Here is a 132,867-nt window from a genome sequence, read left to right as displayed (position 1 = left end):
TATCTGTTAACTCAGGGATCGAGACGTGGCTGCACGATCGTTACAGCCATGCGGATAAGATGCCTGTCATCTCGACTGCTAGCGATACGAGGCCGTTGGCATCCAGCACGGCGTTCCGTATTACCCTCCTGAACCCCCCGATTCCATATTCTGCTAACAGTCACTGGATCTCGACCAACGCGAGCAGCAATATCGCGATACGATAAACCGCAATCGCGATAGGCTACAATCCGACCTTCATCAAAGTCGGAAACATGATGGTACGCATTTCTCTTCCTCACACGAGGTATCACAACAACGTTTCACCAGGCAACGCCGGTCAACTGCTGTTTGTGTATGAGAAATCGGTTGGAAAATTTCCTCATGGCAGCACGTTGTAAGTCTTGCCACCAGCGCCAACCTTGTGTGAATGCGCTGAAAAGCTAGTCATTTGCATATCACAGCATCTTCTTCCTGTCGGTTAAATTTTGCGTCTGTAGCACGTCATCTTTGTGGTGTAGCAATTTTAATGGCCAGTAGTGTAGTACTCTAATTATATATTTTTATTACATTTCTTTTACAATTTAACTGTTATTTTACATTTTACATTCATGGTTTTTTAGTTTGCTTTTCACATTTATGTTCAAGGGTCATTCAAAATGTAATGTCCCACATTTTTTAAAAAGCCATTAATTTACATAAACAAACGTTCTTTTTCGTGTGTGATCTGAGGTTTCCCGGCATACAGAATTCTTTCTCGGGTATTCAGCTGGGTAGCTTCGTCCAAAAGGTGAGATATTTCGGCAAGCCAACTTCTTGCTATCTTCAGGCGTTCTTGAATTTTGATTGATCTCTGATGGAGGCCCCCCCCCCCCCCCCACGGTGTATTCTATCCTGTCTACTGCCAGCCCATTGCTGCCCCATTACCGTGGTGTCTCTCCCTCTTTCCACCTCCTTTCCCAATGCAACTTCCACCACCTACCCCTTCCAGATGATGAGCTCTGCCCCGATATCTACCCTCCCTACCAACTCTAACCCTACCTGCCTCCCTCCCTCTCCTCAGGGCTCCCCCTCCCCTCCTCATCCCTTCTGCTTAGCGATTTTCCTCCCTCCTCCAACCCCTCCCTTTCCAGTGCACCCCTTCTGTCTCTCTGCACTCCCTCCTGATTTGCCTTCCCTCTGCATCTTCGACCCCACCTATCTCCAACCCCTTGGTGCACCTTACCCCACTCCCTCCAGCCCCCATCCCGCTGCACCTTCCTCTCTGCTCTTTTTTCCCTCCTCTCAGGCGTCTTCTCCATTGGCAGGTCACTCCCAGCAGTTTTTATTCTTCGTCTTGTGTGCTATGTCCCTTTTGTGGAAGAAATGTTCTCTTTTGAAGGCCTTTGTATTTTGCACCTCTGTCCACAGGGTGGTCTCTCACCCCAAGGTGAGAGCTGCAGAAGCCTGAAGAGTCCTATGATGAATCAGATAGTTTTGTGGAACAAATTTTCTTTTTTTAAGGCCTTTGTATTTTGCACCTCTGTCCACAGGATGGTCTCTCACCCCAGAGAAACTCAACGAACTCTTCTTGACAGCACTTTTGTCAATCGGCGGTTGCCGCTTTTCGTCCTGGTGTCGTGGTTCTCGTCTTAATTTTGGGGACAGGAGATCTGTCAAATAGTGAAACTGCATTTTTTGAGGTACCTGGAGTACTACTCTGTGTTTCAATGGCTTCATCAACTGGCATATCTAGAGCTTGACGTGACTGTACATCAGGATAACTTGAAGAAGAAGCAGATGATGTCGATGGTGCAGAGATAGCAAGTAGAGGAGCATGTGATTCAGAAATATTAGGTCTACGTTCCACTGTGGAGCAAGTTTTTTCCTGCAACCAACTCAGCAGCTATGAAATTAGCGTCAGTGAAGATGTAAGATGTAGCAGTTCACAGGGTATAACCGTTACTTTGAATCCGTTTATTGCTATCTCAACTGACTGGGTACAAAGGTAGACTTGGCCAAAAACCTCCATAACATCATAAGGTGCGAGAGGACGCCCATTGTTGTGCAACCATACCCTCACTGCCCTGCTGTAGTACGTTTTCAGAGGTCCCATAAACGTCTTATCTATAGGATGTAGTTTGTGGGTGAAATGTGGAGGAAATGCTACGGCTACCCTTGACGCTGCATCACAGACAGGAGTGCTTGCGATGGTGTACTCAATGACGAACCTGGGAGCACGAATGGAAAACGTCATTTTTTCGGATGAATCCAGGTTCTGTTTACAGCATCATGATGGTCGCATCCGTGTTTGGCGACATCGTGATGAGCGCACATTTTAAGCCTGTATTCGTCATCGCCATACTGGCGTATCACCCAGTGTGATGGTATGGGGTGCCATTGGTTACGCGTCTCGGTCACCTCTTGTTCACATAGACGGCTATTTGAACAGTGGATGCTACATTTCAGATGTGTTACGACCCGTGGCTCTACCCTTCATTTGATCCCTGCGAAAACCTACATTTCAGCAGGATAATGCACGACTGCATGTTGCAGGTCCTGTACGGGCCTTTCTGGATACAGAAAATGTTCGAGTGCTACCCTGGCCAGCACATTCTCCAGATCTCTCACCAACTGAAAACGTCTGGTCAATGGTGGCCGAGCAACTGGCTCGTCACAATACGCCCGTCACAACTCTTGATGATCTGTGGTACCATGTTGAAGCTGCATGAGCAGTTGTACCTGTACACGCCATCCAAGCTCTGTCTGACTCAATCCTCAGGCGTATCAAGCCCGTTATTATGGCCAGATGTGGTTGTTCTAGGTAATGATTTCTCAGGATCTATGCACCTAAATTGCATGGAAATTTAATCATATGTCAATTCTAGTATAATATATTTGTCCAATTAATACCTTTCTTCTTGGTGTAGTAATTTTAATGGCCAGTAGTGTAAGTATGTTTAGATACTTTATTTAGGTGTTTTGATGATTCTGCGACAGTATATTGTGAACAGCTGTTTTTCCAAAAATGGTGTTTCTGAAACAATCTTTATTAAACAGGGATGTTTTTGGCTTTGAAGTTTCTTTATTGTAGGTTGCAACAAAAATTTTGGTTTTTCAAAATTAATTTATGTTAGTCGGTATTTTGCAAAATTTCAAATTATAACAAATGTTGATTATTCAGTTAATTATATATCAACTTTTCTATGAAAAACGTTTTTATATATCATTGTTTCGAAAATATTCTCTCTGCAGCTAAAATGGCCAATTACTTTTTCTACTGCATTATGCCTCTCAAAAGTAAAATTAAGCACATGCCAAAACGTACTTATTGCCCTACTTCGCCGCCCTCTACACACCCACCAAATTTATTGACATGTGGGAGTATTCACTTGTCAATTGTTCAGAACAAATTTGTGGATAAATTATTAATGAGTGACACGAGCCAATGAGAAAACTGTTTTGAAGAAGAAATGTTGCTTCCCTTGATGCAAATGATCTGTAGCAAGTGGATTTAGTAGAAATGGATTCTGCTTTTGAAAAATTTTGGTGTCAGTATCTCTGAGAAATTATCAAACAGGTAATGGAAAAATTTTTTAAAATGAAGTTTTTGAAGAACTTACATAAAAATACATATTTAACTGTTACACAACTGTTGTAGAATTAACGACATCAGTTGGTGAAATATTGAACATAACACTAATGAAAAAATATGGAAAAAACTTTTCTTTCAATGTAATTAAAAGTTGATTGATTGAGCTAAATATTGATTGATCAATATATTAATACAAAACATTTGAACAATAAAAATGAATCCAAAAACTGAAGACAAATTTGATCTAATGATTATAAATCAAAGTTTCAAATATTAGGAAAAGTAAGAATAAACGATTTGGAAGGAAATTTTGAATAAAAAGCTATAATGCTGATTGGTCAACAGAATTTTTTTAAACTGATGATATTATATTTTTAGATCCAATTACACACAAGCTGAAAGATTTCACCTGAAATTCTTAAGAGTGAGACATACAAAGGCAAAAATCCAGATGTTTATCTTGTAGAAAAAGTTAAAAATGGAGAATGATGTAGTTTACATTAAATGTCTGGGATTTGCTATCTTTAGATTGATATTAATTTAAAAATATCAAATAAAGTGTTTGAAGTATTAGTACATGAAATTGGTCACTCATTAGGTTTACAACATACACATGATTTTGGATCAACAATGGATCCATATTACAATGGAAGAAAATTAAATTTAACTCAAGAAGACATCAATGCTACAGAAAATTTATAGATAAAATGTTAGTCCACCTACACAATCAATTGTCAAGAACGACACCAGTTGTATTATATACACCAGTTGATTTATTATTTCAAATTAGTAGTATTTATCGTTTGTACATCTGAATTAGACTATATACATTTTTTATCAGAAATGGATGATCATAGTTGATAATAAGCTTTAAACCACAATTAATAGCTAATTTCTTAACACTTTTATCACAAAATTTACAAAAAATAACTGCTTGTATGAAAGGACAATTGGTAATTATGTTTTATTTGTTGGTAACACGATACATATGATAAATTTAGATATCTTACCATTTATTTCATGATATCAAAAACCACAGTTTAAATGGTGTAGATACACAATATTCAGGTAGAAAAATTTTATGAAATTAGTATAAAGCTATGTAGATCACAGCAGTTGTTTTATTAAAGTGATCAGTTGTGGTGTAGTCTTAACCATCTTCAGAGTCCTTCACAGTGCATTTCTGAAGATGGCATAAGACCAGGCTGGAAACAGTCATTTTAAATAAAATAACCATTGTGATCTAAACTGTTTTTCACTAATTGATATAGACTATAAGATATCTGTTCTCTGAAAATGTTACCAAAAAATTAAAAACATTTTAATTTTTTGATAATTTTTTTATACAGAATCGGATGAATGTAATTTTAAATATAAGGTATGTGGACTTATAACTGGAGAATTTTTTTGGATTGATCAGAAGAATTAATTCTACATTCAGATATATTAATGGAAAACTGTATTTCTGAAATCTAATACGATCTATGAATATAATGAATTTGCAAAAAGTAATAAGTGTTGATAAAATGATTTATTACTATTTGGTATAAAATGTATTAATTAATCGGAATTAATTCAAGAGCAATTAAATGTATAAATGGATTACAGAAACTGCAAATTTTACTGCTATTTAATTTATATCTTAGAAATTATATGTCTATTAAAGTGATGTAAATAAAACTGAAATGCATAAAATGAGCAAAACTGAGAATTCAAATGATAATTTTAAATTACAAAACATATAAGAGAAAATTTTGGGGAAATATGCGAGGAAAGTTTTTTTTTTTATTTGGGTAGCAAAATAACTGATGGTGACTTAAGTAGAGAGGATATAAAATGTAGACTGGCAATGACCACAAAAGCGTTTCTGAAGAAGAGACATTTGTTAACATCGATCATGGTGATCGGGTTTCGTAAGACCAACGTGTACCAGGCGATGGTTCTTCAAAAATGGTTCAAATGGCTCAATGGGACTTAACTGCTGTGGTCATCAGTCCCATAGAACTTAGAACTGCTTAAACCTAACTAACCTAAGGACATCACACACATCCATGCCCGAGGCAGGATTCGAACCTGCGACCGTAGCGATCGCGCGGTTCCAGACTGTAGCACCTAGAACCGCTCGGCACTCCGGCCGGCCCGATGGTTCTAAAGTAAACGTGAAAATTGTGAACTATAATACATAAAAAATAAGAAATGTCATTATAAAAATCAGTTTCAACCCCAATTCAAAATAATTTTCAAAATTTTAGTTCTGAATTTATCTTATTCTTGGAACCAGTCATATTATATTTAACTCATATTCTGTAATTTTAATAATTCTTTGTAAACTATCAATTTTCGTTATTTCTAATTAATTTTTATAAATGATTATGGAATCAGGTGATAAAATAATAAACATTAAACCGATATTAAAAATATAAAGATCTTACCACTGTCTCTATCTTAATTTGAACACAGTTAAATTGAACTATTTCCTGGAGTCAAATAAATTTATTTTTGTCTCATATTAATTTCATTTTTGGTAATTCCTAATAATTTCTTTATTCAATTTCTGTTATTTTTGTAATAAATTTTTTTCTGTTATAAATGATGTGCAAATTGAGACACTCCATGATCGCTAATCTGTATGACTATTCCAAAAGAAATAAATTCACAGGATATGGGAAATTAAAAAATGTGATCTAATCAATTTTATAATGGAAAATCATACTATGTATGTAAGTGTTTGGAAACAATTACATTATTTTGAAATTAATAATTATGACGAAGTTGTTTAAAATGATGTAACTAAAAAATATATTTCTATTATCTACCAGTATATTTGGGAAGCAAAAACAAAGAAAAACAGTTAACCAATATCTAGTTAATAAAATATTAGAAAATAGATTACAAACTATAAATTTAGAGAACAATCAAAACTTGTGTATCCAAATTTCATTTTGAATGCTTCTAAAAGAAAATTTTTTAAATATGGAAAAAATTAGAAACTACATAATGAGTAGAACATATTTTATGCATTTTGTAATTGTATGATGAAATCTGAAAAAAGAGTAGAATTTGTACTTCGAACACACAATTACACTATCATGCTTGTAAGATATTTCATTATATGTTATAAAAATTGCAGAAAACAAATTATACCATGAATCTTTAAATTTAAAACTGAGGTTGATGTCGGAGTATAGGATAAGTTACTGGATTGCAGTTAGTCATAAGAGAATATATTCCATTATGTTAAAAGTAGTGATTATGGTTCATAAAATTTGAATTGTATCCTTGAGATGAAAATTCACATTTCAGTACCAAAAATAAAAATGTTGTACCTGATATTAATCAGAAGCTTGGTAAATTTAAATTTTTCAGATCACTTGGTGGCATTCCAAAAATTCTAACTAAAATTAAAGAATCTGCTATAGTTCAATTCTTTTATCTTGGCGGTTCGCGCATGCCCGCCTAGACGCGGTAGATTGCTGCATTGCCAGTTGTACGCGCCAAGAGAAGCAGCGCCATAGTATAGTTCGCAAACTTACGTTTAGGGGGAAGCGCGCAGTTTATGAAGTAAAGCCACTACGGCCACATTAACCCTTTTGCTGCTACAGAGATGTGCTCCCCACATTCCGCGATGTGCGCGATTTTGTCATCATTGCACTGTTCGCCTGTGCAGACACATGGTGTTTCGACTGCTTTGACACACTTTATCATTCGATTTCACAAAAACTATTTGGCCCAAAAATTTGATTTTTACACATCTTTTTGACTGATACCTTCCCCCCATAAATGAATTAATTTTGTTTCGATGTTCAACGCAGTTATTGTGCAGCATTAGATGTAGTAAACCATTGCACGAGATTTTGAAGAGTTTTCAGACGTAAAAGTCCATAGTGTATACTTTCCGTATGGTCGATTTTAGTTGCCACTAAAAATTTCAAAAAATTACATTCAAACAAATAAAATTCATGAAGTAAGACTCTTCGATTTTGTTTTTAAATAAAGAAAATATTAAGCACCAAGCAAGGTTTGAACACAGAACCTTTCACTTAGCAGCCATACACTTTTTTTTAATCTCATTTTGTTCGCTTTTGTTCGTTGCATCTGCTGAGGGCAGACGTCATAAGATATCTGTTTAAGTTCGTTGTTGATCGATTAGCTCAACCCTCTGATCGAACACGCTGAGCTAGAACTACCGTGCCGGCGACACTTTAACCATTATGCAAACACAGCTCGTCATTCAATTACATTTCCCAGAGGACTTTAAAATATCACACAAAATACCGACAAACATTGTTAGCATGATTATGAATTACTCACGTTCCGTCGAAGTACAATAGGAAATAAACAATTACCGCTGTTCTTTATTGGGATAAAGCGGTTAGTGAGAATGATCCAAACACCTTTCCTTGCTATTGCCTGAATTAGGAGGCTTATTGCTTGTTTGGTGTAATTAATTAATAGAATATGAAGCAATTGGTATAAATAATGCTTGTTGCAAACTTTCTATAAAAGAAAGTCTGCTATCAAGACATTGCTTTTGTTCGATTACTTTATTTATGACTGAACGTTTCTAAAACTGAGGACACTCGTCCGTGCTCTGCACTGCAGTCGAACTCTGACAACGTCGTTCTCTGTTCATTGGCTGACTGTGTTTTGTGATGTCAGATGTGTAGAACGAACCTAAACTCGGCCGTCATCATAAATGACGCGCACTTTAACGTTTATTCATTTGATGAAAAATGTCAAGTATATCCATTGACCATGATTTAAGATTAACAAGTTATCTATTATAAACTATTGTATTTTAAAATTGAAACAAACTCACATTATTGTTAGATAAAAACTCACTCAAGACATTTTCAGCTCTGTTAATGGGACGTACTTCAGCGAAATTTATTTGTGATGTGTGTTTAATGAATTGTAACTATACAGGAAATGTTGACAGAAAAATTAAAATTGTTCAGTTAATGAGCCTTTAAAGGTTGTATTACTAGATACAAGTTCATATACAAGATTTGAAAATCATTAGCATCCCACAAAAGTTCCTTTTGTGACTACAGTAAATTTGAAAGTTTTCACTCAAAAATGTCAGCTTGACCAGAATACTCATATACACTAAAATATAGAAAATATGAACAGAGTAGTAATTGTCATTGCATAATATATATAGAAGGACACTCTAAAAATCCCGTTTTATGTAAAGGACCAAATTGTCATAAAAATGTACCAAACATATGAAAAAGTAGTTAAGCAAAGCAGAAGTTAAATTCCGAACTTGAAGAAATGAATACATTAAATCTGAAGAACAATCAAGCCTTAATATATAAAAAACATGTTCATTATACAGAAGTCATTATTCAAACAAACGTTTGTCATTATGATCATTTAACTGGAAAATATATAAACTCATTATTTAATAATTGCATTACAATAAAGAATCAAAAATATTGTAGCAATTCATTTACGTAATTTTTCAGAATTTCATTCTCATTTGTTGATAAAACAGCTCTGTTGTGACGAGAATGAAATGGATGTAATATCTAACAATAAAGATTCATATATTAGTTTTGTAAAAAGATAGAAAATTTGCAAATGAGATTTATTGTAAATTCAAGTTTATGGCTTCCTCACTTGGTAATTTATCGTGAAATTTTAAAAAAGGGTGTTTATCCCAAAAATTACATGAATAGTTCGAAAAATAAAAAAACAGATCTTCCATAAAAATGACATTCCTATAATAAAGTAAACGAATATGATAATAATGACCAAGCCTCAAAGATGCAGAATCAGTTTAGGAAAGTTTTTAGTATAAAAAACTCAGTCCATATAGGGATTTCTATCTAAATACTGATGTTTGATTATTAACTACTTTTTTTTAAAACTGTAGAAAAACTTGAAAGAAAGCAAATGATTTAGATCCATTTTGGCATTTTACAGCACTTAGATTATCTTTTGATCCAATGTTTAAAATAGCTAAAGTTGAATTGTAATTATTATAAGACTATGATATGATATTAATGGAGTAAAATGGTGTTTGAGGTGATCTAAATGTTGTAAGCGATATGTTACACAAGTAATAAATATTTGAAAGATTATAATTCAAATAATAAATCATTATTATTTAATTTATTTAGATGTAACCGATTTATATTTATGGGCTATGAGTCAATATTTGCCATATGGCAAATTTGAATAGGATACTCGAAATAATTATGATTCTGAAAAATAGATGAAATTTCTGATACTTCGTAATTTGTATATATATTTGAAGTTGATTCTGAATATCCAAAAGATATTTTACCTGGCGCTAAAGAAAGAAAGTTACTGTCTAGTTTGAGGGACAAACATAATTATATGGTTCACTATAGAAATCTTAGAGAATATTTGTCTCTTGAAGTGAAGATAACAAAAATACAGGAAGTTTTAAAATTTAAAATATCTGAATGTAGAAAATGTATATAGATTTAAATATAGAAATGAAGGCTAAAGCAAAAAATTATTTTGGAAAATGTTTTTAGAAATTAATGATGATCCAGTATACCGAAAAACAATGGGAATTATAAGAAAAAGAGTGAACGTTAAATTAGTTTCAGGAGCAAATAAGTGTGAAAAGCTTGTAGCAAAACAATGTTTTAAAGGGAGAACAATATTCAATCAAAATGTTGCTGTGGTTCACATGAATAAAACCATACTTAGATTTAACAAACCAATTTGTATTGGAATGAACATACTCGACTTTTCTAAATAATTTATATCTAATCTGCACTATAGCTCTACGAAAGGAAATATGGAGAAAAAAGCAGAACTTCGTTATCAAGATACATCTATGACATACAAGCTGAAGATGTTCATGAAAATATAATGTATATACTTGGTAAATTTGATACTAATGGTTATCCAAAGATAGTATTTAGAACACTCTACAAGTAAATAAAAGTCGTAGGTAAAATGAAATATGAACATGATGGTAAAATAGTGGAAGAATTTTGTGGTGTGAGATAAAAACGTGTGGTTAGAAAACTGGTGATGCTGTCGAGAAAAATGAGTTAACAAATATTTTGTAAAAAGAAAATGGGCTTACCAGATTATAAAGATAATTTGTTTAATAATACTGAGCAATGTAAATCTATGAGCTTGATATGAAGGAACAAACAAATAATTTATTGTGTTGGGATTAGTAGGAAAACCTGAAGTCCTTATAGTGATAAAAGATATGTTTTGGAAAATGAATTAGATACATTATCATAAGAACTTTATAAAATAATTAACTGATGAAATCTAAATTTAATACAATTATGATTTTTATAAAACTTGCATTTGATAGATTTATGTTGCCCATTAAAATATAGATCAATTATATATTGTTTGATTCCTAAGCTATGTTCCCAGCCACCATATTCATCTTTTAAACTCATAACACGATTAAAATTAGAAAAAAATCTTTTATCATACTTATCAGTTGGAATAATAGTATATATGTGAAGACTAACATCAAGAAAGCAAAACAAGGATAATGGAATGTAGTCGAATTAAATAGGTGATGCTGTGGGAATTAGATTAGGAAATGAGACAGTTAAAGTAGTACATGAGTTTTGCTATCTGTTAAGCAAAATAACTGATGATGGTTGAAGTAGAGAGGATATAAAATGCAGACTGGCGATGGCAAGGAAAGTGTTTCTGAAGAAGAGAAATTTGTTAACAATGAGTGTAGATTTGAGTGACAGAAAGTCCTTCCTGAAAGTATTTGTGTGGAATGTAGCTATGTGTGGAAGTCGAATATGGACGATAAATTGTTGAGACAAGAAGCGAGTAGAAACTTTCAAAACGTGGTGCTACAGAAGAATGCTCAAGATCAGGTGGGTAGATCGCCTAACTAACATGTACAGAATAGAACTGGGGAGAAGATGCATTTGTGGCATAACTTGACTAGAAGAAGGGGTAGGTTGTTGGGACACATTCTGAAGAATCAAAGGGTTACCAATTTAGTATTGAAGGAAAGTGTAGAAATTAAGTATTGAAGGAAAGTGTAGAGGGTAAAAATCGTAGAGGGAGACCAAGAGATGAAGACACTAAGCAGATTCAGAAGGATGCAGGCTGTAGTATTTACTCGGCGATTACAGGCTTTCACATGATAGAGTAACATGGAGGGTTGCATCAAACCAGTCTATGGACTGAAGACCACAACAACAACAACAATAATTAACATGTGCACAAATTTACCAGATAAAGCTTTTATTTATTAGAATAAATGCGCACAAGCGGTGCATAAGTAACATAAGTTAGAAACTTACGTCTACAATAGGGCAACATACCAGAAAATGGAGGATGACGGCAATTAAGATTCTGTTTATTAGGAAAGACCACCAAATGCAGCTGAACTCCTACAGGGGAATTGCCCTGGAAAAATGTACACTGAAGATACTAACAATTGTTGTCACAAAGCGAGTTTCTGAAGAAATAGACCAGAAGATCCTGGAAGAACAATTCGGATTTTGGAAAGGCAGGAGCATGCTACACGCCATTAGTAACCCAACAGGTGTCATAGAGGACACATTAAAACATCCCCAAGGAAAATTCCATGCAATCTTTGTAAATTATACCAAGGCCTTCGATAACTAAACAGGCCCACACTAATCTTAAAACTAGAAACAATAACAGAGAAAGATAAACGTACAACATTCATGCACATCATGCTCATGGCCAACTTCATTCTGATCACAGACGACGTAAGCACGTGTAAAACGATAACACAAACCAATGTCGAATTGCAGGGGGACCCACTAAGTCGTTTACTTTTCAATATTGCCAAATACAATGTTATACAGATGATAAGACAAGTAATGGAGGACGTCAAAATCTACATAGATGTGGAGGAAATGCTCGTCATATCGAACTCCAGACTCAACCTACAAAGAGCAACCAACCAACTCGAGAAGTGGGCACACGAGAACAAAATGGAAGTTAACAGAGGAAAAACTTTAAAGATGACATTACGCAATGTAGTTCGAGAAGCTGCGGAAGACAGAATATATTTTGGGACAGAACCTCTTATGACAGTCAATAGCTTCGAATATATGGGACTGACTCTGCAGCTCATTCCAATTACAAGTAAAATCTCGAACATCAGCTGCCACAAAAGCCATGTTTGACATCAAGGTAATATCCAGACTGTCACCGAAAACCGCCATGGCCTTGTTCGCCCCAAAAGTAGTTCCCATCGCAACCTATGGAATAGATCTCATTTTGGAAAAGTTGAGTCTAAAAAACCAAGGACTCTGGAAGCAGTTAAATCACCCTTCTTGAAATCTGCGCTAAGTGTTTCAAAACACACAAAGTCGAGGCTAGTATACAAATAACACTTTTGATATTTATTTAAAATATATTTAATGTTAAAATTTTCTATCTCTTAGAAAAGTTTGAAGGGACCCACTTATATTGAAAATATACTATAATAAAAAATTTTCAAGCATTAAATGAGTGAGAGAAGTGAATAAATCATTACATGTTTTACTGAGTTTTTCTATTTTCTGATCCACATCTTCGAAAGAAAGCTGAAAATGATAAGATAATATGAAATTTTTATATCTAGATTTTATGATTCATGTATTTTCGATGTTTTTTGTTTAAATCATTACTTTAAGTAAATGAAGTTTCCATGTCTGACTCAGTTTCGAAGAAAATCATGAAATTTCAAATAAATGTCACAGAAAATTATTGAAATTTTTGACGAAATTTTTAGTCATAAAAAATAATTAGGTAAAAATCTGGTGAAAATACTTGAAAAAATAGCGAAAATATTCTAAAAAGCTTTAAATATATTTGAGAAAGATAATGGAAATAATATGAAAACGTGTAAAAAACAGCAGCTTCATTCTATGACCTCCATTGACCGTTTTTTGTTGTAATTTTCTCATATATTTGGGAAAACTTGTGTTTCGTCATACTTTTGAGCAAATTCCATGATGTTCATATTTCATGACTTGTTCAAAATTTTGGAAACTGAGCGAGAACATAGGAACTTCATCTACTCATGTCTCTAACCATAATACCACACTGTTCACACACAATTCTTTGGATTAGTATTGTTTATGTATGGATGTCATATCGCCTTTCTTCTGCTGATGTGTCATTAAATGATATATAATTGTGACAACTCGTATCAAAGTGACGTTTGTGATAACTCTTCAATGATGCATCATTGCCTTAAAGTGGTATACTGTTGTGACACTCAGTTTATAGTACAGAGGCAACAAAATATGATAAAATCTAATATGGAATCACCAGTAGCAAGCGAGGGACATCACATGATCTAACCTGAATGTCATGAAATCTTAGTGCTTATTATTGTTTTGAGCCGAGCTGTCCCTAACAATAAGTGGTAATTTTGCTCCATTCCCTTCAGTGACATACTTCAGCTTTGTCTCATGTACTGATAGAGGTATCTGTTGTCGCAATATTGTAGTGACTGTGGTAGATATTCTTGCAGACAAATTAAAGCAGCAGACTCATTATAACTTGAAATGGGATATGCTTTTCCGTTTTGAGTGTTATTTTTGCTTTTTTCTCCTTGATAGTGGGATCATGGCAATAATATACTTGTTATCTGCATATGTATTACGAAAAGTGCTTAATCAGAAGCTTCTCAAGTGCTAAATAAATGTGCTGGTTGTGTGAAGTTTGTTGTAATTTTTAGGAAACGTTCACTGTAAGATAAGTAAGATTCTTCCTTTGCATTAGAAAGTAACTGAAATGAGAAAAAACAGCAGCATGAACATTACAGTACTGGTACCAAAATACTTTTGCCTGCATATGTATTTTGACTGAAAACATTCTTGCTTGGAAAACAAGTCTTCTAAAATAATTAATGCATTAATCTTACTGTATTCTTAGTGGATGCCTGAGACTAAGTTACCTTTTAGTAACATTTCAAATATGTCAGTCTTTTCCATATTCTTTATTCTGGTGGCAGTCTGTTTTACCAGATAATCAACTTGTTTTGGAATATCTACTTGCGTTTGCCTGTTGCATGATTAATTTGTAAATGTTTGACATGACAACTCACTTCTGAGAAAGAGCGCTTTTATATGTATGTAATATCGAATGTTACCAAACACACTTCTATTCGATTCTATTCTGTTAAGGTGCAACAGGGAATGCTGTAAAATGTTTCAACTTCCACATCTCTGACTGGAGACAAAGGGTGTCAGTAATAAAGAGACAGGAATTAAGCTGTCAGGAATCCTCCAATATACTTTTGCTTGTGAGGTTAAAAAATGCACTAAATAGGTCATCAGTATAGTCTTAGAATGTTCGGTTACTGAAATTTTGATGGACATTCATAAATGGTTATGAGCCAATTGCATGTCACTAAACTTTCAAAATACACACAATACACCTAATTCAAAGTATAGACGTTAGCTGTTACTGAGCATTGAAATATGACAATGGGGAAGTTGAAAACTAGTGTCAGACTAGGCACAAGTAATTATCTTCACATTTTAGGATGCAGAAAAGCTTAGGTTGAATTGATGTATTATCACAAAAAATAATCCCATAAGCCATAAGGAAATGAAAGTAAGTGTAGAAGGTCAGCTTTTTTATTTCTATATCACCTATGTCTGATAACTTGCACCATGGAAATAGAGATTTAGATGCTTTGGGAGTTCTGTGGTATGCTTCTCCCTGCATAATTTCTTATCAAGCTGCAGTCCAAATGATATGACACTATCAGTTTCTTCTATCTGTCTGGCATCATATTTTAGGCATACATTGGTGGGAAACACCTTGCACATTCTAAAATGTATACAGTGTATATAGGTGGCTCCTGTGTTTTGCACATGTTCGAAAGAACATACACTGCATATATATAACCAAGGTGAGATGGCCCAATGATCCCTCCAGTGCCGATACACTATCCACTCAAAGTCTTACGTGAATCAGTGAATAGCTGCAAGAGGTGTGGGTAATGAGCAGGGGCACTACGTCAGTAGTGTGTAAATAAATTGGAAATTTGTGTTGGTCAGCGCCTTTGTCCAGATGGCCGAGCTGGTCAAGGCGACCATTCATGAGAAATGGAAAAAATCTGTGTTTGGGTCCCGGTCTTACCCAAGTTTTCAGTTTTCCTCATTAATGCATTTCAATGCCCAATAGTAGCTAATATCTTTATTTATTCTGTATTGTGATCATATATGGCTTTCACGAGAAATGGAAAAATCTGTGTTCGAGTCCCGGTCTCACACAAGTTTTCAGTTGTCCTCGTTGATGTATCTCGATGCCCAATAGTAGCTAATGTATTTATTTCTTTTGTATTGTTATCTATATGGCTTTAGGATCACAAATATTATCTGGTCTTTTGGACATGTCCGTAAGAACGGACGGTGCATATACCAGGTGTCTCTGCTAAGAGTGTTTTGGCTGATATTTGCAATTTCGTTTTTGCATTGTGTAGCTGGATGCAGCTAAGACAATTACTGCTCATAATGTATTTCATGCGACACACACACATACACACACACACACACACACACACATGCACACACAAAATTTAAATCGAAATTTTAGGACTACATTCGATAGAGCGCTCTCAACTTAGACTAGCTCTTTCTACTCTAACGTCGACTTTCAGTGGAGACTGTAAATTTTGTTTTCTGCTCTGATGCCGAGCCTCATTCGACACGATTTCTCGCGGCTCTCACATGTTCAGTGTTGGATCTGAGAGTATTATGCATCAATGTTTATTAGTGCTGCCATCTACAGGAACCTGTGTTAACCCGGTGTCAAATTGTTGCAGTTGTTGTTGAAACGAATGTCAGAAATATTACATTCATGTTCGCGCGCGGGCAATGGCTAATTCCAAACGTTCAGTTCTTTCTGAGGAAGAGATTTTGCAGCTTTTAGAGGAGTGGTTCATTTCTAAAAATTCTGGCGAAGATGACGATGAAAACCTTAAAAATACGCATTATTCTAGTGTTTCAGCAGAACATTCGTGGCGAATGTGGAGCGCAAATGACCGTGTTTACAGATTTTTTATTTGGCGATTCGAAGTGTAATTTATCAGTAAAACTTTCAGTTAATTTTTACAGACACCCATTTCGACAAATAACAGACCAAACGAACATGTATGCTACAGTTAAAACACGTAAAGTGACACGGCTTCCACAACAGTCTGTGTGGTGTGACTGAAGAAATGTTAGCAAGGCAGAAATGAAAGGCTGCCATGGCGTGCTACTGAACAGTGCATTACAAAAGCGTAAAAATTTGCAGGAATATTTTTCAAGAGAATGGTTACAATCATCTGACTTCTTTTCGGACGGTTTTACTCGCAGACGGTTTATACAAATTTTCTGGGCATTTCGTGTTTCTAATCCAGAGAGTGCACGTTTCTAATCCAGAGAGTGCACATGTCAACACACAGGTTCAATCAAGTCTGAGTAAAGAAGAATGTGTTGGATTACTTGTCTCTCAAGTTTCTCGAAATTTATCGATCATGTAGAAATTTAGCTGCTGATGAAATCACAGTATCATTCAAAGGATCGTGTGTTATTCAAAATGTAAAGTCCTCAAAAATCACGAAAATGGCGGCTCAGAGTTTATGTGATTACAGATTCATCGAACGTTTATACTTGAATTTTGATGCCTTATTTTGGCCCTGTAACAACAGTCATTGATTCGTTTATTTCTAGTTATGGTTTGCTAATGAAAAGTCTGAAGTGTTGGTGAAAGCTGTACTTCTCGTTCTTGGAGGCAGGGCATGTAAACAGCTATTTCCACGGCAAGAATCATTGCGAGAAAAACAAGTTGAAAAAACTGTCTCACACGGTATTCCCTAAAAGTGTTATAAGAGACTTAGTTATTGAAGAAATAAATCCAGAGCAGAAATGAGGACCTCGTTCAACGTCTGACGATTTGGAATGCTTGAATGGACTGTTGCAGATTATCAACAAGCTTCCTGGGAACAAGCATAAGGATTGTGCAGAGTGTTAAGACAAAAAAAGTAGGTGATAGGTGTGAAACTGTGTATTACTGCGAAACATGCACACTAAACGCTGCTCTCCAGCCTGATGAGTGCTTCAAAAAATATTATACATTGAACAGTTCTGTAATTTAATGTTTTTGAAATACAGGGTGGGAATAATTAAAGTGAAACTTTCAAAACGCTGTAGAAATAACATCACTGGTCAGAATGACGCCAAATTGCAACGGAATATTATCGGAGAAGGGGAAAACTTATGGAAGAAGAAAAAAATGGTGTGAAAATTGAGCAATAGATGGAGCTGTGTGTGTCAGAATATGTAAATGAAAACACCTGTAATGCGCACGGCCCATTGAAGTTTGTATAAAGACGCTGGGCACTCTACATTTCCTCCTTTCGCGTCTGCAACGTTTCGCATGGCTGTCTCATTGCAGGATCGCGCTCTGCTTGTAAATCTGTATAACAAGAATGATGACTGTGCACATGTCGCTCTGCAAAAGTTCCAGACAGTGAATGGTTTGAAAAAAGGCATTGCTCCGATGACTGCCGTGGGTCTGGAGAAAATGATTCGGAAATTCGAAAAGATGGCTTCTTTTGGTGTGCAACCTGGTAGAGGAAGGAAACGAATTGATTCGATATTATTGGAAGCAGTGGCCACAGCAGTGCAGGAGCAGACGAGTAGTTGTGTGCAAATATGTAGTGCATGGAGAACTGCCTGAACACTGAACATACCTGTGAGCAAGGTGTGTAAAATCCGATGAAACATCCTTTTTTGCTATCCATTCAAAATTACCCATTTGCACGAGTTGCTTCCTGTTGACCTGCCAGCAAGAGAGATCTGCTTCAGAATTTCTTGCTCACATGGAAGTGGACAATGATTGGCTGTGGAAGATTTTGTGGACAGAAGAAGCCCACTTCTATCGGACAGGATATGCCAATACACAGCACTGTTGAGTATGGTCAGTGGAAAATCCACACGCAAATCAACCAGTACCACTTCATCCTGAAAAGGTCACTGTGTGGTGTGAGTTTACTGCATCTTTTACCATAGGGCCATATTTTTTCGAAGAGACTGGTGCTCCTGGACCTGTTGCCAGTTCCATCATTGGTAAGTGCTATGAGTGTCTTTTGTGCAACCACGTCATTCGAGCTCTGCAACAGCGTGGATGTGTGGAAGGGATCATTTTTATGCAAGGTGGCGCAGCTCTGCACACTGCAAATCCAGTTAAGCAGCTGCTGAAGTGCCATTTCGGAAATGCTAGTATTATGAGCCGCCATTTCCCTACAGCCTGGCTGTCCCGATCACCTGTTCTTAATCCGTGTGACTTCTGGCTGTGGGGCTATCTGAAAGATGTTGTGTTCAGTGTTCCGATTGCAGGCTTAGCTGCATTGAACACACGCATTGCGCTGCACATTCTGAACGTGACTCCAGAAACACTTCGATCAGTTGTGGAACATGCTGTTTCTCGATTTCAACTTTTTGCAGGAAATGGTTGACAGCATATTGAACATGCTATACGCCAGTCACACGGAAATTAATAATCCGATTTGATTTTGATTCATGTTTTTTATGAGTTTTTTTGCCTCAGGATAATTAAAAACCGATGTAATTGATGGTTTTTATCTGGTTTTTAGCTCAGGACAATTGAAAACCGATTTTTCCCATCCAATGTGATATGACCTTGGTGTGGTGGATGGGCTTACGTAACTAACAGTATCACACCTGTACACCCATGCACATTGGGTAGTACAATTTGTTTAACCTCAAACGTACACCTTATGCATTGTTGTATAATTGATTTGTCTTTTGTAGTCCACCACTATCAAATTATGGTGCTTACAGCGCCATCTTGAAATATCGCTTCGGCTGTGCGACTGGATTCGTGATTTCCTGTCAGAAAGATCACAGTTCGTAGTAATAGACGGATAGTCATCGAGTAAAACTTCCCCAAGGAAGTGTTATAGGCCCTGGAGACAATCTCAGTAGCCCTCTTAGACTGTTTGCAGATGATGCTGTCATTTACCGTATAGTAAAGTCATCAGATGACCAAAACGAATTGCAAAATGATTTACATAAGGTACCTGTATGGTGCGAAAAGTGGCAATTGATCCTGAATAAAGAAATGTGTGAAGTTATTCACATGAATACTAAAAGAAATCCACTAAATTTCGATTATGCGATAAGTCACACAAATCTGAAGACTGTAAATTCAACTAAATACTTAGGGATTACAACTAAAAATACCCTAAATTGGAACGATCACATAGATAATGTTGTGGGTAGAGCAAACCAAAGACCGTGATTCATTGGCAGAACACTTACAATGTGCAACACGTCTACTAAAGAGACTGCTTACATCATGCATGTCCGCCCTGTTCTGGAGTATTACTGTGTGGTGTGGGATCTGAACCAGGTGGGACTGACGGATGACATCGAAAAAGTACAAAGAAGGGCAGCTCGTTTTGTATTATCGCGAAATAGGGGAGATAGTGCCACAGACATGATATGTGAATTTGAGTAGCAATCATTAAAACAAGGCGTTTTTCGTTGCGACAGGATCTTCTCATGAAACAGTTTTCTCTACTGATTGTGAAAACATTCTGTTGGCACCTGTCTACATAGTGAGATCATTACAGTAAAATAAGAGAAATCAGGGCTCTCACAGAAAAATTTAAGTGCTCGTTTTTCCCACGAGCCGTATGAGAGTGGAACGGTATAGAGACCGCTTGAAGGTGGTTCATTGAACCCTCTGCAACGCAGTTTATTGTGAATAGTAGAGTAAACATGCAGATGTAGGGCACACAGCAACAATCTAGATTCTGTTGCCAAGATTTCTTAGGCTCTCTGGGGCAGAATTTATTACGTTTGCTTGTATATTACTATCAAAGCCATTCACTGAAAATATGCTTTTGGACATTTAAATTTACCTTTTATGGAAACAAGTATGCAAGTATGAAAACTAGTGCATCTGAAACGTCTTTTGCTCCTGCTGGTTGTTCGAAATTATACAAAACCTGCACAGCTCATTGTTTCCTGGTCCCATACTACCTGCTTCCTGGTTGCCATGTTATCTATTATGTGGCTAGCATGTTTAAATTCAGTCCTCACTTGATAAGAAACTTCCTGACAGATTAAAGCTGTGTGCCAGAATGTGACTCAAACCCAGAAAACATTGTCTTTTGCAAGCAAATGCTCTAGTGACTAAGCTACCCAAACACAACTCACGATCCATCCTTACAGTTTTACTTCTGCCAGTACCTCATCTTCTCCATTCCAAGCTAGACAAAAGTTCTCCTGTGAAACTTGTAAGACTAACCCTCCTGGAAGAAAGGATATTGAGGACACATGGCTTAGCCACAGCTTGTGGGATGTTTGCAGAATGAATTTTAGACTCTGCAATGGAGTGTTCGCTGATATGAAACTTGGTGGCAAATTAAAACTATGTTCTGGCCCAAGACTCGAACCTGGGACTTTTGATTTTCACAGACAATTTTTAACATAATGGTTAGAAGCAAAGTGCTGGAACATACAATGAAACAAAATCAAGGACGCAATTCACAGTCGCTGCCCAGTGAGAAATCAGTGATTTACGAGGCAGGGGCATTAACGTATGTAAATATTCACATGCCTCTGGGGAGTGAAAAAACATGTCGTTGCAAACATTTTAATGTCAGTTCTGTATCTACTTCCTTTGGCTGACACAATATTATTTAACAAATTACTCACTAATTGCACATGAGTCCCTGTTTGTTGGTTCAGCTTCTCTGTTAGATAACCCATCTCTTTCAGACCATGCATAATGTCTTTTATCGATTAGTTTTTCTGCTCTCTTCTAATATCTTTACCCAGCAGACTCTTGAATTTCTTGCCAATGACTGCAAAACGTCTGGTAAAGAATAGCACATTCCAGTGCCCTTATCAACCATTTCTATATGTGTGTGAGTTCCATACTCCTTAGATACCTTGAAACTGCGAGTGAACAGAATCAAGAATAAGATCTTTTTTGTACAGACATGAAACTAAGGTAATTAATGAGAAAATGTGTTAGTCTGAAAAGAAATAAAAGATTTGTGTCGATAACTTCAAGTGACTAACGTGTTCAATATGATCATGAGTTTCTACAACAGATTTTTCGGTTGTTATTATGATCTGTTGCATTGGATGTCTTTTCTTGAGTACTGAATGCATTGGTAACACAAACTATAATGCCACTGTTTCTGGTTTGAGATGTCTCTTTGAAGTACCAGGAATAACTAAATAATCTTCTTCCAAGAACTGATGCCCACACAAAAACTGCTCATCATAGATATAAAATCTTGCATTTAGTGATAGTAATCCATTGCTTTAACAAGTATCTTTTTTCAGAGTAACCTGTTCAAAACAGAACAAGCATTTTAACATGCAAAGCAATGCTCAAGATATTTATGAGATTATTGTCGTTTATTGACATTTAATTATCACCTGTCTAAAGACAAATCACTTTCCTTGCTCCACCAACTCATACAGTTCTAAGCTGAGCAGCAAATAAGCATTTTGTACTCACAACATACACATCATTAATAACAAGCAAAACTTTCTATCCTAACTGTAAGGTGGCGGACAGTGTTCCTAAATCGGTATGGAAAAACAGACAGTATATGTGCATTGTAATGCAATGAAGCCAATAACACAATAAGAAACGTACGATATCAGTGAATATCGATGTCTCCAGCTCGGTATAATTAATTTTCGATATAAATGTATTTATGAAAAATTAGTTGCTTCATATTTAAATGTTTATATTACATCTGTTTGCATTAATATTAAAGAATTTTATTTAAATGTCTGTAAATTCAGTTTATTAATTGTTTCAAGAATGCATTAGCGATTATTATCGACAAAGTTGTAAACTCTATGATTTTATACAGTATCTCTGTTCTTCACTGTACACAGATTTGGTGTGAATGTGATGGGAAATAGGCAGTCTTGGTGGAGAGCTATTGCAAATTTAGATACTGTGTTTCTGTAATATTGCTGAAGGCAGAATAATGTTTTGTTACAAGTGCTGTGTGTGCAAATATTAGTGAATGCAACTGTTACAAAGTTTAGAAATTTTGTATCACAGGGTAACGATTGGTTTTGCCATCTCAGTAACACAGTCCTTTTACGAGTTAATGTTTCTTCATATCAGAAACAGCATTTGAGACTAGCATCATACCCCACAGAAGACTAAATAACAAGATAAGTAATGTTTTATAATTATGGTGGCAGTAAAAGCTCTGCAATGTGTATGAGGGAAGAGGCACAGCTGCCTGTATTATAGGCTGGAGGACTGAAATGTGGCAATGCTGCACTACAGCCTACGATGTGGCTGTGGCTGTGAGGCTGTGAACCTTTTGTGTCTTCTGTTTAACCAGACTTAACAGTGTAACTGTGGTGTATTGAAATTATACCATATTGTTGAGACTGCAATCGGAGGTTAAATACAAATGTTAGTACAGAATTCTGTAAAGCTTGTAGTGTTTTTATACCTACATGTGCAGCTGTGCTATCTAAATTTCTTTCATGGACAGAATTTGAACAAAACTTTATACATACCTTTAAAATAATGTTTTAGAGTCAGAAATTTTGTATTTGAACCTTCTCATAAGTGATTGTACCTTAATATAATAAATATTTCCATAGATTTCCCTCAATTCATTGAGTTAGTTTTTACGATGCAGAAGTAGTACAACAGTGTAATTTATTGAAATGCTCTGTTGTTATTCATAAATAAAAGCAGTCTGATTTAATATGTTAACTATTAATGCATTATTGTATCTGAAGACGACAGAAAAGTGTTGTGTTCCTGTATGCAAGAGCAGTTATCAATTCACCAAGGAAAAGGGTCATGTATCAATGTTTAGATTCTTTACTGAAGAAGGAAACAGGAAACGCTCGATAAAAACACTTCAGAAGTGACTGGAACCCATCGGACAGAAGTGTAGTCTATAATAAACATTTTTTAGAACATAATGTCTCAAGAGGCCGATTTTAGGACTCAGATGGGAACTGTCGTGAGTTACCCAATCACTATTTCTGCCACAAGTTATATCAAAATTATTTCGTGGGTTACCAACAAATTTAAGCAAGGCTCAGCCTTCAACAAGGTGCGATCCAGAAATTAGAAGGATACCTGCAGACAAAAAAGGCAGGAGAAGAATGAGACCTGTTTAAATGAGGACATTATAACAATTTTTCAATGTTTGTGTGCTGAGTACCAATAAAAAATTAATAGTCTAGGAAATGGAAGCGTTAAAAACCATAAAATATTCTTTTGCACCTAACTCATGCCATAGGTCAAAATGAATACTGAACTCAATGACAAACTCATTTCAATTGTATTGTTACCAAATAAATGTTTACTTCGTTATTAATCTGTTGCAGCACATGAGAATTGATATTTATCCTTCCTTATGTCACAAGTCAGTCCTTTCCATTTCGTTCAGTGTCATCAGTTAAGAAAAGTAGTGAAGACCAGCAGATAAATGCTAGCGCAAAATGCAGCTTTGAGCCAGAATATCAAACTTATTCCAGTGGGGCTAGAATGTCCATGACATACAACAACTAGCATACATTTACTATATACTGTTTGAACTATTATATGGTCATGCTGCACACATAAGACATAGTGTAATATTTTTTGGTCTGCAGCTGTTCCATCTTGTAGACCTATGCAAATTTGTTAACGTAAAATGACATGGTATCCAGTTGATAAATAGATTTCAGTGCAGCAGTATTTCAAATTATATGAGGGTTGGAACTTAAACAGTGTCATATAATTATTCTTAACCGATACAAAACAGTTACATGTTTGCATCTGTTACTGTCTTTCAAAGTAGTCACCAGCGTTGTGGAGAACACGTTGCCAGCGATGTGGAAGTGTAGTATACCATAAGCAGAGCCCGTTCTGTTGATGGTGCGAATGGAGCAGTCTACTGCCTGTCGAATCTCTGGAACAGTTCTGAAGCGAATGCCACGAAATGGTTCCTTCATCTTCAGAATCAAATCAAAGTCACGAGGACTTAAAAGACCAGGGAGTATGGTGGATGGTACAGTACTTCCCAGTCCCACTGACCAAACAGAGCAGCTACAGCTTGCGCTGTATGCATCGGCGCACTGTCGTGCAAAATGATGGGTGGGTTGCACAGAAAGTGTCGCCGCTTCATTCGCAAAGCTGGTCGCAGGGGATGCTCCAAAAACGAAAAGTAATACTGTTCATGGCCGGTCTGCCGTAGAGGAACGTAATGCGTAAGGCTAACACCATCACAGTCGTACATGAGAATCACCATAACTTTAGACCGCTCCTACATCTACATCTACATGGATACTCTGCAAATCACATTTAAGTGCCTGGCAGAGGGTTCAGCGAACCACCTTCACCATTCTCTATTATTCCAGTCTCATACAGCTAGTGGAAACTGGTAAGGATCCCAGACCGTGCAGCAGTATTCTAAAAGAAGACAGACAAGAGAAGTGTAGGCAGTCTCCTTAGTAGGTCTGTTATATTTTCTAAATGTCCTGCTAATAAAACACAGTCCTTGGTCAGCCTTCCCCACAACGTTTTCTGTGTGTTCCTTCCAATTTAAGTTCTTCGTAATTGTAATACCTAGGAATTTAGTTGAATTTACAGCTTTTAAATTAGACTGATTTATCGAGTAACCGAAGTTTAACAAGTTCCTTTTAGCGCTCATTTGGATGACCTCAGACTTTTCGTTATTTAGTATCAATTGCCACTTTTCGCACCATTCAGATATCTTTTCTAAATCGTTTTGTAGTTTGCTTTGATCTTCTGATGACTTTATTAGTCGATAAACGACAGCGTCATCTGCAAGCAACCGAAGAAAGCTGCTCAGATTTCTCCCAAATCGTTTATATAGATATGGAACAGCAAAGGGCCTATAACACTACCTTGGGGAACGCAAGAAATCACTTCTGTTTTACTCGATGATTTTTCTTCAATTACTGCGAACTGTGACCTCTCTGACAGGGAATCACACATCCAGTCACATAACTGAGACGATATTCCATAAGCACGCAATTTCACTACGAGCTGCTTGTGTGGTACAGTGTCAAAAGCCTTCCGGAAATCCACAAATGCGGAATCGATCTGAAATCCCTTTCAATAGCACTCGACACTTCATGTGAATAAAGAGTTAGTTGTGTTTAACAGGAACGATGTTTTCTACACCCATGTTGACTTTGTGTCAATAGATAGTTTTTTTCGAGGTAATTCATAATGTTCGAACACAATATATGTTCTAAAATCCTCTTGCATATCGACGTTAACAATATGGGCCTGTAATTTAGTGGATTACTCCTACTACCTTTCTTGAATAGTGGTGTGACCTGCGCAACTTTCCAGTCTTTGGGTACATATCTTTCGTCGAGCGAACGGTTGTATATGATTGTTAAGTATGGAGCTAATGCATCTGCATACTCCGAAAGGAACCTAATTGTTATACCGTATGGACCAGAAGACTTGCTTTTATTAAGTGATTTAAGTTGCTTCACTACTCTGACGATATTTACTTCTACGTTCCTCATGTTGGGAGCTGTTCTCGATTCGAATTCTGGTTTATTTTACTTCGGCTTCTTTTGTGAAGGCATTTAGGGAGGCTGTGTTTAGTAACTCTGCTTTGGCAGCACTGTCTTCGACAGTATCCCATTGCTATCGTGCAGTGAAGGCATTGATTGTTTCTTACCGCTAACATACTTCACATACGACCAGAATCTGTTTGGGTTTTCTGTCAGGTTTCGAGACAAAGTTTCGCATTGAAGTCCGCGCTAAATATCGAGCTTCCGTAAACGATCGCCAATCTTGAGGATTTTGCGTCTGTTTAAATTTGGCATGTTTGTTTCGTTGTTTCTGCAACAGTGTTCTAGCCCGTTTTGTGTACCAAGGTATAAATCTCTCCATTGCTGCCGATAATATTTCTTTGAATTTAAGCCACATCTGGTCTACACTTATATTATTAATATGGAATGAGCGGAGATTGTTTCTCAGGAAGGCGTCAAGTGAATTTTTATCTACTTTTTTGAATAGGTATATTTTTAGCTTTTTTTCGAGGATTTGATGATTACAATACTCAGTCTCGCTACGACAACCCTGTGTTCACTAATCCCTGTATCCGTTTTGATTCTCATTGTTAACTCAGGATTATTTGTTGGTAAGAGGCCAAGTGTGTTTTCACAACCGTTTACTATTCGCGTGGGCTCATGAACTAACTGCTCGAAATAATTTTCAGAGAATGTGTTTAGCACAATTTCGGATGATATTTTGTGCGTACCTCCGGAATTAAACATGTATTTTTGCCAACATATCGAGGGTAAATTAAAGTTACCACCAACTATTAATCGTATGAGTCGGGTATGTGTTTGAAATGAAACTCAAGTTTCCTTTGAACCTTTCAGCAACTGTATAATCTGAAATGGAAGGTCTGTAAAAGGATCCAATTATTATTTTATTCCGGTTGCCGATAATGTGCTCTGCCCATACAAACTCACAGGAAGTATCTACTTCAATTTCGCGACAAGTTAAACTACTTCTAACAGCAACAAACACGCCACCGCCGTGTTTAACCTATCCTTTTGGAACACTATTAGGTTCTTCGCAAAAATTTCGGCTGAGCTTGTTATATCTGGCTTTAGCCAGCTTTCAGTGCCTATAACGATTTAAGCATCAGTGCTTTCTATTAGCGCTTGGAGCGCTGGTACTTTCCCAACACAGCTACGACAATTTCCAACTGCTATACCAATGGTTCCTGTATCTACGTTCTTCCTGTGTTCATCCTGCACCCTCTGTGACTGAAGCCCTTCTTGTGTTTTCCCAAGACCCTCTCACCTAAAAAACCGCCCAGTCCACGCCACACAGCCCCTGCTACCCCTGTAGCCGCCTCCTGCATATAGTGGACACCTGACCTATTCAGCAGAACCCGAAACTCAGCCACCCTTTGGCGCAAGTCGAGGAATCTGCAGCCTACACGGTCACAGAACCGTCTGAGCCTCTGATTCAGACCCTCCACTTGGCTCTGTACCAGAGGTCCACAATCGGTCGTGTCGACTATGTTTGCAAATGGTCAGCTCTGCTTTCATCTTGCAAGCAAGACTGGCACCCTTTACCACTTCTGTTAGCCGCTAGAAACCAGAGAGAATATCTTCTGATAGAAAGTGACACACATCATTGGTACCGACGTGAGCAACCACCTGCAGTTGGCTGCACCCTGTGCTCTTCATGGCATCCAGGAGAACCCTTTCTGCATCTGGAATGACTCCACCTGGTATGCACACGGAGTGCACATTGGTTTTCTTACCCTTCTTGTCAGCCAAGTCTCTAAGGGGCTCCATAACACGCCTAACGTTGGAGCTCCCAACTACCAATAATCCCACCCTCTGTGATTGCCCAGATCTTGCAGACTGAGTGGTTTCCTCTGAAACAGGACAGGCGACAGCATCTGTCTCAACGACAGTGTCAGCCACAGAAAGCACCTGGAACGTGTTTGTCAAACAAACTGGGGAGGTCTTATGTGCGGCTGCCTTCGAAGTCTTTTGCCACCTGCTTCGCCCCGGGGTGACCTCCCACTCGACCAAAGGTGAGGGGTCAGCCTCAGTGCGAGCAGCAACTGGGTTGGCCACCAGTGAGGACTGATCGGAGGACTCCGACGTCCTGGACGTCCGTTGGATCCCCACGGCTGGCCGACAACAGTGATGCCCATCCACCACAGCCTCAAGCTGTGTAACCGTAGCCGTCACAGCCTGAAGCTGAGAGCAAAGTGTCACCAACTCGGCTCGCATCCGCACACAACAATCGCAGTCCCTGTCCATACTAAAGACCATCGAAAACTAAACTATGCAGTTAAATGGACTATCGGCTCCTGCTGCGCAACTCTACTGTAGACCTTGACGAAAACGCAGAAACTGTGTCTAATAATACACAGATATTCAAAAACCTAACTACCGAAGAACTCAGGTGAAACTAAATAATTCCCCCCTGATTAGGAACTTGTAATATGTCACAAAATCGGTTTACTTTCCGACGCAAACGAAAACGCGAGAACAGTGGCTATTAGATATTAAATTTACATGCATAAACTGAAGAAACTAAACTATTAAATCACACAGATGGTATAAAATTCGCTCCTGGTTAGGAACTCGTAAATGTCACAAAATTGGTTACTTCCCTGTTGCTTCGTCTGTCTCGGTTAGTTACTACTGCCTGACTCCATTCTCAGCATCAACAGAACAGGCTCTGCTAACGGTATAACTTTGAAGAACAGTAACAGGTGCACACGTGTAACGCTTTTGAATCGGTTGTGAATAAATAGTTTCCACTATTTATGTTCCAACCCTTGTATAATAGGTGTTGAATGTAATTAATTCCACAGACAAAACTTTGGTGTGCTTGTATCGTGTTGTGTAGTTTGAAATTGTATGTGTACACTGAAATTGGTGGTTTTGTGTAGTGCCCACATGTTAATAAATCTATTTGTGTGATTTACATGTACTTTGTTGTTGCAGAGCACAAGGAGGCTACTTTTTTCTATCCATAATTTGAAACCTCCCATGCTTTGATTAATCAGATTTGGAGGTAATCAATGTGAAATAATCTATAAAGTGTGGTTAAATTTCAATCTAAAAATTAATGAATCAATCATGCTTCTAGTACAAAGTCCATATCAGACATCCTACTTCACCCTGTCTCAGAAAGTCAGAAAGATGTGTAGAAGAATTTAGATTAGATTAGATTAGATTAGTTTTTCGTTCCATAGATCCATGCTGAGGAGATCCTCATGGATGTGGAACATGTCAACTTTTTTTTTTTGCTGTTATGGAGTAAATATGCCTAACCAGAAAGTTTATCGCAAACGTTTGGAATCCTCGTGATCAACCGAGAATAAAATGTGTAGCAGCAACACAAAGTCTTCATATTACTGTGTGAAATTAGATTTTCGAAGTTGCTGTGTAATTTGTTGGAATCATATCAACAAAAAAAAATTATTACAAACTTAGGATAGCTGTTATTCCAGCTGCAATTGGTGAGATCTGAAATATGATCTTGGCCTAGCTGGCTGACTGATGTCACAAGCTATGACACTGTCAGCTTTACAACTCTGGCCTTCTTTCTTCTGCTTCTTTTGAAGCAGCTGTGGGCTTGGTCGAATCAGAACAATAAAGATCTGAACAGAAAGTCGTTGTCCTTGTCAACACATTGAAAATATGTAGGCCATGCATATATGACTACACAATGAAAGCAGAGAGTGTCAGCAGATACCTACCTACAAAGGGAAGCCCCTGGAAGATCTATATAGACCATGACAGAGAACTCAGTTAGTGTATGACAGACACCTAATGAACTATTCTTCTTGTATACAGACCTAGAGAATAAGCAAGAAGCAGGGAAGGGTATCCTATCAGTGACGAACACGTTAGACATGGAACGCAAGTTCACATTAGACAGAATGGGGAAACAAATTGGCTAATACTTTTCTTTTAAAAAATCCTGGCTGAATCAAAGTAAGGAAAAAAGGAAGCTCTAAATCATGAAGGTGGAATGGAGATTTGGACTACCATTTTCCTGAATGTGTCAGTTGTCTTACTCATGAATGTGCATCTACTATCTTATCACTGTGCACTCTACTAACAACACTGTTTGTATAGGGAGAGGGGGAATGAGGGACGAGTCTCATCATGAATGTACTTTGGGCAATGGCAAGTGATACAGTTTCTGCCTGAGAGCCACACTGCTCAAACATTTGGTGCCGTAAGATGAGGTGTGAATGCTTACAGTGCTAAGACATTATGTTGTACATCTTCACAGCATTCTACTCTACGAAAGAGATTCCCCAGCTCATTCGAAGACCATTCTTGCTCTCAATTCCTTAGCCAACCTTTCAACAAGATAATATTCGATGTCATCAACCCATAACTTGTGATCAAGTAAAGTTACACAGTGGTAAGACAATAAACTTGAATTTAGGCAGGTGACACTTTCAATCCCCATCTGGTCATCCAGGTTTAGGTTTTTCATGATTTCGTTAAATCATTTGTGGTAAATACCAGGATGATTCCTATAAAAGTTACATAGTTAATTTCTTTTCCCATAGCTCTCCAATGCAAGGTTCTGCTCAACCTTTAACTACCATGTAATCAGTGGGATATTAAACTCTAATCTTGATTTCTTCCTGTTTTTCAGAACTAGTGTAACAGTAGCAACTTTATGAGATAGGACAAACTGCACTGTACATAGACCCTTCTACCACATAATAGTTGAGAGAAGCATGTAGCAATTGAAGCTGTCCCATACTTTTTTAAATTGTGTTTTCCTGGAGGAAAATAATGAACCAGTATTTCAGCTGCATACAGTTTTCAATTAAAAGAGTAAACAGTTTTAAAAGGTGGCATGAAGTGATGAGGTAGTTGAAAACACAAGTTACCTTAATGTAATGACGCTGTTTTCTGAGAGGAACATAGTGGCATTCATGCAGGGTTACATATGAAATTGGACCGAGCGAGGTGGCGCAGTGGCTAGCACACTGGACTCGCGTTCGGGAGGATGGCGGTTCAATCCCGTGTCCAGCCATCCTGATTTAGGTTTTCCCTGATTTCCCTAAATCCCTCCAGGCAAATGCCAAGATGGTTCCTTTGAAAGGGCATGGCTGACTTCCATCCCCATCCTTCCCTAATCCGATGACACCGATGACCTCGCTGTCTGGTCTCCTTCCCCAAACAACCCAACCCATCCCATATAAAATTGGTGTAACTATAGTTCAGTTGTTGACAAATTTCTAAGTGCTTGATGATCAGCAATGTGTAACATGCATAGGCCGAGTAGGATTATTAGGAAGAAAGAGAGATGGCAGTAAGAAGCTGATTTTAGAGGCATAGGTTGCAGGAGAGAACTTTTTGTTGACAATTGAGGGGTTTGAGTATTGGGACATGAACTTATTGTGATTTTGAAAGGAACTAGTCCAGTTGCATGGTACCTGACGTGCGAGATCCAGTGTAAGTGAAATGAGAAACGTATTGGCACTCAAATTGGTGAATATATCTATGAAAACTGAGTGGAAAATATCTTCAATTATGCTATGAGGAGTAATGCATAAATGGGCCAACTGGAGACAGCTAATTTAGGTTTGGTGGGAGGAAGTATTTTTGTTGCAGTTATTTTTGTTCAAACAAGAGAATGGCACTGAGAGTAGCCCAGATTAATACCGTCAAGAATTAATGAGAGATTTCAACACTTTGGAGCTGATATGTATAGTTTATTAGACATATATGTTGAGATGACAAAATATCATTTCTCACCTCCTTTTGACGGGTGTGATGCTGCAAATCGACATGGCATGGGCACAACAAGTCCTCCAAAGTCCGCTCCAGAAATATTGAGTCATGCTGCCTCTACAGCCGTCCATATCTACGAAAGTGTTGCTGATGCAGTACTTTGTTTACAAATTGACCTTTCCATTATGCCCCATAGATGTTCGATAGGATTCGTGACAGAAGATCTGGGTGACCAAATCATTGACTCAAATTATTCAGAATTTTCTTCAAACCAATCGTGAACAGTTGTGGCGCATTGTTATCTATAAAAATTTCATGATTGTTTGGGAACATGAAGTCCGTGTATGGTTGCATATGGTCTCCAGATAGCTGAACGTAACCATTCCCAGTCAATGATCAGTTCATTCTGACCCGAGAATTCAGTCCCTTCCATGTAAACACAGCCCACGCTGTCATGGCGCCACCACCAGTTTACACAGTGACTTGTTAATAACTTGGGTCCGTGGCTTCATTGGTCTGCGCCACACTCGAACACTACCATTAGTTCTCACCAACTGAAATCGAAACTCATCTCTCCAGGCCACTGTTTTCCAGTCGTGTAGAGTCTAACGGATATAGTCACGAGTCCAGGGGAGGTGCTGCAGGATATGTCGTGCAGTTAGCAAAGGAACTCACGACCTTCTTTTGCTGTCACAGCCCATTAACGCCAAATTTCGCCGCACTGGCCTAACGGATACGTTCGTCGTATGTCCCACATTGATTATGCGATTATGTCACGCAGTGTTGCTTGTCTATTAGCACTGATAACTGAATGCAAACGCCACTGCCATCGGCCACTATGTTGTCTGTGGTGAGAGACAATAACTGAAATTTGGTATTCTTGGCAAACTCTTGATACTGTGGATCTCAGAATACTGAATTTCCTTGCGATTTGCGAAAGTGAATGCCCGATGCATCTAGTTCCAACTTCCATCCACTTTCTAAGTATCTTAATTCCCATGGTGCGTCCATAACCACGCCAGAAACCTTTTTATGTGAATCACCTGACTGAAAATGACAGCTCTGACAATGAACTGCTCTTTTACACCTTGTGTGGGCGATGCTACCATCTCATGAATTTTGTCACATCTATGTACATGAGTTTTTACTAGTCTGTGAAGCGACGTCTGTTAAGCTGCGTACGATAAAAGGAAGGAAGACTAATTGAATTTTAAGACACAGGTGATGACGAGGTCATTAGAGTTGGAGCAATCTACAAAACACCTGGGAAGACAGTGTGCTCAGAACAGGTATCCGTTTGAATGCCTGCTGTGACATGAGGCGAGCTGTCTTCTAAATACTGATGTAAGACTAAATACTGAGAACAACAGGTGGCTTCTATATGATGCGTTAAGTGTTGTGGGTTACTCAATGAATTTGTAATGATTCCATATATTTGATACTACACACAAGACGGAAGTTAGCACGACGTCACTCTTCTTAGCCCAATACTGAATATTACTATATTTAAAGAAATGGTAATGATATTAATGTTTATTAATTGTAAAAGCTAAATTCATAACGGTTTTTCATGATAAAGTTTGTATGGCAAATTTTATACTCTGCTGATAAATCAAAAGAAACTGTTTTTTCTCTGCTGTAGAGCTGTGTTTTTTACTTGTTAAAACAGGTTAGCAATGAAAACTTTTTAATTTCATTGTCTTATTATTTATGCACAGTGTAAGGTTTTTCATGGTCCAGGTATGTTAAAACCTAAGTAATTTTTGCTTTCAGGTATTTGACCTCCTTTGTGGAAGAACACTCATAGAAATATGCCCAAGTCTTCAAGTATCCTTCGCAATGTGTCACAAAATCAAGGAAATCAATAAAATAAGGATTAACATTCCGCAAAATCACAAAATCCGCTACTATAACGGGACTGAGTGAGGCGAGAATAGATTAATTTCCGGACGCCACTTAAGCTTCCACTAAACGTCAACATGAAAATTTTCTTTGCGAGAATCCATGCAGTTCCCCTCCCGTTCTCTTCCATCGATGGTCTGTGTGAATGTCGCTATTTGAACAGCTTTGTTAATTGTCTTTCCGTTCCTTTCTATTCAGTGATGAGAACCAACTTTAAAATCTGGTAGATTATTGGCCGTTTACTTCGTGATATCGATATTGAAATTATCTGTATTTGGGATTCTCTTTACAAAGAGTTTCATTTGTTTATTTTGATTTTGCTGGATTTGTTCATTACATTGTTTTTATGTTGTTTTGCTCGTTTGTATTATGAAATTACATGCCACAGTTTCGTAATGCATGACTATGCCCTGTTATGCTAAAAGTGTGCTGTGATGTTAATCAGAAAAGTTGCGCTTGCAGTTTCTGGCGGTGTAGATAGTGCCGTTGCCGGTATTTATTTAAAATCGAAAGGTATGTAACAAGTAATTCTTTAAGTATCAACTTCTTGATCAGGATATCAGAATTTTGAGCACGACAAGAATAGCGAAATTAATAGGCAGTATCATTAACTTGAAATCGTTACCCACAGTAGGGCAGTATAGTTTTGCAGAAAATCCTATCGCAAGAACACCATATCGTGTTAATGTACCAATGAAAAATAATACACTGCGTAGAAATATATAAGTTTGATGGCGTACATATTGATGAACACTTAAAGTGGGGAAACCGTACAGTAGATTTGCTAAAGACATCAAGAAACAAGGCTCCAGGATCGATTCTCAATCAGTTTATGGGTAGGCGTTCTTGACTAGAGATTATTAGGGCCATATGTGCTACCGCAGTGATTAACAGGTACTCGTTATCTCCGCTTTCTGAAGAACGCACCACCTATCTTGCTGGAGGATGTGCCATGTCAGGACAACCTGCAGATGTGGTTCATGCATGAACCACCTGCACATTTTCTTTGCATTGTGCGTCAGCACCTGACGAATACATTTGAAAACCGGTGGATTCGCCATACCTTGACCTGCTTGTTTCCCAGACCCAAATCCACTAGACTTTGGTTATGGGTTCACATGAAGCAATTGATCTCTGCCACTCCAGTTTATGATGTGCAGACACTACACAATCGTGTCTTCCGTGCGCGTTAGCATATTACGAACCAGCGAGGGTGATTTCAATGAGTGCGTTAGTCCTCACGGGTCGACGGAAGCGTCCGATTCCAGCCGTTGCTTTGAACCGTGACGTAAGGCTGCTGTGTGTGACGTCACGACGACGCGAAATTTAGTTCGTGAGTTTCGCGTGTTTGTAGGTGTAACGTTGATAGGTGTCGCGTTGATGCGGTCGGTGGTGCTCTCTGTTGGTGTGTTTGTAGGTGGCGTTTTGCTGTGGAATGTGGTGCTCTCTGGTGGTGTTTGTGGGTTGCGTGTTGTGTGTAGTATTGGGTTCATTTGAATGATAGACGCTGACTGGTTTTGTTGTGGTGCTGACTGTGTGTGTCTAGTGGAATATTTTGCAGTGAGTGGATGGTGTATTTTTTTTTTTTATGATTAAGTTACTGTGGTGTCATTTTCGGTTCGCCGTGTGTGAATTTTCATATTACTGTTGTTGTCTTTGTTAGGTATGGATATGACCCAGAAGATTAATAGTTTTTGCTTAAGGGGGCTTATGGGCGACACTCCCTTGTCGCTTATAAAGTTCCTGCAACTTTTCGGTCTTTTGGCTGAATTCATGCGGTGTTCGTTGTGTGGAGAACCTATGAGGCTTACCAAAGTTCCGGCGTCTCGGACCAGGGACGGCTACATGTGGAGATGTCGGAGGGATAATGTATGGCGCTCCATATGTCAAGGTTCCTGGTTCGAGAAATCTAGGTTGGGCATGCGTGAGATTGTGTTGATGAGTTATTATTTTTGTTATCAATCCTCTCACAGTTTCTGTGCACATGAGGTGGGTGTGAGTGAGCGAACGGTGCTTGACTGCTATTCTTTTTGTCGTGAGGTTTGTTCTGAATATATTAAATACAGGGGTAAGTTGGGTGGGCCTGGGGTAGTTGTAGAGATTGGCGAGTCACAGTTTGGGAGGAGAAAGTATGGGAGGGGCAAGCCTGTGGTCGGTATATGGGTGTGGGGGGCTGTGGTATCAGGGGCTGTGTCTTCAGAATGTGTTTTTAGGGTGGTTGAGCATAACACAAAAAGGGAGTTAGTGGGTTTGATTCAGGAATATGTAGAAGAGGGTAGTACTGTAGTTTCGGATGGGTTTTCTTCTTATAGCGAGTTGGGTCGGGAGGGGTACCAGCATTTAGTAGTTAACCACAGTGTCGAGTTTAAGAATTATGAGAGTGGAGCCTGTACTAATACTATAGAGGGGTTTTGGGGGGCTGTTAAATCTGTTATTGGGAGGGGGAAGAGGTGCTCTTTTAACCTTCAGGCTCATTTAGATGAGTACTGTTGGCGGAAGAGCGTCCCTGGGGGCTGTTGTATTTTTAGGGTTTTTTTAAGAGCGGTGAGTAAGATGTATAGGCCGAAGGTTGTAGCTTAGTTAGGTGAGGGGGTGGGGGTGTTGGCAGTGGCTTGGCGGGGGGGTTGGTAAGGTTTTGGAAGGTAGGTGGGGGGGTCATGGATTTTTGATTTTGTTGTGGAGGATTTGTTTTGTTGTAATTTTTTTAAGTTGTAGTGTGTGATTCTTATTTTTTTTTTTGGTTATTATTTGTTTCAAAGTCTTTGATTTTTTTTGGGGGGGGGGGAGGTTGGGAATTTTATTTGGTTGTGGTTTATTCTGTTGGCGTGATAGTGTGTATAGTGGTGTTTGTGTGTGTGTGTGGCTGGGTGTGATTGTGGTGTCTGACCTAGAGGGCAGCGCCGGATCTTTTTTGTGGTGAGTTGTTTAGTTTTTGTTTATTTTTTTGTCTGTTTAGATGGTTGGGTGGTTATGTGTGTGTGGGGGTTGGGGGTTGTTGTTGGTATTTGTGATTTGGTATTGTGAGTTGCTGTCGATCTTTATAAGTGAAGGGAAGTATTCAGTTTCAATGCTTGGTTGTGGCTGTGGGTGGTTTTGTTTCAATAGTTTCTGTTGTTCTATATAGGTCAAGGGGAAGTGTTAGATTCCAATTTTGTTGGTTTGTTGTGTTATTTGAGGTAGTAATGATTGTGGACGTGGTTGTAGTTTTGGGTTTCATGATCTGGTATAGGTATTTTCTGTTGACCTATTTAGGTCAAGAGAAGTGTTCGATTCCAGTGTATATTGTTTTTGGTTGATTTTGGGAAGGTTGTGGTCATTTTGTTTTATCATTTTTGTCGTTTGGTTTAGTGGCGTGTGTTTATTTTTAGTTTGTCCCCACACAAAAACCCCCATTTTCCTCACTTGTCCCGTTAGTTTCATTATATTTTTGGAGGAATATGTGTTTGATGGTTTTTCGATCTATTTTTGTGTTGTCATGTTTATGTAATGATGTCAGTCGCGATATGGGAGTTGTTGTGAATGCTTGTTTCCGTCATATTGGTGTTTCCATCATATTGGTGACGTCATCGGTCAAAGCAGACGGGTGGAATCGGACGTTTCCGTTAACCTTCATTCACCATAGTAATTACTCCCTTCCTATACTATCTAGGAAGAAAGATTTCATGACTCCTCTGTATGTGCCTGAATTTCTCAAATTTTACCTCCTTAGTAATTACAGTAGGTACATTTTAAGTTTGAGTAAATAATGTGTTTCCTAACTGCAGTTGGAGTGTGAGTTCTTGGTACTTTGAAAGTACCAGGCATTTTAATGTTGCATTCAGCAGCAGGTCAGTTGTGAACGTAGATTAGATGTCGTGCAACTGCAGTAACAATTTGGGGGGGAAAAAAAAAAAAAAAAAAAAAAAAAGGTATTGTCTTATACATTAAAATATGCGATAAAGAACAATATTTTCCCACTTACGACAAAGAGAATCAAAAGGCAAGCAAAACATTGGGTAAGAACAGACATAGTACAGAACAGTCTGTGTGGATATTGATCGGTGCAAGGCAGTTAAGAATTCTGGATCTAAGAATGCACTCTACAAAAATTATTTGCTAGTTAGAAAAATCTTCTAAAATATTAGAAAGAAAAATAACCTTCTAAAATATTAGAAAGAAAAATAACATATTAACTTATTGAAGAAATCTAAAATTCTTGTAAGGCTGCATGGGGCTTGTCACTAAATATAAAAGGTGGCTTCCATCTTTCATAACTCCTTGGTGTATCAGAAAATTCATGTGAGAAAATTATGAAATTAGCAGACAGAAATTCTAGCCAGTGCTTACTGTCAGGAGCAATGTCAGTAATGCACTGCTGATAGACATGTACAAAAGTATATGCACTAGCCTAGATTTCAGAACTAATAGTTTCTTCATTGAGGAAGAGAGAGGGGTAGACTGGTAAAGGTTAAAAAGAAGGAGCAGGTCAATCAGACTCCATGATGAGAGAACCTCCTGTTGTGAGGATGTAGGGAGACAAAAATTATTATTTAGATTTTCCTGAGTTGTACTGAGGAAAATATTTTATGAAATTTCCTGAGTCACTGATGGGAGTGATTAATAATTTTCTCTCTTTTTGTGATGTTTCAAGCTTCTGAAATCTGTGTAGGCCTCCTACAGAAAACCTTAACTCTTTAAGTTCGTTTTCCATTTATAAATTACTGGTACCTCCAATGTAATAAAGCCAATGCCTTGCAACACATCAACAAAATTGAATCAAACATTATGACAACTGTACAAAGTGGGCCAGTATGAGATTTTGTTTTTGTTTTTTGGTTTTTTACAAAGGGGAAAGTCTACATCAAATGCAATGTGGAAATCAGAAACAGAGATGATTCAAACTCATGGAAACAAAGAAGAGTGCCCAAGGTAGTGATCACAGTGGGGCACCTGATTGCATTTTCCACGAGGTCCTGTTTAGCAAGACAATCTGCTATGGACTTTGTTAGGTTGCCGTGACCACTTAAATCATAGCTTGAAAACAGCAAATGATTAGCATTTCAGGGCACAGGAGTAATGCCGTCTACATTCTGTATATAAGGAAAGACTACTCATTGAGAAATCATACCTCAATGTAGGTTGGTTGTGAGAAGATTGTATTATCCCTTGTGTAAGAAGGACTATTAACCAGTGTGTTAGAACCTGTTGGACAGTGACAGTATCGTGACCCTTTCAGGCTATGGTTTATTGTTCTGCAATATTGCTGCTTTGATTTTGAGCATACTAAATGCTATGCTGCAAGTCAAGTATCTACACAGACAGTGAGATGATTTCTGGAGCACTGCAAGCTGTTGGCACAGTGACCATTATTTGGGGGGGGGGGGGGGCGGCTTCCGTTGATGTAGCAGCAGTGTGTCCCAATGACGACAATGGTCACAGGATGCAACTTGTCATCTTTTCAGACTAGTTATGGTTTTGCGTGCAGCATTGCCATTGTTGAAAACAAATAAGTTGCCAGGTCTGGGTGGAATCCCAGTTAGGTTTCACAGAGTACTCTGCGGCATTGGACCTTTACTTAGTTTGCATTTGTCAGGAATTTCTTGCCCAGCACAAAGTCACAAGCAACTGGAAGAAAGTGCCGGTGACTCCTGTATATAAGAAGGGTAAAAGAACATACCTGCAAAATTACAGACCCATCTCTTTAACATTGTTTTGCTGTCGAGTTCTTGAACATATTCTCAGTTCAAGTATGATAAATTTCCTTGAGACAGAAGAGCTTCTGTCCACAAATAAGCATGGTTTTGGAAAGCCTTGTTCATGTGAAACTCAGCTTGCCTTCACTCACATGATATCCTGTGAACTGTTAATGAAGGCCAACAGGCAGATTTAATATTCCTAGATTTTTGAAAAAGTTTGACAAGGTGGCCCACAACAGGTTGTTAACGAAGGTACGAACATATGGAATAGGTTCACAGATATGTGAGTGACTGGAAGACTTGATAGGATCCAGTATGTTGCCCTCAACAGTGAGTGTTCAACAGAGAAAAGGGTGTCATCAGGAGGGCCCCAGAGAAGTGTGATAGGACAGTTGTTATTCTCATGGTATACAAATATGATTTGACGGACAGGGTGAGTAACAAGCTGCAGCTGTTTGCCAATTATGCTGTGATGTACAGGAAGATGTCATTGTTGCGTGACGGTAAATGGATATAAGATGACATACAAAATTTCTTGTTGGTGTGGTGAATGGCAGCAAGCTCTAAATGTAGAAAAATGTAAGATAATGCAGATGAGTAGGAAAAACAATTGAATAATGTTCGAATACAGCATTAGTAGTGTGCTACTTGACACAGGTGGATTAAATATCTAGGTGTAACATTGCAAAGGTATATGAGATGGAACAAGCGTGTAAGGTTTGTAGTGTGGAAGGCAAATGGTCAACTTCGGTTTATTGGGAGAATTTTAGAAAAGTGTGGTTAATCTGTAAAAGGAGACTATGTAGAAGACCATTGTGATGCATTCTTGAGTACTGCTTGAGTGTGTGGGATCCTCGCCAGGTTGGTTTAAAGGATGACATCGAAGCAATTCAGAGGTGAGCTGCTAGGTTTGATCTATACACAGGTATTGCGGAAATGCTTTGGGAACTCAAATGAGAGCCCCCTGGAGAGAAGCTGAGATTTTGGATGAACACTATTGAGAAAATTTAGAGAACCAGCGTTTGAAACTGACTGCACAATGAGCCTACTGGCATCAACGTACATCTTGTGTAAGGACCACGAACATAAGAGAAATTAGGGCTCATACAGAGGCATATACGCAGTAGTTTTTGCCTTACTCTATTTGTGAATGGAACAGGAAGGTGAATGACTAGCAGTGGTACAATGTACCCTTTGCCATGCACCATGTGGTGGCTTTCAGAGTATGTACGTAGATGTAAATGTCATATCGATGTGTGAAGACTCAAAAGAGAATGAACATCACCAGATTGCATTTGTCATGTTTATGGGAGCGAAGGTTTGTGGTGCCATTGGAAGGAAGGAAGATTAGGGTTTAATGTCCCGTTGACAGCAAGGTCATTGGAGATGGGGCACTAGCTTGGATTGTTCCAAGGCTGGGGGTGGTATCTGGCTGTACCCATTCAAAGGAACCATCCCGACATTTACGTGGAGTGGTTTAAGGTAATCACTAGTGCCACTGGGTACACAACACAGCACAATCGTCTGTGGTTCACATAGCTGGTAATTTGAACAGCAGCCACAACTTTTTTGCTTGTGGCTGTTCCCTATCTTTGAGGTCTCTGTGACATTACGTTTCAACCACATGTTTCCCATACTGTCTTTACCTTTCTCAATACTGAAAGCGCTAGACTGTTGCCCAGGCTAGCGTGTTCTTCAGATCTCACACCCACTGAAAACATCCGGTCATGGGTTGCGGAGAGACTGGCATGCCACCACTTGCCAGCCGCTAAAGTTGATAAACTCTGGCATAGGTGAAGCACTGTGGAATGACATACCTGTATCTGTCATACAGCTCAGTTTCACTCAATACCCAGCCAAATGATAGCCATTATTGCTGCTAGATATGACAGATTTGTGTAAAAAATCATGTACTATTACTATGTTGCAGTATGTGCACAGTAAGTAAAATCTCTTTGTTCACTATCCTTCCTAATTTTGCAATATGAATAGCCAGCTGTGTACGTGAACGGGAGAGCATAACATTTCATATGTAATGGCTCTTCAGTAGTTTCTCTGTTCCTGCTAAGTTTTGTTCAACAGCGTGATTTCAAATTTTGCAATTTGCAGATGATCTAATTTTGTTTTGCAAAGTGAACAATGCTGTTGACACAACACAAGTTCCTGTCCTTTTCTACAAGGACAATAACTTATTTGACTGGAATAAATTGAAAATACAGTGCATTGCATGACATGGAAGTGGTGGTTAATGCAGAAGTTGCTAAACTATTTTATCACATGCAAGAAACAACTAGTTAAGGATGCTCAATAAACGGGTGTTATTGCTTTTCATGTCAGAAGCTTCAATATAAAGAAAAATAAAAAATAAATTAAAGAACACACAAAATGAGTTACTTAAACATTTCTGACTGTTAGTGCATGGAAAACTACACCAGAGATTACCAGAAGTGTGAAACCTCAGTAGAGTTAAGAGCTGCCTGAAATAGATCTTACTCGGTGGTGGACTGGCACCAGAGTAAGTGGTTCATGCTTTGAGCAACTCTACAGTTGCAGTAGGTTGTAACAATTGGAAATCTCCTTTTTTTTTTCATTGCACATGGATCCACCAGCTCCAGTATCCCACTTCTCTTGGTGGTAAGGAGGGATATTTTCCGGTGGTTGGGGCCATCTAGGATTATTTATTGTTTGTTATTTCTGCATTTTCATTCTTGCTTTCGATGGAGTCATTTGCAAGATGCTGATGGTTTTCATTTACTGTTTCCTGAATATTAGTCTCAGGACAGTTGCTACATGATCATATAATGGATGAATGGACTTGATGCCCAGCTTTGTTCTTTCCACACTGTCAGCAATTTAGTGTTGGATGTTTGGGGGAGCACTACCTGTCAGCTGATACATTTTGGCAAGTGGTGTAGACCACAAACATAGTTTGTGGCTTGGAGACCCATGTACTTCTGATCAGCTTCCTAAGGATGTTTTTTCTGGTTTCCACTTTCAGTCTTGTGGTATAGCTATGCTGCTCATATGACAAGGTGCAGTCAAGTGTTTTGGATGTTGTATAGTATCCAATTGCACTCCTCGGCAAGAGCTCCCAAGGCAATGATGTTCATGTCTGTGTTTACCACGAGAAACACGAATTTGAGTTTTATCTGGTTATGGATGAAATTGATTCTTACTCATTGTGCTCAAAGCACCTTTCATGCACGCTTCCACTTCTGCAAAGGACTTAGCTTGAGTTTCCAAAGCCATATCACCTGCATAGAGAAACTTCCTGGTGTGCTCTGGAGGTGGTTAATTACAAGTATAGATGTTAAAAGAACTTGGGACCAATACACTTCCATGTAGTAACACAATTTTTTATGCATTGCTGTCAACTTTATTATCCATGAAAGCAAACATATACCCTTCTGTTTTTCTGAGTAATTGTTCAATGAGTGTGGTGAAACCATAGTCCTTAGTAAATCCATAGAGTTTTTTTTATATCAATATACAATGACTGACTGAGTACTGGCAGCTATTAGATCGGTGAAGGCTGCACTTGAATCATTGTTTTGAACCAATCCAATATATACTGGGCGAGATTAAGAATCTGATACGTTCAATTCTTTCCCGGTCTGAAACCTGCTTGTTGATAAGCACTCTAAGCTGTAAGTGATTCAGCAAAGTCTGTCAAGGATTTTGTGTAAATGTCATAGTAGTGATGTTGGTATCAAGCTTTTAGCATCTGTTGGTGGTTTATATGGCTTCAGAATGGATGTCGCATGTGATTTTTGAGTGATATGTTTCAAAGTAGTAATTGTAGAGTTCCATGATCCATTCTCTTACTTTCTTTGTGAAATGTTTTATGTGCTCCACACTGCAGTCATCTGTGCTTGCTGATTCTATACTGAATGGCTGTTTATGTTCTTTAGTACAAGTTTTATGTTCTTTAGGCCGCCTTGTTTTATGGCATTGAACTCTTACCTGTTTTTCAGGCTTGATGATGTTTGGTTTGCGGGGCAGTCATCAATGCCTGTACAAATTGCCAATCTTTACACAGTCCAGTCTAGCCACTTTCACAAATAATGATGAAATGAAATGAGGAGGACAACACAAACACTCAGTCCCCAGGCAGAGAGAATTTCAGGCATGGGCTAACTAATTGGTAGTGACCTTTGGATGCCATATAATAGTTGTTCAAACCTCTACAGAAGCTCTTAAGAACTCTCCATGCATTCTGACTATTCTAGCTCCAATCCTTTGCCTTCATCATTTTTACCCACATGTCTTGTTTGTCTTTAGATATTGCTGTTAGGAATCATTCTCCAGCTTTGAGTTTTCTTCTTGAAAGGTTATTTATTGCAATGATTGAAAACCTTCAGTAGCTTTTCAGTGTCTGATGATAAACATTTCATATGCTGTGGTCTCCAACCTCTGAGTATTACAATACCATGAACAATATTTCTCAGTATCCACAAACTCATCATATGAAACAGGGCCAGGCTATGTATGGGTAAATATTCATCCAAGGATGAAGTAAATTTTTTACAGTCAGCTTTCTTAAAATTATATTTTTTAAGAAAGGGAATAATCTGTCTGAATTTCTGTATTTATTTGGCATACAATTATGCAATGTTAGGTACTGCAGCCCAACTTACTGTTTTGAGTTTTGCCTGATTTGCTCACTTTCAAAGAAAAGATGAGGATTGTAACCTCTTTTCAAGTAAGCAGAGTCAGATTGATACTGCCCAAACCACAATAGTATTTCCATTTCCCGTATAGTATTTCCATTTCCCGTATATATCCATGCCATAAATGGCTGTTGACCATCACACACATGATGATTTGGTTCTGAAAGTGGTTTTATAAACTGTGGTCACGATGCCATTAATCACCTCCACTGTAAGACAGTAATTTATTTTTTACTGCTGTTACTCACATAAAGAGAACCTGTGCTATGCACGGAAAAGATGATGCTGCCTTATTGTCTATGTGGATGATTAGCTGCAAGGGGCATACATATATCTTTGGACAAGCAGTGTCATATTTCTGTGAATCTCTTGAACGCAAAGCATGTCACACGTGGTTGAGTATCTCTTTTTGATTTGTAGATGTTGTGTGATCTTTGATGCTAAGAATGGCTGTTGTAAGGTCTTTGTGGATACGAGGATGCTTCTGGAGGGAAATGACCAGCTAGTAGTTAATACTGTTGCCCAGGATATGCTCAAATGAATTACAAACTCGTTCTTTCGGGAGTCTTCTTTTGTGTTCTCCAATAGGTGCCAAGCTCATAATTGCTTCTGGGGAAAACCTAAGACATCATCTTATCACAATATTATCTGGTAAAAATAGACTATACTCTATTCTACAGCTAATGTCAGCTATGGCCTGCTTTCCTGGAGCCTGGTACTCTAGAAGAAAAGACTTAAAATCACTGCAGCATACAAAACGGTGACTTATTGCACACCCTTGGAGTAATGATAGTTTTCAACATTAACATATTCAGTGGAAGCGATGAAGAATACGGAACAACCCGTAAGCTTTGACTGGTGACACTATCAATCAGTATAGCATCTATGATGTAGCATAATAAAAGTATAGTAAAGTCATACAGCATGATTGACTGGGAGATCTCTACGGAGAGGTTCATCCATCTGAACTGGAAAGCTGTTTTCCATCCTTCGCATTTGTAGGCACCTTCCCTTCATGAAGCATGAGCGTTGTGCATTGTTGAAGTATAAGTGTTGAGTTTCTGTGACTGTAATGGGCGTGTATGGAGTGTGGTGTCACGTATGTGTTTGATGATGGTGATGGTGGTGGTGGTGATGATGGTGATGGTGATGGTGATGGTGATGGATGATGATGGATGATGAGAGAAGAGAGACGGTGAAACCTGGTGCTGGCATATAGCCTATTCTTCTTGAATAGCACTGAGGGGGCTGCTGAGCTTAACTTCCCCATCTTATGGATGGATCACCATCAACAGTATTGAATACCCTCATTTCACGAGACGCTGCAGAGAGGTTTGGCATTTGATCTAGAACATTCGCACTCAGACTAGTGATCAAGAACTTTATGCCACCACCCGTCTTGCTTCCTCTGCTGTAAAGGCAAAGGGAAAATTGAATTTACAGTTAAATCGGTACAATGAAATGAATACTCTCAGCTGCATACAGGCGTTGATATGCGTCAACGGGGACAGTTGAAAATGTGTACCCGACTGGGACTTGAATCCGGGATCTCCTGCTTACATGGCAGACGATATCCATCTGAGCTACTGAGGACACAGAGGGTAGTGCGACTGCAGGGACTTATCACTGGCATGCCCTCTGTGAGACCCACGTTCCCAATTTATTGTCCCGCACTATATTCGTAGTGCCCCTGCCCACTACACTCGTTACTCGCAGCTTTACTGATTCCCGTAAGAGTTTGGTCATTGTGTGTGCATCCGCACAGAAGATGGTCAAATGGCTGGTGAGCCTTAACTATATAGATGAAGACGGTATCTGTTCTTTCGTACATGTCTGAATTATGTGTTTGTATTGGTCATGTCCAGAAGAAGGTGGGCACCAGGTTGAGGAAGTTGAAACAAAGTTTGAGAGGCAAGAAACTTTCTGAGGTAAAACCATAAGAGGCAGGATGACAGACAAAACGATTGATGAACTGCAGCAGTATTATGGGATGGCCATTGGAAATAATACTGAGGATTTGGTGAAAATGAAGCAGGCAGTATGGGCTACCTTCTTCCACAGACTGTCAACTGATGAAAAACCTGTACACCACCTTTGCCCTCCGGGCCCCGATTTATACCTAGTACTCAAACAATTAAATGCAGCCAAAACCTCTCAGACAAACAGAAGCTAAACGATATCAAAGTTAGCGTAAGGAGGGCTATGCGTGAAACGTTCAGTGAATTCGAAAGTAAAATTCTATGTACCGACTTGACAGAAAACCCCAGGAAGTTCTGGTCTTACGTTAAATCAGTAAGTGGACCGAAACAGCATATCCAGACACTCTGGGACGATGATGGCACTGAAACAGAGGACGACACGTGTAAAGCTGAAATACTAAACACCTTTTTCCAAAGCTGTTTCACAGAGGAAGACCGCACTGCAGTTCCTTCTCTAAATCCTCGCACAAACGAAAAAATGGCTGACATCGAAATAAGTGTCCAAGGAATAGAAAAGCAACTAGAATCACTCAACAGAGGAAAGTCCACTGGACCTGACGGGATACCAATTCGATCCTACACAGAGTACGCGAAAGAACTTGCCCCCTTCTAACAGCCGTGTACCGCAAGTCTCTAGAGGAGCGGAAGGTTCCAAATGACTGGAAAAGAGCACAGGTAGTCCCAGTCTTCAAGAAGGGTCGTCGAGCAGATGCGCAAAACTATAGACCTACATCTCTGACATCTATCTGTTGTAGAATTTTAGAACATGTTTTTCGCTCGAGTATCATGTCGTTTTTGGAAACCCAGAATCTACTCTGTAGGAATCAACGTGGATTCCGGAAACAGCGATCGTGTGAGACCCAACTCGCTTTATTTGTTCATGAGACCCAGAAAATATTAGATACAGGCTCCCAGGTAGATGATATTTTCCTTGACTTCCGGAAGGCGTTCGATACAGTTCCGCACTGTCACCTGATAAACAAAGTAAGAGCCTACGGAATATCAGACCAGCTGTGTGGCTGGATTGAAGAGTTTTTAGCAAACAGAACACAGCACGCTGTTATCAACGGAGAGACGTCTACATACGTTAAAGTAACCTCTGGCGTGCCACAGGGGAGTGTTATGGGACCATTGCTTTTCACAATATATATAAATGACCTAGTAGATAGTGTCGGAAGTTCCATGCGGCTTTTCGCGGATGATGCTGTAGTATACAGAGAAGTTGCAGCATTAGAAAATTGTAGCGAAATGCAGGAAGATCTGCAGCGGATAGGCACTTGGTGCAGGGAGTGGCAACTGACCCTTAACATAGACAAATGTAATGTATTGCGAATACATAGAAAGAAGGATCCTTTATTGTATGATTATATATATGATAGCGGAACAAACACTAGTAGCAGTTACTTCTGTAAAATATCTGGGAGTATGCGTGCGGAACGATTTGAAGTGGAATGATCATAAAAAATTAATTGTTGGTAAGGCGGGTACCAGGTTGAGATTCATTGGGAGAGTCCTTAGAAAATGTAGTCCATCAACAAAGGAGGTGGCTTACAAAACACTCGTTCGACCTATACTTGAGTATTGCTCATCAGTGTGGGATCCGTACCAGATCGAGTTGACGGAGGAGATAGAGAAGATCCAAAGGAGAGCGGCGCGTTTCGTCACAGGGTTATTTGGTAACCGTGATAGCGTTACGGAGATGTTTAACAAACTCAAGTGGCAGACTCTGCAAGAGAGGCGCTCTGCATTGCGGTGTAGCTTGCTCGCCAGGTTTCGAGAGGGTGCGTTTCTGGATGAGGTATCGAATATATTGCTTCCCCCTACTTATACCTCCCGAGGAGATCACGAATGTGAAATTAGAGAGAGATTAGAGCGCGCACGGAGGCTTTCAGACAGTCGTTCTTCCCGCGAACCATACACGACTGGAACAGGAAAGGGAGGTAATGACAGTGGCACGTAAAGTGCCCTCCGCCACACACCGTTGGGTGGCTTGCGGAGTATAAATGTAGATGTAGATGTAGAATTCATACAGTCATAAACATTCCATCTCAACAGCAGTCATGGATATCATAAAATTTATTTACAGGGACCTGGCAAATCCTGAATTACTGAAGAAGTGTCTGCATAGTCAGACTGAAAATCCCAATGAGTCGCTCAGTAATCTTATATGGACTCGCATACCAAAAAATGTTTTACTTGGAATGAAGACACTAAAGTGGGGGATCAATCATGCTGTTATTTCTTTTAATGATGGCAACATTGGTAGGGTGAAAGTGCTACACCATATGGGAATTAATCCTGGGGCAAACTGCATCAGAGAACTTGAACAGATGTACAAGGTTCGCATTGATAAAGTCGAGTATGCAGCACAGTTGGCCACTAAGGCGTCCAGACAGAAGAAAAATCTTAGAAAAAGATCAAGAGGATGACATACAGTATGGTGCATGATGTTTGAGTGACTAAAAATAAAAAAAATTAAGCATATATTGAGTGAGTTACAGTCTTTTGAAACTTTAGAAGCCATTCCTGAAAATTTACATTTTCTGTTGCATATTTTGCTAAACCTCAGAAATCACTTAGAGTATAGTATTAAAATTTTCAGGGAGTAATAACATACATATCCTGAGTCTACTGAACTAAAAGAAGAACATAATGTTATTTATAATTAAAATTATTTAGAATAATGTACAAAAAAGTACACAAAAATTTAACTGGTAATTAAAAAAAATTGTATTTCCGAAAGCAGTGGCTGAAATGTAATTATTGTAGTCCAGTAGACTCAGAACATATAGTTTAATGTCCTGTAAAATTTTCTTGTCAATGGCTACAGTGGTTCCTGAATACAGGGAAGCCAAGTCACTAAATTTAACATTGTTGGGATAGGGCGTTCCAACTCCCCTTAAGAGAAGCACATACTTAAGAGACATGTTATTATTTAAGCGGTAAAGTTACAAAGAACAATACAAAGAAAAATTAATGTGTGTCACTTTCCAATTTCTGGAAAATGTCCAGACATATTGAAAAATGCTTATATCACATTTCACTAGCCTGGTGGGAACTTATAATTGGTCTTACACAATTCCCAAGACAGTACAAATTGTAACAAAATAAAATTATTAATGGGTTTCTACAAGTGGACACACACATAAATCTGAAATCACAATACTTTGTGTTTTGATGAAAAAAATAATTCTAAGATCATTCATACCTGACACCCACTGCTTCAGACTTTCACAAAACTTTTTCTACTCACTACTTTCTGCATGGCAATAGCCAGTGCAAAATTTCTGCACATACTTCTTGTAGCTTGAGGGGAAAAAATTGAAATTTTTTACAAACGTAAATGCTGGTGAAATTTCAAATTTAGGTTGCATTATGTCAGACAAAAATAATAACAGTAATAATAACAGAAAGTATCTTACTTTCAACACATCACCGTCATATTTCCCCAGATGTTACAGAAGGGCTGTATCTTTATTGGAAAAAAATTAATAACGATTCTTGACTTACGGGAATATAGAAAATCATCTTAAGGTGGTGTGGTCCAAACAATGATTTTTAAATAAGTAAAACACTTTCTGACAGCCGATACAAGATTTATTTTTATCAAAACTATGATATTATTAACAAAAATAGAAAAATCACCCTGAGTTTTGATAGATATTGGATGTTCATTTGACATATATATCACATCATTGTTCAGAAGATCGTTCAGATCAGATTATGTAAACTGACACCTATAGTAAGGCTACATCATGAAAGTACGGAGCCAAAAGTTATAAATGTAATTGAAACATTTTCATTACATGGGTTAAATTTATTCAGGATGTCAAATTAGTGTCTTTGAACTACAGTTATTCTAGCAACACTTGTGTTAATTTAAAATGTACATATTCTGCAGTGAAACTATCAATGAAACTTCTTAAGAGAATATATGTTTTTAATCCACTGAGACAAATTATATTCTGGTAACTTCATATCTTTAATCATTAAAGTAATACATTCTGCCTAATGATGTTGATTTAGGTACACCAACAGCACATAAAATGTGACTTTTCATGCTTTCCCGGCGGATCTGTTGCAAATACGCTTCTTGGGTTTCCCACCGGATCATATTGTGTAACTCACAATATTTCATCTATGCAACTGCTCGACATTATAAGCTGCTGCTGCTGCTGTTGCTGCTGCCACTGCTGCAAGGTGCGACTGATGATAATCACTCGGCGGCACAGGAATTTATCATGCCGGGAGCAGGCAGTACATGTGTGCAGGAAGACTCTGGTAGTTGGAGGAAAGCGGCACTCCTGGTGCCCCCTGCTGGGAGCCACAGAAAGGCCATCAGCGTGAGTGCTATGGGCAATGGCTGTGCTGCTGGACGCTCGTGTGGTTAAAGTCTGAACTATATCTCCGTTGCGCATTGTGTCACTTGATGAATTGGAAGTTCTTTTTTTCGCTGTTTTGATTTAGGGGCAACCAGTGCTGGATTCCAGGCAGCACTTAGTTGAAAACCTGCATCCCTGTTGATAAGATTGTCCGCTGTATGGATATGTATGGCCTCCTTAACAACAGTCCCAGAAAGATGATGCTGGGGATAAAATTTCCATCTGTTCGTAAAGCTTACTATGTCCCGTGTCTAGGCAATGCTCCGCTACCGCTGATTTATCAGGTTGCATCAGGCGTTGGCTAATAGCAAAAAAGGAATGCTCAGCATCAATAGAAAAATTGGTTTTGTGCTATCACAAATTTTTAAAGCTTTTTCTGTTCTTATATTGAGAAGCACATCCACCAGTGAAATAATACATTTTCTTTACTTGTGGGAAGTGCTCTGCCAGCCACATAACCATTTCTTTCTGGACAGAATTCCCATATCATTACTTATAAAGCAGTGGTTCGCTATTACCAATGTACTTTTTTCGTTTACTACATAAACACACACAGGATGGATTGTACAGCTGCTTCTTGTCCAGTGATAACTCTGCATTTCATTCTAAATTACAAAACAGTAGTTTTCAGCAAAGTACATTAACAGAATTGCTTTTTCTGGGGTTAGATTTTCTTTCAATATTTTCAATGACACTTGGATTAAATGAGTGTGGTTTAAGTGCCTGTAGTTTTGTTACCAACAATATATATTCACCAACAGTTGCAAACTGCCTTACCAATTCTGCCTGATGATCCGTGTTTATCTAGTGGCAGAACTGCCCTGAATTCTAACTTTGTCTTTTGCTCCTGGTAACATTCAAGTATATTTGTCATTTTGGTAGAAATCGGTGACAATCTTCCCCATTTTTGGTTTAGGGATTGATAAAATACCTATTTCTGTTTTCAGTTTCCTTGCTTGTCAAACCACAGTTTTCTTTTGGCAGAGTTAAAGTTCAAATTTGAGTTTTTTCAGGTACTCTTACACTAGCCACTTTTTTATTTCATTAACAATATCATGGCATCAAAATCTTGGGCTTTGTTAACAATTTCATCATCAAATTTTTCTTCTCTGCAGTCAAAATCTTCAGTACTGCAATCAATGCCCGACACACTTTTCTTTCCAAAACATGCTTCACTGTTTCTAGCTTCTTTTTGCCATATGTAGCCTTGCTGTGATTTGGAATGGAGTGAAGTGTTAAGGGAGAGCACCCAATATCATATAAAGTTTTATTTGCGTCCTCGATACTTTGTCTTTTTAGTACTGATTCATGAAATTCACTTCTGGGTCATCTGTGGCATCATTTTCATTTCTTATCTCTGATGTTAGTTTTCTGTTCAAAAATCTTACGACATGTTGTGCACAGTTTTTAGCCTGGCTTTACATAGATTCTTTTTGCACTTAATGTTTTAGACAAAGACAAGCAAACTGACCTCAAAGATTTTTGGACTGTGTGTCTGTGTTTTTTGAAAGCTTCACAAGTTCTCTGATGACTTTCAAATACTTTTTAAGTAATATTATCTAGTCAAATGAAAGGAAATAAATTTTCACACTTAAAGTCAACTAGCCTACCTAGAATGGGTTATACTTAAATATGCTAATTTGATACCCATGCATCTGAAGCAGTGAGACAGTGAGTGGATGACCAGTTCCCATCACACCAAACAGTATTTTGATTTCAGATATGTGTGTCAATTAGCAGAAGACCCATTAAAATTTTTATTTTATTAGAAAGCTTAAAATGTAGGCAATTATTTAGGACCAAAATTAGGTTCCCAGCAGGTTGGAGAAATGTGACGCAAGCATTTCTCCATGTCCTCGCAATTTTCCTGAAATCGAAAATTGACATACATTAATATTTTTTAAAAATTTTCTTTGTGACTTTACTGCTTCAATAAATGGATATCTGTTGACTATATGCCTTACTTCTGAGGGGGGGGGAATCCAAATCAAAAGCTCCATAAACACCAGGGTTATGGGCAGTTATGTAGAGAAGTACCATTTTGCATTGACATCCTTGCAGAGCCCAGTTATCAGAATGTCACTACATTTAAAATTCGATATAAAATAAAGTTGTAGTCTGAGATGAAAATGAGTTTGCAGAAGTTCCTGTGTTATAAGTATAAGCAAATGTGCATAGTTTTGTGAAAGTCTGAAATAGAGATTACAAATCCTTGAATTATAGCGTGTTTTGATGTGGAATGAGCCTTATGTAATAGTAGTAGTAGTAGTAGTAGTAGTAGTAGTAGTAGTTTCATTTATCTATCACTTTTTGAAGGATATTGGACATGTAAAAGCATTACAGTTTAAGAACAACAGAGTAATGTATTTCACATATACAGGTGTCTACATTCTTACCGATCTAATTTGACAAGGATGGGACAAGTAGTCATCTGTGGCCTTATAGTAGGAATGTGAAGTAATTTAGGTAAACCACAGAAAACCTAAATCAGAATGGCCAAATGTAGATTGACATCTCCATCCTTCCGAATTCAAGGCCTGTCTGTTTAAACCAGTGCTACCTCAATTGATTTACCCAAAATGTACCATATTGTTTTGCTAGTAAGTTATTTAATAATGTAATGGGCTAATGCTACACTGTTCATTTCTTGCTATCAGTCTCTGCACTCAGTATTTTGTAATGTAACAAAACACATAGTTTGAAAGTTTTATGATCTAACATAAAACTTGTTGTTGTCATAGTTGTTGCCATCATCATCATCATCTATATTTTTATTTACTTGTTGATGTAAACATAGTAGGAACATTCTGGCAGAATGTGAATAATTTAGGACTAAAGGAGACCACTCACGGAATTGTATGAGCATTGAGCCATCAACAGGCACACACAAAAAGGGCCGGTGCTAGGATTTTTGGGCCCCAGGTAAGAGTTCTTAGGCCCCTCCCCCAATATTTTTTCTCAATTTAATTTAAGTTTTTTTTGTTTTTGATAAGGTCAGAAAGTTTTAAGACGAAAGGTGAAACAAAGACATTTTTTAGAAACATTTTCAATGCTTGCAGTTTACATTCATTTGATACTGTACAAAATTATATACTCTTTCCAGCTTTTTTAGATGTGAACTCTTTTATAATCCTACTGTAATCTAATGAGGAGGCTTAACTCTGACTATTGTAATCATAGCTAATGTGACAAGGTACTCTTGCCCCATTACAGTTCTTAACTTTTGCAAGAGCACTGGATGACTGCTCTGCTTGGGCAACAGTAACAGGCAAAGTGCAGAAAATAATAAGGCTACCATTATATATGGAAACATGCTATTAAAATTGTACTTACGAAGTGTGTTGAGAAGGCCAGAGGGGGAAGTGGCTCAAACTCAAAATTAGCTGCATGAATCTTCTCTGATTGCAAAATTTCTTGTTTCAAATCCTGCTTATTAACATATATACTGTACATAGATCCCATGTTTTCTATGCTTGCTGATAGTGTAAAATTGTCTAGGTTTATTTAGTTCCATAAGAAATCAAATGTGTCCATAATGTTATCTGTGGCAGCATATCTTATAGTTAAGTTTGCTACAACTGTATCTAGAATAACATTGAAAACATTTATTTTAAAACTGTCCTCTGGGCTCCGGTTGAAATCTTCGCCTGGTGTTTCATCTACAGAGTGGTTTCTATTGCCTTACCATTTCTCTGTACCGTGAGTCTTTATGTTTAAGTCTAGAGATATTCCAAAATTTTCTGCTCCCTTGCAAGATTTTGTGTAAATAGTATCCCAGCTATTTTTCAGTTTACTTCATTCTTCCACTAGACTCGTAATATGGTCATTTTCAGCATCTGTAGTCACTTCCCTGGCTTGAAGCACATTATTATGTGTATTGCAGCTAATAATTTGTACCACATTGAAGACATCAAGACACATTGATATGATTCCAAATATTTCTGAATCTCACGTAGTTCAGCACATGCCCCTGCAGTCAAATTAAAATTTAAAAAAAGTTCAACTGCCCTTTGTAATTCTGGCAAATGCATAGCAGGTGGACACATGGCATCAATCCACACAGACCATCTCGTTTCCAGCAGTTTATGAAAGGTTGATCCAATATTTTCTTTTAAAGGGGCCCTCACATGTTCAATAATATTGTCAAACTGTCAATATACTGACCACCTGAGAGTTTGTATTGACGTATTGTCAGTCCTAGAAATATTGATGAGCAGTATTGATGGACCTCAAAATATTCTCAATATTGTCAGTACACAGTGAACGTTTTAGGTCAAATATTGACTGTTTGACAATATTCTTCATTCAGATGTTGCCACAGCTTCATGAACCAGCCGTGTGGTGTTAGTGTGCACAGTTTATTTTTTTCAATTTGCCATGGTATATATCATACCTTAGGTTCAATTTTTGAGGAGTCTTATAACACAAAAAATTTTAATAGGCTTGTGCAAGGATAATAATTGTATATGCCACTTCAGGATGATTCATGGAGGATTCTCTATAACATGGATTACTTCAGTAATTTGGAAGTATAGTATAGATTGTTGTCACACAGCAGTTTTGCAAAACACTCCCATTATGAAAAATACGCCATATATCTGCAGTGACTAGTAAGATGTCTGGGAAATGCATGTCAGTTTCACCAAATTATCAGAATGCGCAAAAAGTTTGATGTTAATTTCCTGAACAGGTCCTTGCCAGGCAGATATAATTGCTTCATAGGTTTCCATAGAATTTTACTAATTGTGCTTGCTGATATTACAGAACTAAACTTCAAGCATTAGAATGGTCTTTCTGTTGCCAGACATCTCTAAGTTAATCCTAATCTCTTGTGTCATATGCAATTGCATCTGTCATTAACATATTTTGCTTTTTTATTTTATCTTGTACCAACACTAATAACTTGTCATACATTGCAGAACTCATCAGAAAATAATGTATAAAATCTTTTGGGTCCATGATTCTGATTTCATTCAGAAAATTAACATGTGACCAGTGGCCCCTTTTTTCAACCAATCTCGGACCCATTTCCTCTTTATCATTGTTTTCTGTTGCTTGCAGGCGATAGCTAATATAATTGCAGCACATGCTTTTTTCTGGGCACTCGACATCTTACCCTCATGAAATCATGTTGCCAGATTGACAGTTTTTGTCAATATTATTGAAGGTGTGTGGTCGCTTCAATATGTTGATAGTTTGACAAACTAGTATTGTCAATACATATTGAACGTGTGCAGTTCCCTTAAAACTTTTTGTCCTTGGGGACTAGAATGAAAAAAATTATGTTTTCGAAAGAAGTGACTGGATCCTCGCAGATATCTGGAGCATGGACACCACAGAGACTTAATGAATGAGCACAGCAAGGAGAAAAAAATAACAAATTGATTTTCTTGTGGTATTTGTGCTTGAGCTCCCTGATAGTTGCTACTCATATGAGTGTAGTTCATGTTCTCTTAACTGTGCTGTAAGCCATAACATTTCAGCTCATTGCAAATGATTTGATTGATTTAGACCATCTTTGGATCACAGTCAACAAAGTCAAGAAAACACTCTCTAATTCAGAATTGACTTTCTTGTTATTCACTACTTAGGCCTTAAATAAGTTGTTTTAGTTTCCCTTTTTTCCTACTATTGTTTATTTTCTCCCTGCAGGTTATGATGTACACGGAGTTTTTATGAAGAATTGGGATGTAATAGATGAGACTGGTGCCTGTACATCCCAGAAAGATGAAGAGGATGCAGAATGGGTTTGTAACAAGCTACAAATTCCCTTTCATCGTGTAAATTTTGTCAAAGAGTACTGGATTGATGTGTTCAGGTAATTTTTCTTGGAATCATTACTTTGTATGGATAGTTTGGTTGAAATAAGGCCAATGTAGAAGTAAATCACATAAGATTTGGGGGGGGGGGGGGGGGGGGGCAGAGTTGAGTCCCATTTGAGCATGCACTTTTAAATTATCACAAATGATCAAAAATAAGTGAACAATGCCCTTTATTCCTTGAGAAGAAAAAGGTGCAGAAGGTAATATTAGTGAGGTATCTAGAGGATTAAAGGAGATGAATAGCCTATACTAAAGCAAAGACGACCTGCAAGGCCTTGAAAATTCCTGCAGTCATATGTCAACTCCAGATTTTAAATCACTTGTAGTGTAGGTCGATGCCCCAGTTACAAACTAGGGTTAATTAATTTTGGAAAGAAACCTTTGTCACACAAATGTCTAATTGAAAAAAGTTGTACCCATGAGGAAATAGGCTGGTTCCTCAAAATGAGTGACAGAAACTTTCAGTAAACTGTCACAAAGAAAACAGTATTTTTTTGGTACTCTAATAATTATTTAAATAAACATAAATTTTTAATAAGACACATTTCCACGTTGGATCAGAAAGTATAAAATCATTTCTCTTAGCCCCATAGAGGTTCCTAACTGCCTACAGATAGACTTGAAAATTTGTGGTTGTGAATTGTTAATAGCTGTGAAAATACTTCTAAGCTTAAAAAAAAAAAAAAATGTGGTGCCCAAGCTATACATAATTAATGTACAAGTAGTTCAACCCTATACTATTATGTACTGCATATGCCCATTGTTTCCTCCTCACTTTCTTTCCATCTCCTCCCCCCTCTCTCCGACCAACACCATCTTCCTCCCTATATCTGCCTATCTCCTTCTCCTCCTGCCAATCTCTGTGTTCATCTCCTCCTCCACCATTTTCGTGTCTATCTCCTCCTTATCACACATCCTGTCCATCTCCTCCTCCCTGTCTCTCTCTGTCCATCTCTTTGCCTGTCTCTTTCTCTTCCCTCTCTCCTTTTCTTCCCTCTCTCCTTTTCTTCCCTCTCTCCTTTTCTTCCCTCTCTCCTTTTCTTCCCTCTCTCCTTTTCTTCCCTCTCTCCTTTTCTTCCCTCTCTCCTTTTCTTCCCTCTCTCCTTTTCTTCCCTCTCTCCTTTTCTTCCCTCTCTCCTTTTCTTCCCTCTCTCCTTTTCTTCCCTCTCTCCTTTTCTTCCCTCTCTCTGTACATTTCCTCCTGCCCCCCTTTCTTTTCCTCTCCTCCTCCAACATTCCTCTGCCCATCTCCTCTTCCCTCTCTCTGTCCATCTCTTCCTACTCCCTCTCTCTCTGTCCATTTCCTCCTCCCCTTTGTGCCTGTCCGCCTCCTCCTCCCCCTTTTCTCTCTGTCCATCTCCTTTGCCCCCTCTCTCTGTCCATCTCATGCTCCCCCTCTCACTACCTTTCTCCTTTTCCCCCCCTTCTCTCTGTTCATCAGGTATACCTCCTGCATTGCAGCATGCCATGCTTTGCCAATCTTTTTCACCTCCACCCAAACTCCTACTGAAGAGATCGACAAGAAAGTAAGTTAAACATGAGTGAATATTTTGGAGTGGGAAGGAACACAGGAGAGGTTACACTTCGGCTTTGGATAGAGCCGGTGTGCGCACAAGTTTCAAGGCCAGATGCAGCTGGAGCTGCACAATAGTGGAGTGACACAATCTGACCAAGATGAGATACATATATTTTGTTAACACTGTTGGAGCCCAAGGGCTGGCTGGGGGAAGAATGGTAGTGTGCATCATGATGGAGGCATATCCCATTAGGGCAGTCTGTGTCTCAACATGAGTGACATTGGTGTCAATAGTAGCAGTTTGTGAACACAACACCTCAATAAGGAGGAAAGGGGAGGCGGGCACATGCTAAAGTGCATAAAGACTTTTACAGAGACAGTGAGCATGTTGCTGACTAGGGTTTACTTAGGCCAGACTGCTGCGGCCATCACCCTATGAAAAACAAAACTGCCTAGAAAACAGTACTGGACAGACAGACAGATAAGAAAGTGAGTTATTAAAAACATGCTAAAAAAAGCTAAATATATGTCTTCCCTTCTCTGAAGAAAGGAAAAGGTGCCAATAACAATAAAAGTTAAGCAAATAGAGAAATTGATATGTGTAGATTTCACAGTGGCAGAGTTCTCTGGCAGAAAATACTGTTACTTGGTTTGAAATTTTGTGAAGGAGCCAACACATCCATTGCTGTTATCTTTGTGCCCTCTCCACCATACCAGAAAGCAAAGCATAGGGATAAAAAGAAATTTTATTGGTAATTTGGCTCTTTTGTTTTACTGGAATATCATTGAATTTAGGAAAAACATCGACAAAGATCGATTTTGTGTGTGTGTGTGTGTGTGTGTGTGTGTGTGTGTGTGTGTGTGTCCAACAAACTCTAAGGCCAGTGACACATGTGTTGAAATCTTTGAACGGATAAAGATGATGATGATGATGAGCGTTTGGCGTCATTGGCCGGGAGGCCCCTCGCGGGGCAGGTCCGGCCGCCTTGGCGCAGGTCTTATTACATTCGGCGCCACATTGGGCGACCTGCACGCCGGATGGGGATGAAATGATGATGAACACAACACAACACCCAGTCCCTGAGCGGAGAAAATCTCCGACCCAGCCGGGAATCGAACCCGGGCCCGGAGGACGGCAATCCGTCACGCTGACCACTCAGCTACTGGGGCGGACACGGATAAAGATAATTCCTTTGTATGTATCACCCGATCATCCAGTGGATGATGAAGCTCGTTGGGGAAATATTCTGATCTTTTTCAAATTGGACGTTGACTCCATGTGTGTACTGACAAGAGCATTCCATTGAAGATTCTTGTCGTGGCCTTCCAAGAGGCCATTAGGATGGTAATTAGTGCATACTGAATTGTCCCTGAATCTGCTGTGTGTGCTGCAGCAGCAGAATCACCTCTTGCAGTATGACACCACCTGCAAAACATGCTACAGTTTGTTGTCAGTCAGTGTTGTTGTCCATCCTTCTTTTGTGTGGTTATTTAAAAATTGACTCCATGCTGCATGACAGAGTGCCTCCTAGCTTCGATAACCATCTTGGCACTGGCCAGCAGCGAATGTTGATGCCTGGTGAATGCTATGTCGCAATGCTGGGTCAGTATATTGCCGCAAGTGATCCATTTGATGGCATAGTGTCCGTATGCATAGGCTCATGTCTTTACACTCTTCCCCCCTCAAAGAATTCGGCCCACGGAATTCATTCTGTTGCTTCATCTAGAACAAGTTGATTCCTTATTTCATTGTAGACACTTCTGGTTGGTGTTCAGCTCATTACATATGTAATAGTCTACCTGTAACACTTAAACAGCTAAGTGTCATCCTCTCGGATGCAGGGCATTTCTAGCATTGATTGAACTGTAGTTGGGCTGCTGTGATGTGTGTGTGTTGTCCATAGCAGCGGGATAACAAATCACAGATGGTTGAGAATCCTATCTCAGAAGATTCTTGCTGTAACTACCAGTTTTGTGTGTGCACCGCTACATAGTTTGTGTGTGAAGTTTGTGCTTGATTCAGCCACTAGAAGCCACCCAGTGTACTAATACGACAGCAGTTGCGTGTGCAGCCTGCTGGCTGTGCGCCATTTGGGAATTAATGTCTATATAGGCCAGAGCGCAAGGCTGTGCCAGTCACTTGTGTATTGCTAATTGTATTGTACTTTGTCTTCCATGTGTGTGTACTGTTAGAGCAATAAATTAGTGTTCTTGAGTTAGAATAGTTCTACTAATGAATGAAGTTTTTTCACAGCTAGTTGCATTGTGTGCTTCGACTTGGTGATAATTATTCCAGTCTGTCAGAGAACAAAACAAATGAAATACATGGATACCTTTTTTCTGTGCCCTGCTCTGTGTAAACAATTTTTGGGTTCACTTATGTTTTGAGTTTTAAGTGATGTCAGACCTGTTCATTTTTATCAGACTTTTAATTTGTGTTTTTAGTCTGTTATGTGGACATGGTTGTTTGTAATTTTGTCCTAATGAGTAACCAAGCATAAAAAGTGTGAACATTAAAACTCATATATTTTACTGTGATTCCATTTTTAAATATACGTGTAGGATGCTAATTTTCAATTATTTTTATTCATGAACCAGTCTCCCACAAGGGTGTGTCAGTTTTTCACTCGGTTTTAATTTTGACATTTTAACGATGTTTGTGGACAACTGGCTGTGTATGTGGTTTCCATATATGCCTTGTTACTTTATGGTTGCCCATTTTGAAATGTCTTAAAATGCAAACCAGAAAAGTAAGCGGTAATATTCTACAATCCACAGAATTAGTTATATTTGCAGAAGCTGTTATGGATAATCATGATCGATAATTTGCTTGCTATTTCAAAATACAACAAAAGAAACCAGCTCCTCATCCATGCCCTGAAGATCCAGGAGATGTTGATTGGCCTCTGTGTCATCCTCTGCCATTCGGCATTATGCAGAAGCAGTGTAGAGGGCATTTGGTCAGCCCACTGCTCTCCTGACTGTTTTGCTGACTTCCCAGATCCTGGAGCTGCTACTTCTCATTTAAGTATAGGTCCTCAGTAAGCATCATGAGGGTGAGTTCATCCGGTACCAATCTCCCACCGTGGAAAAATCGTTGGCAGTACTGGTACCGAAGCTGGGTCCTGCACGTGATAGCCACGTACACTGACCACTGAGGCGCAGAGGTGGGTTTCAAAATAAAATGCCTGGAAAAAAAAAGTGGCGCATCAAAAAGGAGAGGAGAAAACAAAACTTCACGGATTGAGAGAATGTATGATGTTATTCTGATGATTAAGATATCAAGTCAAATTTATGAAAAAATTGGCAATTTGAGCCCACTTTCTGGTATGATGTTGCACCCGCTCTAGCTTGGATATAGACACTGATTTGATTGGGAAAGGCATTGTATAACAGTTGTATCCTCACTAGTGGCAAGCTGAACCACACCTGTTGTAACAGGTCCTTGATATCCTGGATGCTGGCAGTGGAACAGAGTATGTTTCCAAGTGTGCCATACATATTTTCTATCAGGATAGATCTGGATATCTCAACATCATGCTGAGAGATCACAGCGATATGTGTCATATGTGGACCAACACTGAACTATTGAAGAATGGCACTAGGATACTGTTGCATGAAAGGTAACACATGAGGATGCAGGATACCCATGACCTAGTGTAGTGGCATCAGAGTTTCCTCAAGCACTACCAGCCATGACCTGAAATTACACCATTATATGTATGGTGTCTGTTCTTTTGGACGGACCCAACACTCGACTTACACAGCTTTACATTCAAACAAAAGTGAAATTTGCTTGACATAGCTACTTTGGGCATTGAAATAATTTGACAGCTGCACTTGAAAATTTGTGACTGGATGGGGACTTGAACCCAGATTCTCTGCTTCTCACAAGTGGTCACTTTGACGGCCTTGGCCATCCAGACATGCTTCTCATCCAGATCAAATTCCCAAGTGATTGATGTTGTGACCCCGTTCACTTTTGCCATTGCCTGTAGTGTCATCATTTTCCCACAAGGGGACAAATGATGATTTGCATGAAAATGAATGGGTTCACAAGAGCAGTGGTTAGCAGCACTTGGAATTTGATTTGGACGGGAAGCGAGCCTGCATGACTGAGGCAGTCAAGGCGATTGTTTGCTAGAAGTGGATTATCTGGGTTTGAATCCCAACCCAGTCTCAAATTTTCAAGTGGAGCTGTTGAATTATTTCAGTACCCAAAGCAGCTACATCATACAAATATTACTTTAGTTATGAAATCATACCCGGTGGCTCCTCACACAGTGATGCACAGAAGTAACACTGCTGTACCTCTTCAAAACTGGAGTAGTGGACCTCTCCCCAGGTCACCACTACACTTGCCGATGATGGTCATTTGGGTGCAGAACTGCAATTCATCACTGAACATGATGGAATGCCTATCATCAGCAGTCCATGCTTCCTGGACATGGAACCACTCTAAGCGCAGCCGTTTATGTTGTGTTAATAACAGACTATGGATAGGATGGTAATTCCCTTGTCTGGCTGCTGCTAGTGTCCAACCATAGTGCGGGATGACACAGAATTTTGCAGGGAGGCCATTCCTTGTTCTCAGAAGGTAGACACAGATGTGAAAGAGTTGCAATGGGCTTGGTGCACAATGTGGTGATCCTCACTTGTTGTGGTCAGATGTGGTTGCTAGAACTGTGATGACAAGTATACCTGCCCTGACATTCCCAAGTAGATCAACATCGAGACATTGTCAGCTACAAATGCCCCAAAAATATGGATATTGCATGATTTGACCAGTCAATCAAATGAGACCCACAGTGAGGCCCCTTTCAAACTCTGTTAGGAGATGATAACACTGTTTCATATGAGTATGCAGTACCTCCTTGTCCTCCTCAGTGATCACTCAACTTCTGGCGCCTATTGCTTCCCTTGTATCACCTGCCAGGCCTGGTAACAACACTAAACATGAATAAAACTGATACATTCTGGTAGCTCTTCTACTTGTCACAGAAAGTTGCAACTCTAATCATTTAAATACCTGCTGATGGTGTATACAGATATGAAGTTATATTGACATCTAAGCATGTCTTCTTGGTGCTTCACTCTCTTTGTGAGGCAGTATATAATGGAGGTTAGTTAACATTATCCAGAAATAAAATTGCAGTGAAAACAGATCTACAGCAAACTGGCTGTGGCAATCCAACAAAACAACTATTATTTAAAACAAATGTTGATGGTGTTGAGACAGCAACCAGCCACAAATTTATTTTAGGTTCCTTTATTCAGAAGGTACCATTATACCAGTTTCGAATCATTACAATTCATCGTCACACGGATTTCATACTTTCATTAGAACACGTGGTGCATTTTTTGTTGATTAGTTGTCCTAAAATATAAATACATAATTATAAGTACGCCACACAGATGGCTGCATTACAGATTTGCATTGGGATGTGACTGACGTGAAATGTCGGTTTGGAGCATTTGTTTTCATAGTTGGATGAAAACTACTATGCTATGAGCGCTTTTCGCTTGCTGTGTTAAGAGATAAGTAAATTAGCTATAATTAATTGTTTTTGCTGTATATTCTATAGTATTTACATGCATTAGTGTCAGATAGACTTGATAAATTGAAGGTTTCGGTTTTTATTTGCATCTGAATAGGAAAAGTGAAGTTTCTGTTTAGGACAGTTTCACGTGTACGCAAAAGTTTGTTTACATTCTTAACTGACGTTAAATACACGAGATTATCAATTAAGTCAGTGTACAATACTCAGTATTTATGTTTATTAGTGTCATTTAGACTCGATACATTGAAGGTAGCAGATTTTATACGTTTTATTAGGAAAAGTGATACTGACAGTGAATTCTAACCTCACTTGTATACGTTTGACTAACACAACCTGCGAGTGTAAACTGTTAAGCTAACATAAAATACATGGTAAATTAGTGTTACACTACAATATCTGAGCAAATCTGTGTTATAATACAACTGCTAGAGCCCTTCTTACATACGGTTTAGTTAGCAGAAAGCTAAAACTCACCTCGCCATCTGCTTAAATTCCTTAGCTTGTTGTGGGCTTTAGTGATCATGTACTGTAAGCCCATCGGTTCCTGTAGAGTAGAATTCATATTTATGCTTTACTTTCTGAACTTTTATTGTTAGCTAAAGGTTTTATTTTGTACCTGCATCTGTCAGTGTACAGTGCTCAGTATTTACCTTTATTAGTGTCATTTAGACTCGATACATTGGAGGTAGCAGTTTTTATAGTTTTATTAGGTCTTTTTCACAAGTTTGTTTACATTATAAATATGAGGGCTATTCAGTAGGTGTAGCTTATCGTAGGTTACTCTTTAATTCTTTAATAATATTCACTAGATAGCCCCTAGCAGGAAAATAAGCTCCAGATCTAGCTTCTACCATACTACTTCATTGTTTTTCATTGTTGAGTGTCCTTTCTGCAACTAGAGTGTAGTTGTTAACCTTGTGTGGTAGTAGGTTTCCTTAAGTTTCTTGTAGTAAATCACATATTAGCTAGATGGATAGGGACTGTGTCTGTTGTGTGCAGATGCAGGAGGAGTTGGCCACAGTCCAATACGCAGCTGGAAGCTTTGTTGGTCACAGTCAGCAGGCTCAAGAGTGCCCACCTTGAGATGCGGTGGGGATGGGGTGCCTGGGGCAGCCTCTGCTGTTACTAGATGTGCAGGGGGGGATGTTGCAGCTCTCTCACTGAGCCAACCTCAGGTGCGACTGAGCTGGCTGGCACATTCTCACTTCAGTGCGGCTGGAAGACTGTGTCGAGGTCTCGAGCCTCAAGGCAAAGGCTGCATGGGGGATGCAGGCTCCTCGCAAAACCCATGCACTTTGCTAATAGATTCAGAGTGCTATCCTGATGCTGGGGGGGGGGGGGGGGGGGGGAGGGAGGCTGAGCTGGATCAGAATGCACCTTCTGCCAGGATAGTGGCCGCTCCTTCAGCAAGGTCTGGACAGGCACGTGGGGATAGGGGTTTGTTAGTTACTGGGAGCTCCAATGTTAGGCGGGTCATGGAGCCCCTTGGGAACATAGTGGCTAGGGCAGGGAAGAAGTCCAACGTTTACTCAGTGTGCTTGCTGGAGGGCCTTTGTCCGTGATGTGGATGAGGCTCTTCCGGTGGCTATCGATCATGCAGGGTGCAGCCAGCTGCAGATTGTTGCACATATTGGCACCAATGATGCTAGTCATTGGGGTTCCGAGGAAAATCCTTGGGTCCTTTCAACGTCTGGCTAAATTGATTAAGGTGGCCTCCCATCTCTTGAGGAGTGGAAGCCAAGCTGACAATTTGCAGCATTATACCCAGGGTGGACCAGGATCCTGTGGTCTGGAGTCGTGTTGAGAATCTAAACCAGAGGCTCTGTCAACTCTGTGATGAAAATGGTTGTAGGTTCCTCGACCTACGCTATGGGGTGGAACGTTGTAGGACACCCCTTGATAGATCAGGGGCGCACTACACACAGGAAGCAGCTTAACTTCATGGGTAACACAGTACTTGTGGCATGCACATAGTTTTTTTAGATTCCCCCCCCCCCCCCCCCCCCCCCCCCCAAAGGAAACAAACCGTTGGCCTGAAAAATTACCTGTTCATGACACTGATGTGGGTGCGCCAACTGTAAAAATTGTTAGTTCATCTAAACAGGTCATTTCAAAGGATTTAAACAGGCTAAATTTCATTTTAGTAAATTATCAAAGTTCTGTAGCAAAATCCCCGAGTTACTCTCCGAAATAAACAGTAGTAATGCCAATATTGTATTAGGTACCAAAAGCCGGTTGAAACCAGACATAAATAGCAGTGAAATTTTGAACTCGGATTGGACAATGTTTAGGATGGATAGGACTGATTCTATGGGAGGTGGTGTGTTCATTGCAATTAAAAGCTTTTTAAACGCAATTGAGATTGATACTGAGGCGGACTGGGAAATAGTCTGGATAAAGCTGTCAATCAGACAAGGAGTGACCGTAGTATTAGGATGTTTTTATAGACCACCAGCATCCGCAAAAAATGAAATAAATATCCAAATTATCCATTAGTTATAGGTGGAGACTTTAATCAGGTGTCCATTGACTGGGAAAATTACATGTTTATCACAGGGGGAAGAAGCAAAGATCCATATGAAGTTACTCTAGGAGTGCTCTCAACATACAACCTTGAGCAATTGGTTAGAAAACCAATTGGAGATGGGAACATATTAGATATCTTGGCGACAAACAGATCTGATCTTTTTGAAAAAGTTAATCTAGAAGAAGGTATTAGCGACCATAATGTTGTTGTGGCTTCTATGTCAGTAGAAGTTGCAAAAAAAAGAAACAGCGTAGAGTTTTCTTGTGTGGGAAGGCAAATAAAAGTGTCATTAATGAATATATTCATAGTCAGCTCTAAGCATTCACCACGGGGCACAAAGATATTGAGCATCTTTGGTCGGAATTTAAAGGTGTTGTCCACCACATGCTAGAGAAATATGTGCCTAGCAAAAATATAGGGGTGGGAAAGGATCCACCTTGGTACAACAAACATATTAGGGAGTTGCCGAGAAAGCGGAGAATTTTGCACCGTCATTTTAAACATAGTCACTGCTCCGCTGACAAACAGAACTCGTGCGAAATGAAAGCAGCTGTCAAAAGGTCAACGATAGATTCTTTTAATGAATATGAAACCAATATTTTATCTGCAGATTCTAAAAATAACCCCAAAAAATTTTGGTCATACGTAAAGTCTATGAACGCTTCAAATAATTCGATAGCTTCTCTTGCTGACAGTACGGGTAATGTAACGGATGACGATAAATAGAATATCGAAATTCTAAACCAAGCTTTCAAAAACTCATTTACGATAGAGAACTGCAGCACCATTGCCCCTTTCAGTTATCAAACAAACGCAAGGATGGCCGACGTAGTGCTTAGTGTATCTGGGATTGTAAAATATTTAAGATCCTTAGATGCCAGGAAGGCATCTGGCCCAGACGGTATCCCTGTAAGTTTTTATGTTGACTATGCTACAAATATAGCACCATTCTTATCCATCATCTATGATATCATTGGAACAGCAGAAAGTTCCACGAGACTGGAAGAAGGCCCAGGTCATAGCAGTCTATAAAAAGGGTAGAAAATCGGATGCACATAATTACTGGCCAATTTCACTGACATCGATTTGTTGTAGAATTATGGAAAATATTTTTTGTTCAGACATAATGAACTTTCTAGACTCTGAGAAGCTCATCTGAAGAAACCAGCATGGTTTTAGGAAACAGCTGTCATGTGAGGGACAGCTGGCCCTCTTTGTGCATGATATACAACCGGCTGTAGATACCGGCTCTCAGGTGGATGCCGTATTCCTCGACTTTTGAAAGGTGTTCAACTCAGTTCTGCACTGTCATTTGCTCCAAAAAGTGCGCACTTACGGTCTATCCGATGACATACGTGGTTGGATATGAAGTTTTGTAACAGACAGAGAGCAGTATGTCGCCCTGAATGGGGAGACTTTAACAGAAACAAGCATAACATCAGGTATGTCCCACGGCAGCATAATAGGTCCGCTGCTGTTTACAATTTATGTAAACAATCTGGTTGATGGTATTGACACCGGCATTAGACTGTTTGCTGATGATGCTGTAGTCTACAGGAAGGTAGTATCACATGAAAGTTGTGAACAAATCGATGAGGATTTGCAGAAAATAAATGCTTGGTGTAATGACTAGCAGTTATCTCTCAATACTAGAAGTGTAACCTATTGTGTATAACAAAGCAAAAAATCTCCATTAATGTACGAGTACAAATTAAATGCCCAGTCTTTGGAAGCGGTAACATCTGTCAAGTATCTGGGTGCGACTTTCTGAAATGATCTCAAATGGAACGATCAGATTACACAAGTAACGGGTAAGGCAAATACTAGATTGTGGTTTATTGGTAGAATCCTGGAGCGATGCAGTTCTTCAACAAAGGAAATTGCTTACAATAGTTTGTCCAGTCTTATTGTTCATCTGTATGGGACCCTTATCAGCTGGATCTGATTCAAGAGATCAAAAAGGTCCAAAGAAGAGCGGCAGGATTTGTGACTGATACTTTTAGCCATCGCGAGAGAATTACTGATCGCATAGAAAATTTGAAGTGGGACAAACTTGCAGATGGACGACACACTAAACGGAAGGGGCTGCTCACTAAATTCCAAAAGTCCGATCTTCTCCGATGATGTAGAACATATATCATTACCGCCTACTTTCAAATTGCGCAATGATCACCATTCAAAGATAAGGGAAATTAGAGCTCGTACTGAGGCGTTCAGATAGTCGTTTTTCCCTCGCTTGATGCAGATTTGGAGCACCATCAGCAACTACAAGTCTCCAACCATGTCATCATATGACAAAATTGCACTATTCTTTTAATCAGCGTTCCACATCAACAGGCTCCACTGAAGTGGGTGATGTTGAAGTATAACTGTTACATGGTCACACTGGTGTGAGTGCCACATAGAGGCCAAAGCCCACATAAAGAATTATTGCCCTTCAAGAAAGATATAATACAAGTTAGTAACTTCTAAGTTGTAATTAAATCTCGTACAACAGGGAAAGAAGGGACTGAAGGGAGTGGGCAAAGGTGGGGGTGAAGGTGGGGGAGGGGGGCGGGGTGGAGTGGGAAGGAAAGCAGACAAAGAGGCATAAGAAGGAGAGTTATTTTAAAATATGTCGAATATGATACAAACATTCGTTTTGTAAATCCAGCTATAGTTAGTGAATGTCATTATCTGATTTCCAAGCATGGTTTTTTTCTGGACATCCCAATAGAGGAAATTAACAGAAAGGGGGGAGGGGTGTTGAAGGGGATAGGGGACAGATAATTATCTTACATAAAAAATAAACAAGTGAATGTATGTACGAGGCGGAATCAAAAATTTTCGGTACTGGTGCTGCCATCTGGAAAGTAGGAGTAGTAGATCTTTGCACTGTTAGGTGGCGACAGCTGCATATCTGATGAGTCAGTGTGCGGAGTGGCATTCAGCTGGGAGGATGTGTTGCATGTCCACAGTGATTTCCGTAAGAATCTGTTTTTGGTGTGTGGCGATTTTACAACGGATCTGCAAACAGAACAGCATGTGTGTATCAAATTCTGTGCGAATCTCGGGAAAAGTACTACGGCGACCCTGGCAATGATTCAACAAGTGTTTGGGGGGACAGAGCACGACACAGAGACAAAGCAACAGTTGTCCCAGTGGAAGAACCTGGGCTCTCAAAGACCCAAAAAAGCGAGATAGGTGAAGAGCAAAGTGAAGAGCATGATCATCTTTTTCTTTGATAGCAAGGGATTTGTGCTCAAAGAATTCGTCCCACCCAACCAAACAGTGAATTCCACATACTACTCTTATGCTTTGCGACAGCTCCGTGAAAACATGCAGTGACGACGGCCCAAACTTTGGTGTCCAAGGAACTGGCTGCTGCATCATGACAACGTGCCCTGTCACATGTCCTTGCTCACCTTTTTGCAAAAAACATGGCAGTTGTACCCCACCCACCATACTTGCCAGATTTGGCACCTTGCGACTTCACGCTGTTCCCAAAACTGAAACTCAGGTTGAAAGGCTGTTGGTTCTACACTCTAGAGAGGATTCAAGAAACATCGCTGGCGGTGATAAACATGCTCAAAGAACACGACTTCCAGAAAACGTTTGACTAGTGGCAGAAGTGCTGGGACCGGTGTGTATGTGTGGATGGGAACTACTTCGAGGGTGATGGTGACCATTAGTCCAAAGGTAAGGTTTTCAACAGATGGCAGCACCAGTCCCGAAAATTTTGGATAGCACTTTGTAGAAGTCAATATATAGGATGCCACCCTACCTTTCCTTACTCTGCAGAGTCCGCTCACATGAGTAGAAGCAGGTAGCAGGGAGTTTTTCTGCATGAGCAATTACAGTTCAGTGGCTGCATGATTTCGGGTGTGAACTGTAGACCATCAGGGTGGGAGGATAGCAGTGGCTGAGGTAGGCCCTGCAGGTGTCCAGCCAGTTGGAGGAAGCGAAGTCCACAGCATCAGACTCGGAATGAACAGCAGCGTTGCAGCTGGTGGCGTCAGAGTGTGAAGGTGGTATCTCGTTGCTCTGTGTAGATTTGTAGACAGTCGTGGGACCCCCCTCAGAGCTGGTGGCTGACTGATTGCAGTATTTCAGTTCATTGCTTGATTTGTGATGATATGCACAGGTGTGCCATACCAGCTGTAACGCAAAAAGTCAGAACCACTGATTTTGAGATGTTGATAAACTTTTGCTGCAGTTGAAGTGATGTGAAACAAATTTTGTATTCTCACTTTTAAATGCTCAGAAAAGCATTAAAATAATTTTTTAAGAAATTTAAATTCCAAAAACATCCCCAGGAAGGTCACAGTGTTGGAACCTCTTTCTTTACAAATAATGCACTGTCCCTATTTAGAAATTAAGATTATTTATACAGGCTTGGTCCATCCTTGATTTTCTAAAGCAGCAGTTCCTAAACTGTAAGCCAGAATAGAGCCATGGTTCAGACATGAAACAGTCGCATGTGGTAACTGCCTCAGTGCCTCGGAGACAGTACTTGCCATATTAACATGTAGCCCTGATGTAACGTCACCTGAACTGGTCTGCTTCCTTCCATGACATCTTACATTAGCTGAAGGCATTTTCTAAATTTTCCTCAACCATGGTAAGAAATTAACTGCAGTGCAACAGTATTCATTTTTACTCAGAAGTTTATTTGTAATTACTAAAACTCTAGTTTTGATGGTCGTACCTTCACATTTTGCTATAGAAAAAGGAGTTTTCGCTGTTGGATTTTGTATACAGTGAACCTATTTTGCTTTTATTACTGCACAACGTTTCTGAATACTGCCCTAATGCAAGATAATGAATATAATCCCGTGACACTTTGTGTGTCATGCTATCTTGGCAATATTAAAAACTCGTTATTGATGCTGCTTAAATTAATATTCTGCTTGTGTGATACAAAACAAATTATTTCTGTTTGTGTTTATAAGTCTATACAATGAGTATTGCCTGTATATATATATATATTGACATAAAGGACTTCATATAAAACATTTTATTTGGTGCTGTTTATCCACATATATATTAAATTCTTAAATTGGCGTACTGTTTTACTTCAGTGGACTTGTAGGAATGATTTATGAGGAAAACATGGCTCTTACGCTGTTACGAAATGGCACTTGTTTTGTTGCATATCTGTTAGATTAATGAAATGATTTTTTTACTGAGCTGACCCAGACAGGGGAATGATGCCCAGATTTGCGAGAAGGATGTAATATATCATTGTTAGTGCTTTTTTTTTTTTTTTTTTTTTTTTTTTTTAAAAAAAAAAAAGGGAAGAGGATTTATTTGAGTGGTGAATTTTCTTCTCTCTGACATTGAACTTACTTTACACATTGGCTTTGTGGTAACAGCTTCTGCGTGTAATTAAATATTTGAGCAGATATGACAAATAAAAGAAAACTAGAGTACTTTCTACATCTTCATATATACTCTGCATGCCACAATACAGTGGGTGATGGAGAGTATTTTGTACCACTACTGAAATCATTTCCTTTACTTTTCCACTCAAACATTGAATGAGAGAAAAATGACTGTCTATATATTGCCATGTGATCCCTGATTTCTCTTATTTTGTCTTGGTGGTCCTTAAGTGAGTTGTGTGTTGGTGGCAGTAAGATCATTCCGAAATCTGTCATAAATACCAGTTCTCTGAACTTTCTCAATAATGTTTTGTGAAAAGAATCTATTGTTTCCTCTAGGGATTCTCATTCAAATTCATGGAGCATTTCTGAAATACTTGTGTTGATCAAAACTTGTCTGAATTAAATCTAGTTGGATGCCTCAAATGTCTTCCTTTAATCTGACCTGATGGAGATCCCAGACATTCAAGCAGTACTCAAGAATGGGTCACACAAATTTTCTATATGCAGTCTCCTTTATAGATGAATCACATTTTCCTAGAATTCACCCAATAAACCTAAATCAGCAATTTATCTTCCCTACTACCGACCTTGCATGCCCATTCTATTTCATATTGGTTTTCAGTGTTATGCCCAGATACTTAATCTATGTGTCTGTATCAAGCAGCACATCACTAATACTGTATTCAAATATTACAGGATTGTTTTTTCTGCTCTTTTACACTAACTTACATTTTCTCACATGTAGAGCACGCTGCCATTCATCACACAATGTAGCAATTCTATCAAAGTCTTCAAAGGTGACTTCCCTGTGCACTACAGCATCATCAGCAAACCGTCACAGCTTGCTGCTCACCTTATCCAACAGCTTGTTTGTTTATGTAGAGAACAATAGTGGTCTGTCTTACTTTCCTGAGCTCTCCTGATGATACCTTTTCTCTGATAAACACTTGCTATCAGCGACAATGTATGGGATTCTGTTATGAAATGGTTTTATGGAAAAGTTGGTGTGGTATCAGTCATATGAAAGTTGCAGTGGCTTTTACATTGAGAAATAAGATATATACAGATATACGATTTTACACTTTTCAGACTCATCAGAATTTGCAGCTAGTCAGGCATAATTCAGATTTTAAAAAATAGAATTCGATTATGTTATTATGGGGCTTAAGGTAATGTGGATGGATTTCTGAGGAGAGTTTTATTGATTTATATTTGTAGTAAAATCTCACTTTTACTTTGTTAGTAACCAGTCAATGGTATCTCATCTTAATATAGGGGATGCTCTGTTACCTTCCAGTTTGATTTATCTGCAGATCTGGTTTCCTGCTGCATCTGTACCATAGAAAAAAATCTTGAAGAATGTGTTTGTAGAAGTCAGTGTTCCCATTTCGGACAATAATTCCATCAGCTGTACTTTGTGGTAAGTGATATTAACAAAAACTGAGTGCTGTTGCTAATATTTAAATCTACTTATTATAGAATTCAAAATTCATTTTATATGTATTTCATCCAGTATGTAATGTTTTATTCTTCAGTTAGAGCTCCATGTTTTATCTTTTGTTAGGAAGATTGTCTTTGGAGTTACTCCATGCTCTTTGCACAGATCCTACACATTTGTAAGGAATTTGTTTTAGGAATGTGGCTTGTATAGAAGTCAACAGTCTCTATTGAGAGACAGTACAAAAAAATGCCATTCATCAGGCAGTTTGAAAAACCATTCTTCCTAAAGAATTATTAGAGCCTACTTATCAACACAAAGAACTGAAGATAACTGTGATGAAATGAGAAATCATGGCACATACAAAGATCTTCAGAAAATTATTTTCCATCTTCAGCAGCTACTAGCATTATGAAAAGTGAGATAAATAATACTAGCACCAAATGGACCCTAGGCTCGTACACTACACAGTGATTTATTACATAAAAATGGAGATGTAGAGGTTTACATCTACATCTGTGCTCTGCAAGCACAGATGTAGTATGTTGAATTTGCTTCCTATGCCATTATCTTGTATTTGTTGTCCTTTCCTATTTGTGAATGGGTGTGTGGGAAGAGTCACTGTCAGTAAGCCTCCAGGCATGATTAGAATGCTCTGATTTTACTGTCTGTTGCTATCAAAATGCCAGGGAAGTAAGGGCAGCTGCAGAGAACTTTTGTCCAATATCTCTACTTAGCTGTGCTTACAAACTGTAGGAAAAAATGATCTTAAGCTGAATACAATACCAAACTAATTCAGTGGTACCATCTCAACAAGCTGGATTACCTTGTAGAACCTGCTGTGAACAAATTCTCTTCTTGGCTATTCACATAGAAACTGGCTATCAGAAGAAACTCAAGACTGGGGTAGTTTCCTGTGTCCCATTGGCAGCTTGTGACATGGTGTGGCATGAGTCTAATATTGAAATTTCTGAAAACAATACTTTGTAAATCTTGAAAGTCTTGTCGGGTTTGCTGCCGGATCCTAAAATCGATATTTCAGTGATCCAACTGGTCGCCTTCTTCAGGAGAATGCTGCTTCCACTGATGAGTTCCACTGAGAACTGACACCAAGCTGCCAATTGACGTCCTATATAGGCCACCGTACCATACATGATGCATGCACTACCCATCACAGTTGCTGCCGTCCAAGACTGGGCAGGTGGCGCTGCTCTTAGTAGAACACTGGTGGCAACGATATGTCACACTAAGGGACGATATTTGGATACTCGGACTGGCCGCACTGAAGAATATTCTGTTTTGATGCGGGATATCACAGGATTCCACATCGTGCTAAGAGGAAACCCATTGTCTCTGTTAATTAAATTATCTGCCAACCTAATTTCAATTGCTTCTTTGTAGACACTGTTCCAAAAACCGGAAGTGTTGGCAACTATTACAGTTTCTTTAAATTTCATATTGTGTCCCTCATTTAAGAAGTGTTCTGCTACTGCCAATTTTTCCGGCTGCCGTAGCCTCGTATGATGGCACTGTTCCACACACCTGTCATGAACTGTGTGAATCGAACAGCCGATGTAAGCCTTCCCACATTGATACGGAATTTTGTATACCCTGGGTTTCCTAAGCCTATCTTTCACAGAGCCGAGTAGTGCCCTATTCTTAGAAGGTGGACAGAACACACTCTTAATGTTAAAATTCCTTAAAATTCTTCCTGTCTTAAACGATATGCCCCTAGCATAAGGGATAAAAGCCATCGATCTATTTTCCTCTTCGTGCACCTCCCGTGATGGCCCAAACTCCGTAGCCCAATGAATCTGCTTCTCAGTATCCATTTTCCTTAAAAACAGCCTTCAAATGCGCAAGTTCTTGTGTTAAGCTGTTCGCGTCGGAAATGGCGTATGCTCTGCGTACCAAAGTCCTAAGGAAGCCACTGCATTGGTGTGGTGGATGTCAACTCCTAGAATGCAGATCTCGATCCGTTCACTGAACACTATGTCCCAAAGTACCATTTGGTTTTTTAGAAACCATAACATCTCCTAAAGATGGCAACCAGTTGGATCGCCGAAAAATCAAATCGAATTGATTTTAGGGTCTGGCAGCAAACTCGAAGAGATTTTCAAGATTTATTACACCGGGAAAGCCTTCGATGTCACAATACTTTGTAAAACTCTAGGTAAGCATGTTGAGCAGTCAACAGTTCAGAGTACACCAAAGTGAAAAGGACTGATGGTATGTACTCAGTGATGGCTTGCCTCAAGGCTCTGTTCTTGCTTCAGTGTTCTTCAGTGTCTGCACAGCAGACCTGCCGAAATTGACCTGTTGGAAATTCTGATATGCATATGACTGTGCAATTTTGTATCATGAGTGAAGATCTTTCAAAATGTGAAGAACACAAAAAAAAGCCTCACTAGGCTCTGAGTATTTGAAGACGTGGCAACTGCTTTCACAGTGGCACCGATAGAGGTCACCAGACATGATCACCAGAGTTTGCCTGGTAATATCGGCCAACAGCTTGGTCACAGTTCATATGCTCTCCTTTGTCAAGTTTTTGGCAGGATGAAGGTGATTACGTTAGAATCTTTTCAATTAAGGCAGTTAGAATCTATTTTAACCTCCTTGGGTTGGATGGGTGCCTCTATGCTTGGAGACAAATGTTGCATTGTTGCGTTTGATATTAAAAAGACTCGGAATGCATGTGAATGAGCTAGATCTGTCTCAGAATGAGTGTGGTGAGCATTGTACACTGTGTCCTCAGTTACTGGAATAGCCAGACAAGTTTACAAATATATGAAATGAACAGAGAAACATTCTGTTACATACTCTATATGATTCATGGTGACATTGAAAAGCAAGATTACAAATACTCTGCACACCTTCAAATAAATTCAGAAAAACAGACACATGTCAATTAAGCTTCAGTGACTGTCATTCGGCATACATGTGATAGACAAACATAGATTTTAGAACAAGATACTCTGACCACCTAAAACAATGAAAAGTTGAAACACACATGCCACATTTGCAGACCACCTAAACTAACAAAATCACTACTGTTTTGGCACAGAAATGGAAGTAAACAATAGTAATAATTCATTGACAGCTGATGCCCACCTACCACACCGAAGAAAAGATTCACTACAGTAACTTTAAGCATAAGATACACCAACTGTCTTGCGTGAACTAATCACTTTTTAAGGTTGTAATGTATGACAAAAATTTCTGATAAAGATTTTGTCTACTTGTGATTTCCAATAAAGCTGTGATTTTGGTCTATAGATTCTGAGCTATCCTGATTATCATGTTTTTCCTCCTAAGTATGCCACAAACTCCTTCTTCTGTAGACTAAACTTATCTATTTCTCACAGTTCATATTTCATGTGTGAGAATGTCAACCAGTTGTAACAGAATAAAAGAAACTGATTTGAAATTTACCGATTGTCATCTTCCAACAATGTTTGTTGTTGGTGGAATCCACCGATGTCAGTACCACTGTGACCTCAGCCTAGTGTTTCTAAACCAGAAGTATGTCTTTTCCATCTCTCTAATCACCTAGCATCAGCAAAGGGTTTGGTCCACGTGGCATAGTCAAATACAGTGATAAACCAAAATACGTCACCTCAGTGTCACATTAGATGGAACACTGACATATCATAAACATCTTTCCAACACAGTGAAGAAGTAACAAACACAAGGAAACCTTGTGAGGAAACTGGCAGGTAGTACATGGGAAGCAAATACATCTTTTCTCTGTGGATCATCACTTGCGTTGGTGTACTCTGCAGCAGAATATTGCACATCAGTTTGTCTGTGCTGCACACGTATGAAGAAAGTTGACCCTCATTTGAATGCACCTATGAGAACCATTAGTGGCACAGTCAGATCTACACCTATGTGCTGGCTGCCAAGACTATTGAACATCTGTCCAGCTCATCTTTGCTGAAAGGCTCACTGCAGCTCTTGTCAGCAACTTTCTAAAAATCAATCAATCCCTTTTTTCAGAGATGTACTCTCACTTCGTAGGAAATGTCTCAAATCCAGAAGGCCAGCATACGAAGAAGGGAGTCTAAATGCACTCCACTGGGTTCAACCATGACACTGAGTAGAAACGTGAGTGACAGTCCATGAAAACCCGGAAGCTTAAATTTATTGACAGCCCAACTGTTAAAGTTCCAGGCTTCCATCACCTTAGGAAGATGTGGTACAGCTTTCCAGATACCAGACCAGGGAAGACATGTGCAAATACAACATGTACAAGTGGGGCTTTTGCACTGGTAGTAAGTGTGACTGGTGAATTCAGACAGTGAGCGACATTGTAAATGAGTGTCCCAACACACATTTCTGTGGTAGTATAAATGGTCTGCATGAAGCATCCAATGAGGTGTTCCACTGGATTGAATCTTCTGACATTTGTATGTAGCCTGTGCCTTTCATAATTTATATAAAATAACTAGATGCACATGGGTATTTTTGTGCTTAATGTGTGCCAAGTTTGTCATTGTAATTGATATACAGGGTGGAGAAAAATTGTGTCACAACGTTGTAACCCTGGATAGCTGATGTCAGTAGGAACCAAAATTACTAATGTTGTGTAGATCGACAATGCACAATTTTTAAACTACAGAAACTTGTTGCCATGCCCTCCAATTAGCCGTGGGATTGCCCTGTTGCTGGCTGCTCTAGACAACGCATGACTGTGAATACTTTGCCTGCTGGAGATGGCAATGTATCCAAGGCAGGCCGCACACTCGGTGGTAGCAAGCCAGCCTTCCACTCTGGGGCCTGGGGGCAAATCCGCCAGGGTCCTCACACATCCATTGTAGTTTCAGGATAAGATGTACTGGGAACAATCATGTCAACAGCTGTTAGGTCGTGTACAGAAAGTCTTTTACAAATTGTTGGCCCTGCAAAGGGCCTTTTTTGCAGCTAGGACATTGTTTACTTAAAACAGGTGCTCGAATTGGTGACCCTCTGACGTGACACAAGCATGATAACATCGAATGGTGTTTTGCCGAACTCTTTCAAAGATTCATGCCATTGCCCTGATGTGATTGACAGCTTGTTTAATGTGATCCATTAATTCCTCTTCATTTCTAGATGGTTTGCATCCGGGTGGGTGAACTAGAACCTTGAAGAATTCCCACAGAAAAAAAGTCCAGTGGCATGAGGTCTGGTGATCGCGGGGGCCATGTCCTATGAGTGCCTCTGCCAATTACTCGGCCATCGAAGAGTTCATTTAAATATTCGTGTGCAGCACAACTGTTACTTGCGGGCGCCCAATCATACTGCAACCACATGCGTAGCTGTATGTCCTGGGGAACATATTCCAGCAGACTGGGTAGAGGTTCTTGCAAAAAGTGTAGGTAATTTGCCCCAGTAAGTTGAGGAGGTAGACGGACCAGCCCAATCAGATGGTCACCCACAATGCCTGCCCAAAGTCGAGCGAAAATCATTCGTGCTGTCTGTGGACATACGTGATGTGAGGATTTCCCCTTGCCCAGTAATGAACGTTTAGAGTGTTGTAAAGGCCATCCCGATGGAAGGTGCACTCGTCTGTAAATAACACAATGGCAGGGAAGTTGGGATCTCGTGCAACATGTTGCAGAAACCACCAGAAAAACCCTAGCCTGTGATCATAGTCCGCCATAGGATTTAGGTCTTGGACAGAGTGGAAACTAAATGGATGCTAGCCATCATCCCTCAAAACCTTCCAGAGTAACCGATGGGTGACCCCCATGTCATGTCAAAGAGCTCGAGTACTTGTCATAGGTGCTTCCTCGAAGTGCTTGAGAACAGTTACTTCAAATGCAGCATCCTGTTGTGGTAGAGGTCTTCCAGCATCACCATCATATCCCACTAACGAGCCTGTTTTGCCAAGTCACCGGTGAATTTATGTAAACGTTTGTGCATGTGGGTCGCATCATGCTGGGTACTATTCCTCATACATACTGCTCCAGCTTCATGTGCATTACCATCGGCTAGTCCATAAACAAAAACCATATTTCATTGTTCTTCAAACAAATACTGTGCTGCCATGCTTACTGTATGACTAAATCGCAGGTGATGTGTGTGTGCCCCTAAGCGAAGCTTACATGTGAATGCCTTTGACGTGAGATGGAGACGAACAGCAAGACCTATTCAACATGTATGCGTATCACGTTGGGGCAGTGACGGGGCGAGGGATGTTTGTTTGTGGGAACTGACAACCATAGTGCTGTCCGTCAACTGACGAATGGCAACAGGCCAATCCCACGGCCAATCAGAGTGAGTGGCACCAAGTTTCCGTAGTTTAAAAATGGTGCATTGTCAACCTACACAACATAAGTAATTTTTGTTTCTACTGGCATTAGCTATCCAGGGTTAAAATTTCGTGACAATTGTTCTCCACCCTGTATGTGGTGGTGGTGGTGGTGGTGGTGGTGGTGGTGGTGGTGGTGATAATAAATTTCATGATACGTGCACTGGTGCACAAAACTTAAGGATTAAATAACTTTTGCATGGGGTGCATTCAGCCATGACATCATTTTTATGGATTGTAATGCATAGCCACATCAAACAGTGCAGGTGGAGAAGCTCTTGGAACAAGAGGATGTTCGGCGAATGGACTGCCCAGCCCGTTCTCCTGACTAAAATCTCATGTTGGGGAGACACATAGCAGCATGTTTACATGCACTAATGACCATACAGCAGTTGTCAATTGTGCTAATGAAGGAATGGAACATACTACCACACTAACTCCTCTTTGGAATGTGGGTTCTTGGAAATTAAACAGCAAACTTCTCAATGATGCAAAATTAAATTAAACAGCAAACTTCTCAATGATGCAAAATTCTTCTTTTAAAGTGCCTGTTACAGGATTTGGATAAATGTTTTCATGGCAAAATGTACTGATCTTCTCTGGATTTCTCTCTCTTTTATTAATCATACCTGGCAGTTGTTGCAGACTAATAAGCAATACTCAAGAAGTGGTCTAACCAGAATTTTTGTAAGGTGCCTAATCAAATTTCTTTAGGATTTTTCCAGTGATTCTGAGTCTAGCATCTGCCTTTCCTATAATTAGTTTTACATGATTATTTCACTTTGAATCACATTAAACACACACCTAGTTATTTTACAGTTGTGACTGTTCCCAGTGAATAAGCACCTTTCATGCAATTGAGCAGTACTGTGTCTTCTGCCTATTTCAGCACAATACATTAGCTCTGTTTAAACTGACAAGTGATCTTAAAATATCCGGTTTCTATGTGGTTCACATTTGTATACAAATTACAAATAACTTCAGTGGTTCCAATTATAACATTCTTGACATCAGGCGTGTGGCATCCTCATTTCTATCTTTTTACGTGGTACTGAACTTGATAATTGCCTGTTGTAGACCTGGTTTGATGCCAACCACTTGAAAAATAATATCGTTTAAGTTATCAATTTTAGGGATTTCATCACATAGTGGGTGTAACATGGTATGCTCATTGACAAATACCAGTTGTCATCTGCAGCTACAGCAAAATGACTACTCTGCAACTTGCACTTAAGTGCTTTGCAGAAGGTTCATAGAGCCACTTTCAGACTATTTCTTGACCTTTGCACTGTAGAACAGCATGTGGAAAAAATGAACATCTAAATTTTTCCATGTGATCTCCGATTCCTCTTTTTTCCTCACAATGGTCATTTCTCTGTGTGTAGGTGGGGGTCAACAGAATATTTTTTCATTTTGAGGATAAAGTTGGTGATTGAAATTTAATGAAAAGATTTCGCTGCAATGAAGAATGCTTGTTTTAATGATTATCACCCCAAATTACTTATCATATATGTGACATGCTCTCCCTTATTTTGCCATAATACAAAACAAACTGCCCTCCTTATGATACCCTTCTCCCTGATGAATGCTTGCCATCCAGGACAACATCTATTTTATTAATTAAGAAATCTTTGGGCAACTCACATATCTGAGAACCTGTTCTGTATACTAGACCTTTATCAGTCTTCAGTAGAGCACTGTGTCAAACACTTTCCAGAAGTGTAGGAATATGGAATCTGTGTGTTGTTCTTCATGTCTGTTTTGTAGGATATCGTAAGAGAAAAGGGTAAGCAGTATTTTGCATGAGCGATGCTTTATAAATCTGTGCTGATTTATGGAGAGAAGATTTTTTGTCTCAAGGAAATATATTATTTGTGAACATGAGATATGCTCAAGAATTCTGCAGCAAACCGACATGAAGGATATTGGCCTCTAATTTCCCAGGTCCATTCTTTTACCGTTCTTGCATACAAGAGGCACTTGCACTTTTTACTGGTCACTTGGGACTTCGCATGGCAAAAGATTCACTATAAATGCAGGATAAGTAAGAGGCAAATGTCAGAGAGTACTCTCTGTAAAAATGAACTGGGATTCCACCCAGACCTGAGGACTTATTTATTTTTATTTTCAGCTCTTTAAGTTGCTTTTTGTATGCTAGTGATGCCTGTCTATGTCCTCCATATAGGAGTCTGTACAGAGGGAAGAAAACACAGTCTTTGATTTGCCTTCCCACATCTTTTTCATGTGTTGGCTCCAATTTTAATTGTTGGTAATTGTAATCTCCATACATTTAGGTGAATTGAGAATCTTGTGTGATACATCATGTAACTGAAATGTAACAGAATTGTTTTAGTACTCATGCGGAGAACCTCATACTTTTTGTTGTTCATGGTAAATTTCCACTTTTTGCACCATATAGATACAATATGTAAATCATTTTGGAATTTATATTAATTTTCTGACAAGTTTCCTGACAGTAAATGACAGCATCATCTGTAAACAATCTAATAGGGCTGTGCAGATTATTTCGTAAATTGTTTATTTAGATTGAGGACGGTATAGGTCATATAACACTTGCTTGAGGAACTCCAGATATCACTTCTGTTTCACTCAGTGACTTCCCGTCACATATTACAAACTGTGATCATTCTAACAAGAAATCACAAACCTAAGTGCACAACTGTGATAGGCACGCAATTGGATTAAAAGATGCTTGTGAGGAACAGTGTCAGTAGCCTTCTCCATATCTAGAAAGATGGAATCAACTTGAGATCCTCTGTTGATAGCAAGGATTACTTTGTATGAATGAAGAGTCAGTTGTGTTTCACAAGAACAATACTTTCTGAATCTGTACTGTTTGTCAATATATGGTTTTCTTTGAGGTATTCAGTATCACTTCCATCTAAGAAATCCTGCTGGCTTTCAACAGAGCAGATATCTAGGCATTTTACACCCATGCAAGCTTGTTTGTGGTTTAGTTATTAGTTATGTATTTGATACACAATTTTTATCATTGTGATATGGAATGTGTCAGTATGCTGGCTGTATATACATGGTTTCTGTTGGTAAGCACTTGAGCCACCCATTTTGCACATGGAAGACTATCTGCATGTGGCTAAGAGATAGATAGATAGATAGATAGATAGAGAGAGAGAGAGAGGAGAGAGAGAGAGAGAGAGAACAGAGAGAGAGAACAGATCCATAGGTCTGGGGTTCAGTCCTGTGTAGTCTTAACACTGCTACTTATCACTTCTTTCTTTTCTAGCAATAGTGTGTGTGTGTTGAAAATGACAAGTTGTAGCATGGTTAGAAATCCATGTTAAACTATAGATCCCCATGTAGCTGGTTGGAAAAGTCAATTCAAATTTGAGAAGCAGCCCAGGATATGCCACCTCGTGTAGGGTTACGCCTGGTCAAGTACTGCGGTATTCATACCAGCCATCAGGTTGAAGACAACTTTACCTTAGCTTTACAGCTACCTGATTGAGGATGTTGGCTTGATGGATGGCCTCTGCTGATGAGTGTGGGCTCATTGAAACTCGTAATTATGTATCAGCATTTGCATATTGTACTGTTGGTTTGCAGTGAAGTTCGTAGTTATAAATACTTGCATACTGGACTCGTGTGAAATTTTTAGGCTTTTTGGAAGTTGAAAATGTCGGAGCAAAAAAAAAAAAGTATATAACTAGTTAGAATTAATTTCTGTATAGAAATAAAGAGAATTTATGTATAGCGTAGACTACAGCAAAGGCTGCCTTTTTCTCTTTAGAAACAGAAAATTCATGATGGTGTTAAAGCTCTGGAGACAAAGACAATTAGATTCTTGGACCAGATCGATTTTCTGTGCACTTGGACAATTCTTACTCATTATCGTAATGTGTCTGTTGTTAGAAAATGCATATTCCGGGAATGAAAGTTGTGAGATATCAGATTAGCTCGAATTGCCTGTTTAGATTTAGAAATATGTGTCCATTCAAAATAAGTGCCCTTCTTTCACAAGTTACCTATTACTTGTGCTGCTAGAGAAATATATTTAGCATAGTAATTGACTTTTCCCAAAATACATTGTAGTATTTTTTAATTCCACAGATTTTGTTGGTTCTCAGTGTAAGCTGGATGTTTCTTCATAGGTTTGGCACCATTTTTAGGAAGATCATCACGTAGTTGAAAAAAAAAATTGTTTTTTTTTGTGAGTTACATTTTAGGTCTGCTTCTTTCAACTTAGTGGACCAGACTCATAGATTATAACAGGATTTTTCTGATTATCATTGCAAAATTAAGGGTGCACTCAATATGGTGAAAGGTAGAATCTAGTAGCAGTGTAGGCTGAATGGTATGTTTTATTGCTGATATAGTCTGTGTAACTGTAAATATACATTGAGCAACTCATTTTAGAGATAACCCTGGTAGTTTAGCTATTAATTCAGTAAAGTGAGAAGTTGGTGTAGAATTGGTATTTGACTGGGAATTCAGTGTGGGCTTTTGAGCTCTATCTACATGTAGAGCTCCCATTGGTTCTCAATTGGTGAGCTGATGCATTGGTCACTGGTGCCTTATGCCTGCAATCTGTGTAACTCTTTCTTGGCCACTAGTTTTTGTGAGAATGGCACTGAGTGAATGTGACTGAATTCAGGAAGGGCAGCCTTATTTCACTGTGTGTGGGCTTTATAATTTGCTGCACAACCTGATATTGTAGAGAATACATCTCTAAATTTGTGGCAGAGACTGTGCACTTATTGGAATAGAATTGTATTGGAAACAATGTTAACAGCCGCCTAAACTAAGAGACCAAAAGCACCAAAGTTTTTGAGGCAGAATGCTTTTAGACAGGGAATTATTTATGGCCAAATGCGTGATGAAGCAAAGGACTTGTTTATAATCAGTGTCAGTGGTGTATAGGGCTTTAATTGGGGATAACTGAATTGTTATAGTTCACTAAGGGAAATGTGTAAACAATATTGGTGGATTTTGTAAAGACAAGTTAAGCTGGGGCCAGGGAGGCCTCGCCTTGGTTTATTTACAACAAGAGAGAGAGATACCGGATGCCTGTTGTAAGCAGTAAAAGTTAACAAGTCTTTATTTCAAAGCATAAAATCCAATTCTCACAGTATCAAGACAGAGTCCACAGATAGTAGCACTGAGACAACCTGAATATACCCTTGCCTCACGCTTCAGAGATTGCATCACAACTGACTCGGGCTAGCTCTGGGCTGACTTAATATACCATTTTCGTTTGTGATCTTGGCAGAGAGCACTCTTCATGACAAGCACCATCTCATTACAGGTGCAGCTATAGTACCGACACTACTATTGTGCCAGCTACTCTGTTTCTGTAGTAACTTTGGGTGGTGCCACTACATCCACCCCCTATCCCTCCCCTCCCTGTAGTGACTACTGGAGCAGAAGAACATAATTGGTGTGTTGTCCAGTGGTGGATCAATGTCCGCGGATGTCACTGTGATAGCCCAGGTAGATTGAATCTTGATGAAAGTTGTATGAATTGCCACAGGACAGGAGGGTCCTCTGGGGGTGCAGTAAAAGGTGACTGACCAAGATGAAAGAGGCGATATTGTTTTGGGTGTGGCCACTGAAGTCTGTGGGTGGAGGCCACAGGATGTAGGGGGTGAAGATCATCCCATGGATTGTGGCTGGGTGGTGTCGGAGATTGTAGGCCCATGCCAGGGTGCCCATCCAGAAGGGAGAGGTCACAGTGATGACATGTGCCTGTGGCGGATGCAACATATCTGAGAGGGTCCTGTGGTGAGTGGCCACGAAGCTGCTCCAATAAGCTGTGTCCTTCATTCAGGATGGCCCTGCAATTTGCTAGAAAACCACAGAAGGGGTTAGGAGCGGTGTTAGACATTTTCTTACAGGTGGCATGAACTTAAAAATCAGTTGTGTTCCCTAATCTGGGTGTGAAGATTTGAGCATATCTATCACAGAGAGTGTTTAAGGAAGCTGGGTTGCATGGCATTGCACTCTTTCATGAACTATATACCAGAAGGTGTGAAAGGAGCCTGTTTCCAAAAACATTGTCCACTGTGGGGTCAGCTACCACAAGAAAATTTACAAAAATGTTCAAGGTTTCATTGGCACACTTCACAGGTCCTGATTCTTTGCCACTTTTGTAAATGTGAGTTACTCACAAGCTGTCTATTGCTACCAGCCTGTGTTTCGCATAAGGAGCGTGGAAGCAAATAAGAGAAATTAGCACATGCTCCCTTTGTGAGTGGAACATGAAAGGAAATGACTATTAGTGGTACAAGATACCCTCCACCATGCACCATATGGTGTCTTGTGGAGTAAAATGGGAGAGTGAAGCCTATCACACTTTATTAACCATGGTAAAAAAACTCACATATATAAATTAAAATACTACATGGCAATGAAGGTACATACAATATCATGGCAAAGATACAAAAGTTTCCGTATATTGCAGGTTAGCAGATAGTATATAAAATGTCATGTATTGCGTAACTGGAGGGAGGGAATGTATAGCATATGGCTCATGAAGATGACATGCCCCATCATCATCTTGTGTATTGAATATAAAAATACAATCATATTTTAACTATGGTGGAAACACCATCCTTATATTTGTGTAATAAGTAAAACACTTCACTCTTGCACGAAGATGTAGTGGCATGGTATATCTCCATAAGTTCTCATGTCATAAGTAATGGAAAAACAGAAATAAATGAAGTGTTCCACTAAAGGAATGGGATACAAGATGAGGTGGTGATTCTGATAACAGTTACATGTACTGTTCAACTACCATTCAGTTTTTTTTGAAGCACTGAGTTGAAGTTGTTCAGATATCTTCTATAAATCAATTCTGATAATTTGTTTAATGTATCTTCTGGGAGAGTCTCTAGATGACTATAAATTTCCATCTTTCAAAATATTCATGGTTCTGTCCTCCTGTATGGTGTGAAAGGTTTGCATTATGTTTATTCTCTTTTAGGTGCATGTTGAATGTGTTGTAAGAAGTTGAAAAGCCTGATCAATAAATTTTACATTTATTAGGACAAACATACAATCCATAATTCTTATGAAGCCTCACAGAAAATTAAGGATTTTTAGTACTGCTGCAACTGGGAAAGTTTGTATCATTTGACATCTCCTATATGTAATGTGAAATCTATATGTTTTGTCAGTAAAATGTCTAACTTTAATGTGTATGCATTGATAACAACTTACGCTTGACAATTATGTAAGGTCAGAATTGCAGTCTTGTAACTTGATTGCAGCCAATGGCAAACATAATGTCCTTTAAAAAATTCTACAAAACTGTGATCCCAAACCAAATACAGTTATTTGGAATGTCGTCATCATAAGTCGATTTACTCATTGCTGAGTGTTGTGACGTTGTTTCTTCATTCATTTTTTAGACAACAGAATCTTCAACTAGCTGTCTCTATCCACAGCGATCTTCAACTCTTCTTAGTAGAATGTGAAGAGATAGGCCGGTAATATTCTTTGTTCGATCCAGTTATTTACTTGGTGGTCTTCCTCGTAGTCTTGTGCCCTGGATTTTTCCTTGCAATATGATCATTTTTAAGTTCATCCCTTCTCTTCTCAAAATGTGCTCAAGTATCTGAAATTAACGTTGACTGACATTGGAAGATGAACTTCTTGTGATGCTAAGTTCTACAGTAACGAAAACATTGGTTCTTCTTTCTGTCCATGATGCACATAACATTTTCCTCAAACACTACATATCGAAGGTATCAATTAGGCTTTTGTCACTAGCTTTCATGGTCCAGGTCTTGCAGCCATACAAGAACACAGAAAATACCAATGATTCCCACAGGCACAACTTTGTTGTTTTGGATTCATATGTAAGTGTAAATAGTACTGTGTTATTTTGTATTTTTGTCATGTTTAAAATTGAATTACCTCTTTCAGTAACCTGGTGAAGGACTATGAATCTGGATACACACCAAATCCTGACATATTGTGTAACAAACATATCAAATTTGACAAATTTTTTAAATATGCAGTGGAAACACTTGGTTGTGATGCAGTTGCTACTGGTCATTATGCTCGAACATCATTTGGAGAGTATTTAGAGGATTATAAACCATCTAAAGGTAGTAACAACAACACCAATAATAATAATAATAATAATGGTTATTACTAACAATGACAAATTACTGTTGTAACATCTAACATCTGCAGCCTGTTGGTTTGTTTCTAGGAAAGTTCCTCACATCTGGTTTTAGTAAATCTTATTTCAAATGTACATGTTATTGAATGCTTCATAATACTCATATTGCATTTTCCAGGTGTACACTTACTGATTCCAGTTGATAGATTCAAAGATCAAACATTTTTCCTTAGCCAGGTCAAGCAAGAATCTCTCCAGAGAACATTGTTTCCACTTAGCAATTTAACAAAGGACAGAACAAAACTGATTGCCTGTGAGGCAGGTTTTGACATCATTGCCAATAAGAGAGAAAGCACTGGTATTTGTTTCATCGGAACAAGAAATTTTCAGAGATTTATTTCAGAGGTATGAATGCAAATTGAAAATATGTTACTTTTCTTATTTATACCCTGTTTTACTCCTGGATCTCTGTATTTCATGGGCCCTTCTCTACCTACTGATCTACTTGTCTGTACTACATAGACTCACTTAAAGTTTCAGTATACTCCTAAATTTTTCCTTCAGTTCCATACTCCTCAGAAGAGTATCCTCAACAGCATGAGAAATGGCAGGATGGAGATTGACTTAACTATGGAGTAAGTTTGTTTGTTGAATGATATTTTGAACTGTCACCGAAGTAACTGTGTGCTGGACCGGGATTCAAATCTTGATATTTGCATTGCACAAACAGTTCCATAACAATCAAGCCATTCAAGTATGCCTACAGTCTGATTGTCTGCAACTAAATCACAATTGTTGTCGGAACATAGATCTACATCTACATCACTGCTCTGCAATACAAAATTAAGTGCTTGGCATAGTGTTCATGGAACCACTTTTCAGCATATTTCTTGACTGCTGAATAGTATGGGGCTTTAAGAACCCCTAAATATTTCTGTATGAGCTCTGGTTTCTCATATTTTATTGCAACTTCATTCCTGTCTATGTAGGTGAGTCAGCAAAATATTTTCACATTTGGAGGAGAAAATAGGTGACTGAAATTTTGTGATAAGCTCTCACACCAATGGAAAATGCCTTTGTTTTAATGATTGCTGCACCAATGTGCGTATTGTATTCCTGACACTCTCTCCTCGTTTTTGTAAAAATACCAAAAAAGCTGTCCTCTTTTTTTAAAAATTTTCCATGTCTTCCATTGGTCCTATCTGATAAGGATCCACCACCAAGCAGGAGCACTTCCAAAGAGGATAGGTAAACATAGTGTAAGCAGTCTCTTATAAACTTGATGCATCTGCTAAGTGTTCAGCCAATAAAATGTAATCTTTGCTTTGCCTTCCCCAATATATTTTCTGTGTGATGGTTCCAATTTAAGTTTTGTTTTAGGGCAGAAAGACAATCGGGGTCATGCACTCCAATTTAAGTTGTACGTTATTGTAATTCGTAGGCATTTAGTTGCATTGATAACGTTTAAATTTGTATAATTTATTGTGTAACCAAAACTTTTTAGTACCCATGTGGAGGACCTCTCACATTTCAGTGTTCAGGATCAGTTGATACTCCGTATGCAAGCAATTTGATTAGAAGCCAATTGTGAGGAATAGAGTCAAAAATCTCCTGCATATCTGAAAACATGGAGTCATCTTAAGACACTGTGTTGATAGCACTCAGGGGCCAGTTGTGTTTCACAAGAATATTATTTTCCGAATTCGTGTTGACTGTGTGTCAATATATCATTTTCTTCAAGGTATTTCATAATGTTCAAATGTGATATACGAGGTGGAATCCAAAATTTTCAGGACTGGCGCTGCCATCTGGAAAGTACAATTAGTAGATCGTTGAACTGCTAGGTGGCGAGAATTGCATATCTGATGAGTAAGTGTGCGGAGTGGCATTCAGCTGGGAGGACGTGTTGCATGTCCACAGTGATTTCCGTAATACTCTGTGTTTGGTGTGTGGCGATTTTATGATGGATCTGCGAACAGAACAGTTCATGTGCATGGACCTTCATCAGACCGCATCTGATGATCCAACCTTCTTGTCATGGGTTGTCACTGTTGACAAGAGCTGGATTTACGGTTATGACTCAGGGACAAAGCAACAATCATCCCAGTGGAAGAGCCCAGGATCTCAAAGACCCAAAAAAACCGAGACAGGTGAAGAGCATGATCATTGTTTTCTTTGATACCAAGGGAATTGTGCACAAAGAATTCATCCCACCCAACCAAACAGTGAATTCCGCGTACTACTGTGATGTTTTGCGACGGCTCCATGAAAACATGCGGTGACGATGGCCCGAACTTTGGCATCAAGGGAACTGGCTGCTGCATCACGACAAGTCCTGTCACATGGCCTTGCTCACCAGGGCCTTTTTGGCAAAAAACAACATGGCAGTTGTACCCCACGCAAAGTACTTGCCAAATTTGGGACCTTGTGACTTCAGGCTATTCCCAAAACTGAAACTCATGTTGAAAGGCTGTCGGTTCGACACTCCAGAGAGGATTCAAGAAGCATTGCTGGCGGTGATAAACACTCTCAAAGAACAGGACTTCCAGAAAACGTTTGACTAGTCGCAGAAGCGCTGGGACTGGTGTGTAAGTGCGGGTGGGAACTACTTCGAGGGTGATGGTGACCATTAGTCCAAAGGTAAGGTTTTCAACAGATTTGCTCCCGAAAATTTTGGATAGCACCTCATGTGTTCCAAAATCTTACTGCAAATTGATTTCAGTGATATGGGTTTATAATTTGGTGGATTACCTCTCTTTCCTTTCTTGTATATTGGTATGATCTTTGCAACTTTCCAGTCCTAAGATTTGGATCCTTTGTCAAGTGAGCAGTTGTGTATGATTGTTAAAATGGAGCTATTTCATCAACATGCTCTGAAATGAACCTAAGAGGTTTACCTTCTGGACCAGAAGACTTGCTTTTATTTAGTGACTTCAGTTGCTTCACTACAGGAAGAGTATATAATTCTAAGTTACTTGTGTTGGCAGCAATTATTGATTTGAATTCTGGAATTTCAGAAATCCATGTTTAGTAACTCTGCTTTAATGGTGTTGTCATAGATAACATTACCATTGAATATTTTGTTCATATGTGGGTCCATGGCTTCCAAGAATTTTGTGAAAAAAACATTATCCATAGTGAGATGTAAAGTTACCCTTTATTTGTTGTGCGATTGACCAATTTTGACACTTAAGTCATTTTCAAACACTTATATATAAACATTATGCAATATGTTGTGGCATACAGTCAAAAACACATTCCATATGTGAAGTCATAAGTGAAATATATCGTCTACACTACAGTCTAAGAACTAAAACATCATCCTAGAAGCATATAACCACTTCATCTCCTGTGTGAACCACAAGAATTCCATGTACAGATTAAGCAAGTCTTGTATGGACATCTGCCTGTGCTGACAGCTACAGCTGTAGTGCCAGAAACTGGTGAATCTTCCTGTAATACGGAGAAATAGTTAATGTGGTGACGGGGGTTTTCTAACTACATCATAGAAATCTGTAAGTTACTGCTTATAAATAATCATATTGTCTTCAGAAAATTTTTGGCATGAAGCCAAGACAAGCCGTTACAGAAGTTCCTTAGCAGTTTTCTCTTAAATTTTGAACAGTTCAGCATCTAATGTCTTTCCAAATTAGAAAAACTAGAAAAGCTTCTAAGGCAAACCATGAGCAATCACAGTTATTGCAGCTTAAACTTCAGTGAATACACTGTCTGATCAAAAGTATCCAGACATCTATTAATGGACATTAATATGGGATGTGTCCACTCTTTTTCTTTGTAATGGATTGAACTCTGCTGGAGTACTTTCAAGTAAGTTATCTGAATGTCTGTGGAGGAATGGCAACCCATTCTCCCTCAAGAACTAAAACCAGAGAAGGTAGGGATGTTGTGTCGAACACTGGGTCAGGAATAAAGTTGACTTTATAATTCATCCCAAAGATGTTCCTTTGGGTTCAGGTCAGAACTCAGGACAAGCCAGTCAGTTTCAGAAATATTATTGTCTATAAACCATTGCCTCACAAATGCTGCTTTATGGAGAGTGCATAGTCATGCTGATGCAATCAACATCTCCGAAATGTTCCTCTCCTGTACACAGCACGCAGTGGTATAAAATGTTTTCGTGTCCTTCCATATTTAGCACTTTCTTAAGTGCAATAACCATTAGAAGCATCCTTGTATCATAACACCATCTCCCCTATACTTTCCCATTCTGCTGTTATAGCTTCCCTATTGATAACAAAATACTCCCTGCCTTCTTTTGTACTGGAGGGTCTACCTCTTGGTGAATTCTGCATTACATGCGGGTGTCCACATACCTTTGGTGTCCGGATACTTGTGATCAGAGCCTTTTGAAATGTACACAGATCACACACGTGTTTCTCATCCTTGGAAATTTCAGCATGTGAACTGGCACAATGGTTAGCACATTGATAACTCTATTGTTGTGCTGTCTTGGTGATTTGTGTCCTTATGAACATGATGTTCTTATTTATTTTCAGATTTTGGATTTAATTGGTTCATTATTGATTGGTGTTTTGCTATTCTCATTTTTCATCAAATTACTGCATGCATTTCAGGCACAGGTCATTTAAGGTTTCTTGTATAAAGGGCAGTCAATGAAAACAAGACAGATTGGAAAAAAAGTAAGCAGAATGTTCATTATTTCAAAAGTAATCACCATAACTGTTAATGCATCTATCCCACTGTAAGACAAGATGGTCAATGACTTCATGAGGCAGCCCACATGTTGCCAAGGTGGGTTCGACTATGCTGCAGAACAAACAATCCTGCTGGAGGAACATCCCCAACTGAGCATTATGGCAGAGGTTGAAAATACCACTTCAGTTGTAAGGTTCTTACAACTAAAGTGATATTTTCAACCTTTGCTATGCTGCAGAAGTTTTTCTGGGAAGCCCTTACATATCCTCCATACAGACCCAATCTCTGCCCATGTGATTTTTTATGTTTTTGGAGCCCTGAGGAAAGACATCTGTGACTGTCAATTTGCGTTGGACAAAGAAATGCATGCCTGGGTACAATCATAGTTCCTTAGATAATTGCAAACATCTTCCTATGAAGACATTGACCTTGTATCACAGTGGGGTAGGTGTATTACTGATTACTTGTTAAATAATAAACAGTTTGTTTACTTTTTCTATGTGTGTCATTTTCATTTGACTGTGCCATATATTGACATCTGTTATGGACTTAAGGCAAACAATTGTAATTAATTTATTTTGATTTCTATTTCAGTATGTCAGAGATAAAGAAGGTGCATTCGTGGATATAGACACTGGGCATATTGTTGGTGAACATAAAGGAATACACCACTGGACACTCGGACAAAGGTGTCGTTTTGGTGGTTTGAAGAAACCGTATTTTATAGCCCAAAAAGATGTTGAAAGAAACATCATCTATGTGGTAAGTGTAATAATTGTAAAAATGTGTAACGTTCTCTACAGGAATAATACTTTTGGATTAGAGATTTAATACTACAGCATGCTAAAGTAATATACCAAGTGATGAAGTGCAGTGTTTTCATAGACAGTGACAACATGGCTGAATTGTTGCCATGTCCTTCCTCAATTCAAACTTGTGCTCCATTTAATGATCATCTCTTTGATGGGACTTTAAACCATTATCTTTCTTCCTTGCTTCCAGGGAAAACACCACACTGTAGGATGGACACACACACACACACACACACACACACACACACACACACACACACACACACACAAAGAAAGGAAAAGAAAAGGAAAAAAAAACACCTATGATGTGTTTGGCAATAAAAATGCGTCTTAATATGGACAGTTAAAAGAGAATATTAAAATTATTTGTCAGCTATCTGTGGCTGATCGATCACTCTGAAAAGGGGTTGAGGGGGGTGGGGGGACAATCAAGCAGCCAATCTGATGTTATTAAAACAGCACCGAAATAATTTGAAGAGGATATCTGACACCACACAAAATTTTAAAATGTACACAGCCATTATGAGGTTGACACCTCTTCACATAAGATAGTTGGGGCACATCTTCCAAAGCAAAAAACTGTCCTATTGTCAGTAATAAAATCTAGTCAGTTATGATGATGTGCTTTGAAATCAGTGTGACCCAACAATCTGTCTCCAATCCCTGGAGGCAAGAGCTGTTGGTCCTGGGACTATGACCTGGGAATGAAGTCATGGAGGCAAAATGTTTTGTTTCCTGGGAAGATATTGTAGTGCTCAAAAGTATTCTGTAGTTCTGATGTTATGGTATCAGTACAGTTTGCATGCAATCACAGCAGATCATCATATGTAGCTGTGTCACTCCATCAAGAGCTTCACATTGCTGCAGTTACATATCTAGTAAAAAAGCAAAGTCATAGAATGACACTGTAAGTATATATTTCTGAAGCTGAAAAGTATTTTGTAATTTGATTTGGTGGTAGAGTATTCATTAACTAGCATTACTAAGGTAGTCAAAAAGTATTTATTCATTTGTACAGACAATTAGATGCATGCCAAAACACAAAGAATACTCAGCTGATGTGAGAAAATCTGTTTTGTGTGCTTTGAAGAAGGAAAGAGACTATGGCATATCACATCAACTAATAAGTATCTGGAATCGACGACAGAAAGAGGAAGGAACAACAGCCAATAAGCCAAAGTCAGGTCATCCTCGAAAAACAAGGAGGAAGGACAGAATGATTTGTAAGCCGTCGGCTCCTGATCCAAGAAAATCGGCTTGACGAATTAGGGATGATCTGGTTCATCATCACGGACTATACATAAATGTCTCTGTTGTAAAATGTAGCAGCTGATCAAAACTGTAGGTGACCATTGCATAAACAACTCATAAATGCAAAAAATTGAAAGAAATATCAATTTTTTGAGTGCTACAGATTGGTCTATTGTTTTATGGAGTGATGAAAGTAAATTTAATGTACGTTATTCTGATGGTGTGCAGTATATAGGTCACCCAGCAATCCAAAAGGGATGACAAAAAGTACCAGATGCCGATCATTAAGCACGTTGATAGCTGCGTCAAACTGGGGGATGTTTTTCTGGATTCCGTTTGATCCTCTAGTCCAAATAGAAGGCAGAATGGATTGTTTCCTGCACAGTGACATTTTAGAAAACAGTATGGTTTTGTATGGGAGAAAGAATATGCCACATAATTGGATATTTCAGCAAGATGAAGATTCAAAACACCACTGGCCATTTTTCACATGAAAAATTCAGACTTTTGGAGTGACCAAGCCAGAGTCTAAATCTAAATCCAACTGAACACCTCTGGGATGCATTGGATCAATATTTTAATCATAGAAGTTACTCAAACAAGGATCATTTTGCTGCTGCCTTATTGGACGACGGGTCAAAACTCTCATTTGACCTGTTACAAGAACTTGTGAATTCAATGCCTAACAGATGTGCAGCTGTGATCAAAGCCCCTGGGTGTGCAACAAAATACTGACTTGGTCTTCAGATTCCAAAATATTTTTTTTAGCCTTTCGTACTTAAACCTACAAATAACTTTTGATCCAGAAGAGTTGTTATTTCTGTTTTGATGTAAGGTAAAATTGTTTGAACTAAATGTGGTTTTGTACTAAATGGATTATAATTACATACTTTTCAAGCATCCACTGGCAGTTTTTTTCCTATTACATACTTACTTTATGTAATTGTAATTAATGTTTTCAACAAAATACTTTTGAGCACCACTGCATTTCTTGTGTTAAAAGTCTTTTGGAAGTCAATTCAGGGAGACATAACATTTTGTGAACTGGGAGGAGATATGCCTCAGCTTTATTGCTTCTTTTATGGACTGAAGGTTTTTTCTCTCACATACACCTGTGTCTACACTCAGTCAGCAATATTACCCCATGTGGTCGAGAGCACTTTGTGTTTCATTATCAGTTTCCCCTCTCTTGTTTCATTTGTGAATGGGGTACAGGAATTAAACTAAGTATCTAAATGAGCTTGCATTTCTCTGAATTTACCATTATGGCCATTTTGCAAGTTATCTGTAGAAAGTAGTAATATGTTGCTTGGCTCTTAATGATATGTATGAGCCAGAATTTGAATAGTAAATCTCTCAGTAATGCCGAAAACTTCTTTTAGTGCCTGCCATTCAAATTATATGAAATTCTCTGTGATGCTATCAACATACTTCTCCAGCCACTCACTCTTTCACTCTGTTACAGCATACTGAAGGACAAATGGTATGTTATATAATCCATGAGGGCAAGCTGAAAAATGATGCCTCTGCATTTTTTATTCTGTTCTCAATATTGTTTGAGGTATTATGTGTCATGCTTATTACGTGGTCGACTTTCCTGCTTTACTGACCCACATTGCAACCCTCTGCTGCTAGAGGGCTCCAAATTGTATTGTGTAACATAGTGCTGTGTAATGTAACTATGTTGCTGCATGAGAAACAATGTTCTGTAATTGAATTTATAACCATAGAAGAGTTCATGCACACATGGAGCATGCTCTCCTTCAGCATGACAATGCCAGACCTTACACGAGCACTGCGACATCATCAACAATCCATTGCCATGTGCTCATCCTCCATACAGTCCCAACGTGGCCCCATCCAATTTTCGTCTGTTTCCAAAACTGAAGGAACACCTTTGAGGACTGCACTTTGATAGTGATGAAGTGGTGCAAGCAGAGGTAAGACTGTGGCTCTGTCAACAAAATCAAACATTCTACAGTGACACTGTCGGCAAACTGGTCTCTTGTTAGGAGAAATGTGATTGTTGCCAGGGTGACTGTTGAGAAATAAATGTGTAGACATGAAGAATAAAGATTTAGAGTGTTAATACAGTTTTATTCAAAAAGATTTCCCATAAAGAATTTGGAGGCATTACTTTTCAGCACACCCTCGTACATGCCTCCGTGGTGTAAGATGCTAATTGTTTCCTCAGACTTGTCATGGACCTTACTGCCTGTCAGAATGATGTCTTCTTTGCTATGCACATAGTTTGAAATGTAGGAATTTTGGTAATATAAACACAACCTGCACATGATTAATAATCATGGTGGAGGCTTATCCAACATTGTTGTAAGCATTTTTGCCTGCCAGCCTAAGATTTATCAGCTGCTACTGTCCAAAAATTTTAAACAGTCACACTGCTTGTACCCCATTATTATACAGATGCATTATGCACACACGAGAAATGGCAGGAAATGTTGATGACAGAGGAACTAACTGTAATCTATAAAAAGTCGATACTATGTATTGGGTGGTTATGAATAAAGTGCAGCTGCTCACCGTGATGCAGCATGGGCTGTAATTAACATATGACAGTGAAACTTTAGATATTCTGATACATTAATGTGAAACTGATTTATGCAGGGAAAAATATAGTTCCAAGTTTGGCCAGCAGTTGCAGATACGGTGCTATGAATGCAAGAAATATGTATAGAAATGTTTCCATCTGTAATAGATTAGTAACAGGACATGGGCAGAAATAGTCAAACAAGCGAGAAAGATATAACGTTGATTTCATTATTAATCACTGCGCTTACACAATTTGTGCAATATGAGCACTATAGATGTTAACAAGTGCATCCATAAAACCCATGTTATCAACAGTTTCTGGCAGCAGTTCTAGTGGAATCTGAGCAACGTGCTCCTGTATACTGGTCATCAGATAAGATAGAGACTGAATGTGTCCCTGCTAAATGTGTTCTTTTAGATATCCCCAGAGCCAAAAGTCACATGGATTCAGTTCCGCCGGCCGCGGTGGCCGAGTGGTTGTGGGCACTCAGTCTGGAACTGCGCAACTGCTACGGTCACAGGTTCGAATCCTGCCTCGGGCATGAATGTGTGTGATGTCCTTAGGTTGGTTAGGTTTAAGTAGTTCTAAGTTCTAGGGGACTGATGACCACAGATGTTAAGTCCCGTAGTGCTCAGAGTCATTTGAACGATTTCGATTCAGTTCCGGTGATGTTGCAGGCCAAATATCCGGGAAACCTCCAAAGTGAACATATTCGTAGAATGTTGCATTAAGCAGATCTTTCATGGGGTGAGTGACATGAGGTGCTGCCCCATCGTGCGTGAAAGCTGTGGTTTCCACACACCTGTGCACTTGCTAAGCAGGAATCACATGCTGTACTAGGAGATCTTGATAAAGTGCAGATGTCATGGTACACCTCACATGCCCTATGGGTGTACTCTTAAAGAAGAATGGACTAAGAATAAAGGAGTTTGTGAATGCACACCAAAGTCACATACAGTGAGTGAAATGGCTCTTCGTGTACACCACGCTGCTTAACAGTACCCAAAATTTGGCAGTTTTGTGTATTCACTGCATGCTGTATTGTAAAATGTGCCTAGTCACTCCATAGAATATTGCCCGGCCACATGTCATCAACTTTGTTCTGTGCCAGAAGCTGAAGAGCAAATTCAGAATGTTGCTGCGGATCATTAGATTTCAATTGCTGCTCCACATGGATCTTGTACATGTACTAGTGTAAAATAAACTGCAAAACTTTCCATACTGTTGATGATGGGATGGACTATTGTCAACACTGCACTAGCAGTAGTACTACCCAGGCACATGCTGCATGGTCATTTACAGCAACAGCAACCTTGTCAAAAACTTTCACCGGGATAGAACGCCTTGCTCTTCCAGGTACCACACTAAGCTCACTCGTGTTTTCGAATTTCATTATCTTGTTTAGACTATTTAATGACATGGATCTTTCAGTTGATGATACTCTCTCAATGCAGCGCTGTAATTACTGCCATTCACATAAAACAGTTTCACTAACAGTGTATGGTCTGTCTTCTCGATAGCCGTACTGTTCACTCAGCTTGTGGCTTGTCAAATTAAAGTGTGGATGTCATACTGTCATACAAACAGTCTACAGTGACAGATTTGCACACGATGGCTAATGGCTACAATTGGCAATAATTTTGTTTCCCAGCATAAATGGGCTCTGCATTAACACATTAGCTGCCATACGATAATTACAGCCCACACTGGACCTTTGGAGTAGGCGTACTTTACTCGTAAACACCCAGTGGAAATGCTGTCTGGTGGAAGCCCTCCAACCTCTGCACTGAGTAATTAGTTCTATATGCTGTGATAGCTTGATGTCAATGACTTTTTGATATTTGTAATGAGATGTTGCTGTTTAGTTGTAAACATCTGTTCAAAGTTGCATGTCTGGACAGTGATCTCATAGTATAACTGAGATTACTTTCATTTGTCAGACAGATTTGGCTGTATTGCTAATTCTGTAAAAGCAACCTGGCTATAAGCCAGGTATATCTATCTATCTTGAGTAACCAAAATGTTCTGAGTTTGAATTTTGCCACTAATTAAATTTTGAATAAAAATTGTCAGCAATGGTGGTCGAAGACTCTTGGTACAAGAGTCATTCTCATTCTGCCAACAACCTTTTCATAGAGGGCTGAGGAGCAGACGGAGTTTCAGGGCAACATTTTGCCTGTGAGATTGCAGACTGCCCTTAAAAGACAGAAGAATCAGCAATAATCAATGGCATGAGGGTGCAGAAGGCAATAGAAACCACTACATTAAAGACACTCAGAGTGTGTACACAGGACACATGACCTGTAATTGAAAATTGTTGTCACCATCTCTCCATTGGAAAAAAATAAATAAAATAAAATAAATCCAGATTAGTTTCATATTCAGATCTTCAAGAAGGGGAGGTAACCATGAGAAAAAGATTGAACAGCCAATGAAAAGGTAACATACTATGATCAGGAGCATGGAATATAAGAGGTTTGAACATGGTAGGGAAGTTAGAAATTTGGAAAGGCGAATACAGAGGCTGAGTGTAGATACAGTGCAGAACGGGGGTGGGGTGTCAGTGAAATGGAATGGAAAGAACATAAGGATTTCTGATTAGACAAATAAAGGATGATAGCAGCAGCAGCAGAAAATTGTATAATGGAAGTAGGATTCATTGTCAGTAGAGTAGGAATGTAGGTTAGAGACAATATTATGAAAAGGATTATTGCGGTTAATCATATAGAGGAGACATTGAGTTGCAGACAGGCACAATGAAAAGACAGGAGTTACTGCGAACAGTTCAGTGATAGGGTTGTTCTCATCAGAATTGACAGCAAACCAAAGATGACAACTATACTTCAGGTGTATATGTCGATACAAGCAGAATGTGAATAGACACAGAAAGTACACTGGTGTCGAAAATTAAAGCACAAATGGAAATTTTGCAAGATTGATTTTATTTTGCCACAAATCAGTATAAACAGTTGATAGCAAAGTAGAAACAATGTAAAGAATACAGAATGTAAATAGCTGCAACATGCATAATAGTAGATGAAAATGTTTTTAGATTTTTTCAACTCAACAGATTTGCACACACATTTTTACAACTGGTTGATGTGCTTACTATGGGGTGTGACCATCCCTGGCAACAATGCAGGCCGGACAGTGATGAAGCACACTGTGAATAATGTCATCAGTGTCATGTTGAGGCAATAACACCCATTCTTCCTGTGGAGCAGCTTGAGTCGAGGAGAGTGATTAGTGGATGCTGACGTATTGCAACTCAGGAGAACAAGCAGGCCACACAATGCGTGCAGCACCTTCCGTTTCGAGAAAACATCAACTACTCATGCTATATGAGGTCAAGCATTAGCATCCATCAGTACAAAGTCTGGGAACACAGCACCTTGTAACAACCATACATAAGGCCCCAAGTCCTCATCATGATGCCTTTCAGCAGTTAAACCTTTCTGAGTCACCTGTACAATTTCATGAAGAGATGTTTGAGTGATCAACATCATCCCTGCCCACACCTACATCTACATCTACATTTATACTCCGCAAGCCACCCAACGGTGTGTGGCGGAGGGCACTTTACGTGCCACTGTCATTACCTCCCTTTCCTGTTCCAGTCGCGTATGGTTCGCGGGAAGAACGACTGTCTGAAAGCCTCCGTGCGCGCTCTAATCTCTCTAATTTTACATTCGTGATCTCCTCGGGAGGTATAAGTAGGGGGAAGCAATATATTCGATACCTCATCTAGAAACGCACCCTCTCGAAACCTGGCGAGCAAGCTACACCGCAATGCAGAGCGCCTCTCTTGCAGAGTCTGCCACTTGAGTTTGTTAAACATCTCCGTAACGCTATCATGGTTACCAAATAACCCTGTGACGAAACGCGCCGCTCTCCTTTGGATCTTCTCTGTCTCCTCCGTCAACCCGATCTGGTATGGATCCCACACTGATGAGCAATACTCAAGTATAGGTCGAACGAGTGTTTTGTAAGCCACCTCCTTTGTTGATGGGCTACATTTTCTAAGGACTCTCCCAATGAATCTCAACCTGGTACCCGCCTTACCAACAATTAATTTTATATGAACATTCCACTTCAAATCGTTCCGCACGCATACTCCCTGTTTTTTTACAGAAGTAACTGCTACCAGTGTTTGTTCCGCTATCATATAATCATACAATAAAGGATCCTTCTTTCTATGTATTTGCAATACATTACATTTGTCTATGTTAAGGGTCAGTTGCCACTCCCTGCACCAAGTGCCTATCTGCTGCAGATCTTCCTTCATTTTGCTACAATTTTCTAATGCTGCAACTTCTCTGTATACTACAGCATCATCCACAAAAAGCCGCATGGAACTTCCGACACTATCTACTAGGTCATTTATATATATTGTGAAAAGCAATGGTCCCATAACACTCCCCTGTGGCATGCCAGAGGTTACTTTAACGTCTGTAGACGTCTCTCTGTTGATAACAACATGCTGTGTTCTGTTTGCTAAAAACTCTTCAATCCAGCCACACAGCTGGTCTGATATTCCGTAGGCTCTTACTTTATCAGGCGACAGTGCGGAACTGTATCGAACGCCTTCCGGAAGTCAAGAAAAATAGCATCTACCTGGGAGCCTGTATCTAATATTTTCTGGGTCTCATGAACAAATAAAGCGAGTTGGGTCTCACACGATCGCTGTTTCCAGAATCCATGTTGATTCCTACATAGTAGATTCTGAGTTTCCAAAAACGACATGATACTCGAGCAAAAAACATGTTCTAAAATTCTACAACAGATCGACATCAGAGATATAGGTCTATAGTTTTGCGCATCTGCTCGACGACCCTTGTTGAAGACTGGGACTACCTGTGTTCTTTTCCAATCATTTGGAACCTTCTGTTCCTCTAGAGACTTGCGGTACACGGCTGTTAGAAGGGGGGCAAGTTCTTTCGCAATCCTCCTCAATATCAGTCTCTTTCCACAATGTTTGGATCTCGAAATCATGCTCCACATTCCCCTCAGATCCGAGTCCATTGAGAACAACTCTCCAGCCCAAATTGGGACTCATGTGTGAAAGGAACTTTCGTCCACTGTCTGACTGTCCAGGTGGCATGTTGAAGAACTCCGTTCTAGACGTTCCCTTTTGCGAAAACACATCAGAGGCACACATACAGCAGCTCTCCGACAGTAAAGTTGTTGAAGCATTCTCTACATCATTTGCTTTGATACAACACATCCAGTGGATGCTGTGAGTACAGATGCCAGTTGCTGTGCAGTACTAAGGCGGTACCATCACGCCCTTTACAGCCACATAACGGTCCTCTCTTTCTGATGTCACATGTGGTCGGTGCTGTCCTGGTCTTCGTGATACAGTTTCAGTCTCTGTAAACTGTCACCACATCTGAGAAACAACAGAACAATTCCTGTTAAGCCAGTGGGCCACATGAGTTTGCTGCTGTCCTGCTTCTGATATTCCTATGGCCTTCCACTGCAGAGACTCTGGTAGGCATCTTCTCTGTGCAGTGCTGCACTGTCTGTGACTGTGTTCACAGCAACTGTGGATGTAGGACTACCCACCAAACACTCTGCATTTGATGGGTGCCCTGACGTCATCATTGGTGTGGTTTTCCATTGACTGAAATGCCATCTTCCATGCAGAACATGATCATACTGACATCTGTTGACAGTTTGTATAATTATATCATGAATTAGACACAGTATGGGAAAATAGCTGTTTGTTGATTTAATTTTGGACATCAGTGTATATGAGGGCACTGAATTAGTAATTCAGTAAGTAAAAGATGACTACGATCTAATAATCATGACATATTGGACAGCGATAGTAGGGGAATGAATAGAAGAAAGAGATACTGGAGAATATGGGCTTGGTAGTAGGATAGAGAAGAGAGAGACTAATTGAGTTCTGTAATAAATTTCAGTTAGTAATAGTGAATACACTGTTCAAAAATCATAAGAGGAGGACTTATACTTGGAAAAGACCTTTGTTACGTTGGCTGTGACCATGTGTATGTCTCAGCCCAGGAAACTAGAAAAACTTTACAGGGTATATACATGCGATGTATCTCGAAGTTGGACATGTGCATTTTGATCGTCTCAACTCGCATCATATTTGCTTATCACCAACAGCAATGGCAAAGAAGGAACAATGTTTGAAAGACTGTGTGTGTCTTCTTTTTGGAAATAAAAAAAATCTCAAAAGGTACCCTGTTTAACCTTTACCAGAAAAAAATACGTATTAGTATTTATACTGTTCCGATTTTTAACATAGCTGGTGCCCGTTCCTCACGCCGGGGTAAATTAGAATATGCAGGTATTTTTTGCAACATTCTTTTTTAATTTTCAATAAAATTAAAAAGGAAAATCTCTACCAGAAAGTATACAGATCAGTATTCTAAATGCTATGACTTCTAGCGTGGTCGTTGTTCCCAGTTGATATTCACAGGTCTTCGAGATACATCACATACAGAGGGGCACACACTGACATTAAAGAACTCCACAATTACTCATTTTTATTTACATTTCCTTAGTTGTCTTTCAGTTTAAGGTCAACGATATTTATATCGTAGTATTGGCCCTGACACTAAAGAAACAACAATTTATGCTGCATTTTGGAACCATAATTTTTGATTTATTGCAACATATGTTTGGCACTGTTCTGCAGGCGTCAGTAGGCACTATATTCTAATTAATTTCTGAAAATAAATGCATTTTTATGCATGGGCTGCTCAAAATATTCTTCTTGTCTCCCTTTACATTTATGTATTGTAAGGTTAGGATCTTATGTCCTTGTTCACATAGGAATGAAGAGTTTTAAGTCGTAATATGACAATTCATCTGCAGACTGACAAAAAAATGTTGTTAATTTTAAACCAAAGAGCATTTATTTGGTTAGAAGAGGGCTTGTGTCTGACAGATATGTGTTGTATTGCGTATTCTACTGTTCTATATACTCGAAGCACCAAAATACGAAGTTCCGATTTTCTTTTTCTTTATCTTTATATACTTATATATTACTGACAGTAGATACTCAGATGTTACACTTTTTTATTTGGTCAGATCGTTTGAGCAGTATGTGAACAAAAAAAAAAAATACTAATAATAAATTAACTTTTCAATTCCCCAAGAAATTTGTAATTTTAGAGAAGTTGAAACAGCACACACAATTTTCTGTTTTTTGTTCTAGTAGGAATAAATTCACCATTGCAAATTGCCTTGCCTTTATTAATCTGTATTTTAGTGTAAAACTTGCTAAAAAAAGTTGGAATATACATTTCGTAGACCACACTCACTGATTCAAAGCAAACGTGGAAACCCATGTAATCGACCAATACAGTTGGAAGCTTTGTGACAACACAATCAGCCAATGATATCAGTTGATGTCTGTCGAAAATAATCTGATGACCGACATCAGTTGCACTGTGACCGAACCCTTATTAGTGCATGGATTATATTTTTAATTAATCAAAAGTTCATATTCACAGTGTCCTGGGTCTAGTGGTTTGCGCTCCAAACTATCAAGCCGAGGGGTTGCTGGTTCGAATATCATGGATAAATATGGGTGTGATAAGCATGAGCATTTACATCAGTAGCATGGATTTTTCTGTGTATTTAAGTATGTGTATTATGCTGTCTAGTTGCCATATTACAAGCTTCGGCTTAGTTTGGGGCTAAGGGGGTTGGTGTGATTGTTGAAAGATTTATTTGTTTATTATCTTTTCTGAAATGTACATAATGGCTCCTGTGAGACTAAACCCCATCTGGGAATATTTTTGGAGAAACAGTGACAAAGCAACTGGTAAAGTATGTAGTAAATCACTGTCTCTTGGTAGTGCCTTAACAAAAACACAGACCATTACAAATATTAAAAATCATTTGTCAAAAAGTCATGAAAGTGAATGGGCAGCTTATTGTAAGACAAATGAAAAGTACCAGAGTTTAATCAAAAAAGATCTAGAGACAATTAACTCTTCATAAGCAAAAAGGTAGTCAAACAGTCTACTTTACCAGACACAATTAAGAAAAGAAGAAAAGAAGTAGCTGTGCCATGGCCTGATAATCATCTGATATTGTTGTGAATTGATAAAAGTGTTATGGATCTCATTATCGTTGACATGCTGCCATACAATGTTGTTGAAGGGGATGTATTTCATAGGCTCAATTTGACTGACCCTGACACGCCATCCAGGTACAGGAAAAAGTCTGAGAAATATTTTAGAATGACTTTAATGCCAGCAATATATGAAAAAGTAAAAGGGAAAGTTGTACTTCTTTTAGAAAAGGCTGGATGGGCAGCTTTACCACTGACATATGGAGTAATCCAACAAAGACATGCTCATTGCTGAGTTGCACAGCACACTTCATTAAAGGCCCCAAAAGGGAAAAAGTTATACTGACAACAAGTGTCTTGAAACAAGATCACACAGGGCAGCATATTTCACAGAAACTTAACCAAATTATTCCTGAATCCATGTGTTGTGGAAAATTTGCTTATATTGGATGCATAGCTCATATGCTGCAGCTAGTTATTCATGATGTTGTATTCAAAGACACTGCTGTAATGGATATAATAAAAAAAATATTCAAACAAGTTTCAAGAAACATGCGAGTTCCCCAAACAGGTTTTGATTCTCGATGAAGAAACCCACTGGAATAGTACTTTTTTAATGTTGGAAAGACCCATTGAGCAAAAAACTGCTGTCAGTTTATGCACGTCAGAACACAGTGGGAGAATAATCCCAACTGCAGAAAAAGGATACAAATGAGCTACTGTATGATAGATAGTACTTAAGTGCTTTCATCAAGCAACACTTGATATTTCAAGTAACTCTTCATCAGTATCTTTAATAATACCATCGATCGTCATGCTTAATTCAAAATTGATTACAAAAGATGAAGATACTTAAAACATAAAACTGTTTGACACAGTTGCGTGAGACTGTTAACAGCAGAGTTTCGTATGCAAGAAATACTCCACATTTATTGATTGCAACACCAATAGAAATGTTTTAAAATGAAGTATTGGACTAGCGATGAAACGGAGAACATGAAGACTGAAATATTATCATTTCTACAACAGAATGGGTGTAGGTCAAGTCAAATAGCTCATATGGACTTAGATATTGATGAGCCTAGCCCTTCCTGTTCAGCGTCAGGTGCAGATATCGAATATGCATCCTCATAAAATGATGATGATTTATGGAATTCAGGTGATAAACTTGCATTACCAGTCACAAATGGTGAAGAACATCTTAACATGTTATTTAAAAGAACCGTTGTTTCTGAGGAATGTCGACATCTATGAATATTGGGGTTCTAGTCCATGTACTTATCTAGGCCCAATTGCACTTAAATATTTATCTTCTCTGCCCACTAGTGTTCCTAGTGAACAATTGTTCAGTACAGCGGGACAGATATATGCAGACAGACAATTGAACATGATGGGTGTAAATGTGGGCAAATTCATATTTTTAGCTTACTACATAAGATTGTTTAACTTCATTTATTAATTTTGTTTTTCATTGATAGATATTTAAATGCTAATGGAAAGTTAATATTCATTTGGCTTTTATTATGTATTTTTCCAATTTTAATTGTTAAAGTACTTTTTTTAAGTAAATAAATAATATAATGGACCTTATTCCAAAGTGTTGTTATTTATGACAGTTTGTAAGATAATTTTAATCATCTCATTAAATTGTTTATATTATATTTAAAAAATCATTATTTTATTCACATTTTGCCAATCTTGAATGGAATTTCTTGGGACATAACCTTCAGCTTTGTCTTCAGCTGAAGGTTAGGGCGATAGCCTGATTAATCAGCTTTGGCTTCGGCCAGAAATCGACCTTCAGACATACACTGTTTATCAGGTTGAACTACAGAAACCAGTTGTTGAATGACCAGCTTCCACAATTGTTAAAGTGATGATACATCTGGTTTTTGTATGTTGAAGGGATTTTGTGTTATGCTGATTTATGTTAGTATTATTTCACATCAAATTAATTGCTCACTTACTCAGTCATCCATGGAACTACTTAGTAGACTCCCAGGCAACATCAGTGCAACTCCACCATCTTTGTGATAATCTGATAATGGACCCTGGAACAATTCAAATCTGCCATACTATTGGTCATAGTGTTAATGATTTGGGACCTTGCATTGACATATTGCATCAACAAGCCTTGTGACCCTATTTATTTTTGGCATGTCTGATGATAATGTTGTAGTTGTATATCAAAATGCCATGATTCCCTGTTGTTGATGGTAGCTGCCTGTGGAAGCCACTATAGTATTTTAATGACCACATGGCTACTTGTATCTGATGCAGCATGGGATTCCTAGGTCCAAGGATTACCTGGATGTGTACCTATTTTGGGATACATCCTCAAGTGTGTGATAATGGTGTCATGATTCATTACCATTCACCAGATTCAAGTCTACAGCATTTTTTCTAATTTACGTCGTTGTTCTGCAGGACAGACACCACTGATGATAGAAAACTGCTCTTCCTGGCCTTGGTAATTAAATTTCTTTTTTCTGTGGCCAGGTGTCCTTTCTTTGTGAGGAAAGTCCTGTGCATAGCCTTTCCCATGAATACTGTGGGCTTTGTTCTATTTGTATTTGTCGTATAACTTTTTGAGGTAGAGATTGGAGATTAGCTCTGCACTTGGGTCAGCAAGAAAATAGTTAAAAATCATATTCAAGCTGACCTGTGTGCCAGTCCAACAGTTATTAGTGTGGTACACAAATCTATCTGAGTTTAGATCACCTCCCTCTTTCACAGGCTGCCATACTGAACATTAATCTATACAATGATGTCAGGATCTGCAACATTTGTTGGAAGTAAATACCAATCACCTCTGATGCATTATTCATGCTTTGCCACAGAGAAATCACCTCACCCAACATTCATACAACTATTTCAGGTTGAGATTGTTCTGATAATTTTTGTTGAGGTTTGTGCACCTGAGCACACTTAAGTCATCAAATTTTAAGTGTTTTCTTTTATTAACAATGTTTGTAGTCAATCATTATTGACATTTTTTTGTATGCAGTTTCCATGAAGTCCGCTTAGATCCAACTCTAAGCTATCTTCTGTGACGGAGCTTGTTTAACAGACAGGAACTTAATTTATGTGGATTATGGATCTCAACAAGTTTCATTTCCTCCCTTTTTAGACTTTTGATGGAACCATTCATATGTAAAAGGAACTTCCCATCAGAATACAAAATGTGTAAAGATCATGTGATAACATACCAATGTTTAATGTTTTCCAAAATGCTTATTGTACGAATGATTTTTTCAGGCTGCAGGTACAGACCATCCCTGTCTCTATTCCAAATTCATGCTGGCATCTGGAATGAACTGGATTCATTCAGTCCCAAAATCTCTAAGGAAAAATGGAGTGTTGAATTGTATGTTCCGTTTCCAACATACAAAACCACTGACTCCATGCAAGGTCTCATTTATCAACAAAAATGATGTTCTGATAGAACTTGCGGAAAGTCTGAGAGCACTTACACCAGGACAGGTAAGGCACTTGCCTATTTCTCAGGGCATTGGGTAGTGTTTTGCACTAGAAATGCTGTCTTATGTGTAATAACTTACTCTATATACGATGTGTCCCAAGTCTGTATGATTAAAATTGCACTGATGATAAGATTATCCTATCCTAATTTGGAAACTTTGTGGTAAGGACTCAAATGTTCGGAAGGAATATCTGTTTCTTGGCCAGCTCTTTATGGCCTGAGCAAACAAGTTCCTTGTACATTTGTAGCCATGATCATAAATTTCTTCCAATGCGGAACATTCCTTTTTATATTCATTCAACTTTCTGGGCACTACATCCTGTTGCACCATGCATTAAATGTGTGTCTAAAAGTTCTTGTAATGAGTAATACTCCTTTGACAATGGATTGTGAACTGTAAACTGCGTGGACATATCACGGACCGTTCTGTGTTGTTTTACATGGTAAGACAGCTAATGTTGATGTGGCAGATAGTTGTTTGTTATGAAAGATAAACAGTTTACAAAAACATATGTCACACACATTGCTCATGCAACACCTTATAGCTGGTAACACCATTAAAAATAGATGAAGGTAAAACATGTAAGCAGATGAAGATAATTTAATCTGTGAAACAGACCAAGTTGTAAAACAATATGATCAAGAAATTGCCAGGCAGAGTACAAAAACTTCTTATTTCTGGAACTGGTATATAGAGAACCACCTTCCTTTAATGAAGAATCTAATTGGAGTCTTTGATGAGAAGAATAGTGCAGTCATGACTGAGGCAGACTTCCTCAAGATAAACTGAAGTTGATGAAAATTACTTACTGTAACAAATCATTTCAATGTGTGTATGATACACCGCTTCCCCACAATTTATTAACCATGCTGAAAATATGATGGGGCCTTGCTGATTTACTGTAACTTATTTGGAAATGTCTCACAAGGGAATGGTCTGATATTTCTTGTTGAAAACTGTCTTAATTTTTTTGCCACTGTTAGTTATCAATACCTATCATAATTGTTTTCCCTGCTGCTACTTATCACCTCCTGAAATACACATGAATTTCACCTGCCAATATGCACTGGAAGTTACTGAAAAAAATGAGAAAACTGCTATTTTCTGGCTTGGCACCTGCAACTAAGAGATGGAGACACATGGATATAATGAAAGACTGTTATTGCGTACGCACTGCTCATGCTCGGTGAATTGCAGCCAGCCAGCATGATGCTCTTTGAAGAGTGAACTTGATCCAAGGCTTGTGTAAAATAGATGCTAGTATTCATTTTTTGCTCTACTTTCTTTTAATTTTTGGTAAATGTTTGAAGCTTCATTCTAACCATACCAATGACTCCAAAAAATATTATGCAATGCAGGTGATGTGATCACTGTGAATGTTTTGCTATTTGCTATGGATATATGTAACAGACACCAACTGAAGCTATCAACAGAAAATGGGTGAAAATTATGTCATGTGTGAAATGGTAGTTAAACTTTTAGATGAATCTTTATATACTGTAGATGTACAATTAGGAATGACTGAAGCACCCAGTGTTACAGATTGCAAACTCACTAATGGTGAAGAAACTAAAGATAGTTGTACTCCTGAAGAACTTGTGAGTGGTATTGCCACATTTGATTAACATTCATCTCCAAAAGAAGAATCTGAAATTAAAATTACCAAGTCAAACAAAGATAGAGCATTGGGTGAACTAATTGTAAAGTCAAGTCATATGGCATGATTGGTTGGGGGACCCTGAAGGGCAGGTTCAGCCGCCTAATTTGAAGAGTTTTTCCTATCCCTTGTGCACATTGGCACCTTTCCTTTGTGAAAGTAAAGAGTTGTGTGTTTCACTGTATCTGGTAAGTGTAGGTGACTGAAACAGGTGTGTATGGAGTATGGTGCCATGTTTGTGCTAGATTTGTGGGACTGATGACCTTGCTGTTTGGTCCTCTCCCCCAAACCAACCAAGAAACCCAATGCCGGCACATAGCCTACTACTCTCAAATAGCACTGGTGGTGCCTCTGAGCTTAATGTCCCCATGAGACAGACAGATCAACAATAGCATTGTTACATGCCCTCACTGTATGAGAAATCTGGAATTTCGTCCAGGACAGTGGCGCAAAGACTGGTGATCAGGGACTTTACCCCACCATCCCTCTTCTCCTTTGCTATAAAGGTAAAGGGGAAGCAGCCAATAGAGCATGATGTATCCAGGGAGTTATCATCCATCCAAGTACTGGCCACAACAGACGTTGCGTAACTGCAATGATCTCAAGAGAACCATTGTGTTAGCTGAGGTGAGGTGAGGCTGCTGGCTCAATTGTAAGGTGACTGTTACAGATGCAAAGAATAATATCATTGGTTTTAGTGAATCTTTTGTGTACATTGCAGGACAGTCTAGTTTTAAAAATGAAATGCAGGGTAAAAGAAGGCTTTAATTCAAAGATGAAAAACATATAAAGATAACTGTGTTCATGTCTGCATTAACACATTCATACACAATAATACCCGTGATTGGTCTGGATGGTTCATTGCTAACTATGTTATTTGTTTACCTTCAAGAATTGACCAGAAACGTTCCACTATGTGTGAAAAGAGCATTGTTCTGCACAGAAAGTTTTGCGGCAGACAGAAAAATGCAAAATAACTATGTTATATTTTTTCATGTACCATGCTTTTTCCCATTTTCTGAAAACAAACACCTTATTCTAGATTCTTGGTTAGGTAATAAAAATTCTGCATCATTATCAGTTGCATTTTGAACTGACCGTGACAAATATGTACAGATACTGCAGGTTTCATCTAGTACGACGAAAGTACTTCTAACAGCAGACTGATAATTTTTGTGTCTGTGAAATGTATTTTACGGAACATTAGAATGGAAAATTGCTATTGACAGATTTATGCAGTGTTCAGACTATCACTGTGCTATTCTGAAGTTGAAAGCATTATCACACTATTTTTTTCCTCTCTCCAGGTTCAAAATATGATTAAATATGAAGAACACTCTTCAAAATATGCTGATATTATACAAGACTCAGTCCTAAGTTTGGCCCAGTTTTCTGTAAAAACATGGAAATATGTCTGCTACTTGCAGAGCTGTCAATTGTCATCCTTTATGTTCGTGCTGTAAATGTGCCACAAATTTCATTTTTGTGTGCATGCAGTTTATACCAATTTGGAAAGAAAGTTATAGATGAAAATTTGTATTTCTCTCCAGATATTTTGTTATCTTTTGACTGCATTCAATTGATGCATCAGTGCTTGCATGACTGACTTCTGTTTCGTGTTAACAGCATCTATTTTGTGTATGCTTTTATTTCTAAGTTGACTAACAGTGGGTATATAAAAAAAATCCACAATGCAGGTTTCAACATGGCAAGTTTGTCAGCTTCCTAGACCAACATGCAGAGACAAAATATTACTTGACAGAAATAAAGAACCAAGGACAAAGAAAGATAATGGGTAAAAGAAGCTACATTGACTCCTATAGCCTAGTAATATTAGCCATTGCATAACATTCAGATATTAGAAACATTTTCTACTGATCTATAGTGACAGGTGGAGCAGTGTGGAGGTGGTGTTAGGAGTGGCATATGAAGCAAAGCATCAAACTAGGCCCTCCTGCAGGTCTGGTGGTTTGAATAGGCCTGAGGTATTCCTGCCTGTTGTAAGAGGTGACTAAAAGGAGTGTCTCACTTTTTGGCCCTATGAGTTCAGGTCTCATTCTATGGTTTGACCTGCCACTTTCAAATCTCTTGTCACAGCATTGCATCTCCACCTCCGATTCAACTATTTGGGTGAGGACACTTTCCGGGGTATGTCATCTTCTTCCGTTGTCTCCTGTCCTCTTTTGCCCCATGACAATATTGTATTTCTCTGCGACCAATATCCAGCACGGTAGCCAGTCCGTTGTGTGGGGCTGTCATGTACCCATTTGGTGGTAGCCACCTGACAACACAGGGATCGCACTGCCGATGCCTGAGCTGTTAAGTCCCCATGTATGCCAAGGAGTAGATTCCTGTCCTTCTGGGGCATCAGGACTCCCGGCAATGGCCATCATGCCAGTTGGCCTTTGCTTTGGTGGGATGACCCGCAATGAAGCGCACTAAGTCATCTCTTGCTGGTGATCCTTCCATCGCTACACCATGGAAGGAACGTAGGGATACAGAAGGGAGAGAGCCATATTCCCCTTGGTTTTTAGTCTGTAGCAGAACGGATGGGGACTCCTTTCTACCTACGAAGCTTCAATTTTTCATTGAACACCTTAGAGGATAAGTTTGGAGAAGTGGCAGCCCTGTCCAAGATGCGAAACAGCGCAGTCTTGATTCAGACAGCATCCCAAGCCCAATCCTGAGTGTTACTCGTCCGTGACAAGCTGGGTGATATCCGTGTTTGTCACTCCCCATAAAAGCCTCAACATGGTCCAGGGGATCATTTTCCATCATGATCTCCTCTTGCAGTCTGACGACGAGCTCCGTGCCAATTTAGAATGGCGGGGTGTTCATTTCATCCAGCGCGCAATCACAGGGGACCCAAAGACAACAGGGTTGCTACCAGTGCCTTCATCTTGGCCTTTGAGGGTGATTCATTGCCTGAAAACGTCAAGGTGATGGTTTACCACTGTGACATTAAACCATACGTCCCTCCCCCTACGTGGTACTTTAAATGCTGGAAGTTCGGGCACATGTCTTCCCGCTGCACTTCCAGCGCCACATGTCGAGACTGCGGACATCCACTGCACCCAGATGCTCCATGTGCGCATCCTCTCACTTGCATCAACTGTGGAGAGCACAACTCCCCCTGCTTGCCAGACTGCCGACCGCCCAGTGCTCCAAAAGGAACGGAAAATCATGGTGTACAAGACCCTGGACCAGTTGACTTACACAGAGGCTAAATGTAAATTGGAAAGACTAAACCCCATTCTGTTGACATCGACCTGCTGCAGCTATATTACCATTGCTGTCCCAAGTGCCAGTGGTTCCTCATTCTGTGCCACAAACAGTTGACCCTCTGGGCCACCAGAATACATCCGCTCCCTTGGTGGTAGGGGGCAAATCTTCCTCCGTTGCTCCCAAAGCACCTACTTCGGGAGCAAGGCCCCTCCAAATGCAGGGGACATCGGTCCCCACCCCCCCTGCCAGAGAAGCAACAGCCTCCTCCAGCTCCTCTCATGTCGAAGGGGTCTGTTGGGGCCCTCTCTCCCAAGGTCTCCACTAATGCCACAGCAGACATTCGCCAGTGGCTCAAGGAGCCAACAGCTGCTGGACGAAAAGCTTCATGGTCTTCCTCCGTGCCTGAAGCTGCTTCAGAGAAATCTTCCCAGCAAGCCCCTAAAGAGAAGTGAGAGAACAAGCAAACTAGGAAGAATGACCCCAACACCACTACTCCCTGCCAATTCTGCATCTGAAGATCAGGTGGAGATCTTAGTGTCCCCTGTGGACCTGCATCTCACTGATGCCTCATCCACCGTAGAAATGGTTAAAAAATACTCAATCAGTGGCAGCAGGTGACCCTGAAGTATAACCTGCCTCCTTGTGTGCGTCATGCCTTCCCAGCCTCACGATAACGTCATCCTCCAGTGGAAGTGAGACGGTTTTTTCCACCACCTGGCTGAGGTGCAGCAGCTATTGAGTTTTACACCTGCTTTCTGCATTGCCCTCCAGGAAACCTGGTTCCAGGCAATGCGGACCCCTGTCCTCTGCGGCTATAGGGGATATTACAAGAACCGTAGTGACTATAACAGAGTGTCAGCTGGAGTTTGTCTATGTCCTGAACTCGGTATGCAGTGAACCTGTGCCCCTTCAAACCCCTCTTGAAGCTGTGGCTGTCAGGATAAGGAATATCACAGGAAATAACTGTCTGCAACGTGTATCTTCCTCCAGATGGTGCAGTACTCCTTAATGCATTGGCTGCACTGATTGATCAACTCCCTAAACCTTTCCTACTTTTGGGAGATTTTAACACTCACAACCCCTTGTGGGATGGCACCATGCTTACTGGCCAAGGCAGATTTGTCAAAAATCTACTGTCACATCTCGACCTCTGCCTCTTAAATACAGGTGCCCCCACACATTTCAGTGTGGCACATGGCACATATTCGGCCCTTGATCTCTCGGTTTTCAGTCCTGGCCTTCTCCCATCTATCCACTGGAGAGCACATGACAACCTCTGTGGTAGTGACCACTTCCCCATCTTCCTGTCACTTCTCTGGTCTCATGCCCACGGATGCCTGCCCAGATGGGCTTTAAACAAGGCAGACTGGGCCGCTTTCACCTGTGCTGTCACTGTTGAATCTCCCCCCACATGGTAACATTGATGTGGTGGTTGAGCAGGTAACTACAATGATCATTTCTGCGACAGAAAATGCGATCCCTCGTTCTTTAGGGTGCCCCCGGTGAAAGACAGTCCCATGGTGGTCGCCGGAGGTCGCTGAGGCAATTAAGGAGCGTCGGCGAGCTCTGTAGCGGCATAATTGGCACCCTTCCCTGCAGCACCTCCTAGCCTTCAAACGGCTCCCTGCCCGCATTCACCAGCTTACCCAAGGACGGAAACAGGAGTGCTGGGAGAGATACATCTCGACCATTGGGTGTCATATGTCACCTTCCCAAGTCTGGGCAAAGATCAAACGAGTTTTTGGATACCATACCCCAACAGGTGCTCCCGGTGTTAACATAAATGGCATGTTATCTACTGGCACAAACATGATTGCTTAGCACTATGCTTGTGCCTCTGCATTGGAGAATTACCCCCCAGCCTTTCGCACTCTCAAATGGCGGATGGAAGGGAAAGTCCTCTCGTTCACTACACGCCGCAGTGAACCCTTTAACACCCCATTTACAGAGTGGGAGCTCCTCAGTGCCCTTGCACATTGCCCCGACACAGCTCCTGGACCAGACTGGATCCACAGTCAGATGATTAAACATCTCTTGTTTGACTACAAGTGACACCTCCTCATGATATTCAACCGGATCTGGTGCGATGGCGTCTTTTGATCACAATGGTGAGAGAGCACCATCATTCCACTGCTCAAACCCAGCAAATACCCGCTTGATGTGGATAGCTATTGGCCCATCAGCCTCACCAACATTCTTTGTAAGCTGCTGGAATGTATGGTGTGTTGCTGATTGGGTTGGGTCCTGGAGTCACGTGGCCTACTGGCTCCGTGCCAGGGTGGTTTTCGCCTGGTTAGCTCTATCACTGATGATCTTGTGTCCCTTGAGTCTGCCATCCGAACAGACTTTTCCAGATGCCAACACCTTGTTGCCGTCTTTTTTTATTTACGCAAAGTGTATTGTCCACCTGGTGACATCGTATCCTTGCCACATTATACGAGTGGGGTCTCCAAGGCCCGCTCCAGATTTTTATCCAGAATTTCCTGTTGGTTCCTACTTTCCATGTTAAAGTTGGTGCCTCCCATAGTCCCCCCCCCCCCTCCCCCAATAATCCAGGAGAATGGGGTCCCGCAGGGCTCTGTATTGAGTGTATTTCTATTTTTAGTGGCCATTAATGGTCTAGCAGCAGCTCTAGGGCCGTCTGTCTCACCATCTCTGTATGCAGATGACTTCTGCATTTCGTACTTCTCCACCGGTACTGGTGTTGCTGAGCGGCACCTACAGTGAGCCATCCACAAGGCGCTGTCATGGGCTCTAGCCCACGGCTTCCAGTTTTTGGCCCAAAGACGTGTGCTGTCCTGGCGGAGGCTGGAGTCCCTCCATTGCAGGTCAGGTGTGCACAACTACTCGCCAGTTACATTGCACACGTTGGTAGTTCTCCTGTGCATCCAAATTACCGTGTCCTTTTCCCACCCACGGTGTTTCATCTCCCGCATCGGTGGCCCAGGTCAGGGCTTACAATTGCAGTTCATGCCCGATCCCTTCTATCTGAACTGGAGTCTTTACCTTTCCCATCTATACTCAAGGTCCATTCGCGTACACCTCCATAGTGTACACGTAGGCCGCTGCTTTGCCTGGACCTTTCACATGGCCCAAAGGGCTCAGTTTATCTCGCGGCTCTCTGCTGCCACTTCATCTCGATTCTTGATATGTTACGAGACCATGAAGTGGTTTACACCAATGGCTCGATGGTTGTTGGTCATGTCGGCTTCATGTATGTCCATGGAGGACATATTGAACAGCATTCCTTGCCCAGTGGCTGCAGTGTTTTCACTTCATAGCTGAGGCTATATCTCGTGCTCTTGAGCACATCCGTTCATGCCCTAGGGAGTCGTTTCTTCTGTGTACAGACTCCTTGAGCAGCCTACAAGCTATTGGCCACTGCTACCCTCGTCATCCTTTGGTATCGACCATCCAGGAGCCCATCTATGCCCTGGAACGGTCCAGTTGTTCAGTGGTGTTTGTGTTGACTCCAGGACACGTTGGAATCCCAGGCAACAAACTTGCTGACAGGCTGGCCAAACAAGCTACACAGAAACTGCTTATGGAGATCAGCATTCCAATAACTGACCTGCGTTCATTTTTACACCACCAGTTTTTTCTCCTTTGGGAGATGGAATGGCACAGTCTCAGTACGCAAAACAAACTGTGTGCCATTAAGGAGACTACAAATGCGTGCCAGTCCTCCATGCGGGCCTCTCGTAGGGACTCTGTGGTTCTCTGCTGGCTCCACATTGGCCACATTTCAGTGACCCACGGCTACCTCCTGCACTGTGAAGACAACCCCCCCCCACCCACCCACCCCTCCTCAGTGCACTGTTCCACTTTGACTGCCCTGCAACAAAATCTTGGGTTACCAGACTCGTTGCTGCTAATTTTATCTGACAACGCCTCATAGGCTGATTTAGTTTTATGTTTTATTTGTGAGGGTGGGTTTTATCATTTGATGTCCTTTGTCTCTCTGTGTCCTGCCCCCCTAGTGCTTTTAGGGTGGAGGTTTTAATGTGTTGCAGAGTGGCTGGCTTCACCTTTTTATTCTGATGATCAGCCAGCCATGGTAATCTGTTTTGTTGTTTTAATCTCTTCTACCTGTTTCTTGTGTTTCTGTGGTTTTCTTGTCCCCTTTTGTCCATTTAAGTGTTTGTTGGACTTCCGTCGTTCTTGTGGTTTTTCCTTTCTCCAATGACCTCGCAGTTTGGTCCCTTCCCCCCTCTTTTAAACCAACCAAGCATCAAATTAGGATGAATCCAGTATTGAAAGGTGAGGTGGCAATGTCAGCCAGCAGTGTGCCCAAGAATAGAAAACATTAGAAAGAAAGCACACAGAGGAGGCTTGACAGAAAAGAAACAAGTAAGAGAGTCAGGAGGAAAGACAGGAGATCTGAGAAAGAAAATGTTGAAAAAAATATTGTTGAGGAACAAGGAAAGTAAGCAGAGGAAATAAGAGATAAAAGGAGAGAAGTTTAGTCAGGTGGCATTGCTGGCTGCAAGACACCATCGACAGTGTTCACTTGCTCTCATTGAAAAATGAACAATGACCTGATAGCATGAAAATAAATAAGTGGAAAAGTGTGTCGGTGCAAAAAAATGTGTCAAGACCATCACATTGCAGAAACAGTACTGTCAGTGCCTGTAAAATCATCATGACATATGTTTAAGACAATGTATTGCAAGTGAATCCTAGTTTCAGCCAGTTTATTATAAATTATAGTATTTTTTCTGTTCTTTGTGTTTCATTGTAACTTAGCTGGTTGATTTTTAGGGAAAACCTGCTCCAGAACTTGGCTGTTAATTTTAATCATAGTATTTAAACCTATAACACATTTAATCAGAGCAAAATTTTTTATCCGGTATTACATACTTCTGACTTTTGTGTTATTCATGAGGACTTTACCATTAAATTAAATAAGTTTCAGTTAAATCACTGAATTATCTTTCTCTGTAATTTCCTAGTATCTACTTTTGTGTAGTGGTACCATAAATTTCAGATACCAAATGATCAGAAATGACACTTCCAATTGAAAATATTACTATAATGCAGATATTCAAAATATTTTATCATGATATCCTTTTAAATAACACACTCAGATATCTTGCCACATCAAGTTTTACATGCCAAGAGAACCAAGTGTGTTTTATTTCTGTAATTCCCCTACTGCAATTGTCTTCATTGTAATTTCTGATTTCTAACAGAGTTGTAGTTTTACTGTAGTTGCATTTGTAATTCCTAATCACAAACAGATTGTGATTCAATCACATGAAAAATGCTGCTGTATTACTACATTGAAGTTGGCTTATTGCCAATGTGTGTAGCGATAAGAAATGTGCATAGCAGGAAACCATTGACTGCAGCACTAAAGAGCCTCCAACTGAAATGCAACAGTAATTTTGGTAAATTAGTCAAACAACAGTATACTTACTGAAAGAATTTGTTGTTTCACACGAAACGGCTGTAAGATCCTACAGCAAAACAAAAATCCATCTCTAATGACATCATTGTCAGAAATACTTCAAACCCTAATCTTCCCTTTTGAAACAACACCAAAAATGCAGATACTGAAAACACAGAAACTGGTACTGACTTGCTTTTGAGCACAGGACACTGACATTTACTTAGCTTCCATTCCCCCCTCCTCCCCCCCCCCTGCCCCCTCCCCTCTCCTTTAGTGCTGCAGTCAACTTGGAAGACTACTGTCTGACTCATTTGCGGCTCATATGTTGCCTGAACATAATATGAAATTTTTTTGCTGGCTGAGTTGCTGTGATTCATAACACTGATATCTCGGTCCTTGATGTAGACTTGAGAACTGCTTCAACAATATCAATAGGCAGTTTGTAACATCAATCATACAGTCTCAATCTAAAGTCAAGTATCTGTTAAATCTTCCCCAAATGGAAAAATTCTGTGTGTGATGCTTGATTTGAAAGTTATTAAATCAAGAGTATGTCACCAACTGACTATTGTTTGAGAGCAGGCAAGTTCCAGACTGTACATAAACTTGTGCAGTATTATGATTATTAATTTTTATGGAAATTTTTTAGGACTGTAATTTCAGTTATGCTATGAGCATCATGTACATTTTCTACATCTACATCTACATCTACATCTACATCCATACTCCGCAAGCCACCTGACGGTTCAATTTTATTGAAATTACTCAATTTTTGTGTATGTATAACAAAATGTTCTTTCTGGTCAGGTTAGCATTGTGCTGAAACAGTGACAAAGGACACAATATAGTCTGTGGTTATCATTTAATGGGATACTATGACACAAAATAGTGCAAGTAGAAAACCTATTAGTAGTAAAGGGGGACCCCTCATACAATACTAATTGTTTCATTCTCTTCTTAATTTATACCATGAAAATACTGTGTCTATAACTTCAGTAGGACCATAGTTAATTCAGTTTTTCTATCTTGCCAAAAATTTTACTGTATTATGCCTCTAGTTGCATTACTGCTTATTACTGTTGCTTACCATTATTAAAAAAAGAAACAATTATGAGAGATGTGAAACCAAGAAATTCATTAAGTATTGCTCTGCAAAGAATCCATGAAATACACCAATCTTGTTGTGTTAAACTTCAGTGATGCATATGTACAGTAGAAGCAGCTACAATGGCAATATTATTGTTTAAATTGTGCTATATAGCCCTCATAAACCTCTTAATAACTCAGTACATTGTACTTAAGTACATTTTGATTTTGTATCATTTTTACAAAGTTGAAGGTTCTCCAGTCATGTATGATGTACACTAGACAGCACAAAAAGTGGGCCAACCCTGACTTCCAATGTGTTGGCCGCATCTGACGGTAAGCAACCAACACAGCATAGCTGTGTTGCGGGTTCTCTACACCGTGTGGACTACAGATCTTTCACTATACGCAATGGGTAGCACACAGGACTATTAGAGACCACTGCTCTTTATGGCAGTCAGTCCAGATGTAAACCAATACCATCATGCAACAAATAACAGAAAATGCATTATTACAGCTGAGAAAGTACTGAATGCTTGTAAATTAAACTTCTATACAATAAGTGACACTACAGAAATCTTATCCCACTCATTAAATAACATGATGAGATTTTGTTTGTGGTACAAATTTGAACCCAATGTTTACCAAGCAAAGCTTATGTGTCTGATTGAGACTCGACTAGGCATAAAGAGACACAAAATATTAAGTGTTCACTAGTATCAGTTTGCAAGGCCGAGTGTCCAAACCTGGAAACAAATGATGACATGTTTAGCACTGTAACGGAAACCTCATGAAGCTTATATTGCTACTGAGATGTAACCATGAAATGTATGTAATAAAGTGAAACACAATGAAGTAAAGTTTTGGTGATGGGCAGGGAGTAGAACCCAGTATCCATACAAATTTACAAAGCACAGTCAGATGTCAGATATTAAATATCTTCACTAATAGCATGATATTGGAACGTGAAATGACAATACAAATGATTTTTGCCTAGCAGGGATTTGAACCCGGCACCTTTCGCTAGTGCTTATAGGTGCAAATAGACATGAAATATTTGTTTCTTCACCAGTAGCAAAACATACAAATGTTTGCTAAAGGTAATACGATGAATAATTCTGCGCTGCCTAGGTCTCAAACGCCATGCACATCATCATCGACCTCACACAAAGAGGTGTCAACTATGAAATTCCCTTTCACTAATAATTAGGATCATGCTGTTCGTAGAGACCTGGAGGAGTTTGGCATCATGATAAAACAACAAAATGATGGACAGTATAATTTCTAAAGGTTTAAATCCAGAGAAAAATTGGAATTGGTCTTCAAACCCCAGTCCAGTGCCAATATTTTCAAAATCTCAAGGTCACTTAAAATTAAAAATTAAGGTCATATGACCTTACATTATTATTGGTTTGTGAACTAAAATAATATCACTAGTGTAAGAAAGCTTACTAGTGACAGAGTTTCTGCAAGCAGTGACTTTCGCCTCTCTCAGAACGGTCATACAGGAAACAATACAACTTGGCTTTCCCACTAGCAATCACTCCGTACCGGGCACATGTGTTTCAACCTGCCTCCACTGCTTTCATCCTTTCATTAAACACAAATAGAACACAATATCTCAAATGTTAGACTTAACTCAATTTTAGACTCCATTTTCTAGTGCATAAGTGATGCTCCTTATAACATCAAAATGAGAAATATTCAAGTTGTCATGGCATGAGCTATACTACAAACATGAACAAAATAAGACCACAGTTAAATATGCTTACAGCTACATGCCATACAAAGCCGTCACAGAGCATGCTGAAGCATAGTATTATATCATATGCAACATTATATGTTGTTATGCTTGCTAATTTGAGTGCAGAAAAGTCCACTGCAGTCATAGGCTATGTGCCCAATGCGTCACAATTACATGGGCGGACATCGGTCTGTATCAAGTAGCCGCTGGCTAAGGTGATGAAATTGGTCTTATCATGAAAGACACCTATGATCTCTATCACAAACATGTTTCTGCAATATTTTTCTATTCTGAATGGTTAGGAAATGAACAAAATTGTGTCTAAACTTCTGTCAGACTGATGCTCTTAGCAGGCAGATGGAATACAGCCTAAAAAAGAAAGGAAAACAATGGGTTTGATATCGCAGCTTTGTGGTCGCACTGCATGACGTTGTCTTTTAGACCATGAATAGGTTATTCACAACAGTTCAAGTGGAAGTCAACACCTCTCGTACCATGTGCTGCATACCCCTTTATGACAAAAAATATGATGCTAGCACACATGAAATTTGGTGGTTGGTTGAACTGAGAATTCCTTGTAATGGCTAAGGTTTGGGTTCAGTTCCCGCTGGGGGTAACAGTTTTTAACAGCCACAAACATACCCTCTTCACCTCCAGTAACGCCAAATAAGAAACACAGGACTGTGTCGTGGTTCCAATTTAACATTAAACATGTCCATTTGCTACGGACTGGAACAGAGTTGGATTAGTTTTGGCTATCAGAGGCGGAAGTCGCTGCTTGCAGAAACTGTCTCTAGTAAGCTTTCTTACACTGCTGATATTATTTTAGTTCACAAATCAATCATCATGCCAGGTCATAGGACCTCCATTTTTTAAATTTTAAGTGACCTTGAGATTTTGAAAATATTATCACTGGACAGGGATTCGAGGTCCAATTCCAATTTTTTCTCTGGATTTAAACCTTTAGAGATCATACTGTCTTATCGTTTAGTTGTTTCGTCATGATGCCAAACTCCCCCAGGTCTCTATGAACAGCGTGATCCTAATTATTAGTGAAAGAGAATTTCATAGTTGACACCTTTTTGTGTGGGGTCACCGATGATGATATGAGTGGCGTGGGAGTCCCAGACAGCACAGTATTATTCGTAGCATTACCTCGAGCCAAACATTTGCACGTTTTGCTACTGGTGAAGAAACAATAAATATTTCATATCTATTTGCACCTACAAGCACTCACGGAAGGTGCCAGGTTCAAATCCCTGCTAGTCAGAAATAATTTGTATTGTCATTTCAGGTTCTGATTTCATGCTGTTGGTGAAGATATTTAATATCTGACATCTGATTTTGCTTCGTAAACAATTTGTGTGGGTACTGGGTTCTACTCCCTGCCCATCACCAAAGCTTTTCTTCATTATGTTTCACACTCATGTGTTGCACTTTATTACATACTTTTCATGGTTACTTCTCAGGAGCAATATAAGCTTCATAGGGTTTCTGGTACAATGCTAAACATGTCATCATTTATTTCCAGGTTTGGACACTCAGCCTTGCAAACTGATGCTGGTGAACCTTCAATATTTTGTGTCTCTTTATGCCTAGTCAAGCCTCAATCAGACACGTAAGCGTTGTTTGGTAAATATTGGGTTCAAATTTGTATCACAAACAAAATCTCATCATGTTATTTAATGAGTGGGGTAAGATTTCTGTAGTGTCACTTATTGTATAGAAGTTTAATTTACAAGCATTCAGGACTGTCTCTTCTCTAATAACATGTTTTCTAGCATTTGTTTACATCTGGACTGACTGCCATAATGAGCAGTGTTCTCTGGTAGTCTAGTGTGTTTACCATTGTGTATAGTCAGACTGCACCCCACAGGGTTTCGGCATTTGGAGAACCTGTGACACAGCTATGTTACATTGGTTGAATTCAGCAGTGGCCCACTTTTTTTGCTGTTAAGTGTAGCAAGTGTTTTTGCTGCTCCCCTTTACCTTTGATAGTTTTTAAATATGTTTTGCCACCCACATACTTTTGTTTTGTTTTAACTGTTATGACATTTGCAATTTCTGTGTTATGTAGCTCCTAATATCAAATCTTAATTTTGTTTCAGTATGCTGTGTTTTACACCAACCAGGAATGCTTGGGCAGTGCAAGAATTCATAATGTAGCCTGTTCTCTGCAGGCTTTGAAGAAACTGAAATGTTAATACTTGGGTGTTTGTGTGTTAATAATGTTGAAACTTGGAGACAATTAAATTTTTTGTTGCAAATAAATATTTTTATTTTATATTAATGACCTAAAATATGTTACTTCCACATGCAGGCCAATTTAAATTTGTGGGATGAAGGACAATCTGGTTTATTGTTAGGTAATTAGGAGTTAGGGAAGATTTACAGAGCATTCCCATAGGCACAAGCAGCAAAAAGTAAATAAATTGTATGAAGCATTTTATTTTGAAGTATGTTACAAATAAGTGTAGAAGTTTTGCGTGTCGACTTTCCAGATCTTGCACTCAGTCAGTGACTGTCAGCATTTTACAGACAATTATTTAATCTCCATCACACCATTTGACATCAGTGAAGACTACTCTGCTGATTTTTCATGCTGTCACCAGACTTATGTACCAAATTGCATCCTGAATGTAAAGCACATCTATTTGTAGAGAACAGCAAAGTTACCACAATAATACAGTGTTGATTGACAAGAAAAGTCATAGAATTTTTCAGAACTCTTAAGTACACAATAACAAATATTGGCAGGAGATGGAGATCAAAATTGATATCTCTAAGTCACCAGCCGCCAACTAAATGCAACAACATGTTGTAGGACAGACAAGCAGTGACAGTGTTGAGGAAGTGGGCATATTATGCAATTAACAGTGAGTTACATGTGTTTGAAAGTGGTTAACAGGAAATATATGAGTATTATGAAAGCTACTGCTTACATGTACTAGAAATGAATTCAGGTGAAGCAGCCAATATACCAATCTTTATACCTTGTCTAATGATTTTTTTCAGACAGATTACAGTGAATGGTCTGCAAAAATGAGGAACAGTATTAAAGTCATATTTATAAGGAGTTTCCAGACTTGCTGCTGTGTAATATTAATGTTTATTTCTCTCCCTTTCACTACAGATCTATTTCAGCTATTATTGAATGACCTGTGGTACAATGTGGGTTACATTATTTTCATTATGCATTTTTATTTTACAGTAGAACATTGAGTATGGATTGCTACTTCTGTGTATATTGTCTAAGATTGACTGAGGTACATATAACATCGTTGGTAAGTTTATTTTGACTCTCATTCTACATGGTCCGAATTGGTAGAGCAGTTGCCCGCAAAAGGCAAGTCTTGGTCCGGCACACAGTTTTAATCTGTCAGGAAGTTTCAGATTGATAATGGCAGGAGACCTGCAAGTTGTGGTTTACTAAATTGTGGAAGACTTGGGTTCAGTAACTGAGATTTTCTTTTGCACAGTGCGAAGTTTACCATGAACAGGCACTGCATCAGAGTAGCTCAAGTGAGAGACAACACTTCCTGATAAACTTACACATCCTACAGTGTTGGCAGCTTGTATAGATGGCTGTTATGTGATTTTATTCCAGTGATTACAAAAGAATGTTGAATGTATGCAGTGGGTAGCTGCGGCAGTTGGGTAATGGTGATTCGGATGAGTAAGAAATGAATCTGTTGAACAGACTAATCCATTTGACGGAACCAGGAAGTCAGTATTCTCATCGTGTGGCACAACTCTGCTACTACAAAATCATGATGCAGCCATATGTGAAGTTCAGTGGTCTGGGTGCTTGATGCTAGGGTGTTATACATAGGTCCAGGGTTTGATTTCCATTTTGGACCAAAGTTCTTAATAGGCACTAGTAGAGCCTGTTTACCCCTGGTTATGCCAAATGAAGAACATACAATTCCACCATGGCTCCAGACTCACATTATACATTATGTCCCTTCACTAGCAACTAGGGGTTAGGTTGGGTCATGATAAAGGAATAAGTGGCAAAGCCTGAGATGTTGAATACTTTTGTTCTGATTCAGGACTCGAAGCCGGATTTTCTCTCTAATGGAGTTGATCCCTTCCTTACAACACAGTGCCATCGATTAGTTATTTGCTCAAGATTCCAAACTCATCAATTTCTCCATGTAATGTGCATGTCACTATTAAAATCCTGGCTTGACACAAAAATTTCCATAATGTTCTTTCAGGTTTTAGAATGAGCACAGCTAAGTGTTGCTGGAAATTTATTTCGATTGTTAATATCTCTTCATAATTTTCAGTAACAATATATATTACAGTTTCGACTCCCAGAAATACACAGAGCTTTTCGTCATTTCATTTCAAGTTCAAACTTATCACTCCTAGCTAATGGTGACAAAGAATTTGATAGTAAAAATATCTTCATGCATAGTCAGTGACAATATGTGTGGCGTTTGATTTCCAGTCATCATTGTGCTCTTTGTCATGTCACATCTAGTTCAGACTTGGCCACCTCTTGCTATTGGTGAAATAAACCTATATTTAATGTTTGTTTGTGGCTAGAAAACAATGGCTCTAAGTGGCGAGTTCGAATCCTGAGAAGGCAGAAATTATTTGTTTTTCTCATAATTGCAGTTTCAGACATCTTGTTATTGTTCAGAAAATTCTATATCTGGCACTTAATAACCCTTACATAACAATGGGATGAGGTGCTGGGTTCATATCCCTGTCCAACACACAAATTAAGTCATTTCAGGTCTGTTACTTGGGAATGAAACCATATTTAACATATTTCATGGTTAGTTAACAGGAACAACAGTTTCTGGATAGGAGTCCCAGTCCAGTTAAAAAAAATTTTTGTCATGTAATTTCAAGTTCAGATTTGCTAGTGGATACTGGCTAAAATGTGTTACATCACATCTCTTTATTATAGTCAGCAATAACAATCAGTGCTGTGGTCAAGTCTCAATCAGGCACTAACATTTTGCTTAGTTAGTATTGGATTGCAAACCATGTCCAGATTAAAGCAGTGTGTCACGTCGCTTAAAATTCAAACACATGCACAGCTAGCAGCTCATCAATTCATTTTTAATCTCACTGTGTGTTAGGTAACATGTGTAATAGGTGGTCTTTGAGCAGCTTTTAGATCAACATGCTATCATAAATATAATGAAATTACTAGTGATACGTTGTTGATGGTAATGTTTCGACAGACCACTTGATACTGTTAGTCACGATTTTTGTAACCAGTTAGTTACTTAACAGTTTATGCAAAAGCACTTGCTTAGTGAATGAAGGTTAATAGGTGATTGGAACACCTTTTGAGAGCAAGAATACTTCAGATTATCATAGAGATTAGGAAGTCCAGATAAAATTTAGTTTTAGTTAAGGATTATGAACTATTTGTGTAGGAATATCAGCAATGTAGTGAAAAACAGATTGCTACTTACCATAAAGAAGACACATCAAGTTGCAGACAGGCACAACACACAAAGCTTTCAGCCACAGCCCTCATCAGTATAAAAAACAAAAACACACACAAACACACACACACACACACACACACACACACACACACACACACACACACACACACACGCGCGCGCACACGTTACTGAACTAGCTGCTGAAGGCAGTTTTTGGATAATGTGCTCAAAAGTACATCGCAAGACTGTCTCTCTACACCCCTGCAATGAAGCCATAGATGTCTCAGTCTACACTGAGGGGGCTAAAGTCGCCTCTGACTAGTATTGCATGATCTGGGCATTTACACGCTACTGACCAGACTTTTTTTGAATGGCTCTAGAATCAACACAGCGAAGTCGAGTGGCTGGTAAAAACATCCAGTAATTATCTTGGTTTCACCTAGACCTTTTATACGTGACCAGATAACCTCATAGTCACACTCAATTTCGACCTCAATAGTGACAATATTTTTGTCAGCTCAGTGAACACTCCCTTTCCTATGACGTCTAATCTGTCTTTCTGACATACGTTGCATGATATGCTAAATATCTCAGAGCTTTCCACTTCGGGTTTCAGCCTGCTCTTACTCCCAAGAATAATTTGAGCGCCAGAACTCTCCTGGAGGGCAGTATATTTGGGCACTTTGTTATGAATACTACGATAATTTACTGATAAATTTTGACAGTCAAAGCATTTTTATGCTGAACACGGTCTGATTTTGCTATCTGCTTATCAGAGTACCTCAAACTACCAACTAGCCTAAAAAAAAAACCATGTGCTTTCCACAGGAACTCTGCTACGAGAGTAGTTGCTTCCTTTGTATAGTGCATCCCAGACCTATCAAGGAGAGCCGTACAATTCCTCACCTGATAACAAGGGTCCATAAATCTGCAGCCAAGACTGTCACAGAATCGACAAAGCCTCCAATTGGTTCCAAGCCAAAGGACCCCAATCAACTCTGAGAACATGGTTGCAAATTGCGAGCTCTTCTTGCACTCTGCACGTGAGGTCAGCTGCCTTCACCATCTATGCCATCTGCCTGAATGAACTGAGGATGGTCTCAGAACCCATGTGACAGGCATTGTTAGTGCTGATGTTAGCCACAACTTGCAGACGACTACATCCTGCATGCTTGATAGCGGCAGGTGAGGTCTCCTCCACATCTCGGATAAGGCCTTCTGGCAGACCTTGCACCTTGGGTTTCTTTCCAGCTCTCAGTGCTATCTTCCTAAGGGGCTCCATAACACTCCATAACGTTTGAGTTCCCAATATCTAGCAAACCCCTGCCCGTGTGTGCCTGCTCAGACCCTGCTGAAGGAATAGCCACCTGTTCACTCACAGGGCGAACAGATGAGGCCAGATGGCCAGCCTCCACATTGGCTCTCTGCCTCAGGTGATGCGAATGCATTACTATCTGCCATTCACCCTACTGTGAGAGCGAATCCACCATGTGAGGTACACTAGGAGGTTCCTTGGCAACAGAGCATGTGGGTGAAACAAGTGACACCTGAAGTGTCCCATACGACAGTCAGACTCTCTGCCACTGCCAAGCCCTTAGGCAGCAGCCTGAAGGTGGCTGATCGCAACCATAAGTACATTCAGTTGTTCGTAAACTTTGGTCAGCTTCTCCTGCCTCTGCACACAACATGCACATATCCTACCTATGATATCAAGATTAACTGAAGAACTAAACTATAAAAGCAGACAGGTACCTAGATATGTAACTTTCTACCCGCCTGACGTGTCACCAATGGACGCTGATGCCTTAATGAGCTGTGTAGCTGGCTGTTCAGAAGAAATGGAAACTTTGCTATGGACTGCTTGAATTTCCACTCACAGTTTAAAACGCAAGATTAGACCACTTAAACAGAAAAACGCGAGAAATTTGAGAAATATACCACTAGGAAAACACAGCAAAAGGTAAATTCGTAACTTGCCGTTGTGGGGATGTGAACAGGTGACAGCTGATGGCCAAAATGGCTCACTATTCGAACGGACGTTTGTCTTCAAAATAAAGCAAATGAGCAGCTGCTGCGCTAAAGACTGAATGAATTTACACTTGCAAAACAAGGGCACATTCCATGTGCCTGCGGACATTTTCGAACGTTCCTACAAAATCACTGAATGTGGCCCAATGAACCACGTCTGTAACATATAACCTTCATATTAAAAAATACTCGCTTCTCCGTTGGTCTAGTCACGAGGTCAGTTCTAGACAAAGCTGCTGCAGTTACTACTGTTTCGTCCAAAGCTTTTTGGAATTGTATGTACACTTTTCGTGATATCTCAGCCGACAGACTCCATAGAAACACATCAAGAGCCCATTGTTCTGCTTCTTGCAGAACGGCCTTGTTGGCACGATCATCAGCCATCAGTTTGTATGTATTAATACTTATTTTCCTGATATGATCAACAAAATGTTCCACCGATTCTCCTTGTTTTTACACTATACCATTAAACTGTTCCTGACAATACACAGATGTATTCTTTAGTCTGTAACGACCTACTAACCCTTCCTGAAGGTGTGTGAAGGACTGCGCATCCTGTAACTTCTCCCCCCCCCCCCCCCCAAGTGTTCAAAAAAACTCAAGTAAAATAGAATGGAAAGGAAAAACACAACCTACAGGCCCAAAAACAACTTTAAGTTGGCACTTACTTGAAAACTTGTGCCGATTGTCACTTCTGCTGCAACCTCGTCATTTCTGGCGTTTATTGGTCCACTATTACAGCCAGCCTCCAACACTTGTCCTGACATGAAGAGTAATGGGGTCTTACTTTGCGAAGATGTGGGTGAGTGCTTCTCTGCTGGAGGGGGTGGAGCTGCAGACGATGTAGGCAATCATTCTGTTACAAAAACTCTTTGTTCACTGTCATAAATGAATGTAGGATAGTGCATCTGCAACACGCAGACAAAGGTGGCTGGCAGTGATGTTTCAGGCAGTAGCCAGCACAAGGTAGGAGGACCTAATGGGGCTAACTGGATGATGAACACGGAACTGCAACTCTCAGAGCGGTGGCGGGAGGTGGCCGGTGCGGAGGTGACTAGAACTTATTTGCAGCCACCCATGGAGGAGGCGTTAGGTGGCTGATGGCCCATGCTCAGGCAGACTGTAGTTGGTAGTAAATGGACCTGGAGATGGCACACGAAGCTGCATCATAGTATGGTGATGACTGGCATGGGCTGTACACCATAGCAGGGCCCAGCTGTGCCAAATGATGATGACTGGGACCTGTGGGCTCAAATAAAACCACTAACAAGGGCTAAGTCTGACAAAGAGCCATGTTTCTGTGTTGATTGGAAGCCTATGGAACAGAGACCAATGGCTTGGTTCTGGCTGTTGTCATTGGATAGTTGTTAAGGAAGGAAGAAGGAAGATTGGGTTTAATGTCCCTTCAGCATCAAGGTCATTAGGGATGGAGCACAAGCTCAGATTGTGTCAAGGATGGGGAAGGAAATCGACCATCCCGGTATATCCCTGGAGCGATTTAGGGAAATCATGGAAAACCTAAATCTGTATGGCCAGACATGTGTTTGAACTGTCGTCGTCTCGAATGCGAGTCCAGTGTGGTAACCAATGCGCCACCTTGCTCTGTAGGCAGTTGGTCCTCTCCCAGCTTATTGGCACACAAGTGCAGCAGTATGGAAGTGGCGTCATCTGCTGAATTGTGGTATCGGCGGGGGCGATGTCCAGTTAGGAGACTGGGCTTCTATCTGTGCCACTACAGTTCTACACCACTACATAGCAGTATGTCCATAGACCTAGTAATCAGAAAGAAGGGATCACAGTAGTGGTTAAGTAGAGGTAACACAGAAAAAGTGACAGGGATACTAGGCTATAGAGTAAACACCAAACAAGATATCAGCCTATGGACAATGCGAGAATATCCAGAGGACTAGGATGCAGGAACAACAGGATGACATATCAATGAGTTCTTTCCTAATGTGCAGGAGAAACTTCAAATGAAGTACGTTCTACCACTGAAATGTATGATCCAGTTTCTTAACAGGACACAAGTATTACCCCAAGTATCTAAACAGAATAGGATGTCGACTTATTGGTGACTGTGACTACAGATATTTGGAAAGTCAGATCATATTATTGTGCACTGTGTTAATCTTAGAGATGTCACCCAATATTAAAGAGTTGAAACAGGTCTTGGAATAGTACACATCATATGAGACTAAACAAAATGGTGTAAGTTAAACGAAATAGTCGAGAAGGTATGCAGAAGAGAGTTGAGATTTCTCTTCAATGACAAGAGAGGAATAACACATTTTCGCCATTGACAAAAAATTATTGGTGAAGATCACGACCTAGACATAATAAGATGAATATGGTGGGGTGTTGAGCGCTGGTGTACGGCAGGAGTTATTTCTGTGTACCCAGGACAACCTGCCTGTGTGCTTGACCAGAGAAAACGGGAAGATTCGACAGTTGCTATTGCTGCATTGTATGGCCATACTGGAGGCATGGAGGCAACCTTAGAGCTTGGGGACATACACTGATGAGCCAAAACATTATGACCACTGCCAACTATGAGGATGAATGCCTCCTGGTTGTGGTACAGGAGGCAGTAAAGAAAGAATGTAAGCGGAACAGCGACGAAAAGGCAGTCATTATAGTGAAGATATGGGCTGCAAATGCGGAAATCCATTGATATAAGCGGTTTTGACAATGGGCACGTTGTTGTGGCGCTGCGGTTGGAAACGAGAACCTCTGAAACGACGAAGCTGGTCGCCTGTTGGTATACTACTGTCGTGAGCACCTATGGAAAGTGGTTGAAGGATGGTAAAATAACGAGTTGGACGTATAGTATTGGACGACCACGTCTCATTATAAAATTTATAGGTTACAGGATCCCCCGCTGCGTAATCCAGGATAGGCAGCAATCTGTGGCAGTTCTCACGACAGAGTACAATGCTGGTGCAGGCACAAGTGTTTTGGAGCACACTGTTCAAAGGCCATTGTTGAACATGGAGCTACATCATATGACTCCTACGTTTTCCTGTGTTGTCCCAACGACATTGTCAGTTTTGATTGCAGTGGGTACAGCATCACAGAGTTTTCGCCGTGGATCAATAGAAACGTGTCGCTTGACAAATGAATCGTATTTCTTGTTACATCAGATCGATGATTGGGTCCTTACACGCCATCATCCAGGCGAATGGCTGCACAAAACGTGCACTGCGCCACAAATGTAGGCCGGTGAGGACAGAGATAAGCTGTAGGGTACATTGAGTTGAGCTTCCATGAGATCTGTGGTGGTAACCAAAGGCATCATGAGAGCAGTGAACTATGTGAAAATTATTGTGGACCATCTGCATCGCTTCATGCTTGAAGCCTCCCCCTATGGCGATGACATCTTTCAGCAGGATAACTGTCCATGTTGCAAGGTCATAATCATGGTACAGTGGTTTGAGGGAATTTATAGTGAACTCACATTGATGTCTTGGCCAGTAAATGTGCTTGATCTATGCCCATTGGAATATATATCGAGCGCCAGTCGCGTGCCCGTAAACCACCATCCAGTAATTTGTGGGAGTTGCTTGACCTGTGTGTAGACCATATGGTGCCACATACTTTTGGAATCCTGTCAAGGGCTTGTAGAATCCACGTCAAGCAGAATCTCTGTTGTACTATGTTTGAAAAGTGGAACAACACGCTATTAAATGGGTGGTCACAGTGTTTTGGCCCATTTGCGTATGGTGCTGATAGCAGTACAAAGTGGTACACAAATCAGTGGTAACTTTTATAGAACTTCAGACGTTACCAGGCTTTAAATAGTCAGCCTCATCGTGACCTTCCGGATGCCAATATAAAACAGATTAATGTCAAAATTTCTATCTCTTTTCACTTTGTATTAAAATCAGAGGTTTTATGTCGAAAAGCAGTACAGTATTATGTGTCTCAAGTTTGCAAAATTGTGTGATATTGATTCTGCACAAATCGTAGTTCTCTTGGATTCTCTATTCAAGAGGGCAGTACCAATCTGAGCACAGCCTGCACTGTTGCCAGATTTCCCCCCTCTGCATGATGTTATCAATGATGTCACCATCCAGTGTTGACAGATTTCCCCTCCCCCACTGTTATGAAGTCACAGGCTTATTTCCCTATGTATAAAACGGAGAGAAATTCGAAACGAGGCAGGAAATTCAAAATAGCCCTATTGTGCTAAGCCCAAATTTATGGGACATTCAAGAATCCAAGATGGTGGACCTATCTCAATTGTCCAAAGCATAAAATCCAAGATGACTGATCTTAAAGGAGCCTCTGTGATGTCAGAATCCAAGATTGGCCATTGTTCTGTTGGTGTGAAATTAAAAAGATCCAAGCTGGTGGACCAAGGAATATGGAAATAGTTCTATATTGTAAAAATTCAAGATGGTGATCCAAGATGATGGACCTAAGGATATG

At 39.4% G+C, this 132,867-nt stretch overlaps 1 protein-coding gene across 1 annotated transcript; it reads left to right on the top strand.

The window, feature by feature from the left end:
• The first annotated feature begins 34,022 nt into the window (after positions 1–34,022).
• On the top strand, positions 34,023–123,278 carry LOC126184909 (mitochondrial tRNA-specific 2-thiouridylase 1). Its single transcript, XM_049927571.1, has 7 exons — positions 34,023–34,233; positions 56,079–56,244; positions 86,860–87,044; positions 87,240–87,466; positions 92,333–92,500; positions 107,667–107,891; positions 123,103–123,278. Exons 1-7 carry the CDS (start codon positions 34,155–34,157, stop codon positions 123,196–123,198), a joined length of 1,146 nt encoding a protein of 381 aa, XP_049783528.1. The 5' UTR covers positions 34,023–34,154; the 3' UTR covers positions 123,199–123,278.
• The last annotated feature ends 9,589 nt before the right edge of the window (positions 123,279–132,867 follow it).

Source organism: Schistocerca cancellata, chromosome 4, assembly GCF_023864275.1.
Source record: "Schistocerca cancellata isolate TAMUIC-IGC-003103 chromosome 4, iqSchCanc2.1, whole genome shotgun sequence".
Lineage (NCBI taxonomy): Eukaryota > Metazoa > Arthropoda > Insecta > Orthoptera > Acrididae > Schistocerca > Schistocerca cancellata.
Note: the sequence above shows the minus strand (reverse complement) of the source record. Positions and strands in the feature narration are given on the sequence as shown.

Bases quoted from the DNA above. Each gene is read 5' to 3' on its own strand.
- LOC126184909 (XM_049927571.1), top strand. From the start codon at position 34,155: ATGTTAATCAGAAAAGTTGCGCTTGCAGTTTCTGGCGGTGTAGATAGT. The intron at 87,045-87,239 runs GTAGTAACAACA...TGCATTTTCCAG, and splicing joins GGATTATAAACCATCTAAAG to GTGTACACTTACTGATTCCA. The intron at 92,501-107,666 runs GTAAGTGTAATA...TGATTTTTTCAG, and splicing joins AAAGAAACATCATCTATGTG to GCTGCAGGTACAGACCATCC.